Genomic DNA, 127,745 nt, shown 5'->3' with positions numbered 1-127,745 from the left:
TGGTCACCGATGGCCCAGGGTGCAGTGGCCATTCAGCACATATTCTGAGCCATAAAGGCCACATATCCCAGCAGTCCCCAGAACCTGAACTGCTGATCTCCAGAGACCCGGGAAGCACTTGAAGTAAACATCTCAACAGCAGCCTGTGGCAGGGACTCTGACTGTCCAGATCTGGGTGTTGTTCCCACCCTGGGGTCTGAATTGTCAAGCTCACTGTTTTCCTCACTGTCCCTGGGGCTCTCCAGAGTGGCTCATCCCAGGGAAAAGGAGCCACTGGCAGCCTGTGGGCTCCTGAATGTGAGCTGGGTAGTTGGGGGGGGGGGACTTTCACTTTGGCCAGGGTGGAGAATTGTGAGAATGAGGTCCAGGCCCCCAAAGGCAAGCCAGGACTGAGAAAGGCTCACAGGTGACTCTGAGGGCAAAGAAAATAAAGTCTCATTTATTCACGTAGTGGATGATCAGGAAGGTGCTCTTAGGGGAAAATGGATGGACACATTGGCCCATATTAAAATCAAGACATCATGTTCAACAGAAGGCATATGTAAGAATTTGAAGAGGTGACTCCAAGATGATGTCTTCTTTACATGTATCTGCCAAGACTCATATCTACAATCTACAAAGAACTGCATATCAGACAAAGGTTTGGGAGGGAAATGGAGGGAGGGAAGGAGGCAGGCAAGCAGACAGCCTAATGCCTCAGATGGATAGGAGCATGAAGGAGGACATCCAAAGGCTAATGAGGCTATGACAAGACCCTCAGGCTCACCGGGAACACTCACACTCAAAGTACACAGGCAGCATCTGGGTGGTGGTGGCGCACACCTTTAATCCCAGCACTTGGGAAACAGAGGCAGGAGGATCTCTGTGAGTTTGAAGCCTGCCTTTTCTGTAAAAGCAAGTTCCAGAACAGCTGGGATTGTTACACAGAGAAATCCTGTGTCTAAAAACACACAAACTACAACAACAACAAAAACATAGGCAGCATACTAAGCATAGTCAACATGAATGAGACAGGAAGCTGGCGTTGGGGACAGTGTTGGGTAGATTCGGGGAGCTCAGGTTGCCCTCACCTTTTTTCCCAAGGCCATGGAGCAGTGTTTACAGGGCCCTTGCTGCATTTATGGGTAGAATTATTTTGGTTCTCCTGACACTTGGAGTTTCTCCTACATGCCTTGCTGAAAGGACTGCAAATTTTAGCATAGATTTTTACACTTTCTGCAAACACCCCAGCTAACCTTTTACTCCCCTCCACCACTTCCCCACCAAAATAAGCTACATATCTTTTATGTAGCTCAGGCTAGTGGAAATCACTAGCTCTAACATTTTGTATGGTTTTATGCACAGAAACAGATAGTTTGTCAATCTGTTTGCATTCAATTTCATTTTCTTGCCTAATTTCTCTGGCTAGTAATGACAGTAGAATGTGTGTCTTGCTCCTAATCTTAGTGAGAAAGTTTTTAGTATTTTACCATTAAGTATGTTGAAGTAATTTTTTCCCACAGTGTCTATTTCTGAGATAAAGGAAATTCTATTCTGTTCCTAATTTTTTATCATAACATATATTAATCTTTGTAAAATGTTTTGTGCTTTTACTAATGGGATCATGTAGTTTTTATCCTTTATTAATATGATATGGTGCATTGATTGACTTTCACATGTTAAACCAATCTAACGTTCATTGTGCATAGTATTTTTGATATTACATGGTTCAGTTGAGGTCACTTTGATGAACACTTTTGTATCTATAGCCATAAGAGATATTGACCTGGTGTTTTCCTTCCTCATGAGGACTTTGTTCAGTTTTGGTATGATGATAGCACTGATGTGAAGGAATATGCTACAAATTGTTCCTTTGCTTATTTCTAGAAGACTTGAAAAGTTAATTCTTCAAATGTCTGATTAAGTCCCCATAAAGCCTTTTGACTCATGGCTTTTCTTCATGGAAATTTTGTTTTATTGTTAGTCTTATCTCTTTATTTCTAATTAAACCTATTCAGATTTTCTGTTTCTTCTAGCCAATTTTGACAGTCATGTCTTTCTTGGAATGTATGCATTCACTCAGCTTGTCTACTTAGGTGGCACCTAGCAATTCGTAGGCATTCCTCATAAATATTTACTTCTGGGAAGCCATTGATAATGTCTCCTATTTCATTCCTGACTTTACTAGTTTGAGTCTTCTCGATTTCTCCCCCATCCCTTGTTCTAGCTCTTCAATTTTCTTGATTTTTTTAAAAAAAGATTGATCATTGTTTGTTGATTTTTCTCAATTACATTTCTATTTTCTCAGTTGCATTTCTACTCTGATACTTCCTATACATTTCTATTTTCTCAGTTGCATTTCCCCTCTGATACTTCCTATCTCCCTTGCTTGCTTTGCATTTCCTTTCCCTTTCTAGCTTCTTTAGGTGGGAGCTTAGCCAGAATGTTCCGCCTGCACTTGGAAATAAGGGCGGTATTCTGTGTTGGTCCTCTCTATATACTGAGTTCAATTAGTGCTGCCCATATGAACATGGGCAGGGGGTTATCCTCCACCTACCAGTAGCCACACTCCTACAGAGAAGTGACTACCAATAGCTCCTCAGCTAGGGGTGGGGCCTCTCAGAGAGGCCCTCCCTGCACTGCTGTAGATTTTAACTGGCTTGATCATACGCAGGTCACCGAGCAGCTGTACACTGACGAGTGTAACAGTCATGCTATATCTGGTCATTTCCCAGCACTCCTCACTACCTTCTGGCTCTGACATTCTCTCTGCTGGTTCTTCTGCCTGAAGCTTGCATGGGGCCTGGGGAAAGAGGGTGACAGAGATGTCCCACCTACAGCTGAGCACTCGCAGTCACTTTTTCTGAGCACTGTGAACCCCAAAGCAAAACATAATGAACAGAAGCAAGTTAAATCGAGTTAAAAGAGCTTGTGGGACAAGCATTCATAATTAATACTAAGTCTCAGTGTCTTTATCTGGGAGCTTGTTGGTGGCCCAAAGAAAATTCCAGCTGCACTTAAATTTTTTCTTTTTATTTATTCTATGTACCTTTTACATCATGATTCTTGATCCCATTCATTTCCCCATCCCTTTACATCTGTCCTCTGCCCCTACGTGCTCCCCAAATAAAACAAAATTTAAGAGTAAAATTTTTTTAAGAGGGGGAAAGAGGGAAAATGTCATCATGGAAGCTGCAGTGTGACACGATGAGTCACACGATAAACCCCTGTGCCCATGTGTCTTTACCTGAAAGTGTTCACTGAAAAGAGTCATTGGTCTGGTTTGAGGCCTCTGGTTTCTGCTGCACTGTCGATGCTGGGCCCTCACTAGGAGCTCCTGGATATCCCGTTGCTGCCCTGTGTTGTGGAGATCCTGCAGCTTTGGGTCTGCGATCAGGTCCCTTCATAAGCTCCAGCAGGGCATAGATGGGGTGGATGTTGGAGTGGGCCCAGTTATAACCCTGGTTCTGGGCCTGGGTGGCTGCAGGATTGGCCCTCCCACCAGCTCTCCCTGTCCTCACTACCAGGGTGAGCGCTCCAGCATTGCCCCAGCTAATTCACCTCCTGGCAGTAAGAGAGGGGTGGGGCCAGTTCTCCTATTTCACACCCTCAGGGTGGGCTCCTACACCTACACCGTCAGGGTCAGCTCTCCTGTGGTGCCCAGGCCAGGTAAGAGGCCACTCTTCCGAGTGCTGCAACTGGTGGGGGACAGGGACAGCCATCCTACTCTTATGACCCGGAGACCAATCCCTCCACCTGTCTCTTCTACCCATGCCATCACATGTCAGATGAGTAATGGGCACAGCTCTCCCTTGCTCACAACATCGGGGCTGGGTCACTCTCACCTCTGGCCCCTGGGCCAGCTCTGCTGTATTGTCTAGGCAAGGAGCAGGGCCAGCTTTCCTTAGTGCTGCAGCTGGTAAGGGGGAGTTCAGCTCTCTCGTCTGCTGCAGGCAGTAAGGGGTGGTAAGGGGTGAGGGATGGGGGGCATTTCTCCCCACCCACTCCACCACACGACAGTCAGTAGTGGAGACACTCTCCCATGCTTACAACTTAGGGTCTGGCTCACCCATATCCCTGCCAGCAGAGTTGGCTCTATACACATAAATATTTATAAGACAGTTTAACAACATGACTATTTAGAAAATCAGTTATCAATAAACTTTCCCCTAGAACTTATGACTTCCCTCGCTGTGGATTTTGAATGTCTTTATAGCACCAGGCACAAATTCCTTTCTGTGGAGCAGGCCTCAAACCCAATCAAAACAGCATCTGGGAGCCCCCATAAACAATGGGTACATCTTACCTGGTAGGTGGATCTCATAGCATGTAGGGTCCAGTGTAAGGTAGGACCATTGACTCCTTTTCTTCCTCAGCAATCTTTATAGCACTTTCTAGCAATATGAAAATTAGCCACTGGAAAGAGTTTCCTGGTCAGTTAAAGCACCACTAGGTTGGTGCTATCACTAAACCAGAAGACCCAGCCTGCAATGGACATGGAGCTGCTGACCCTGCTTGGAGGAGAGCGCAGGGCCGAGGTGCTGCTTGCTAGCTGTAAGCACAATGGTCATGCCCGGGGAGCCTGTGGGGTGGCCAGTGCACTGCCCAGCCCCACAATCACCCTAACTCTGGGCAACAACAGGATATCCAAGATGAGTCTCAGCAATACTCCAGTACTTATGGTGCTTCAGAAGCCTTGAACCAGATCAATGGCTCATTGCAATAATTATTTGCATATAAAGTAGTTTGGGCGAAAGAATAACTGTGTGACACACAGCAGATTGCAACCCCACTTTACTAAGTGAATGTGAATAGGAAGATGGAAAGATGGCAGGTTGGAGTAGTGTGCATGGTGGAGAGAAGCAGAGACGAGCGACTGGTATGTGAGTGTGCCCATGCCGTTGCTGGGTAGGGCCATTCTTCAGGCTTTGGGGAGCCGGGGGCCATTACCGCTCGTCCCAGTTGCCGCCAGCTAGGCTGGTGCTGCCACTCAGCCCACAGGTCCAGCCTGCCCTGCGGAGCTGCCACTGGTGTTGCTTCTCGAGCTGCTTGCCCTGTTGTGGGGAGGAGAGCATGAGGTGGCATTGCAGCCCACAGGTTGCAAACATGATGGTCATGCCTGGGTACCGGCAGGGTGGCCAGTGCCAAGGGCAGGGTGGTGTACAGCAGCCTGGAGCTCTCGAAGGTACTGCCTCCTGAACGTGCTACCCAACTACATGACCACCCTCACTCTGAGCAACAAGATATCTGAGATGAAGATGGTTCATTTTCCAGATTAAGCCTCCTGGAAGACTTCTATGGCTTGTGCTGCTGACCTGATGCCATGTTGGTATCTGTGGTCCCTGCTGTCAGTGCCGGCTTTATTAATGTCCATGGTCTGGGTTGTCGCCAGAGGCCAGGTTGATGTCTGTGATCTGTGCCTCTGCTGGTGCTCATGTTGATGTCCGTAGTCCAGAGGTTGTGTGGTCCATGCTGCCCCTGGCTGCTGTGGGCAAGGAAGCAGTTGTATTGATGACTGCAGACTTGTAACTGAGAATGAAAGACACTGAAGGCTTCTGCGACAACTCCCTTCCTCCCAAAAAAAGAAAGCCTAGACAGGAAGCTATTGAAGATAGTCCTTAAAAAGTGTGATAAAGAGGCCGAAGTGTAACTCTTCACAGTTGATGGATTTCGGTGGGGGGTAGGGGTGGGGAAGGACTCACTTATCTTTAAGGGGCTGGCCACTGGGAGTTTGACCGTGCTCCAATGAGTATATGTGCAGAACAGATTGAACTTGGTGTATTTTTCTTTTCTTTTCTTTTCTTTTTTGAGGCAGGAAGGGTGGAAGGGTGGGAGGGTGGCCCTGGGAGGAATGGGAAGTGAGTGTGATAGGTTCATCATATGAAACTCCTAAATAATTAATAAAATATTATATTGAGGGAAAAGATTCGTTTATCTGTGTCTTGAAACCAAAGTATGTGGTGTCTTCAGCAATAGGGTTTTACCATTTAGTTACAGTGGGTAACCCAGAGAAATGTTAATGGCTAATATTGTTTTGGGTGCCTCCAGGGCTTATCTGACCAATAACTTGGAGGTAATCCATGCTTGGCACTAAGATTTCATTTAATAACCTGTGTCTTCTGGAAACAGTATTTTCACTAATGTGTGTTACTTATGTTCAAACTTTATAAAAAGTTTTAATTAGCTTACAAACTAGTTGGGTTTCAAAAAGTTTCTTCATGTACCTTTAGTTCTTTCTAACCCTTCCTCTCCCCCTCCTTTTCCTCATTGTACTTCTGCATCCCTGACTTGCTCTTGTTTGTGTCTTTGCGACAAGGTGTCCTGTAGGCAAGGCTGACTTTGAATTTTCTATGTAGCTGAGGCTTGTCTTGAACTCCTTATCCTCCTGCCTTCATCTCCCAAATGCTGGGATTACAGGCATGTAGTGACACCCCCCCCTTATTCACTGTCTTTTAACTAATTAGTATAGCACTGTTGCCAAGACCAGTCTTGAATTCTAATTCTAACGATCTTCTGTGCAAGTGTTAGAGTTCTGAAGAGAAAGGTATCTTGGCAGTCAGGAGCCAAGGAATACAGAGAGTCACACTGCACAACAAGCCTCACACAAGAGATTTATTGGAAAATACACAAGAGGGTGGATGACTTTGAGCAGAAGAGAAGCAGCAAAGAACTAACTGAGCAGAAGGCAGGCTTTATACAGGGTTTTCGGGGTGTATGTGTGTAGCTTTCTAGGGTGAGCAATCCACGCCTGAGATTCTGAGATTGAGAGATTTTGTGGCCTGATCTTGGGACAAGCTCAGGGGTTGGTGGGATTCTGTGGCCTCGTTTGGTTGTTGTTTTTTCCCCCTCTGGAGGGTGGAGCTTGGCCACCTGCATCTGGAAGGGCTGGAAGACCTTAAGACCATTAGGGTAGTCAGGGGTGTGGCCTGGCCATTTGGACCTCAAGGGTCTTAGACACAGTCCTCAGCATCCGGAGTAGCTGGGACTACAGGGATGCTTGATCATAACTTGTTTATTATTCTGTGTCTTTACATGGTTGTGTTTAACTGATACTTAATTCTTTACCAATAAGGTAAAATTTGGTGTGTCATTTGCTGTTTATTTTCCGTGTTTCTTTTGTTCTTTTGACCTTTCATATTAGAAAAATGCCTACTGACTATTTTTTTTTTAGTTAAAACACTTTATTCAGAGACTTGGGGAAAGGCTGGAGAGGTCCACACTGTCTGCTGTCCTCCACTGGGCAGATCTTGAGCCTACCCATCGCTAAGAGCCCTACTGACTAATTTTAAAGCAGCTGGTTTTTCTTACTGTATTTTTATTTTCTTAGTGGTGTTCCTATGGGATACAGCTAATACCAATTGTAGGGGAAAGGGGCCAGTTAAAGAAACACACCCTGATCAGAGCCAAAGAAACACACTTTGGCCCTGCAACTAGAACCAAAGAAATGTACCCTGACCCTGAAACCAGTGCCAAAGAAACACACTTTGTCCCTGGAATCTGAGTCAGTGAAAGAAATGCACCCTGGCCCTAAGATTGGAGCCAAAAGGCTAAAAAGGACCAGAGAAAGAAACACACTTTGGCTCTGCAACCAGAGCCAAATCTGACCTTAATCCTGTGCAGAAAATTAACCAATCCTTGAGCAGAGCTCTAGCCAATCTGAGCTCAGCACTAAAATCGGACCAATCCCTACCCTGAAAAAACTTCCCCGGCCCCAAGAATCCCTATATAAACCCTGTGTATGTTCAGCTTGGCTGGTCCAGCTGCTTCCTTCCAATTAACCCCTTAGGATGAGCTTTGGGTGAAGATCTTTTGCGGTGGCGACGGAGAATAGGCGACCCTGGGCAGAGCAGAGCAGAGCGAGCAGGACTGTAACACTTGCCTGGGAAACCTTCCCTGGGCAGAGCCGAGTTGTTTCACTCTGCTCTCAGCTCTCAGCTCTCAGCTCTCTGCTCTCAGCTCTCTGCTCTCTGCTCTCTGCTCTCTGCTCTCAGCTCCCTGCTCCCTGCTCCCTGCTCCCTGCTCCCTGCTCCCTGCTCCCTGCTCTCTGCTCTCTGCTCTCTGCTCTCAGCTCTCAGCTCTCTGCTCCCTGCTCTCTGCTCTCTGCTCTCTGGGAGCAGAGCTGAACTGTAGCAATTTCGCCTGAGAAACCTTCTGCAGAGCAAAACTGCTACACTGGGCGAGCATCCCCAGCTAGAAGACCCTGTCCTGCTGGAGCAGAGCCGATATACAGGGGAAGCCTTTCCCTGAGGCAAGGCTGTAAGCAGTTAAGCTTACTGCAACCTGTGGTGGTCCTTGTCTCCTAAGCTCGAGGATACCTTTCCACCTGAGCTGTGTAACACTCAGTATTCCGTGACTCCCGAGTGCCAGAGTACCTGACCCACTCCTGTTCCATCCCGATCTGCCCGAAACGCTTACACCGCTTACATTTCTTAAATTTTATTTTATGCATATGGGTGTTTTGCCTGCATGTATGACTGTACATCACTGGTGTGTTTGGAGCTCAAGGGCATTCGACCTCTGATTGAAAGTCGGCACTCGACCTCTGATTGAAAGTCAGCTTCTGGGTTCTGGAAATCAAGCCTGGGTCCTCTGGAAGGGCATCCAGTACTCTTAACCTCTGAGCCATCTCTCTATCTTCCACAATTAATATTTTAATATCTTAATTTATACCAACTTTTAGGAGTATATAAACACTTCACTTATATACAGCTCTACTATAATCCCTCAGGGTATCACTGTTGTAAAAATGAGATTTTTATGTATCATCCATTGGTACATAATCCTAACTATTACTCTATGCATGACTTTTAAATCAGATAGAATAAAAGACTTACAAGTATAGAACAAATTTACAAGGTCTTTATTACTATATGATATTACAATTTCCCCATTTTATTTAAAGTATACATAATATAATATTTATCTTCTTAGACTTTTTAGCTATACAGAGCTTCCAACAGGTTGGAGTTTTCCTTTTCCAGCAATTGTTACTGCTTATTTAACCTTAGGGAGGGGGCCTTGTGAATCTTGTTTTGGGAACTTGTGAGCTTTGTTTACTTTTGAAGTTTCACAAGCTTTTCTTCTACATAAACAAGGGAAATGTTTCAACTGAGAGAAAATTGCTACATTTCGCTCCGCCCCTTCTTCCCGCTCTTTCTGTTTGCCGGCTCTTCCATGATGTTCCCTGAGCACGGCTGGTATAGATGTCCATTTATGGCTCAGCACTGTACAGTGACAGTCACCAGTTCTCTTTACCTGTGGTTATGCATCTCTGTGGTATATCACCCATTACTAAAAGAAAGCTTCCTTTCTTGAGTAATTGCAGATGACAACATCAATGATCTTTGGGATAAGCACAGATGTTTACAAGGCAGTTTGCCAGGCACGTCACATCTAGTCAACAAAACAATAACAACTACTTCCTCCTGAGGCCTGTGGACCTCCCAGCTACCAGCTTTTGCCCTGGCTTACAGTATAAATCATGAGTTTCCGCATGTGGCACTAACCTTAATCCAACATGAAAGAGCAGTTGGTTACAGTCATAACACTAGTGCCACTATTACCCCAGTGGGCACACATAGCCTGGCATGTGGGTATTGTATTTCACAAGGTTCTTAGCTGGTCAGGACGGCTGGTGAGGGTTCTCCTCCAGCAGCCTTCCTAGCACTGTCTGGCTCTGTGAGAGTTCGGTAGAAAGGAAGAAGCTTCCTGTTTAGTCTCAAATCCATCTCTCTGTGTCCTGCAGTGAAACTATGTGATGTCTTCAGTAACAGTGTCTTATCACCCAGTTCTGGTGGACAACCAGTGGCAATGGCAAGAACTCTTAGAGGAGTGTTCTTTTCTGTTTATGCAAGAGGCTTTTATTTAAACTCCTTCATTACTGTTTACTGTTTTTCCATATGTTCTTACAAATCTGTAAGATGGTCAAGGGTTAGCATGATGTAATGAACCATCTTGTAGATGGAGGCAGGATTTCTAAAGGGCTATCCATTCCAAATAAGTGCCATTTGGTCTTGAGCAGCTAAGGGGCTACTTAAAAGGGGGTGCTAATAACACCCAATGCAACATGAAAAGATGTCATCACTTCTATCAGTTCTTTTGTCGAAAGAGCAACACTGGGTACGTGGCATGGGTGGGGACACCATCTATCCCTCCATAACCCACAGACATTTCACATGAGCCATTCTACCTCCTCATCCCTGGGTGCTGCAGCTGGTGAGGGTTTATTGTGCATTTTCCTACCCCGATGATCTTGGAAAGGCTGGCTCGAGTTTCCCTGATTGGCTCAGACCCACTGACCCTATTTTAGCCTGCTGTGCCTGCCGCTGCAGCTGGAAACCCAGTTCTGATAGGCTCTGGAACAGCACTATGAATCCCACCTTCCTGTTGGCCACCTATGTCTTCTGCAAGGACCGTAGGCTGGGTAATGATTATGCACCCCCTGAGTATTTTGTATCATATACTCTGGGGGATAATTGACCCACCCCTAGGCTAAGCTTAACCTTTTTCATCTGTATTGTGTTCTTTCATATATTTAGTGAGCTGCTGCTTAAGGCTGCATTTCCATTTTATTTTTCCGTCATGCAACTGGCTCTCTCTATATCTCACTTTAGTTCTCTGAACATCTCACGACAGTTGTAGAGCTTTTGTATAGCCAGTTTATCTTCAGGTCTTTTTTACTGACAGTTTCTATTCACTTTCGCCCTGAAATGTACAATGTTTTCCGGTTTCTTTGTAGGCACTGCGATATTTTTGTTAAACATTTGAATCTAATAATGCCATGACTTAGTGATGATCAGCTTCTCCCCAAGGTTTGCTGTTTGCACTATTGATTTGCTCTAGCTCATTTGCTGTAGGCTGTTTCTGGGCCAAGGACCAGCTTGACATGCAAACTTTCTTCTCAAGCCTTTTCAGAGCCTGCACCTTTCCCAGTGTGCATGGTATCACTTTTTAACTTTCCCCACATATACAATTCCCCATCAGTAATTTAATTTTTGTTGTTGGAGATTCCAAAAGAGGAAAAAGAGAATGTTGAAGCGGGGTGGGGAGAGGAAGGCCTTGATGGGGGATGTCCTTCTGTATATATGTCTCTCTTATTGGTTGATAAATAAAACACGGTTTGGTCAACAGATTCAGGAAGATGGGCGGTACTAGGAGATGAGGAGAATTCTGGGAAAGGTAGGCAGAGAGAACCTTCAAAGAGACGCCACGTAGTCACAAAAGGAGTAACAGGTCCAGGCATTCTCTAGTAAGCCAAGACCATGTGGAAATATATAGACTTATTGAAATGGGTTAATAATTAAGACAGAGCTAGCCAATAAGAAGCCCTAGTCATCAGCCGGTAGTTAAATAATTAGTATAACATCTCTATGTGTTCATTTGGGCCTGAAGCAGAGGGACCTAACTCCAGCAACGAGGCCTCAATTGCTTAATTGGAAGTTACCAGCTGGAATGGTGGGGTACATTAGCTACTATATGCTTTTGTAACTAAAATACCTGATACAGACAAGGATGCACAGAGCATAACAGTTCATCATGGAGGGGAAGGCTTGGCAGAGATGCCCTGTGATGGGAAGACATGGGGAGATGCCTGTGATGGGGAAGACATGACAGAGATGCCCTGTGATGGGGAAGACATGACAGAGATGCCCTGTGATGGAAAGACATGACAGAGATGCCCTGTGATGGGAAGACATGACAGAGATGCCCTGTGATGGGAAGGCATGGGGGAGATGCCCTGTGATGGGAAGACATGACAGAGATGCCCTGTGATGGGAAGACATGGGGGAAATGCCCTGTGATGGGAAGACATGACAGAGATGCCCTGTGATGGGAAGACATGACAGAGATGCCCTGTGATGGGAAGGCATGGCAGAGATGCCCTGTGTTGGAAAGACATGGGGGAGATGCCCTTGATGGGGAAGACATGGGGGAGATGCCCTGTGATGGTAGAAGCATGTGGTGGAGGCATCTCATACAACCAACTGAAGGAGAATCCCAGACCATAACCTTCTAGACCTTCCCACAGCAACCCACCTCTGCAATATGGCCTCATACCCTAAATGTTCCACAAGCTCCCTAAACAGCTCCACCCAAGTGTCCAAACACAAGAGCCCATGGAAAGAATTTTACATTCAGATCTTCACAGGGATTTGCAACAATGACAGACACAACAATTACCATCCATCTCTATGAACTTCTGTGATCACAGCCTTGGTTAGACATTTGAGTACAGATTATAGCTATCTGGAAGACAGACTCCTTTGTGGCCACTTATCAGGAATACACTCATACCTTCCTGGTGGTGGGGTGTGGGCAGGCAGCTCTGTTAATATGGAAAGCAACTGCATTTCATTTTTGAGCCTCCCCTGGAAGTTACATACCTTCAGTAGATTTCACAGTTTCAAAGTAGTTATACCACCCAGATTCTCCAGTGTAACTGTTATCCCTGTTGGAGACAGCTTCCTGCCCACTATTGGAACCTCTTGCCCCCAGGGCCTCCTGTATCGACACTGTTTAGGGGACTATTTCTTTGTTCACATGGCTTTGAGTTACTGTCCTTTCATTTCAATCTAAAGAATTCCCTTTAGTATTTCTTCTGACTTGGGTTATTGTGGAGCGAAAGTCTTTCCCGATATAGAGCTCTTGGCTTTCCGTTGTTGTTCATTTGTTTCATCGTTCCATTACCTACTGGTTTCCATGGTTTCTGGAGGGGGTGAGGTATTAAATCTAACTCTTGAATGGATAGTTTGCTTTTCTCTTGCTGATTCAGGACTCTTTGGCTTTTGAATGTTTAACTGTGTCTCTGTGAGGGTCTTTGTTCCATACCTAGAATCAGTTGAGCTTCTTAGATATATAGATTACCTTTTTTCCATCAGTTTTGGAAATTTTCAGCTATTATGCTTTCCAATAATTTTTCTCTCATGAACAAAAATTCCTGAAAAGAAACTGTGTCTGGCTGTGAACAAAAGAGCCCCTGGAAGGAGCCTGTGTCTGTAGAGAACGATGGGCCAGTTGGAAATTCAGTACTGTGGAGAGGTTGAGATTTTGTAGGGTAATTATTTATCTTGGTCTAGTGGTAGCCTTTTGGAACAGCCATTCTTTGGCCCACTCTGCATCTGAACTAACACCCGGTGACAAAAATAAAAACCTCTTAGAAGCTATTAACTTAGAATTAACATCTTGTAATAATAAATGAAAATCTCTTGAGGTTTTAGCTTAGCACACTAGCTTCCACCAATCTGAAAGCTAAGAATAGCATCAGATCCATCTTGGGCCTGTAAAATAGCTCCCCTGTCTCACTGTACTTACCTCTCTGGTGTAACCACCAATGGCTTTTAAAGTTGCCTTGATTTATGACTTTCTTTGTTCTGTAAAACTCTAAGAACTCTGCAAAACTATTTCCACATTGGAACATGGAGTTTGGGGTAACTTAAATCTGTGTCCCTGGGCCATGGTCACTCCAAACGGCTCCAGAATAAAATATTTATTCTTCCCTTTAAGATGAGAACTGTGACTTTTACATCAACACTTTCCCAGTCCTCTTCTCCCTTTGGGACTTCAGTTATGCAATTGTTTGTGTTTGATGGTACCCTGAATGTCTCTAGTGTTTGTTTAGTTTTCGTTATCCTGTTTTCTTTCCCAGACTGGATAATCTCAATTGATCTGTTCCTTTCATGGATTTTTTATTCCATCTTCTCAGATCTCCTGTAGAGAACTTTTTGATTCTGTTTTCATACTTTGCAGCTTCAGGATTTATGTTGTTCTCTGATTTCTACCATTTGCTGGTATCATTCCTTGGTGAAGTATCACGTTCATATTTTAGCATACATGGTTTCTTCTGTGGGATAGAGGCCGTTTAGGGTAGGATCTCACTACACAGTCCAGGTGGTCCTGAAGCTTGCTATGTGGAAAAAGAGCCTGGCTTGGAATTCGTGGCAATCCTGCTTCTGCCTCCCAAGTGCTAGGCTTGGAGGTGTGAGCCGCCGTGCCTGGCTCTTGGATCTCTGAGCATACTTAGGACTGGTAAAGTCTTTATCTGGTGTACCCGAGGCCTGGGCTTCCTCAGGAAGTTGTTGTGGCTGCTTTCTTACTCCCAGTGTATGGGCGGTGCTTCCCTCTGGTTTTGCATGTTTTGTTGGAACCTGAACAGTTTAGAGAGTATAATGTGACAACTCTGGAGATTATATTCTTCCTCTCTTCAGGGTTTCTGTTTGCTGAGGTTTCCTTAGTGACTCTCTGACTTAAGCTTGAAATATTTCTATTCTTTGCCATGCGTGGCCGTAAAGTCTTTCCTTGGTTAACTCGGTGGTCAGTGTATTACTGGACTGAAGATGTCTGGAATTAGTGGTGGGACTCTCTGCATTGGGATGTGCTTGGAACACTTAGTAAGGGTGCTTGCTAGTCCTTGATTCCCGCTTGCAAAGAGCCTCAAGGTCAGTGAGAGGTGAGTGCCCAGGACTTGTCAGGCCTTTCCTGAGCACTGGACTTTATGGAGATGAGGTTTTGAGAAGGCTCCAGTCCCATGTCTCATGTTATCCAATGCAGAGGCTTCGAGATTATAGTTTCACTATTAATGGAGAGCAAGTTTGGGTATGAGGTAATTAAATGTTTACCACCTTCCCTGTTTTGTTGACACAATAGCTTCCCATTTACTGTTGCAAGCGTTTGGTCAATTTCCAGAGGACCAAAAACCCTGCCCAGACATTTCTTACTTTTTTTTTTAATTTTGTGAAACAGAATCTCACTATGTAGTCCTGGCCAGCTTGGAGCTTGCTATGTAGACCAGGCTGACCTTCAACTCACAGAGATCCACCTGCTTTGGCCTCCTAAGTGACAGGTCCAAAAGAAACACATTTCCCCAAGTTCCAAAAGGTAGTCCAAACATCCATAAATGAGTTCAACATGGATTATAGGAGGATTTCTGGCAGCTAGATAAAAGGCAGCATTCCTCGGAGTTTGTAAAACTGGTTCCCATCTGCCAAAAGGATCCATTTCCCCTACCCTTGGCATAGGGGACACATGGCCACCTGAGGTACCTATCAGCATATCAAAGCCCATGCTGGCCTCCTGGCTCCCTCAGTACCACAAGTACCTGTTACACATTTCAAAGCCCATGCTAGCATCCTGTCCTTTTCATCTCCTGCTCTCCCTTAACTTTCTCCAGCTCACAGACTTCCATATCCCCAGCTACTCAGCCTTCTTATAACCCGGATGCTCTCACGATGCTCCTTCCTCTCCCTCTCTCATTCTCACACTATATTTTCTCTATTCTCTCTTTTCTTACGGATAACCATGGCCATGTTCAGTCCGCTTCTTTCTCCCTCTGCTCTCAACTCTTCCAGATGCCTCTGGCTGTTCTCTCCAATCTATACCATGGGTCCATCGTGTGGTCAGTTTATATGTCATGTGCTGGCCCTGTCCAGACATTTTTGACAGCTTTCTTGCTTTGGTGGCGAGAGTTCTCAAGCGCTCTTATTCTCCTCCCCCACCCCCCTGAGGTCCTGGCATCTCACACCAGATGTGAAGAGACACTGGCCAATGCTACTAGAGACGGCCAGGCCCACACTTTCTTTATTTTATTTTCTACCACGGGGATCTCATGAGGAGAATCTTGAGGAATGGGTCTCTCCTTTCACCTTTGCACAGGTGTAGGAGTTGAACTTAGGTCACCAGGTTTTAGCAGTTACTTCACTGCCCCAGGCTGGCATTTAAAGGAGGCACAGTGGAAGAAGAGAGTCTGCATTAAAGTCACACAGCATCAGCAGGCCCTCCCCAGGTCTGTCACGTGCCAAGCGTGGCCTGGAATCCTACGAGGGGGGCGGGGGAGTTGCTGACTCGGGAGGGCATGTGTTCAGTGTTCCTTCTGGGGACGCGCAGCTACAGAGCTCACCTCAAACGCTTGCATTAGCGCCGAGACTAAGGCAAGCAGACAGGGTGGGTGCTGTGAGTGCTGTGGGCTCTTGCTCTCTCACTTTCTTCTTAGGTGTTTTCCAAGAAAGCAAAGGCCACAGGCTGAGCCCAGGACTTGGTTACTGGATATGGCTCAGGCACTGAGTCAGAGGTGCGACTTGAAATCTGCCCTGGCATAGTGACATGGGAGACAGGAAAGGAGAGAGGCGAGCATGGAGGGAGGGAAGTAGCTGGGCAGCATTGCACTGGGGGACAAGTTCCTGAGCTGGTTGGGCCAGCAGTCAACTTCGCAGCCCAGCTGCCTGTATAACTCTAACAGTTGTGCCCAGAAGCCTAGTCCTGAGTCTGCAGTCAGCCTGCTGCTGCCTCTGTGAGCACCTAACATCCTGCAGCAAAACTCAGGCTGCTTTCAAGCTGGCATGGCTGTCCCTCTCTGCAGGAGATGAAAGGAAAACCATAAAGGGGGCTAAAAGGCTAGCATGCGCGTGAAGATCGTCCTCTGGGCTGGGATGGCTGCAGGGCTCTCCCTGGAGAAACCAGGTTGGGGAGCTCTCTTTAGACAGACTGCAAGCAAAGACCCAGTGCTGGGGATGCTCAGAGCATAGCAGAGAGGGGAGGGCAGCTCGCCATAGAGCCCGTCTGGTGGCCCCATTCTGGGGATGCTGCCCAAGGGTAGAGGCAACCTCAAGAAAGCATATGTGTACAGAGCACAGATCATGGCCCTGGCTGGAGCCAGCGAGCAGACTCGTCACTGTGGGCCTGGCATGTGTGGTATCTGAGGGTGAGTTTTTAAATTCACAGCAGGGGCACCTGGCAGTCAGACTTGCCTGAAGCCTGTGTGCGCTGCAGAAGGCAGCCACCCTGTGGGCGGGGATCCCAAGCTTGAGTCAGCAGATGCGGCTTGGGAGCATGTCTCTGCCCAGGTCAGGCCTGGGGGCCTGTGCCACACCTAGGGAGGGGTGTAGGTGAAAGAACCGTTGTTCAGCCGTAACAGAATCCTTCCCATGTTCCATCATGTCCGTGAAACTTCTAAGGCATATTTTTCTCCCCAGGGGGACACTGCCACCACTAAAGGGAGTTCTTGCCTGGCTATCCTCCTAGGGCAGCCTTGGCTGGGCAGCTGCAACACTGCTTGGAGGCAACAGGCTTTGGCCCGTTCTCATTGCACAAACCAGTGGATCCCCAAGTCACATAGACATCATGGACTGGAGACTGGGAAAGGAGCCTCCTGCTGCCCTGGGCTGGGGTTGTTAACTACTGTCTTGCCCTATGGAACGGAGTGAGCCTTAGGGCCTCCAACTGGACACGGGGCAGGAGCTGGACTGAAGTTGCCCACAATGACTCCTGACTGGGCAGGATTCATTTCCTATTAGTGGAGACGGGCCTGACTAGTTCTAGGTAAAGCCCTGTTGCTGCTCCTAAGGACTCCACACACACAGGGGAATGCAATATGTTTGTCTTCGTGTGCACAATCCATCCATCTGCTTAAAAAGCACAAGCCGTTCTGCCCCCCCACCCCTCTCCAGCAACACTGGAGTGACCTGGCCCCTGCAGCCCCTCTCCAGCAACACTGGAGTGTCCTGGCCCCTGCAGCCTCTCTCCAGCAACACTGGAGTGTCCTGGCCCCTGCAGCCTCTCTCCAGCAACACTGGAGCGTCCTGGCCCTCTCATTCCAAGTAACTCTCATCAGAAATAAGAAACCTAGATCTTGTGACAAACATGGTCCATAGCTAGTTCCAGAACACAAGGCAGGTTAGGGGGAAGAGGCCTCTGAGTCAAAGGTCATTGCTTGTGTGTGTTGATAAAGATCTTTCCAACCACAAGGTCAAGTTCATCTTATAAGAGCATCTGCCTGTCTCTGCCTGTTCTCTGCCAAGGGACAGTGGGATTTTCCAAGCTGCCTTAGGGCACCTTTATATAAAAAGCAGAATAAATCCCTTGTCCTAATGTCCATTCAGGCTGGATTGTCTTCATGGCTTCACTCTGCATCCTTATTGAATGACTGTAGTAGACAGTGGCCCAGCCATCTTCTCTCAGGAATTTGTACTGCTGACAAGTCATGCCACATTTCTATTCAATTTGTGAACTACATCTGCTCAGCTTAAGACATTGTGCAATGTCTGTTAACACAGAATAACTTTGCTATTTTAAGTGAGTTATGTTTTCTTTGCACTTGCTGTGACTTGATAAGCATGGAGAGCAGAACCCACAGACAAAAGCCTCAGGTGACTTGGTGACCTTAGAGCCTGGAAGCCAGTGCCAGCACGCCAATGACAACTTCAGAAGTGCTAGAGCAGTTTGTCTTTGGCCTCTAGGCCTGGAGCCTAGATGCTGTGTTCACAGTTACCGACTCTGTGGCTGCGCTATTTATTTGAATTGAGGGTGAAGTCATTTGCTTTGTTTGCATTCTAGCCTCGTCGATTCTATTTATTCTCTCTCACTGTCTGTCTGACAGTGAAACATTAGCTTGTTCCAAAACCCAGAATGTGTTTTGGATCAGCTTTCTGGATATTTTGGTGTGTGGGGGGACCCGGCAGAGGCTGAGTAAGATGTCTCCTTCTCCTTAGTTCCTAGGCTCCGCAGTAATTTTGAAAGTATTTTCCTGACCCCGAGCTTCAGTAAAGTCCAGAATCTACTACTCAATCCAAAGGAGGGCCGGTGGCCTGGAAGCGAGGAGGGAGCACACCAAAGAGGGTCTTGACAACCTGAGCTGTGCAGATTTCCTTTGGCTGGCAGTATGGGCCGTTACTGTTGGGTAGCCCAGACCCTGATGAGAAAGAGGTGACTGGCTGGCTGAGACCCAGTGCCCCAAAGCCTACTACAGCTGGTGACCTGGGGCACCCCAGCACCTCCTGCAACACATACACACTTGTCAAATGGAAAATGTGGACCACATTCTGGTTACATCTGTGGCAAAGTTCAGACAGGCACCAGTGTGGTCGCTGGCCCCAGACAGACTCCCATCCTTGAACACAGAGCTCCTTGCAACAACCAGCCAGAGGAGGAGGGAGGAGGGCGGGGAGAGAGGGAAGAAAGAGGGAAAGACAAAGAAAGGGGTGCGGCAGGCAGCAGCTAGCCCGAGGGGGCGGAGATTGAGCTCAGCCTGGAGCAGGTCACTGCCTTCAGAACTCTGGGACTGTTGAGAAGAACAGCTCCTGCTCAAGCAGAAAATCCTCTTGCTTCCTTGTCTCAAGTCCCCTCTGCCACTTTCTGGGACCCCGCACTGAGGCAGAAGATAGGGAGAGCTGGGACCTCTCTGTTGGCCAGAGGCACGAACCTCGGGCATAAATAGGATCGCGGGGCTCTGGGACCAGTCAGTCCTACAGCCGACAGCCCGGCAGCCTGCCCCTGCGGCTCCAGCCAGGTGAGTGAGGTGTATACATCCAAAGAGGGCCGGGGGCTCCTGGACCAGGAGTCTGTAACACTCCAGAGACTACCCCGGGGGCTGGGCAGGACCTGAGCTTTGCTGACCTAGTCACGTGCATAGCTAGTATGTGAAGTGTGCGCGTCCGGCACAGTTCAGAGTGAGGGAGACACAGCGTGGAGCAGCAGGAGGCGTGCGGCTCCCGCGTGCTGCACTCGGTAGAGATAGCTGTAAGATGTTGAGGCTCTTTCTGTGCCTGCAAGTTACACGGAGGTTCTTGTGGACAGGCAGTGAAACTAACTACGTACCCCATAACCTGGAGCCCTTCTCTTGCCTGGATGGAATCTGGAAGACTCTCACAGGAACATTTTGGGGACCCAGGAATTTGTTTGCAGGAACCTAACCAATCTGGGAGTTCATACTGCTCTCTACCGGGGCCAGGGGGACAGGGACCTTCTTGGGACTAAAGGTGACCACACTTCTTTCCCTCTACTGTAGGTGATGGAAAACGTGAGTTTTTCCCTGGGCAGAGCTCTTTGGGCCTTCCTCCTGGCCATGCTGGGCTCCGCCACAGGCCAGCCGCTGGGGGGAGAATCTGTGTGTGCAGCCCGGCCCCTGGCTAGATACAGCATCACTTTCACCGGCAAGTGGAGCCAGACGGCGTTCCCCAAGCAATATCCTCTGTTCCGGCCCCCTGCACAGTGGTCCTCCCTGCTGGGTAAGGGCACCTTTCCTCCTACAGGGCAGGAAACAGCACCTGCTGGCTTCACAGCACACAGCACAGAGTGGTCAGAGGAAGGCTGGTGGGACACCAATCACCAGGCCAGGCGTCTCCCAACAACCTAGTCTCTCGGTGTTAGGAGTGGGTGTGACTCCTTGCCATTCAGCCAGGAAGCTGAAATTTGTGGGGGGAGGGCATGGTGTCCACTGGGGGCAGCCACATGGGACCGAAGTCTATAGCCCTTCCCCCCCCCCCCACATCTCCAGCTGGCTACTCATGCAGTCAGGCTTTTGCACAGGGGCGGCTCACAGCTCTGACTATAGCATGTGGAGGAAGAACGAGTACGTCAGCAATGGATTGAGGGACTTCGCTGAGCGCGGGGAGGCCTGGGCACTGATGAAAGAGATTGAAGCTGCCGGAGAGAAACTCCAGAGTGTGCATGCCGTATTCTCAGCCCCTGCTGTCCCCAGCGGGACCGGGCAGACTTCTGCAGAGCTAGAGGTGCACCCTCGGCACTCGCTGGTAAGCCGCTGCTGGCCCAGGAGAGGGTGTGTCCCGAGGCCGCAGCTGCTGAGCCTTCTGGTCCCACCTAGGTGTCCTTCGTGGTACGCATCGTCCCTAGCCCTGACTGGTTTGTGGGCATTGACAGCCTGGACCTGTGTGAGGGAGGCCGCTGGAAGGAGCAGGTGGTCCTCGATCTTTACCCTCATGACGCAGGGACAGACAGCGGCTTCACCTTCTCTTCCCCCAACTTTGCAACCATCCCACAGGACACGGTGACCGAGGTAAGTAGTCCACAGCCCTCGCCCCACCGCATAGGCTGCATAGTCATCCCCACCGCATAGGGACTCTGGGCTCTCAGTTGGGTGGGACAGAGAAGGTGGCTGGCATTGTTTGTCAGGATTTGTGAGGACAAGGGAAAGGCGTTGGCCTTCCCCAGGCGGACCTCTAGGTACCACAGGCTTCAGCTCCTCCTGAGAAAATAATCCTGTTTCTGGTGGCTTCTGGTTAAGAGTAGAATGCTGCTCTGCCTGGGATCTGGCAGTTCTATAGAGAGAAGGGCAAGATACGGGGCTTTGCATGGTGCTTCCTTTCCAGTGAGGAGGCATATGCAGTCCTGCCTGGTGCGTAACCAGGAGCTCTGAGTGTGGACAATTGCTCAGCTGAGCTGCAGTGTTGCCTCTGGGAGACAGAAGGAATGCCAGCCTTCCTCAACCTCCAACTATGCTGGGCTTGAGAGCCCCTCAGATGAGCGCCAAGTTGGGAGTATTTACTGGCAATGTCCTGCTTGATGCGGAGTGCTGACTCAGGAGGCCAAACACACACTTGAAAGTGGGAGTCCACTCTGCCAGCTCTCCTTTCCTGTCATCCAGATAACATCCTCATCACCCAGTCACCCAGCAAACTCATTCTACTACCCACGCCTGAAGTCCTTGCCTCCCATTGCCAAAGTGACCTTCGTGCGTCTACGGCAGAGTCCCAGGGCCTTTGCCCCACCTTCCCTGGACCTGGCCAGCAGGGGCAATGAAATTGTTGACAGCCTCTCAGGTAATCTGCATGTTTTCCATCTTCTGCTGACCCCAGGTAGACAGGCTGGAAAAGTGTGCTGGGTCACAACTCCATGTCACCACCGGCTGAATTGGGGTTAGAAGACACAACTGAGTAACTGTGGGGTATATGTCGTCCAAGGTCATACACTAGGTGCTAACGCCCAGTATAAGGCACAACATGTGAGTTCCTTCTGTCCCAGGTTAGCCCTTGTCTATAGCATGTCTCTGAGTCTACAGAATCTCCCAGGCTTCCAAGGCCATAGGAAACTTGAGCCCAAGCAATTTCAAAGGTGAATTCTTGTCACTCTTTAGGAGACGTTATTAATTTTTATAGGTTTAGGATCTGGTGGATTCCAAGACTGTAGATAAAACTCTAAGAATATCTACTGTTGAAACACCCTGAACAATGGAAAAAGACCCCAGCTATAGTTAGAAGGCAGAATGCATCAGAAGTGCACCCGGTGAACTGCAGGTCACAGCCCATGGCTTTACAAGTGAAAACGCACCGAGTCAGGTTCCAGATGTGCCTCTACTGGCCAAGACAGCAAAGGACATTGGTGGACATTCGTGACACTCCCATGGGGGCTTGGGCCTTGCCTGGCTGTGGCCAGTGCAGAGTTCCCAATTCATCAGGGCCAGTCAAGGATTCTCATCTTTCCATAAACAATCTGAGAGTCTGCTAATAGGAACCTTGGGCTTGCATCCCTCAGGGGCATCTGCTGGGGCTGTGAGAGCCGTGCATTGAGGGTGAGAATCATAGTTCTTGCACGCACAGCAGCCTCCACTCAGTCAGATGCCCAGTAGGCCTTGCCTGAGGGCACGGAGAATGGCTGGGGCCTTTGAGGCTGTGTTTCCCCAGCCCTTAACACTGGAAGAGTAGAGTGTGCCTCTCATCTGTTGGCAGACCCAGGGTGGGCAAGAACACCTTTAGACCACCATAACTTATGTTCTTAAGGAGCTGGGATCAGCCAAGACCTGCCAAGCTTCAGGCCATTTCTACCGTTGGCGAGAACTGAAGGGGGCTCAGCTGCCAACTCACTTTCCTGGCCACGTGGGATGGTCTTGCCCTGATGCATTGGTCAGGCAGCAGGGTGGGCTTGTTGATGGGCTACGCAGCGCAGACAATTGAGGTGTGTATCTCCCACCCCATTCTTGATGGACAGTCCTGTGACCACTGGACGGTGGCAGCACCCAGTCAGACACGGTACAGTCTCATGGGAAGAGCCACTTGCAGGCAGGCCACAGGAGAGGTCCTGTGGGGCAGTTAGCCACCTAATCAGGTCTGGAAAGGTAGCATGCTGGGAGTGCAGGGGACACTGCAAAGGAAGGGCAGCAAGGACAGCTGACATGGAGAGGAGAGGGCGGATGTGGATGTAGCCCTCTGCTCTGGCTGGGGGCCATTATCTCTGGTGACAGGGAGCTTCAGTGAATTCTACCTATAGTTCTGCCTGATGACATAGGAGCCACTCAAGCACTTCCCTGCCCAGTATAGCTGAGGAACACAGCATGGCACATTGTCCCAAGGTGTCCCCTGTCCTGAAAAGCCATCGCCTATAGCTAGGATTTCTCACATCTGCCCACCTGATGTGCTCTTCCTAATTCCCTCATGTCCTCATGACTGCCAGCCTGCCGGTAGGGGCAGAATACCACATGAGTTTCTCTTGCTACTTTTGCTCCCAACAGCAGACACCAGACCTTGCCTGGGGTGAGAGTATCCAGGAAGCTCTCACAGACCCTGCCTGCACCCCTCTCACTTTTGATCACACGCGGTTTATCCTAGGTCTGCTCCTCACAGGGATCCACAGGGTTCAAGAGCCCCATTGGGAAGCTTTCCCTGCAGACCAGGGCTGTTGCATGCATTCCCAGTCAAGCTGAGCCTTGACTGCTACTTCACTATCAGGAAGCTGGGAAGGACTCAGCCTTGTAGCCCTACCTGGAAGATGGGGGCTCAGGTGTCTCATCTCAGGCAAGGTTCTAGGCAAAAATTGGGTCTGTTCATCTTTCCAACGGGTCTTCGTAGCCCCTGCCCCGCCCTTTTCTTCTGTGGAGTGGGTTATATCAGGAGTGGCCTACTGCATCTACTAGAATATTCCAGGTACTGTATCTGACATCTGCAACCTCTTTATGCTCCTTTCTGACTTGTTTCTTGGAGTCTCACGCATTGATTGTAGCAGCACGAGGACTCATAAAAACGGGGTCCTGCGCTAGGAGCTGTTAGCCTGGCTGCTGCTGCCAGCGCTACACTGTCCTCTCATGACTCCAGTGGTGGTGGCTGGGCTCCTGGCCTCCTGCCGGTGACTGTCCTCGCTGGCTGACTGGCTGGTTTAACATGTTGGATATGGGGACATTTGCATTTTGCTCTGGAAAATGGAAATTACCAGGCTCTTTAGCTATAATTCCAAATTGATTGCTTTTAAGTTTGTGAATATGATAGAAGCAGAGGAGACATAATAAAAAGAGCCATCTCCCCTCAGAAAGGTCCTCACAGTTGTGATGCCTCTTCCATAGCTGGTAAGATCCCAGGACTCATGCTGTCACAAGTCACCCAAGGTTTTGCAAAGGATCAGCCCCAGCCAGGCATTTGGTTGTTGTTTGCATCTATATCAGTGATACCCATCATGCATCTTGTTCTACACTCCTGAGAAAAGCGTTTCTTTCAGACTTTGGAATAGAGTAGTCCCCTGGGATGGGTGTACATGTAGGGATAATTACATTTGCTTTTTCTAAGTGTTGCTTTCCAAAGTACCCATTGGGTCTCCCCTGTGGTTTGTTCAGTTCCAGAGACACCGCTGGACTGTGAGGTTTCCCTGTGGTCATCCTGGGGGCTGTGTGGAGGACCATGTGGAAAGTTGGGAGCCAAGAGCAGAACTCGCTATGTCCGTGTTCAGCCTGCTAACAATGGGACCCCCTGCCCCGAGCTTGAAGAAGAGGCTGAGTGTGCCCCCGATAACTGTGTCTAAACCCAGAGTCTAGTAGCCAGCCCTTGGAGTCCCCTCAAGCCTTGGACTCAGATCTGGGGCACAAAGGGGTCCGGGAGGCGTGTGCAGTCAGGCATAGGAGCTTGCACCATTTCCTACCATGGCTGGACTGATGAATGCTCTGGACACAGAGGTCCTCAGTGGCAGGTAAGGGACAGGCTGCTTCTCCCACCGTGTGATGCCTGAGGCTCATGGTCTGCTCTATCTGTGTGACTTATTACTGTGGTGGGAGGCTGCCTTTGATGCAGACAACAGGCAGGCCAGGAACAGGTAGAGGAAGCTGCCAGCCTGTGAGCCCCACCAACACACTGTGTCAGATACCTCAGGCCTGCCGCCGCCACCGCACCTGCTCCTGGAGGCCAAAGACACAACTTCACACGGCTTCAAACAGGGATGACCACAGGAGAAAAAGATGAAGAGGGGCAGTTTCAGGAACTTGGCTGTCTTGTGTCACTGATCCCTTTGCATTTGAATAAAGGCTGTGTTCCCCATGAATGCCAGAGGGGGGTTCTCCCACCTCTTCCTGGACACCTTGCAGCAGAGGTGCTCATGGGCTTGTGCAAATAGAGATCACTCATTCACAGAACCTGCAGCCATGTAATGGCTGCCAAGTGGGTGGGGGGCCGGAAATGAGGAGGCAGCCTCATGGAACCCATGCTGAGGATTCAACCGTCAGACAAAGCAGCGTGAAAGCAGCACTCACTCATTCCAGACTCTACCACACGGAGACAGTGTGACCTGGGGACCCCAGCACCCAGAGATCTGTCACACTCCGGGGGCCCACTCAGAGATCTCTCACACTCTGGGGGCCTTGCTTTGTTCCTTCCCACGGAGAAACAACTCTGCTGGCTATGAACAGGTGCCTCTTGGGAACCTGGGCGCAGGTAACCTACCCTCATATGAGCCCCTAGTGTCAGCTTTCTGTCATTGTGACAAAATAGCTGAGACAACCAGCTCAGAGAGAGGAGAGGACTGCTTAGTCTCAGATTTGAGCATTTCAGGGCGCGGTCCCGCAGGTCTACTGTTCAGGGGCCCAGGTGGGGAAGTGCATCGTGGCAAGGAGGAGCAAAGCCACTTGACTTGCTACTGGCATAAAAGGGGAAAGGAGTAATGATAAGGTCTTATTACCTCCTTCTAAGATGCTTCCCAGTGACTTAGGGACTCCCAATAGGCCCTGCTTCTCAAAGGTCCCACCACCTCATAGTGAATCAGCCTAAACACATGGGCTTGGTAGACATCCCAGATGCAAACTGAATCAGCCATGGGGCTCACTTTGGTCTGCCAGGGCCTTTCTTATGGGTCAGGACTGCCCACTCCTACCACTGAATTCTGAAGTCACTCTAGCATCTGACTAGGGGCACCCCAGGGACATCCTCCTAGCCCTGTTCCATCAAGTTGGACATGAAGAGCATGCCCTTCTTGCTTCAAGGAGATCCTGGTGGACTGCTCTTCTGACTGGCAGAGACCTTTACCCCTGATGCTCCCAGAGTCCCACTTCCTACCATTAAATATCTTATTCTCATGGAAAATTCTTGAATATAAACCAAGATCAAAGGGTCACAAGTCTGGAGATTGTCATGGAGATCTGAGAAACTACCATTAAAATCTTGTCTTAAGCATTTAAGAGGCAGAGACAGGAGGACTGTCATGAGTTTGATGATAGCCTGGGCTACACAGGGGGTTAGAGTGAGATCTTATCTCAAATAACAAAAAGGAAGGAAGAGACGAAGGAAAGAAGGAAGGAAGGAAAGAAGGAAGGAAGGCAGAAAAAGGTTTTCTTTAAAGTTCCCTGAAGGTAACACCAGAGGAACTTTAGGGCAAGGAACAGAAGACTAGAGGCGGTGCTGGATGCATCCCCAGGAACATTTGGTCACCAGCCCAAGATACACACTGAACACCAACCCTCATGCCTTCAGCCATGGCATTGGCAAACCATAAGGACAGACCCAGGAGACACTAGGGTTGGAATGGAAAGTCCCAGGATATCAGTAGGGTGTGTCACAGCAGGAGCTCAGAACAAAAAATGATGACAATCATGAGACCAGATTCACAAAGTCATATGCTGCTATGGAGTCTCCAAAGTCCATGAGAACACTGATGGAGTCTGGTGGAGACCCTTCTGGATGCCACATCTGCCTTCCTTCCCTAATGGGACACGTTGCTGGATGGGACCCCACAGAGTTCTGAACAGAGAGCAGAGAGAGGTGGGAAGGCAGGAGTGGGAAGAGAGATGACCTCAGATTCACCCAGAGAGGTCACTGAGATCTCTATAGAAGTGGTTCAAGGGACACATACGGACTTGTCTACTGACAAGGCAACACAAATGCAGATGGATATTCGGCCTGCCTTCCGATGAATAACTGACCCCATCCCAGTCAGCCCATGGAAGGGAAGTTCTGAACAAGGAAGGAAACCACACCGTAGGTCCTGTAGACGGTCTGTGACCTGGTCATGCCCTGAGCAGTGCAGTGTAGTTGAAGGTACATGGGCCAAATAAAGTGACCTGGTACCTGTGCTGACGTCTGCAGACGGCTCAGTCCACTGGCCGTATCATGTAATATCGGGTGTTGAGTGATGGCAGAAGGTTGCACACAGACAAAGGGAACCATGGGTGATGGCCCTGCTCTACTCCGCAGCAGCAGGTGATGGACAGGCTGGAGGCAGGTGGCTGTGTCACTGCAGGGAGGAATGTGGGGTGGTGGGAGGGGTGGATACTGGAGCCATGGAAAAGAGCGTGAGATGGCATCACCGAAATGCCGCCCCAGGCTCCCAGAGAGGAGCACCCTCCACCTACGCAGGACAGCCAGGTTCCTCTATGTGCACGGACAGACCCTCAGACACACTACTCTTTCCAGAGTTTTCTCTATACTTCCAAAATTAAGGAAGCCAGGGAACTGAACCAGGATGGTGTCTTAGTTCAGGTTTCTCATGCTGTGACAAAACACCATGACCAAAAGCAGCTTGGGGAGGAAAGGCTTATTTAATTTACACCTCTCAGTCACAGTCCATTGCTGAATAAAGTCAAGGAAGGAACCCAAGCAGGGCAGGAGCCTGGAGGCAGGAGCTGAGACAGAAGCCAGGGAGGGTGCTGTTTACTGGCTTGCTTCTTATAGCTTGCTCAGCCTGCTTCCTTCTGTAACTCAGGACCACCCACCTAGAGGTGTCACCGCCCACAGTGAGCCGGGCTCTCCTGCATCAATTATCAATCAAGAAAACGCTCCACAGTCTTGCCTACTGACACCCTGATGGAGGCATTTTTCTTAATTGAGGTTCCTCTTCTCAAATAACTCCAGATTGTATCAAGTTGAAAAAAACAAACAAACAAAAGAACAAACAAAAAGGCCAGGTCATTGTGATAGTGTGTGTGTGTGTGTGTGTGTGTGTGTGTGTGTGTGTGTGTGTGTGCCATGACACAGATGTGGAAGTTGGTTCTTTCCTTCCACCTTCAAGTGGGTTCCAGGGATTTAACTTAGGCATCAAACATTCATGGCGAGTGGCTTTACCCTCAGAGCTGACTCACCATCCCAAATCTTTTCTAACTTTTCTTTGTTTTGTTTTTTGTTTTTTTGAGACAGGGTTTCTCTGTATTGTTTTGGAGACTGTCCTAGAACTCACTCTGTAGACCAGGCTGGTCTCGAACCCACAGAGATCCGTCTGCCTCTGCTTCCCGAGTGCTGGGATTAAAGGCATGCGCCACCAACGCCCGGCCTAACTTTTCTTGTATATACAAATTTCCATTTTTGGGTCATGCTAACATCTCATATAATTAAGACATCAAAAGTAAGCTGCACAGAGCAAACCCTAAATAATGAGAACAACTGAAATAACAGCCCTGCTTAAATGACTACAGATTTAGTTCAGTGGTGGAATATTTTCTCAACACCTGCAAGGGCCTGGGTTCCATTCCCAGCACCATCAAGATCCCCACAATATATGAGGCATACTTGGGATGAAAAACAATTGCTTGATAACTTTACTACACACACACACCTTCTAAGGGAATTAGTAAAGATTTAAAGAGAGTGATGAAGAAATACTAGCATTTAGCTATCTGGCATGACTCTCTAGAAACTATTACAGATCTATTGAAGAATAAAATAAATAATTATGTGGATACCCATGATGGCTGATCTTGATTGTCAACTCATCTACATGTAGAATTATGATAGTGATGACGATGATGATGATGGAGTGTGGGTGTGTGTGTGTGTCATGATCACATACAGAGGTCAGATGACAACTCATTTCTCTCCTTCCACCTTTATGTGGAAGGATCACACATGAAGTAAACCACCGAGGAAAGAAGCCCAGACAGCCAGGTCCAGGCTTGGACATCATGCTCTAACTGTTTCAGAGGAGGAGTGTTAGTGTAAGGGAGGAATACTGAATGGAGGGTACAGGCCAGGGGAAAAGAAAGCCCGGCCTCTGGGACAGCAAGTCTGGCTCCAACATGAGGCAGATTCAGAGCACGCTATAGTGAAGAAAAGCTGCGTTATTACAGCCCCTGCAACGTCCCAGGAGTGTGTCTAAACACAGATCCACCCAATACCAACCCCCAAACAATAACAAAAGTCAACAGCTGCCTTCTTTATTACACTGCTGAGACCAGGCAAACAGAGAATTTCATATGACTCCCAACATTAGTCTGTGCAGAGTGCTATGAGACACCTGTGCTAGTGGTGGCAACCCTGAAGTATGCCAACCTCCGGATACTCAAGTCAGGGGCAGTGAGGTCAACCCTGAAGTATGCCAACCTCCGAATACTCAAGCTCAGGGGCAGTGAGGTCAGAATGGAATCTCAATGCAAACTGAGTGTATTTCCTCCTTTCCCTACTTGTTTCAAAGTGACTTGTAATCTAGTATTGAAGCATTCTAACACAGTATACTCACACACTAAAAATGTATGCTCGGGACTGGGGTGTAACTTTGTGATAAAGCACAAACATGTATGAGGTCTTGGGTTCAGCCCCCATTACTGCAAAACAAAACAGAATGAAACAAGAGTGTGAGCAGAAACTGGAGAAATCCACATAACGTTCATCCACAGTTCAGTTAACTGGACTCTCCCCAGGTCACACTCTCACACTCAAGGAGCTGTAGCAAGCCAACTGGATGGGGTCCTGTAGTTCCACCTAAATGTAAATTGTGTATAGGTGAAGAGAAATGCTTTAGTGGTGGCAGTCTCGGGTTCTCAGTGCCTAGGACCTAGCATCTGGCTTGGTACATCCTGAGGCTTACACTTCCTCATCCTGAGAGCTAGGGGACTTTTGCTCTAGAGTCTACATGCTCAAGATAGAGACTTATTGCTCAGGGCTTTAACCACAAGTAACACTAGATCTTACTTCAACTTGGCAGGTACTGTAACCAGCAGTAGATGGTAGTGGACAGTGGGTCTGGGTTCTGGGGCCCTTAGACCTACATCCTCAAGTGTTAAAACTCCTGAGTAACTAATGTTGCATTTCTTAGGCTTCTTCAATGCCCATCATCCTCTTGAAGTAATTGGTGATGCCAGGAGCAGATGTGTCTCATTGTTGAAAAAGTCTAAGTTCTTAAAGTATTTTAAATGCCATATTCTGTAGGTTTTTGAAGTGTTTAAAGATGACCTTTCCATCTGAAATATATCTCTGTATATCTAGAAAACCTAACTAATATGGCTATTATAGATGACTATTAATTTATATTTCTAAACTATACATTACATTGTTAAATGTGCTATATAAACATAATACCTTAAACAAGAGGAGAAACATATATATATATATTATAGCAAAGTTGATCTTAGATTTGTGTCAATAAACCAAAATCCACACCAAAGTAAAGTATTTTGAGATTAACAGTTGAGTTTTTTGGATTAAAATAGATTCAATAATTAATTTTTAAAAAGTAAGCAAGGGCCGGGCGGCGGTGACGCATACCTTTAATCCCAGCACTCGGGAGGCAGAGGCAGGCAGATCTCTGTGAGTTCGAGGCTGGGATGGACCGACAGCCTCCAAAACAATACAGAGAAACCCTGTCTCGTTAAAAAAAAAAGTAGGCAAGGAAAGGTCATTCAGGAGAAACCCAATGTTTCAATACCAAGGGGCAGCACAGGAGGTTCCCTGGCTATAGTGGTCTTCTATAGCTTCTGGGATTCTCAGGGTGACTTCAAGTTATCCAAAGCAGCTCGGCTACTTTGAGGGCAGTCTAGCTGCTGCCTGTCTGACAGCTCCTGCTCACAGCTGCCAGGCATAGGAAAGAGCTGCTCACCACTCCGGACAGTTTTCATCCTCTGTAGAAGGCATTCAAGGGTATTCACAGTAAAGGCTTCTTGGAAGTTCAACACAGAACAACCCTAATGGCATTTAGTAGTATGCAATAGTATTTAATAATATTTAACAATGCTTAACTCCTGGCCCAGAAGATGTGAGTCCCTCTGCTCTATATCAGAATGATCGCTGTCAACTTCTGAATGTCTACAACTGCTCTAAAATAAAAGGCTTTAAAAAGCCAGCCATGTGGTGCAATCCATAGCCCCAGTATTTACGAAGCTGGGGTGGGAGGATCATGAGTTTGAAGCCAATTTAGACTACATAGGAAGTTGAAGGCTAGCCTGGCCCCCATAGCAAGACCTGTTAGCAGAAGATGATGATATGATTGGCGATGCAGTGATGATACGCTATGATGATTATTGTTAGTGATGATATGCTGCGATGATTTATGTTATGATGATGACATGATGATGATGACGTTATGATGAGCATTATCGCTGTTATTGATTTCATTGTTGTTACGATGATTGCTACGATGTATGATTACTGCTATGATGATGCATGATGCCGCATGATGATGGATGATGACATTAGCGAGTGATGATCGATGATGATATAGTGATGATGATGATCATGATGATTATGATGATTTATTGCATGATGATTTATTATGATGAGTTATGATGCTATTGCCGCACTTACTGCTGCTGCTTATTTATCAATGATGATTGTCGATGCATGATGATGACATTATGATGTTATGATGATATGATGCATGCTATTTATTATCAGTTACGCATGATGATGCATGCCGATGATGACGCATGATGATGGATGATGATAGCACGATGATTATTTGCCGCAGCAGGATGATCAGCATGGATGATCATGAATATCATGATGAGCATGACATGATGATGCGCATGATGACATGCATGATGTATGTATTGATGATTGAGCATGTATGAGTTATTAGCGTTGCCATGATGAGCAGCATGCATGATGAGCAGCATGATGATTAGCTGCGCATGATGATGCTATGATGATGCACGATGGATTGACGATGATGAGCATGATGGATGACATGATGATGAGTGACATGAGAAGCATGAGTGATGGAGATGATGAGCATGATGATGATGAGCAGGATGAGTAGGATGATTGATGCAGCAGCATGATGAGCAGTAGTAGGATGACATGTCAGCATGATGAGCAGCAGCAGGAGGAGCAGCAGGAGGAGGAGCAGCAGCAGGAGGAGCAGCAGGAGGAGGAGCAGCAGCAGGAGGAGCAGCAGGAGGAGGAGCAGCAGCAGGAGGAGGCACAGGAGAAGCAGGAGGAGGGAGAGGAGGAGCAGGAGGAGGAGGAGGGAGAGGAGGAGCAGGAGGAGGGGGAGGAGGAGCAGGAGGAGGAGGAAGACTTGAAAACACCAGATTCCTCTGGCTGGTAGAGTGCTTGCCTAGCATGGAAGAGGTCCTGGATTTATTTTTTTAGTACCACAAAAAGGAGAAGCGATACTGTATAGTGACCTAACAGGTCACTAAGAGACTGTCACTGAATGTCTTATGAGGCTTCTCCAGGCAGGGCCTCAGTTAAAATCCATGCTCTTTCTGGGCCTGGTGGCACAGGAAGCAGAGGCAGGCATATATCTATGAATTTGAATCCAACCTGGTCTACAGAATAAGTTCCAGGACAGGTAGGCAGGGCTAACATGGAGAGAACCCAGTCTCAACAAAACAAAACAGAAACCAAACCAAACAAACAAACAAAAGAAGCCCAAAACAAAAACAGAAAATAGAATAAAAATCCAGGTTCTTCCCTCTTCTCAGTGCAGAGAAGTGGAATCTATGTGCCCCGGTGACTAGAACGGCCCCAGGAATGCCAAGCTGCCAAGTTTCTCAAACACTGTAGTCCCAGAAGCAATTGCTCCTTCCTCTACCCACATCTCCATGCCCTCTTCCACACCCCACCCCAGTCCTTGCCCTCCTCTCATCCCTCCTCCGCCTCCCACCATGCCGTGGGGACAACCAGAAAACTCCAGGCTGTGCACTAAGGCCTGCTCTGGGCTCCCTCGTAGGATCCATGTAAAGCAGGGCACTCAGGCATCCTGCAGCCCCTGACCTGACAGTAACTGTCACTCTATCGGCACACCTCAGCATCTTCAAAAGCCAGCAGGCTGCGAGGAACTGTGACACCATCATCCCTGGAAAGGCCCCGAGGTGCAAACACCTTTTATCTGGTTCACTTGGGGCTTACAGCAGTTATCTGCCGGAATGTAGGCACCACATGTCACTTCTTTCAAAAATCAATTTGACACAATACTCAGTGAAGTACAAATGCCTAATAAGCAGTCCCTTGTGTCTGGTCCATTTCAAGGGAAGGACTGCCAGGAATGGCTAAGGCTATAGAGATGGGGATGCAGACACTTGAATGTTTTAGCTTTTCATTTTCAGCTGCCTTCTATTTCCATGCTGGAGAGTGAGAGGCGACATTCCAAGAGACACGCTGATAGGTGGGTAAGATGGATTCTTCTACTGAAGGCTGAGACACAACGTCGTTTTATGGCATCACGCTAATCTCCCAAAGTCTGTATTATTCAACAATACATATAGCATTAAATGTTTTTTCCTGTGATAGTTTATCGAGTTATGAAAAACTGACATGAAAATTGCCTTGAGGGTGAATTATATAATTCATAATACAGAAAGCTTACTTCTGACATTTCGGAATCCAGGCTTGATTTGTTTTCTGGGCTGTCAGGTTTCCTCAAGCAAAAAATCTCTGATGTCACTTAGCATGCTAACTGTGGTTGAATGCTCAGAACGTATGTGGGGAATTCTGGCCTGTCCTGTAAAGCAAGACACACAGCTTAAGTCTTTATGCACCCAGCCTCCCGGAGCCCTCTGTGTCTGTGGGGAGGGAGTACCACGAGGGAGGCATGCCACACAGAACCTGACTTTGCCAAATCTTGGCCACATTGATTTCTGCTTGCTCTCAGATGCAAGCACATCTCTACACAGGTGAGCCTCCCCCCGCTTCTGAGAAAGACACAGCACCCAGCAGTTTCAACATCATATAGAAAGCCCTACAAGTCTTCCAACATGTAAGTCAGAGTCAACACCAAATTTCTGATTTGAATGCTAGTAGAAAATATATTTATTTATTTATTTTTGTTTTTTTGAGACAGGGTTTCTCTGTATTGTTTTTTAAGCTCTCCTAGAATTTGTTCGAGGTTGGCCTCAAACTCACAGAGATCTGCCTGCCTCTGCCCCCCGAGTGCTGGGATTAAAGCATGAGCCACCAACACCCTCGAAAATAGAATTTAAATGTAGCTTGATTCTTCACAAATACTGATTATGTATTTCCATACTGTCTTTTATTGATTAATATTGAATTCGTTCAGTTCATCTTGACCGTTACTCAGTGTTCTATTTCTAAGAATATTAATCTGGTTTGGAAAATATTAAGTAAATACAACATGCACGGGGCAGAGAACAGAGATAATGTAAGGCAAATGGGAAGGGACACACTAGAGTCACTGTCAGTCACAGCTTAAACAATCCCCTGGTTCCAGATCTCAGCTCTGCCACCTAATGGCAAGCACGTCCTTCTTCGTCTTCTCTGGGCTTGTGAAGACAATGGCGACCATGTGGCAGCACATACTCCTCTGGATTACGTGGATTACGAGGCTGGGTCTAGCACAGGACACACCTTTGATGGCTCAGTGTGCTCTGAGCAGGTGACCATCTGGATACCTAGAGAAACCCTGGCACGCTGACCGTTTTCCTGGTAACTCATGAGATTTCCAACTTGGACGTCAAGGAGCCATGGAAGAATAAGAGGGACGAGTGATCTGTCCATCCCTCCCGCTGCCCACATTCGTGACAACAAGCTGAAGAGTCACTGGCCCTGGAGCGGTTGGAGAGGCGAGGCCAGTGTGACTCTGGAAGCCTGATTGTCCCACAGCCCCTCTTCACCATGCTGGCTGCTCTCACACGTTAGCTCACCCGCTCACCTTCCAGCCTCTCTCTCTCCACTCTGGCCCCGCAGGCACCGCTCCATGCAGCTCTGCACGCTGCGTTCGGCTTCTGAAACTCAATGTTGACGATAGGAAACTTGGAAATGTGTCAAACCATGATGAGAGGCATAGCAAATTATAAGACCCCAAAGACAATCAATGAAGACCCACAGACAATTCAGAAAGGGACTTAAAGAATTTTATCCATTGAAAAAAGTAGGGAAACAGATGAAAATGAGGAGAATTTTAACTACAGGAATGTTTAAAATAAACATGCATACACCCACAAGAACTGGGAACTACAGTGTCTGGAACTGGGAACCCACGGAATGGATTCAGTAGAAGCTGGCCAGAAGAGACTTGTGAAGGAGACTGGATCGACAAGCTAGAGAAGGGAGTGAAAAACAAGAAGAGTTTAAGAGACACGGGGAGCCAGGCAGATGAGCACACTCGTGCCTGAGGCCCACATGCAGAGACGAGGTGGAGAAGGCAGTAAGCAGGAGGTGTGGAAACAGTGAGACTCAAAGAGCCCCGTGTACCCAGAGAGGGCGAATGTGGGGGGCCACACCCAGGCGCACTACAGTCCAACTGCTGAAGGCCCACCAGAGCCTCTCACCTTGAATAACCATTGCCTTTCTGGATATACCAGACAATTTACTAATATCCTATAAAGTGTAATTCCTGACATTTAGTTTTAAAAATCCCTTTAATGAAAACATTTTGTGGAATGCCTATTTTGTTGTTGTTGTTGTTTATGACATGCTATGAACCCCTGTGTTTAAAGCTAGGATCTAGGTTAGTTCTGTTTGCTGTGTGAACACACTACAGACGGCTTCTCCAGATTCACTGGAGTCAGGCGGGCGTGACCGTGTTGCCTGCTGTCAACAAAGGCTCTGCTTCTCACTTCCCTGCTCCGCTGAATTGAAACACCCACAGAGCCGGTGGTAGGCCTCGGCACATGACCACAAACATGCTTCTAGCCTAATTTTGAAGTTACTAGTAAGGTGCAAATACTTGTTTAAGATGGTCTTGAATTGCCAGGAGGTGGTGGACACACCTTTAATCCCAGCACTTGAGAGGCAGAGGCAGGCAGATCTCTGTGAGTTCAAAGCCAGCCTGGTCTACAAAGCAAGTTCCCGGAGAGCCAAAACTGTTACACAAAGAAAATTTGTTTTGGAGAAAAAGCAAGCAAACAAAAACAACAAAACAAAAACAAAAAGACCTGGAATCTGTGAACTCTGAGACTGTGTCCCAAGGTCCCAAAAGTCCAGCAAGGGCACATACAGGCTGTGTGAAGAGTGTCGCGAAATGCACCTTTCTAGAAAGTTCAGGAAATGACCTCAGAGCCAGTCATCAAATACGTTTTCCTCATGGACTTCAAGGGGCCTGAGAAGACCACCACTTTAGAAGCAGAAAATACTTAGGTCCGTTTGATTGTCTGATAGCTTGTGACTCTGAGCCGAGAAAGTGGCCCTGGGCAGGGAGCCCTGGCGTGTGTCTAGCCTGCTGCTGCAGCTGCTTTGTCAAGGCTGGCTCCCACCTCTTGGTCTTTGTCTTCGCCTTGCTACCTTCAGAGTCCTGATGGAGAAGCAGGTGTGTCGCCAGCGCTAGCCCTCCCTGTGTGAAGAGATGTCTGAGAGGCAAGAGCCTGTGCCATCTGCTGGAAGCTGAGGGGACAGTATGGGACCTGCAACTTTGAGCACTACAGCCAAGCCCAGCAGCATGAGAAACCCTTGCCTGGAAACCCCCTGAGAGATGCATTCTATATATTCCGTATCTTGTTTCTGTTCATTTGACTTATAGCATCCTTAATAGTAAGCCACAGAGTTTGTGTGAAAAGAGGGTGAAGACATTGTCCATGGTGAGTCTGAGGGGAGACAGGAGAAACAGGGCAGGAAACTGCACCTACCACAACACTAGCCTGGGAGACCTCCTCTCCACCCCTCCTCTCCCCTCCTCCCCTCCCATCCCCTCCCTCTGCTCCTCCCAGTCTCCCCCCCCGCCCCCATGCAGCTTCGCCTGCATCCACTCCTCCTTTCTCTTCAGAAAAGGGCCGGCTTTGGAAGTCAACCATGGCCATCAGCCAGCCATGGTACATCAACTTGCAGTGAAACTAGGCGCCTCCTCTTTGATTAAGGTTGCATGGGGCAACCCGGTAGGAAGAAAAGGGTGAAGGACCAGAAAAAAGAGTGAGAGTATGGGGGAGAATGTCTTTTACTCCATGTGTTTTGAAGCCCTTGCCATGTTGTGAGCACAGGTGATGGTGTGTGGAAGTTTCTGTCCCAAGGAGGTGTGCACTCAGTGCAGACCTCTCTCCCTGGCTCCCTCAGCCTATACGCAATGCTTCTCTTCTGACATCTGCTGGCCACAAGTGGTATGGCATTGCCTCCTGTTACTCTTGCCTGCCTGATGCGTGCGTGCGTGCGTGCGTGTGTGTGTGTGTGTGTGTGTCTGTGTGTGTGTGTGTGTCTGTGTGTGTGTGTGTCTGTGTGTGTGTCTATGTGTCTGTGTAGTGGCATGTGCTTAGGGTCAGAAGAATCTGGGCAAAATCAAGCAGAAATTACCCTACACTCATTCCAATAATGCAATATTCCAGAAACATGGGCATGTTAACAGGATTGTCAAACTGCTGTTCACCAGTTCAGAATCCCTCAGTGAAAGTATGCTTTAGGACACACTTTCACTCAACTCTCAAGTGTTTACTGAACCTCTACCACATAGCCAAACTTCTCTATCTACTCCATAGGCAAGCCTTGCTCTGTCATCTACCACATAGGCAAGCCCTGCTCCATCATCTACCACATAGGCAAGCCCTGCTCCATCATCTACAACATAGGCAAGCCCTGCTCCATCATCTACCACATAGGCAAGCCCTGCTCCATCATCTACAACATAGACAAGCCCTGCTCCATCATCTACAACATAGACAAGCCCTGCTCCATCATCTACAACATAGCCAAGCCTTGCTCTATCATCTACCACATAGACAAGCCCTGCTCCATCATCTACAACATAGACAAGCCCTGCTCCATCATCTACAACATAGACAAGCCCTGCTCCATCATCTACAACATAGCCAAGCCTTGCTCCATCATCTACAACATAGACAAGCCCTGCTCCATCATCTACAACATAGCCAAGCCCTGCTCCATCATCTACAACATAGACAAGCCCTGCTCCATCATCTACAACATAGACAAGCCCTGCTCCATCATCTACAACATAGACAAGCCCTGCTCCATCATCTACAACATAGCCAAGCCTTGCTCTATCATCTACCACATAGACAAGCCCTGCTCCATCATCTACAACATAGCCAAGCCCTGCTCCATCATCTACAACATAGACAAGCCCTGCTCCATCATCTACAACATAGACAAGCCCTGCTCCATCATCTACAACATAGACAAGCCCTGCTCCATCATCTACAACATAGCCAAGCCCTGCTCCATCATCTACAACATAGACAAGCCCTGCTCCATCATCTACAACATAGACAAGCCCTGCTCCATCATCTACAACATAGCCAAGCCCTGCTCTATCATCTACAACATAGCCAAGCCCTGCTCCATCATCTACAACATAGACAAGCCCTGCTCCATCATCTACAACATAGACAAGCCCTGCTCCATCATCTACAACATAGGCAAGCCCTGCTCCATCATCTACAACATAGCCAAGCCCTGTTCCATCATCTACAACATAGATAAGCCCTGCTCCATCATCTACAACATAGCCAAGCCTTGCTCTATCATCTACCACATAGGCAAGCCCTGCTCCATCATCTACAACATAGCCAAGTCCTGCTCTGTCTACCACATAGACAAGCACTATTCCAGGCTTGTTACAAACAATAAAGGGGAATAAAATGTCTCCTGCCCTCTAGCAATTCAAAGAACATAGCTGAATGCATACTTTGTTCTCAAAAGGCATGCACGGAGACAACCATGCTGGCAGGAACAGCTCCATGTGTGCAGCTGTGGGAACGGATGAGCAAATCCTACAAAGACTCCAGCCATCCCAACAAGTGGCAGGCAGAAGGGTGAGCTGCAGGGGACTTTGGTGATAGAGAGATGGAGACCCCAGATTCCATAAATAGCACGGCCCTGGAAGAGGTTCAGTAGGAAAGAAGTTTCTGAGAATAGCCACATGCACCAGAACTCTAGGTGGTGTTTGGAAAGCCATTTTCCACATTCACTGTGAGCTCCTCTCCAGGAGCATCAGCTGCCTCAGCAGAATGGTTTGTCACCTTTGGGGCCCTGCTGCCTAAGAGGCCCAATGTTCCACACGTGCCTGAGAGAAACGCATGCTCTGCTGTTGCAGCACACAGTGATCTCTACGTGACAAGAGGGTCTGCTGCTGCTGCAGGTGCCTGTCATTGTAGCTTTCCGTCTGGTTATATGAAGTGCTAAGAGGACTGCAGAAGCATTAGTTTGCATAGCTCTTTTTTGGGTTCTGTCAGGGTACCCCATGTGTTTGGAAGCGTTGTCATTTGGTGAACTTATATCTCTTCTACCTCTGTGTGGGGTAGAGTGTTCCCGGTAACTTTTTGCCCTGATGTTCACTTTATCTGAGTCATTCAATCCTTTTTTATATATAATTTTTTATTTACATTAGAAAAAAGCTTGCTTCACATGTGAATCCCAGCTCCCTCTCCCTCTCCTCCTCCCTTGCCCTTCTACCAGCTCCCAGCCCCCCATCCAATCCCCACACATTCCCCAGGGAGGGTGAGGCCCTCCATGGTGGATCTCCAAAGTCTGTCATTTCATCCAGAGCAGGGCCTAGGCTCTCTCCCATGTGTCCAGGCTGAGAGAGCATCCCTCCATGTGGAATGGCTCCCAAAGTTCATTCGTACATCATGGTAAATATTGATCTACTACACAAGGCCCCAGAGATTTCTGAGTCCCCTCACTAACATCCTCATTCACGGGGTCTGGATCAGTCCCATGCTGGGTTCTCAGCTATCACTCTGGGGTCCATGAGCTCCCCCTTGTGCAGGTCAGCTGTCCCTGTGGGTTTCACCAGCACAGTCTTCACCCTTTTGCTCATCATTCCTCCATCTCTGTCACTAGGTCCCAGGAGTTTAGTTCAGTGTTTAGCTGTGGGAGCCTGCCTCTGCCATGGGATTGTAGGCTGGCACTCCCCAGATCTATATCTAAAATCTATATATGAGAGAGCACATGCCATGTTTCTCTTTTTGTGACTGGGTTACCTCACTCAGGATGGTTTCTTCTAGTGCCATTCATTTGCCTGCAAATTTCAAGATTCCATTTTCTCTATCCACTCTTCAGTTGAGGGGCATCTAGGTTGCTTCCAGGTTCTGGTTATTACAAATAATGCTCTTATGAACATAGTGGAACAAATGTCCTTGTTGTATGAATGTGCATCTTTTGGGTGTATGCCTAAGAGTGGAATTGGTGGGTCTTGTGGTAGACTGAGTTCCATCTTCCTGAGGAATCTCTGTATTGATTTCCAAAGTGGCTGTACGAGTTGGCACTCCCACCAGCAGTGGAGGAGTGTTCCCCTTTCTCCACATCCTCTCCAGCATAAACCATCATCGGTGTTTTTGATTTTAGTCATTCTGACAGGAGTGAGATGGTATCTCAGAGTTGTTTTGATTTGCATTTCCCCAATGGCTAAGGATGTTGAGCACCTTAAGTGTCTCTCAGCCATTTTAGACTCCTCTATTGAGAATTCTCTATTTAGTTCTGTACCCCATTCTTTAATTGGATCCTTTGGTGTTTTGGAAACTTGCTTCTTGAGTTCTTTGTAAATTTTGGAGATCAGCCCTCTGTCAGATGTGGGGTTAATGAATATCTTTTCCCACTCTGTGGGGTACCTTTTTGTCTTGTTGACTGTGTCCTTTGCATAACAGAAGTTTCTCAGTTTCAGGAGGTCCCATTTATTAATTGTCAATCTCAGTGTCTGAGCTACTGGCGTTATGTTCAGGAAGCAGCCTCCTGTACCAATTCGTTCAAGAGTACCTCCACTTTCTCTTCTAACAGATTCAGTGTGGCTGGATTTATGTTGAGGTCTTTGATCCATTTGGACTTAAGTTTTGTGCATGGCGATAGACATGGATCTATCTGCAGTCTTCCACATATCAGCACCATTTGTTGAAGATGCTTTCTTTTTTCCATTGTATAGTTTTAGCTTCTTTGTCAAAGATCAGGTGTTCATACGTGTATGGGTTAATATCGGGGTGTTCAATTCAATTTCATTGGTCTTCCTGTCTATTTTTGTGCCAATACCAAGCTGTTTTCAGGACTACAGCTATATAATAGAGCTTGAATTCAGGGATGGTGATGCCTCCAGACGTTGCTTTGTTGAACAGGGTTGTTTTGGCTGTCCTAGATCTTTTGTTTTTCCATATAAAGTGTGAAGAATTGTGCTGGGGTTTTGATGGGGATTGCATTAAATCTGTATATTGCTTTTGGTAAGATTGCCATTTCTTTTTTTTTTTTAAGATTGCCATTTCTACTACATTGATCCTACTTATCCAAGAGCATAGGAGATCCTTCCATTTCCTGGTGTCTTCTTTAATTTCTTTCTTTAAAGACTCAAAGTTCTTGTGATACAGGTCTTTCACTTGTTTGGTTAGCGTTACTCCAAGGTATTTTATGTTGTTTGTGGAAATTGTAAAAGGTGATGTTTCTCTGATTTCTTTCTCAGTCCTTTTATTGTCTGTATATAGTAGGGCTACTGATTTTCTTGAATTGATCTTGTATCCTGCCACTTTGCTGTAGGTACTTATCAGCTGTAAGAGTTCCCTGGTAGAGTTTTTCGGGTCACTTATGTAAACTATCATATCATCTGCAAATAGTGAAAGTTTGACCTCTTCCTTTCCATTTTGTATCCACTTGATCTCCTTTTGTTGTCGTATGGCTCTGGCTAGAACTTCAAGTACAATGTTGAAGAGGTATGGAGAGAGTGGACAGCCTTACCTTGTTCCTGATTTTAGAGGAATTGCCTTGAGTTTCTCTCCATTTAGTTTGATGTTGGCTATTGGTTTGCTGTATATAGATTTTATTATGTTTATGTATGTTCCTGTTATCCTGGATCTCTCCAAGACCTTTATCATAAAGGGATGTTGGATTTTGTCAAAGGCCATTCAAGCCTTTTTTAAAAGTCATGCCAGAATGGGCTGTCTTCTACTTCTTAACCTCCTGACAGCATTATGTTCAAAGTGTTTTCCCACAAACCGCATTATCACTATGTCAGTGAGTCCATTCTGACAGTCTCTGTCTGGTCCCTGTTGAGACTATATTACGTACCTGGTAGTTATTAATAGCAGAAGTTATACCTGGCATTTTATTATTTTCTTTTCAGTCTTCTTGTCTCCTGTTTTCCATTTCCTATCCACCTGTCGGTTGCTCAAACATTATATATTTTACTTTGCTTTCTCTATAATGTTTTCCACTATATATTTCTGTAGTTTAATTACTTATTAATATTTCCTAGTATGAATAAACATTAACTATATCATTTTTATTGTTGAAGTATTATCTCAGACACAGAAAGGCACAGCAATGTTAGAATTTTTACTTTCAACTGTCAGTCATTTTAAAAAGTGGGGAATGTTAGGTGTGGTGTTGTGGGCCCAGCACTGGGGAGGCAGAGGCAACAGGGTCTCTATGAGACTGACCTAATCTGCATAGTGAGTTCCAGTAGCTACACAGTGAGATCCTGGGATGAAAGGCATGTAGGACTGTGCCTGGCTAAGAATTCTCTTAACTTGGTCAAAGAAATGGCTCAGCCATTAAAGGCTAGGCTCACAACCAAAAATATAAGAGTTCTTCTAACCCAAGTGTCCTTGAGTTTTTTGGTCCTAGGTTTCCATTGATCTAAGAATATCCTCAAGGATGTTTTGTTGTGCATAGGATTCTGGTTGCATTCTTTCAGTGTTGACAATGGTGCCACCACTTGCTGGTGTCTGTGCTCCTGGTGTCACTCATCACCTGTTTGTCATGCACTCCTTCTCTCCCACTATTTCCCAGACAGTTTCTGGTCTTTAACTTTGGACTTTGGTTGTGATGCTCATGGAGACAGATGCTTTAGAGGTTCATCCTGCTCAGGGTCCTCAAGCTTCTTGAATCTGTTAAGTTTATGTCTTTTACAAATTTTGAGGAGATTTTAGTAATTATTTCCTCCATTTCTCCCTGGATTGACACTCTTTTTCTTTTTCCCTGAGACTCCACACATTTTAAGGCGTTGACCACCTTTGAGTCTTCTGGTGGTTGCTTTATGCCACTGCCCGGCTGAGGTGGACTCTTCTGAAGAGTGTTGCACACATATTACATGCGTGGTTAATAAGCTTAAGGATGGAGGGAGACCACTACTGTGCAAAAGCTTCCTAAGCCTGCCGAGCATGCACTGACAGGTGGGGACCACGTGTGGGCTGCAGACTTCTCACCTTGGGAGACTCTCCCTCTGGTGTCCCCAAAGGGGACTTCACTTTCCAGAGTGGGGAGGTCTAGGTTAAGTTTCTTTCCCAAGTCCTTGTCCCTCTTACCACATTTTTCCCTGCCAGGGAGACCCTGTAGTCCAGGGGTCAGGCTGCCTCCACTCTAATTTCACTTCTTCAGCATAGTAACTATGTGACCGTGGACTGTACCTTCACCTGAGGTCCAGTTTCCAACTGTGAAGTAGGACAGGCAAGACAGAGCCTAGTGCTTGTGCAATCACTGGGAGGAGTCTAAGACAGCTTTGTGACTCCCACCCTTCCTTCTCTGTTATTTTATCCACACAACAGCCATCATCATCATGATCATAACAACAACAATAATAATGATAATGAGCTTTAAGGGAAAGTCACATCAAGTCACTTTTCAACTCAGCTGCATCCTTTACAATGGACTTGCCACCCCTCTGTGGCTGACCCAACCCCTACTGCCTCAGTTTCCTCTCCTGCCATTTTCCTTGATGACTACTTATCTCTTCAGTACTCCAAGCATCACCTGCCCCAGGACCTTTGAGTATACTCTTGAATATAATGATCTTTCCCCAGATAGAGATAGCACAACGTGTGGTTGAAAAGACCCTACATTTGCCAAATATAGCTTATGTAGAACTATTCATAATTTCTACACTCCTGCAATATATTGAAAATTTAAGCACATTAGAATTTTTAAATATGAAATTCAGTCCTTTTTTTGCCAACACAGTCTGAGGAAACCTTTCATACATATATGAATCCTCATGATATCAGCCCTATATATGTAGGGACAACTTCTGTGACTTTGTATATGATGAGACTAAAACACAGAAAAAGAAATGTGGCCAAGGTCACATGGTATACTGAGTCAGTATTCAAACCCAGGCAGTGCATGCCTGTTTCTCTTGACCTTATGAAATGCTTATAATACTTGTATCTTATTATAAGCATGTTATGTATAAGTATCTGTATTATTTTCAGCCCTTCAAGTCCTTCAAATCTCTACGTCAGAGAAGCATCCCGAGTTCCGCAGATGCCTCTTGTCTCCTCTTGTGGCGTCCTTACCACCGCCCACATCACACACTTGCTTGTCTTCTTGTTGATCTGGTGATAACAGAACGCTTGCCTCAGGCACACTTTGAACACTGAATGAGCCGATGCGGGTACTTGAGAACTCAAATGTTAGCCAGTCCTTCGTTCTCATTATTCATTTCAAGGACACGAGGAGAAGCAGAGCCCAGCCGGACTCTCTGTGCACTGGCGGAAGAAAGCTGGTGGCTCTGTCAGTGACACACTCAGCACACGCTTCTGGACACAGCAGAATGAAGGGTTCAACACAGCCACACTTCAGCTTTAGAAAAGAGTTCCCCAGGGAGGTGTGGGGCTTAGTTACAAATGGCAAGGCACCAGAGATACTGCACATTCAGGAGTTACCATGCCTTTAATATTGGTCCGCACGGAGCTTACATCCCACATAGAAACGTGCAGTAAACTTTTTGCTTGTATGTGTTTCTGTGTGTTCTAGTATGTAAAGGTCAGAAAGCAGTCTGGAATGTTGTTCCTTAGGCGTTGTCCACCCATTGGCTTGTTTGAGACAGGGTCGCTTATCAGCCTGTATTACGCCAATTAGACAAGGCTGTCAGCCTAGGGAGCCTCCTGGCTCTGCCCCTCTAGCACTGGGATGTACTTATCTGTCACACCTGGCTTTTTACATGGGCTCTAGTGATCAAATGCAGGTCCTCATCATTTCACAGCAAATCATTTACTGATCGATCCACCTCCCCAGCCCTGGGTTTTGTTTGTTTTGTTTTGATAAAAAGGTCTCACTTTGTGGCCCAGGTTGGCCTGAGCCTTACTAATGTAGCTCAGATAGCTTCAAACTCATGGCAATCCTCCTGCCTCACCTTTCCAAGTGCTGTGATTACAGACATGAGCCATTACACCTGGCTCATAGGCTTTGAAAGTCCCATAACTCCAGAGTATAAATAGGTATTATCCTTGTTTCTCCAAATAGGAAACCGAGGTTGAATGGTGAAACAGTCAGTCAATGAGAGTGAAACCTGCTGGATGCAGACTGGAAATCTTCCACATTCAAATTCTGCTACTCTGCTAGGCCACATAAGTACCAACGTGTAAGCTGTTAAGACTAACAGTATTTGACAATGCACACAAATTGAAAGATATAAATTAATTTAGCTTGGCAGTAATCACCTATTTTCTCTCTTCTAATTGTAGTTTCGTTCCAGGGACTTTAAAGATATAGCAGTAGGACATACAACAATTAGAAGAGTAGATGATAGATAGATAGATAGACAGACAGATAGACAAATGCAACAAACATTCAGAAAGGGCCTACCTTCAAAGAGCCTACAGTCTAGGTTACTTGAGAAATCAAATAGTAAGCACACACAGGTCATCTTGATGTCTGAGCTTTGCAAGAGCTTCTGCATCACTAAAGCAGGATAGTCACATAATACACCCCCGTCTCCTTCCTCTCGTTCAGGAGACTTCTTCCTGAGCAAGGCATCAGCCTCTGGATGTCTGGTCATACAGCTCTTCCTCAGTGGGGGCCAGGAGAGGAACATAAAAGTCATCATGGTTGACAGATGTAGATCTTAAGTCAGAACCAAGCTGACAAGCTGACTGTCACCTACAATTACAGTCATTGGAATGTCTTGTACATTTGGGGGATATAACAGAGAGTGCTACTTCACAACTGTGCCAGCCCAAGGTCTCTGCATTGCTCCATCCACAACTCAAGCTCAGTTGTGCAGCAGCTGTGTTCAGAGGTAGCAGGTGCAGCTGGGCCTTTGCGGAGACGGACAGGTGTCTCTCTTGAGAGCAAGGTGTCTCTTGTAGGAATGGCAACGTCTTATTCTCGCAAAAGCTACTGGATTATTAATTGGCCCAAGCTCAAGTTACACATTTGATCATATAATTATCCATTACATAAAAATTATGCCACTGAAGACCAGTCTCAAGTCCACACTGAAGATGGTCTAGGACTGTCCTTGCCTATTTCCTAACAGTCTAAGCACACTTGACACCTCATGGACAACAGTTCTACTGGGGCCATTTTTCCTAACTCAAGTCATGACAATAGTCTTCTTCTCACAATTCCAGTGTCATTTATGCTACTTGCTCTATCAAAGCCTCATTCTCTCCTCTTCTTCCCCAGGAATAAACTAAAGCATCTCCAACACTTATTTAACCAGATTAACATTTTACTTGGGCTAAAAAAAATCAAAACCAGTTTATTGTTTTCAAAAGACAGAAGAGAATAATTCTTTAAAATACACAATTCCTGAGTTGGGCATGGTGGTGTGCACATTTATTCCCAGATACTCAGGGGCTGAGGTAGGTGAACAATTTGATTCCATAAACTCAAGGTCAGCCTGGGCAACACAGGAAGCCTCTAACTCATTGAAAAAAATCACAATTGATCAAAACAACATCACCTCCTAGAAGAGAAGAATTTTTTCAGTCTGCTAATAGTTCAACAAATATGTATTATAGGCCTAATATAATCCCAACTCTATTCTTGGACTAGGAGAATGACAAAATTCTTGTTCCAGAGGCTTGCTTTTCTTTTTTTTTTTTAGGAAGGTTCTCTTCATTTAGAGATAAAGTGACAAGTAATGGCTGTAGTTTCAATGTTTCTTTACAGTTTCACAACCCTTGAGAATCAAGTTGGGCGTGGTGAAACAGAGAGGAGGGAATCCCTGCAAGCTTAAGACTAGCCTGGTCTACATAGTAAGTTCCAGGTGAGTCTGGCCTACATAGTGAGACCCTATCTCAGAAAAAGAAAAGCCTGCCTTACCCTGCAAGTACCCTGTTTCTGCTTGGGACATCATGGTCAGAGTAGTTTACTCTGTCGCCAGCCATGAACATTTGCTTATTCTTCTGGCATGTGACTGACAACCTGGCTAAGTAGGATGAGGAATGCCAACAATAGCAATATTAATTAACCATATAAACCCCTACATTCTTCATTCCATTTTCAATAATCCTGTCCCCCTGTAAAGAGGGAACTGTGATCTACAGTAAAATCACTTATGTGATGTCATTCTGTCAACAGTGACAACACTGAGATTTTAAACCAAGTAAGCTCTTTATTTACACACCAGAGCAATGAGCACTCAAAAATACTTACTGAATTGCGAATTCACTAAAACAGGACTATATAGAGCCTCAAATATAAAACAAAATCTCAAAAATTCAATTGAATATAGAACTTTCAAAAGATACATAATTTTATGTGCATGAATGTTTTGTCTGCATTTGTGTATGTCCACAACGCTTGTTCCTGCTGCTCAGAATAGAACTTTGGATCCTTTGGAACTGGAGTCTTGAAGGGCTGTGAGCACCATGTGGCTGCTGGGAATCTAACCAAAGCCCTCTGTGAGAGCAATGAATACGGTTAGCACTAGGCAACCTCTCCAGTCTTGCTTTCATTTATTTTGACAGTTTGTCTTCTGTTTGCTGTTTTTTGAGACAGGGTTTCTTTTTGTAGCCTTGGCTGTCTGGAACTCACTCTGTAGACCAGGCTGGCCTCGAATTCACAGAGATCTGCCTGCCTCTGCCTCCCAAGTGCTGGGATTAAAGGCGTGCATCACCAATGCCTGGATAACGTGATTATTGGCACAGTTTGAGACTAATATCAATTAGGTTTGTTAATTTTTCTATTGATTGTCCATGTTCTTCATTCTAATTTTTATCTTCCTCTCCCCACCCCTGCTTTATGCAGTTTTAACAGCATTTTATAGAATCTTATTTTCTCTTCTTTTAATATTTTTATTAAGTCCTTGAGAATCTCACAAGTAAACACTGTATTTTAACCAAATTTATCACCATTCCTCTCCTAACTCCTCCCAAACATATCCCTCCCAACTTTGTGTCCTCTTTTATTTCTTTCTTTTTATAACCCACTGAGTGTAATTTGTGTCACCCACATACTCATAGGTAGAAGGCCATTCAAAGAGCATGGCCACATTCATAAAGAAAACGGCCTCTCTTTCCCCCCAAACCATTAAACAGCCTCACTCTGTGTTGGAATGTCAACTGGCTTCATATTATACATATCTTGTGCAGGCAACCCACTGCTGTGAGTTCAGGAACAGAGCAGTGCTGCTACACCAAGATTCCGTTTTCTTCTGATCATCTCTGACCTCTGGCTGATAGGGTCTTTCTGCTCCTTCTTCCATGATGGGTGTTGTAGGGAAGGGAAGTGATGTAAGGTTCCAGGTGCGGCTGATCAGTCCACTCACACGTATTCTCTGCACTTCAATCAATTGCCAGTCTCTCTCACCAGATCCCCAGAACTGGAGTTATGGATGGCTGTGAACTGCTATGTGGATGCTGGAAATCAAACCTGGGTCCTCTGAAACAGCACTCGGGGCTCTTAATGACCAAGCCATCTACCCAGCCCTTCCTCTCCTCTTTGAAGCATATCAATTACACAGCTTTTAAAATTCCCCCCAAGGTGACCCAGAACTGGCAGTACACATTTAAAGCAAATCCAAGTCCATGTCAAACAGCAATTTGTTACTTTATCACATGTAAGCACATGTATAAACCAAGAATTCCCAATCGCCCTGGTTTTTATATCATCTCGCTTATACATAAATTGTCATTTTGTAAATTGTTGCTAGTATCTGAACAAATTATTATCTGTTAGGTAAATTAACAAGACAATTTTTAACTTTAACTCCACTTATTTCTTCTCTAATGCTCACATTTTCTTTTCACAGATTTTTGTCCCCCTCACCCCCCCATCATCATTCTCTCTGGAGAATTTCCCTTTAAGTTTTCAAACATGGCATTTCTACCAGTGACAAATTCCCTCTGCTTTTGTTTTTCTGGTGCAGTATTTCTGGCAAACTCTTGGAGAATGCTTTTGCAGAAGCTTAAGTTGGTGGGTTCTTCCCCCTTGACACTTCTCTCGGGCCTTGGATGATCCGAGAAAACAGGCAGATTTATCTTTACTCCTCGATAACGATGGGTAAAATCCCCCTCTGGCTTCTTTCCAGACTTTCTGACTTCTGTCACTTTAGTATGAGGTACACCACTGCAGTTTTGTTGTTACTGCTGTTAGTTTTGCATCGGACATTAACCCTGCATGGTGTTTCCTGAACCCCTTACATTCACGCCTGGCTGTTTCCCTTTTTGCTCTGTTTGTCAGTGTTGCTTTACAGATTTCTTCTTTTCTTTCTTTTTCTCCTCCTGACACCACCTCTCTACACAACAAAGGATGTTTCACTATAGTTTGAATTTTTATTACTTGTAAGAATGAGTATTTTTCATGTTTCCTAGCCGTTTTATTTCTTCTTTAGAACTGCATAGTTTAAGTGTACCTATTAAAATTAAGACTGGAAAATAGAGAACAATAAACTATTAAAATTCTTGGCCCTTGGTATTATTATCCAAGTTATGTGACCCACAAGAGACACTCTATGTTACTTCACATTCACCTGGTGAACATGTCATTTGCTTAGACTATTCTACAAGTTTGTGTCATTGGGAGGGAGTAGCTGGTGAGTGTATGCTGCACACCCTGTTGTTGAGCACAGCATTGCTATTCACGCATAAGATTAGTATGCAGAACCGTTACACTCAGACTGACTGCAAACTTACTCAAGTTCTGTGTCCAGATCTCAGTGCAGCTACCAAAAAGGGAGCGGGAGAGCTTGGAAGGCATTCAAAGGAGCCATGAAGTTGATTAAAGCGTTTGAAAAGTAAGCGCTGAAAGGGAAGGTTAAAAGAAATGTGATTACTCAGGCTTGAAAACAAGTGAAGGCTGAAGAATGAATTAATAATGGAATTCTAATAAAGAAAACTCTTACATGGTAGATGGTGACTGGCTGTTTTCTAAATGTGTTAAGAACAGACGAAAACATCTGTACTTCAGCATACACAGTTCAGCTATATATAAAGAGAGACTTCCCCAGAGCATTAATAAGATTTTCTTAGCACCAGAGGCATTTACATGACAGTAAATTTGATGTCCATGAAGGTGTGAATAAACCTTCAGGTCACTGGATTACCATACGATTCATTAATGTTATAAGAATGACTATTGAACCTCCAGGGATCCACAAGGATGACCTCAACTAAGAATCTAAGCAATAGTGGAGACACTACCGTAAATGCCCTACCCCTATAATGAGATTGATGACTACCTTAACACCATCATAGAGCCTTCATCCAGTAGCTGATGGAAGCTGAAGCAGAGATTCACAGCTAAGCACTGAGATGAACTCCTGGAATCCAGTTGTAGAGAGGGAGGAAGGATGAGCAAAGGAGTCAAGCAAAGGGAAACCCACAGAAACAGCTGACCTGAGCAAGTGGGAGCTTATGAAAAGGGACTGTCTCTAACTCTTTCACTGGCTTTTGGGACCCAACCCCTCCTACTGGGTCTCCTTGCCCAGTGTTAATACAAAGGGAGGCACTCAGTCTTACTGCAACTTGATATGCCATGTTTTATTGATACTCGTAGGAGAACTGCCCTTTCCTGGATGGAGATTGGGGGATGGGAGGGGAGGGGGAAGAGGGACTGGGAGAGGAGGATGTGGGGAGGCTGGGGCTGGGATGTAAAATAAATAGATGAATAATTAAAAAAGAGTTGCTGTAGTCATGATGTCTCTTCACAACAATAGAACGGTGACTAAGAGTAGATTTGGTTTGTTCTTGTTTTTCTGATTCTTTAAAATTCATCATTAGCCAGGTGGTGGCGCACGCCTTTAATCCCAGCACTTGGGAAGCAGAGGCAGGTGGATCTCAGTGAGTTTGAGGCCAGCCTGGTCTACAAAGTGAATTCCAGGACAGCCAGGACTATTACAGAGAAACCCTGTCTTAAAAAAGAAATCATCGTTAAGTCATTTATAGGAGATTTCTCTGATATATTTTTAGTGTAGGCATTTAGAGCTATAAATTGCCCTCATAGGACTGCTATCATTGCATCACACAGGATTTGGTATATTTTCACTTTCAGTTAGTTCTAGGGTTTTTAAATTTACTTCTAGATATTTGCAGTGACCTATTAATCATTAAATAGTATGCTATTTACTTTCCATGAGCTTATGTGTTTTCTGTAAGTTTTTCCTGTTATTTCTTGCTTTATTCAATTGTAGTCAGATAAAATACAAGGAGTTATTTTAATTTTCATATATTTGTTGAAACTTATTGTGTACCAATTCAAGGCCTATTGCCATGGACTTTAGAGAAGAATGTGTATTCTGTGGTGTTTGATTGGAATGTTGTGTAAATATCTATAAGGTTCATTTACTCTATGATGTTATTTAATTCCAAGGTTTATCCATTTAATCTTTGTCTGGATGATTTGTCTATTAGTGAGAATAAGGGCATCATATGTTGTTACTATGTTGGGATTAATTTTTGATCTATTGTCTAGTATCACTTGTTTTATGACATTGGGTTCATCTATAATCAGGTCATTTATGTTTAGAATTGTAATATACTCTTAATGGATTGTTCCCTTAGAATGGAATGACCCTCTGTCCCAATTAGTATTGCTATTACTGTGATGAAACACCATGACCAAATGCAAATTGGGAGGAAAGTGTTTATTTGGCTGACACTTCCACATCGATGATTGTCATTGGAGGAAGTCATGACAGGAACTCTGGGAACTGGAGACTGGAGATGATGGAGAGGCCATGGAGGAGTTCAGCTTGTTCTCCACAGTAGGTTCAGTCTTGGTTCTATCCACAAAGGACTGGGACCTCCCCCATCATTCACTAACTAAGAAAATGCCCTACAGGCCTGAGTACAGCCTGATCTTATGGAGGCATTTTCTCTCAGTTGACATAACTGACGCACCTCTTTTTTTCTTGTAACCAGATTTGATTTGAAGTCTGTTTTGATAGGATTTACAACAGTAATGCCAGCTTGTTTCCAGTTCCACTTGCTTAGAGAACCTTTCTCCATACTTTCATCCTGTGATACTGTCTGTCTGTGATGGTGAAGTGTTCCTGGGGCAGCAATGGAAAGATCCTGTTCTCTCATCCGATTTGCCAGTCTGTGACGCTTGATAAGGGGCACGAGAAAGTATTTAGGATTATTATGAGAGGTGTACATCAGCTTCTGTTGATTTGTTAATTCTTTAGCCTTTGTATTTTTTAGTCTTCTCTCTTCCTTTCTTTCTCTCTTCCTTTCTCTTTCTTTCTTTCTTCCTTCCTTCCTTTTTTTCTTCCTTCCTTCCTTTCTCTCTTCCTTCCTTCCTTCCTTCCTTTCTTTCTCTTTTTTTTTGAGACAGAGTCTCTCTACATAACTCTAGCTGTCCTGGAACTCACTGCATAGACCATGCTGGCCTCAAACTCACAGAGATCCACCTGCCTCTGGCTCCCAAGTACTTAATAATTGGGTTGACATTGTTCATTTTTCTCCTGTAGCCTTGGATGTATTTTTCTTTCCCTTTATACTGAAGTATTCATAATTGTATCCTCTGTACAGTTGTCTTGGTAATTATAAATTTCTTTGACCTGGTTTTTAATCATAGAAAGCTTTTCTCTCTCCTTCAATTATGATAGACAGTTTTGCTGGGTATGTTAGCCAGGTCTGGCAGTAGTGATCTTTCAGAACTTGAATACATCTTTCCAAGCCCTTCTGACTTTTATGGTTTGCATTGAATTGTCAGCCATTATTCTGATGAACCTGTCTTTATATGTGGGTTGGTTTTTCTGTCTTGCAGCTTTTAATATATCTTCCTTGCTCTATATATTTCATTATTCTAACTATAAGATGATATGTAGTTTCTTCTCTGATCCTGTTTGATGTTCTGTGTGCTTCTTTTATCTGGCATTTCTTTCCCTAGATTTGAGCAAGTTTTCCTATTATTTTATTAAAAATTTTTCTATGCATTTGGCAAGAAGTATTTCTCCTTTTACATCTCAATCTCACAGGCCATGCGTGTCCCCATGGTCTCCCATGTTCTGTTCATTGTTTTAAATTTATCACTCACCTTAACTATGTAATCCAATTCCTCTACCTTGTCTTCAAGCCTGGTAGTCTGTTCTCCACATGAATAATCTATTAATGATTTTTATTTGACTTATTGAACTTTTCATTTTAGTCATTTCAGTTTACTTACTTATTAGAAGATGTATATGAGAACATCTTCATTTTTGCTCTAAGTTACACGAAGTAGCAAAATAAATCCACAAAAAAGTAATGGAATGATTATCAAAATGGGAGGCAAGAAATGGCAGTAAATGTTTGTGGGAAAAAGAGAAAGGCAAATCGTATCTTTTAAAACATTTTTGCTATTTTTGAGAATTTTACACATATATACAACTAAATATGACAACATGTCACCCTTACTTTCTGTCTAAGTCCTTACACATACCCCCCAACAACATGTCCACCTTCCAACTTCATATCCTTTCTTATAAGCCAATGAGTCTGATTAGTGAGGCCCATATGTGTACAGACATTAAGGCATCCACTGGACCATGAGAAACCTACTAGTGACCACACCCTCAAAAACAAAAAAAAGAGAGAGAGAGAGAGAGAGAGAGAGAAAGAAAAAAATCCCTTTTTGAACAGCTCTGGGGCCTGGACTTCTATTCCATCCGTGTGAAACTTTGACAGGCTTGATCTTGTACAGGTCTTGTGCAGGTACCCACAGCTGCTGTGAGTTCCAGAGTGCAATAGTCTCATCTTGTCTAAAAAACTGCATCTAGTAGCCTTTCTCCCCGTGCTCTGGGCCTTACCGTCTTTCCAAGGCCTATTCTAGGGTGTTCCCTGAGCCTTGAGAAGTGGGGTGGGTAGAAAAGATGGCCAACGTAGGGTTTAACACTCAGTCTTTGAGTCACAGCATTTTAACCAGTTGAGTCTCTGTATTATCCATTGAAAAAGGAAGCTTCTCCACCAAGGCTGTGAGCAGCTCAGGTCTATTGCTATAAACATAATTTAATTCTATTGTTTCCACATCCTGAATTTACGTTCTTATCTCACTCAGCTCTTTGTGTTCTCTTGGAATTCATTCAGGAGTCTATTCATGTCTCCTTTCCAGTCTTTGAACATATTTATAGTCATTCTCTTTGTTTTCTTTTCTAGTTTCATTGAGGGTTATTCTAGGGTTATTTTTGTACTGGGGTCCACTCACTTACAGTTCAGTCCTGGTTAAGTGCTGTTGCTATTCCTGCTGTCCATCTAGTTCACCTTCCTGCAGTGGAAGTGTTTGCGGTGTACATAGAGACTGGGTTATACTCCTGTTGGGACATTTTCTTATTTTAGATGGATGTTTAGAGCGTGAGCCCCTATTCTCAGACCTCTCCTGAGAGTTGGTTACTATCTGCAACAATAGGCACCATCCAGCAATAAACTGTGAAATAGAGTAGCAGGTAACTACAACGCAGCCACTCCTTAAGTTCCAGTTGTTTTAGGAAATAAACGAACAGCATTAGTAAAACACAGTACTAATGCATTAGCTATTGTGGATATGAAATCAAATGAGAAATCTCACATAGGAAGCAGAGGAGAAGGGGGTGGCTGAGCAGGGAGAGAAAATTTGGAAATGGGGGAAGATGTGGGAGTTTGGATGAAGGTAGACTGAAAAGTGATGGGTAAAAATATACACTCAGATAACACAACTGTCTCAGCTCCTAGGAAGTTGAGTCATGGAGATGCTAGTTAGCTTTAACTGAGGCACAGACATGCTGGTTAGCTTTAACTGGCAACTTGGCCCAACCTAGCATCACCCAGGAAGAGCCTCAATTAAATAATTGTCTAGATCAGGTTAGCTCCTGGGCTATCTGTAGGAATTTTCTTCTTCTTTTTTCTCAATATATGTTTTTATTTAAATTAGAAACGTGAATGTTTCACATGTCAGTCCCAGCTCCCTCTCCCACTCCTCCTCCCTTGTCCCTCCGCCAGTCCCCCCAACCCCCCACCCAATCCCCACATCATTCCCTAGGGAGGGTGAGGCCCTCCTTTGGGGGATCTCTAAAGTCTGTCATTTCATCCTGGACAGGACTTAGACCCTTCCCCATGTGTCCAGGCTGAGAGAATATCCCTTTATTTGGAATGGGCTCCCAAAGCTCATTCATAAACCATGGTAAACACTGATCTACTACCCAAGGCCCCACTGACTTCTGTGGCCTCCTCCCTGGCACTACATTCATGGAGTCTGGATCAGTCCCCTGTTGGCCTCTCAGCCATCAGTCTGGGATTCAAGAGCTCCCCCTTATCCAGTCAGCTGTCTTTGTGGGTTTCATCATCATGGTCTTGACCCCTTTGCTCATCACTCCTCCATCTCTGTCACTAGGTTCAAGGAGTTCAGTTCAGTGTTTAGCTATGGGTATCTGTCTCTGCTTCCATCAGTCACTGGATGGAGGTTCTAGGATGGCATATAGGGTAGTCATCAACCCTATCATCAAGTAGGGGCTATTAGTGTACTCTCTCCACTATTGCTTAGTTTGCCAGTTGGTGTTATCCTTGTAGATCTCTGGAGTTCTCACTAGTGTAATCTCTCTCCTCAAGCCTATAATGACTCAATCTATTATGGTATCTCTCATCCTGCTCTCCTCTATTCTTACCTCTACTCAACCTTCCTGCTCCCCCATGCCTTCTTCTCACATCCTCTTATCCCCCTCTCTTTTTCCTGGATCCCTCTCCCCACCCCCCATGTTCCCAATCTGCTCAGGAGATCTTGCCTCATTGCACTTCTCTGGGGTATCATGCATCTCTCTTGGGAACCTCCTTGTTTCCCAGTCACTGGCACTGGGATTGTAGGCTGACACTCCCCTGATCCATATCTAAAATCCATATATGAGTGAGTACATACCATGTTTGTCTTTTTGTGTCTGGGTTACCTCACTCAGGATGGTTTCCTCTAGTGCCATCCATTTGCCTGCAAATTTCAAGATTCCATTGTTTTTCTCTGCTGAGTAGTACTCCATTGTGTAAATGTACCACATTTTCTCTATCCACTCTTCAGTTGAGGGGAATCTAGGTTGCTTCCAGGATCTAGCTGTTACATACAATGCTGCTATGAACATAGTGGAACAGACATCCTTGTTGAGTTAATGGGAGTCTTTTGGGTATATGCCTAAGAGTGGAATTGCTGGGTCTTGTTGTATACTCAGACCCATTTTCCTGAGGAATCTCCATACTGATTTCCATAGTGGCTGTACTAGTTGGCACTCCCATCAGCAGTGGAGGAGTATTCCCATTTCTCCACATCCTCTCCAGCACAAACTGTCATTGGTGTTTTTTATTTTTGCCAAGGAATTTTCTCCTTACCCTGAGTGTGGATGTCTGCATGTCATGGGCTGAGCCCTGTCCTTTATACAGGTGAGGAAAGATAGCTGAAAGCAGGAAGGCAGCATGGGTACACTTGTTCCTCACTGCTCTTGACTGTGGATGCGATGTGACTAGCTTGAGTTTCTGCCTTGACTTCCATGAAATAATTACCATGACCTGGAACTATAAGCTGGACAACCCTCTCCTCCCCCATGTGGCTCTAAGTCCGGGTGGTTGTCATGGCAGCAGAAGTGAAACTAGAACATCCTGCAAACCAGGCAGGCCTCTGTTCTTGCAGAGATGGAGAGAAGGGGATGGGTACAAAGAAATGGGAGGAAAGGCATGGATGGCGGGGGACTGAGGAGACCTACAGTGACCTTGGGTTTGACATCAGTCAGGAATAGCTCTAGACAGAAATGAGAGCTGTGTGACAGGTTGGGACCAGAGGCTCTGCTCACTCCCTGGCCTCTGAGGGCAACCATCAGTGCGGGTTGAACTCTTACTGCATTCCCTGGCCTCTGAGGGTGCTCTCACTGGGGGGTCAAGTCTCCACGTATTCTTCAACCTCAGAGGGGGATCATTGGAGGAATAAAGTCTCAGAGGGTAACCATGAGTAAGGACTGAAGTTTTGGCACACTTCGCTAGTCTTAGAGGTAACCAAACTCTATCTCAAACTCTGGGGTTCAAGTGTTCCTTCTATTTGGACCTTTTTAGTACCTTAGAGTACATGCTCACACTTCTGTGCCTGTCTTTGGCTATAATTTTTAATTGTTCGTGTGTGTGTGTGTGTGTGTGTGTGTGTGTGCCATATATGAATGCTAACCACAATTAGGCTCACTATTTACCTGTAATTTTTCAAAGTTGTTAGTTTTAGTTAGTGTTCTTATTCTTGTCAGCACAAATACCCTTTAACCAATGGGACTATGCTACAATGGGACTACACTACAATGGGACTATGCTACAACTCAATATGGCATCCGCATGGCACTCTCATGCATGTGTCTCCCTTTCAAAGTGTCTTCTCCACCCCACAGGAGATCCTACAAGCGCCAAGATTTTCCATCATTCACAGAGAAAAACACACAGTTCAGACAAAATAATTTATTACAATATATACAGTAAATCACTGACAATGCCAAGAACCGAAACTAAAACAATCTAGATCGTTTACACTGCCCTTTCTGCCCACAAGCTTCAATCCCTTCCCTTTCTCCTCTCAACACTCACAACCTACTGCAAAGCCCTCCGAGACAGCACACTGCGCTGAGCTGGCCATGAGCAATTCCCCACTTTCCATCTTCTCAGCCTAGCTGACAGAGAATGTGACAACACCTCAACAACTCTCTCCAGGTTTTCTTGCTTCTATAACAACAAGCCATCCATTTACAATTGGAGCCACCTCTGTGCCCAAGGCTTTATTCAGCTCTTTTGTAAGGTAGCCTAAAATCATTCAACAATAACATGCTGATTTCCTAGCTTCAATAGGATAATATTACAATATAGCTGAGATTTTGCAAGTTACCTTTAATTAATTCATCAATTTTTAGTTAAATAAAAATTATTTTCTCATGGAAAACTAGCTCAAGATAAACTTTCTTCTTCCAACTAAAACGTCCAAGCACTCTTATCTTGAACCAAGGCCTTCTGCCTTAGCCTTGTCAGTGAATGATCACCAATCAGGATGCCTCAAAAGGCAACCATTGTGGCCACGTGAACACATGGGAAAGAGGACATCGGACTAATTATTTCAATGATTCCATCTCTTGAAAGCCCAGAAGATTCCCAGTGCTCAAGGTTGTCTGTACCCCCAACCGGTGTGAGCCTCCCCACTTCAGATAAATACGGTTCCCTTGATACGACCACTTTCAGGAATAAATTCCTAGGACCAGGTCCCTGTTCTCAGCTTCTGGGCATTTATCCACTTGTAAAACTGATTTTCTTTTTATTGAAAAAATCTAGAGGTATGTGTTGACAGGGTTAAGAGATTTCTTTTTTTAAAAAAAAAGGGGGGGAAGGTGGAAGATGAGAGAGGGTCAGGTAGGAAAATGACAGGAACCAGACTGCAATTAAAAAAAATAGTAATGAAGGGTTATAAACAACAATCACAAGCTAGATGAACTGAGACAGAGTACATCAGCCCACACAGGCTTCTGTGTCTGTCGGACTTTCCTGGATCTGAGTCAATTTCTCTTCTAACGCTCTAGTAGAGACTGGTAAGTGTGCCACACTGGCGTCAGATGCAAAATTTCACAGCAACGAAATTATTTTCCTCCAGCAAACCTACAATCACATGTATACGTATTTTATCTGAATGGGTAAAATTTACAACTGGCCAATTTCCCCCTTATACCACAGAATGGGTCTAGAGGGAAATAACAAATCCAGACCTGCCAAGTCTACAACAGAAGGCAGGATTCAAGCAAAATAGGCGTGGCAAAAGACAGCCACAGCCAACAGGATGATGCCATTGATGTTTACCACCGTCCTCCACAAAGGCTGCTCAGATGTGTCTGTCATCTTCAGCTTCATGGCTTCCTCCTCTTCCTTAGTCATCTTTGGTCCTTTGTCCTGGTCGAGGCCACAGAACATGTCATATGCCCTCCTGAAACATCCTTTCTCCTTTTGGGGAGCCTCTGTGTCTACAGAAAGAAATAAAAGGAGCATTCGCTACAGGTCTGAAACAGTGGTTCTTAGCCTTCGTAATGCTGCAACCCTTTGGTACAGTTCATCATGTTGTGGTGACCCCCAGACCATAAAATTATTTTCAATGTTACTTCATAACTGTAATTTTGCTACTGTTATGAACTGTAATGTAAATATCTGATATGCAGATGGTCTTAGGTATCCCCTGTGAAAGGGTCATTGACTCATAAAGGTTGAGAACTACTGGACTCTGGACTAGAAAGAGTTTTCAGGGAAGATGGAATACCACAGAACATTTACCATTCTATAGTAGTATCCCAGTTCTCGTTTTCAGGAATGGAAATTGAATACAATGTTCAAAATATGAGACAGTGTTGAACTGGATTCTGTAGTTTTATCTCTTCCAGGACCAATAAAAATGTGCTTTGATTTGGAATAGCCAGATAAAATAATAGATTATGAGAGGAATACGCTAACAATAAGATGGGCAACTGACTTAGGGAGAATATAGTAAACCCACTTATGAAATACAGAACCCGTATCTGTTTGCTACATCACTGAATGTCAGTGAGGCTGTCCTGACTCAGAGGGGAATTGGATGCACTCGCCTATTCTGAGGTTTCACAACAGACCCATCCAAAGGGTAAGGGTCACTGTGACAGGTCCTGCCGCAGAGCAACAGCTGTCAATACTTGTTGGGCTTAAAGCATGCTGGTGCACGATAACACTGATAGATCAAACCATCCAGCTGGTGCTGACAGCCAAGTGGATGCCCGGCAAGGGAACAGATTCCCCTCAGAAGTCATTTGTGGTACTGGAGACAGACAGACATAGCTTCAAACGCCAGCTCTGCCAGTCACCAGCTATGAGATCAACCCCACTCTGTCTTATTTTTTTAATGTGGTATTTTTGTAAAATTTATTTACTCTATGTGTCTTTTACATCTTGTATCTTGGTTCCATTCACTTCCTCACCCCTTCACATCCACCCTCCACCCCTGCATGCCCCCCAATAAAACAAAATTGAAGAGAAAAAATGAAAAAAATTATATTAAGTTTAAAAAGGAAAAAATTAAAATCTTGTCGTGGAAGCTGCAGCCTGGTACAGTGAATCCCTGTGTCCATGCATCTCACTTGCAAGTGTTCACTGCAAAGAGTCATTGGTCCGATTTGAGGCCTCTGGTTTCTGTTACACTGTCGATGCTGGGCCCTCACTAGGAGCTCCTGGATATCCTGTTGTTGCCCCGTGTTGTGGAGATCCTGCAGCTTTGGTGTCTGCGGGTCAGGTCTCTTTATGTGCTCCCACTCTATGTTTTAATACAATGTCCAGAGACTAGTGATCGGCACATCCTGGTTTTTATAAACAGACTGTTTTGTTTTGTTGGGGGTGGGGAATATGGATTGTGCTATCATTTTTAGCTTACTTACTTATTTAAAAAGAGCTTTAGTGACCAAGTTCATATGTGTATCAGAACTCTACAGTGAAGTGATGAGGTCAAGTAGTCTCTAGGCACATAGTTAGACATCTAGTGGGTCTGCACCTAGGAGTCTATAAGGTTGCTGATGCCGGATTCATAACTTGTTCTGCTTCATCTGGTGCTGTCTGGCAGGACTAATTGGTCTTCCATTTCAATACCAGATAAAGAATGAACTTGAGGGCTTCTGCACATCATACACACTAATTCCCATGTGGGCATCTCTTCCACATCAGGAGAAAAAGTTACAACACTGAAGTTGAAGACAGACTTAATTTAAAGGGTAAGCCTGGGACTAGAGTGTGGTAGCTCAGAGATAGAGCACTATCTTAGCAATGTGTTAAATCTAAGTAAAGCTTTATCCCAAGAACTGAAAACAGTCACAAAGGATAAGTTTATGACCACTAATCGTCATATTAAGCATCCAGAGAAATTGGATTTTCTAACCTAAAGTAGAAAGACATAAGATGCCAAGAGCCTATGACCCATACTCCCAGTGTCATCAGAGGTGAGCACAGCTTTGCATAACTCTTTGTCTCACTCCACAGGATCTATCAGGAAAGTCCTAGTTCTTCCACCCCCGACTATGCTCCAAATCAAGCACAAATTTCTCTTCATTTGCTGACTCCCTGAGTTCTGAAAACTCTGAGGAGTGAGGCAGCTGAAGGGTTTTCCCCTCACCTTCACCCATTTGGTGAGCACCTGTCTTTCACCTTGCCCCTCCACAGTCAAGAGGAGACATCAGCATTGATGAAGGCATTTGCTAAAGACTTCAATAAATGGCTTAGGAACAAACCTATCTCAATTGTGTCCTTAGAGTCTTCCCAGGTTTCCTCATCTCCGGCATCCAGGTCGATCCGTTCTTCTTTGCTGTTGCGTAGACTCCAACACAGACGGTACAGCTGTGGAGAAAGCAGAGTCAATCACCAGAAAGACCGAAATAGTGTCTTAGGCCAAGAATTTGAGGAAATAGCGTAGTATTCATCAAGAAAGGATAAGAATATGGCCTTACCCAGCTTACAATTCCACTGCCAGAGAGTCTGGAAAACAGAACCTTCAACCAATGACTGATGGAAGCAGAGGCAGACACCCACGGCTAAACACTGAGCTAAACTCAAGGAACCCCATGACAGAATGACAGAGAGGGAGGACGGATGAGCATAGGGGTCAAGACTGGGCTTGTTTAACCCACAAAAACAGCTGACCTGAACAAGGGGGAGCTCTTGAACCCCAGACTGGTGGCTGGGAATCCAGCGTGGGACTGATCCAGGCCCCCTGAATATGGATGTCAGTGAGGAGGCCTAGGCAATCTATAGGGCCTTGGGTAGTAGATCAGTATTTATCCCTGGCATACAAATGGACTTTGGGTGCCATTCCCACAATGAGAGATGCTCTCTGAGCCTGGACTCTTGGAGTAGGGCCTAGACCCTGCCCTGGATGAAATGACAGACTATGGACATACCCCCATAGAGGGCCTCACCCTCCCAGGGGAAAGGAATGGGGATTGGGGGAGGGGGAAGGAGGGTGATGGGAGGAGGAGAGGGAGAGGGAGAGGGAGCTGGGATTGACATGAGAAGCAACTTTGTTTCTAATTTAAATTTAAAAATAAAAAAAGACAAAATAGAGCCGGGCGTTGGTGGCGCACACCTTTAATCCCAGCACTCGGGAGGCAGAGGCAGGCCGATCTCTGTGAGTTCGAGGCCATCCTGGTCTACAAAGTGAGTTCCAGGAAAGCCTCCAAAACAATACAGAGAAACCCTGCCTTAAAAAACCAAAAGAAAAAAAAAGACAAAATAAAAAGATATGGCCTTACCATACCAAGAAAACATGGAGAGGCTAAGAGACTGCCTCAACTCATCCCTAAATAAGGCATCTGTATCATCACCTCCAAGCTCAGGGAGAATCACAGAAGAGAAGGCAGAAAGCATGTAAGGGACCAGATGGGGAGGAGCGCTGTGAACATACGAGTCTGCTGCTCATGACACACCATTGCACTCATGAATCCGCTACAGCTGTGAACTGCACAAAATGGGGCCTGTTCCCCTTTCCTGGTGCATGGGGAAGGCACTCATGAGACCGCACGCCATGCTGAGGGACTGTCCTCCTTTCCTCGTGCATGGGGAAGGCACTCATGAGACCGCATGCCATGCTGAGGGACTGTGGACAGTTAAAGAATGCTGGAGAGGAAGCGTCATTTCCTCCAGTGGTGCAGCCAGTGATAAGTCCCCATGCTCTGGTGACTCCCCACTCATTCTCACGCAAGCAGCCATAGCTGAACTCAGTGAGGCGAAAGATAAGATTCAAAGGAAGAGGGGGATTGTTGGAAAGAAAAGTTTCAGGAGAGACACGACATGACAATGGCAATGAATGGTGTAAATGACCAAAATGCAGTGTAATCATATGTGAAAATAGCAAAGAAGTAAAATAATATTAATAGTAACAAAACAACAATGAAAACAAAAATAAAAGGCAAAGTAAAATAACAATACAACACACTTAAAAACACTGGGCCAGTGAGACAGCTCAGTGAATAAAGGTACATGCAGCCAAGCACACAGACACGAGTTCAATCCTGGGGACCCACAGAATGGAAATAGACAACCACCTCACACAGGTTACCCTCTGTCCTTCCTAAACCACGTCTGCATGCAGATACCCACATACACACTCTCACACAGGCATGAAATTCATAAATAAAATGAAAAGACTACCCGAAATATAAATGTTTGTTGTGTGAGTGAATTCGCTTTTCTCCTGCTGAATAAATTTGTTCCTTTCAGCGCCACTGCTAAGAAACAGGACTAGAAGTCATTTACCCAAAGCAGCACTATAAGATCTCATTACTGAACACTGTCACGTTATGGGAATTAAAACTGTAATCATGAGCCATGTCAACACAGGGTCGAGCAGCGGCAGTTGTACTGATGCAGTTCAGAATGTGAGGTGGGATGTGCCAAGTCCTGTGGGAACCAATGCGACCCGCCCATCCCAATCGTGCCTTTTGGAGAGTGCCTAGCTCTCTCTACTTCACAAGGAGTATGTTTGAGGCTTCAGTCTTGTGGAAGACTGAGGTACAGCTAAGTGTTTGATACATTGTATGGATCCCCACCACAGAGCCCGCGCAAGAAGGCAAGCTGTCGAGGCTGCAGCTGTCAACGCAGATTCTGTGTTACGTTAAAGGTATCTCAGATCTTGACAGTCTGACAGGTTATAGGTGGCTTAGAGATTCCACACCTGCTTGTATTTGTCTGTGTTGGAGTAAAGTGTTCATACATCCCTTTTTCTACAGATAAATGCTATCTTGGGTTCCTTTTTTAGCTCTGTTCCCTTGCAAACCTGGGAACAATAGAATGCTGTATGTTTTAGATCCTCTGACTATTTTGATAGTAATTAAATGGGTCCATTATTGATTATCCTTCTTTGAAAGTAAAACTATGAAATGACTTTAATCCAATGGCAACATATACAGCTAAAGAAGTGTTTTATGATTTCTGAAGGCTTGAAATGGGTGGTTTAAATGTCTCCTACAAAACGAATATCAGAATGTAATTCCCAGTGTGACAATATCAAGAGTGGGTTTTTTCTTTAGGTAATCTTTGGAGGTTAGTAATCCAATTACCTCTTAATACTGCTATCCTGGGAGAATCTTTCTAATAAAAAAGATGAAATTTGATCTCTATGCCTTCTCCCTCTCTCTCACACACAGCTTCTTTCATGACACCAACTACCACCTTATTATGCTGCATCAAACCCCTCACCATGTGAAGCCCTCAACCTTGGACTGAAAGAAATAAACTTCTATTATCTATAATAGTACATATTCTACTTATAATATTAACATGTTATTTATAATATTATAATTAATTATAAATGTTTATAATATTATTTATATTCTACCTACTCTGTGGTATTCAATGATAGCAGCAGAAAACACAATAAAACATACTGTTAAAAATGTCTCATTTAGAAAAAAGTCAAAAAGCAAACCATAGTTTAAGTTTCCGATTGGGTGATTTTTGTAACTAGGCATGTCCTTTGCTGGAACTTCTGGACGATATGGCCGTGGAACTTTCACAAGAAATACAACTTCTTATTTTGGACATGGACTTCTAATCTAGAGTATTATGTTGCTTGTCAAGTGACCTCGTTCACTTTGTAGCCGTCACTCGAGAAGAAGAGTCTGTAGGATAGCCCCTGGCCTGAAGTCTGGGCTGTAAGGACTGAGCCCCAGACGCTGTGGCTACAGCGAGCATTCCGTGTTTCCCATCTGAACCCTTCTCCATGAAACGAATGAGGAGCTGGGACGGCTCCCGTCATGTAAGTGTGAGCGGGGCAGCGGGACGCTGCAGCAAGGAGTGTTAAACAAAGGCAGGAGCGATGGCGGCGGGCGGATACTCACGTGCACATCTGGAATGGGCTTGGTGAGGAAGGAGACGGTCAAGATGGTGATTACACAGATAACAAAGAGGATGATGGCAAAGTACAAATAGTGGACCCCACAGATGATCGTGGGGCAGTTGCTGGGCTCCATGCAGCTCCCAGTTCCATAGGCAAACTCGGTGATCATACGGGCGACCCCAATAAAGAAGCCTAGGATCAGTCCCCAGAAGGCTCCCTGCAAAAGAAAACCCTGGGTTAATTGTGCTGAAGCCAGAAAACAACTGGTGTTCCTACTGTCCTAATAATGGAAGACAGAGATGAGGAAACTAAAGAGGAAAGGCTCCTGTGGGCCATCCGAGGCCAGGACACCGAAACTCAGATGGGGCCAGCACTGTTAAGTAGCACTTTTCATGATATATATGTATGTAGATATGCACATATATATGTAACAACAGTTAATGAAAAGAGAGACCATACGTTTGAAAGAGCAAGTAGGAGTATACTGGAGGGCTTAGGGAGCGGAAAGGAAGAGATTAATATTATAATTATAATCTCAAAATAAAGCAAATAATAAGAATATTTGTTTTACCTTTACCTCCTTTTATTTTTTGTTTTTAGAGACAGGGTTTTGCTGTGTAACAGCCCTGGTTGTCCTGGAACTCACCCTGTAGACCAGGCTGGTCTTGCACTCACAGAGACCCGCCTGCCTCTGCCTCCTGAGCGCTGGGATTAAAGGTGTGCACCACCACCGCCTGTCTTACCTCCCTTCGTGTGTGCAATGCCACTACATGTAATCTGAGAATGAAATTTTACTATGTGACTGGCATTAAACTCAGTGGGGTTTGTGTATGAGAAATGTAAAAGACTTTTAAAAACCCTGCAAATTGCTTTTTTGAGACCCGTTTTCCCTCTCCTTTCCTTTTTCTCCCCTCCCTCCCCCCCTCCCATCCTCTTTCTTTATCTATCTGTTTGCTCTCTTTCTGGCCAGTCCTCACCTGGAGAATCATAACTATGTTTGAAAGGGTCAGTGACAAATTATAATGTTATCAGTGTTGAGGCCAAAAAGAGACTTCACGATGTTTACAAGTGTTAAGCAGTCTCTTTGTTCTTTGTTTCGGGTGACTACCTGAAATCACATCCTTTGTATTTCAAGATAGCCTCTTAGTTACTTTTCTATTGCTGTGACGAGACACCGAGACACCATGACTAAGGCAACTGATAAAAGAACGCCTTGTAATTTGGTACCCACAGATCCAGAGCGTCAGAGACCATGACGATCATGGCAGGGGAGATGGTAGCAGGCAGGCATGGCACTGGGGCAATAGGGGGGAAACTTATATCTGATCCGTAAGCACAGGGCAGAGATATATAGCCATTAGGCAATGTCATGGGCTTTTGAAACTTCAAATCCCATCCTCAATGACACACCTCCTCCAACAAGGCCACACCTCCTAATCCTTCCCAAACAGTTCAGCAAACTAAGGACCATGCATTCAGATATATGTGACTAAATTGCTGGCTATTTAATAATGCCATCTATTCTTATCTCCCAGGATCTTTGTCTGTGTCATTTTCTCTGAACAGATGATGTGGAGTCTTTTTTTCTGTTCGAGACTAAAGAGAACAAGTGATTCAGAACTAGGTGAGTGTGCCTCCCTTCTGTGGAGACACCTCCCTATGAGCACTGATACAATTGCTACTTCATTTATTCACTTCTCTAGCTCACCATGTGAGCTTAGAGCTTGCCTGCAGAAGGAACCAAATACTGTTCACCTTCAGTTGGTAATACCTAGCCCACGTCTGAAATCTGGAGTTCCTTCTAAATGAATAAATGAAAAATGGGAAAAGGAAAAAAATAGGCTTCCACTATTCTGAAAACACTTTTCATTTGAAATTTTTCTTGTGCTTTGAAAGATTTGTTTTATGTTTAATTATATGTATGGGTGTGTATGTGCACATGGGTGCAGGTGCCTGTGGAGCCCCAAAACATCAGACCCTACAAATGGAGTCACAAGGCGTTGTGAGTCACTGGATGTGGGAGCCTGGAACCAAACTCCAGACCTCCACAAAAGCAGTGCACGCTCTTAGCTGCTGAGCCATTCCTCCAGCCCCATAAAACAATCTTAGCTTTTGAAATTCTGTGTGGGTGTGCGCGTGCGTGCTGCTGCAGTACACAGGCTTCTCTGGATCTGCAGAATGATACCTACTTGTTCATTGACTCTCTTGCAGAAAATAGCCAGCAGGAAGACAGCCCCAATGGGTGGCCCCAAGTAGCTGGTGATAGACTGGATGTAATCAAAGAGCTGTCCACTTTGAGCCGACTGCACGATGGGCACCCAGGCGATGCTGATGGCAATCAGCAGGAGCATGAACAACCTGAAATCCAAGCCCACAGCAGCACATCAGCATTCTGCATGGATAGACATATGCCAACAGTACACGGACACATGTGCACATGCAAGTATATATGCACACGTGTGTTACACAAATATACATATCTCATAGCACCACAGGGAAGCAAAGGGAGCAAATCCATTCTGGAGGTTTTCTTCCTCATTCTGTCTACCCAAAAGTCATCTATGAATAACTGAAACACATTTGGCTTTCAACTGACAGCTAGATCCAGTGAACTGATGCACGAAAATCCCACTTTGAGAGATTAAACTGCAGCTACAGGTTACAGACTCAGGAGCATGGTAATCATGGGTTCAAGTTCTCATTGTTTCTGCATAATATAAAACATGCTACTTAATCTCTCTCCAGCTTAAAACTGAGAACAAAGTCTCCCAAATAGGAGATTTAAATTTACATTTAAAAAATTTAAAAATTAAATTTAAAAAATAAAATTGTTCTTTCTTCTTTCCTTCCCTTTCTCTCTTTCTCTCTCTCTCTCTCTCTCTCTCTCTCTCTCTCTCTCTCTCTCTCTTTCTTTCTTTCTTTCTTTCTTCTTTTTCTCACTTTCTTTCTTTTGGTTTTTTTGAGACAGGGTTTCTCTGTGTAGGCCTGGCTGCCCTGTAACTTACTCTGTAGACCAGGCTGCCCTCAAACTCACAGAGATCCACCTGCCTCTGCCTCCCAAGTGCTGGGATCAATGGTGGGCGCCGCCAAACTTGGCTCTAAAATTAAATTTTTTAATCAAATAAAAAATTTAAAACATCATCTTTTTTTTCTTTCTTTCTTATAAAGTCTTAACAAAGTTAAAAATGTTAGCCAAAAAGAGAGTCTAAAGGAGCAGTCTAGTCAGGAAGTGATCCCGTCTTTCTAGCTCTCTTGTTGAATTTTACTTCATGTTGTAAAACTGTGGGAGATTCTCCTACAGGCTCTTATTTTTTGTGCACTTGGTTTAATTATAAAGAAGACTAGAGTTTCCTTACCCCATGTGTACTTCAAGCAAATGAGTAGTGTTTTCACATAGGTCTCCCTGTGGTGTGGGATGGCCTTCCCATACCACCCACAATTCACCCAAACCCTACCTGTCATTGTTGACTCTACAGTCTCCTGCCACAAAACCTTCCCCTACTACACTAAGCCATGCTCATCTCTCCCTTTCTGGGCCTGGGTTGCTCTTACAAACCTTGAGATTGCTTCATGCTACTGTGAGTTGTTCACTGATGACCAAACCCAAAACCAGTAGTTACAGGATACACAAAAATTGTGAGATTCAATACAATCATAGGACCAGGAGACCTGGAGCTGTACGAGTCAACAAACTAGTTTTCTTTCCAGTAGGTAACTTCTAAGAAAAAACCAACTGAGGTCTCAGTGCTGCTCAGCAGAATGCAAAGTAGTAGATTCTCTGCTGATCAGACACGCTTGTGTGGGGGTGGGTATCCTTATTTTCTCAAAAAACAAGGGGTAGGGATGCAACTCAGTGGTAGAGCATTTGCCTAGTCCATGCAAGGAACCCAGCTCAATCCCAGCACCATTTAATAAAATATATGTGTGCATAGCTAGTGCTTATACTTCACAGAGTAAACTGGGAGCCTTGTGCAGGAACTTAGTCGGCTACAGCCCCCAGTCCTGGCTCTGCCCAGTCCAGGCCTAGTTAAGACATGTAACCTAATTCTGACAATGCTCATTGGTAGCCTGAGATCAAAAAGTTGAGTTCTTATGTCCAACTCCAGTGGGACACTGCTCAATTATTTTCAATGTAAAATGAAAAGCTGGGCCTGGAGTCTAGCTTTGTGGTATAGTACACACCCAGAATGTACAAAGCCCTGACTTCAATCCCCCAGTACCACAGAAAATAAAAAGAAAGTGCCAGCGAACAGTAAATATAACTGGACACAGAGATGACTCCAGTCATACCAAGTACCTGCCAGTCTTGCCTAGCTGAACTGTGGTGGGTAGAACTTTTTGTGATCTTTTAGCTCCCCTGATACATGGTGGAGAGGAAGAAGCACATTTACCTTCCTGCAATCATGAGCTCCCTCTCAGATGCTCTCTTCCGGATCTTGGTGTAGATGTCCATGGTAAAGAGGGTGCTGGCGCTGTTGAAGATGGAGGTCAAAGAGCTCATGAGTGAGGCCATCATGACTGACAACATCAGGCCTCGAAGTCCTGGAAGAGAACGAGGTTCTGAGTGACACATTGGTCACTCTGACTCTCTGTTTCTTTGCAGCAGTACCCAAGGTTTATTTGCCTTTAGAAGCCATGCCTGTGTCCTCAAATTTATCTCTCCAGAAAGAGAGATAAATAGAGGTTTTAAGAAATGGACCATAGCTTTACATTCTAAGACCACAGCAGACAACGAATTAGAGACAAGACAAACCTTAGAGACTTTCCAACTAAATGGTGGTGGTGGTGGTGAGTGTAATGGTTATGAGTGTGGCATGTGTTTCTAACCAAGGGGACTTTCATAAGGACTCTCACCAAAAATGGTCATGACACAGCAGAAGGATGTCTAAACTAGACTGAAAAGAGAATGAAAAAGACCTCCATGAATGGTAGCCTAGAGAAATGTGAAAATCACATCTGGCAAAACTATAGCATACAGAGTGTGATGGCTATTGTTGGTCATCAATTTGACTATGCCTGAAATTAACTGAAATCCCGAGCTGCTAGGCACACCTGTGAGGGACTTTTCTTAATTAAATTATATGAAGTGGGAAGATCCACCTTTCTTTTGGGCCACACCCTCTGCTGGCAGCCTATGTAAAGGACTTGGAAGATGGAATCTCTTGCTATTTGTCTGCTTGCCATCACCCTCCCTGGCAAGTCCGTTCCTTCACTGGCATTGGAGCCTACCTCTTAGGGATTCCAGCATATACTGAAGACCGGTTGAGACACCCAACCTCATGGACTGAACAACTATTAGATTCTGGGACTTTCTGTTGGAAGTCAGTGATTGTCGGACTAGTTGGACAACAAAATGTAAGCTACATTAATCACCTGGTTAAGTGGGTCTGTGACACAGACTGCCTGACCTGTTTTTTTTGTTGTTGTTGTTGTTGTTGTTCATTTGGTTGGTTTTGGTTTTTGAGACAGGGTTTCTCTGTAGCTTTGGAGCCTGTCATGGAACTCACTCTGTAGACCAGACTGGCCTCAATCTCACAGGAATATACCTGTCTCTGCCTCCTGAGTGCTGGGATTAAAGATGTGGACCACCACTGCCCAACTAAGACCTGTTTAAACTCTACCAACATGGACTTTGCTGACATCAACATTGACAGCGTCAGCAGCATAGGGACAAGCAACTTAATCTCCTTTCATTGTTCTATTCTAATTAAACCTTCATTTGCTTATCTACTCAACAAATACTTGCTATATATAATTGTATGGCAGCCTAGTGCCCCCCCCCAATCATGGTATAGCAGAGTAAGTAAGGCAAGGAAGGTGAAAGCAGACAGGAAGAAACACATATGATAATCAGGAGACAAAATGGGAAGAACTGGTGTGGCTTAATGGGGGGCACTTGATGGCTGAGAAGCTGAATCCACAAGTGAAACCAAACAAATAAGCAGACGGAGAAAGAGACAAACAGGAGAGGATAACATCATGAACCCAAAGAGAAAGATTCGAGAAAGACACCGACCATGGCATTAAATGCGATTGAGGGACAGGAAATGTCTGTGTGGTCTAACACCGGATTCGGTATTCGCAGGAGCCAGGTGACAGCCGGGAGGTCAGAAGCACCCAGTGCAAACACAGATTTTTGCACACGTCTTTTTGTTCACTGTTCCACGTTAGCACTATGTGCTAGGGGTTCATAAGAGCAGAGGGGAAGAGGGCCAATTTAGAGAAGTAACACCTTTGTTCCTGCAAAGACCAGTGTGACTGTTGCTCATCGGAACCTTAATTAATAAGCAGTCAAGTTCAGGGTAGTAGTTAAATATTACTCCCACTCTTACATGATTTGAATACAAATGCTCTGCCCGAGGTTGTGCTTGTAGAAATTTAAACCTTGCCATGTTGGTGAGTACCAGTAATCTGGGCAGTAGGGAAGCTGGGCTACATAACAAGACTCTGCCTCAAAAGAAAACATGAATACATACATACATACATACATACATACATACATACATACATACATACATGAAAGGAAGGAAGGAAGGTTAAGAAGGTGGCTCAGTGGGTAAGGTATTTACTGTATGAGCACGAGAACCTGAGTTCAGATCCCCAGAATCTCCATAAAGCCAGGAACTGTAGCACATATCTTTAACTCCAGTGCTGATGCAGATACTAGTGCTCCCTAGTCAGCCAGTCTCATCAAAACTGAGAACTCCAAGTTCAGTGAAAGATTGAGCCTTAAAACAAACACAAAACAAACAAACAAACAAAAAAACAAATAACATTGCTTAAGGCTCCTGGGACATCTCAGAAGACAGGGTAGGAAGACCCAGAGGACCAGGAAATCTGCTGTAAGACTGTGTCTCCTAGAAATGACAGGGAAGTTTCATGCGTACCTTGACAATACAGCTGCTTAACAAGGACAACACCAATGGACCAATAGACATGCTAACACAGAAGGGGCCCCAACCATAGGCAAAGGACAATAGGCAACTAAGGGACATTAAAGGTTGGAGAAGTAGTCTTGACCTTGGGATGAGCTCCTAGTTAGTTTTCTAATACCAAGCAGTCAGTTCTGAAATCATATACGCACAAACAACACTAAACACTAAATAGACTCAGCTGTGTGTGTGCATGTGCTCACATGTGTGTGTGTGTGTGTGTGTGTGTGTGTGTTAAATTTTAAAGGAAGAATTTGAGAGAGTGAAAGGGGAGCACGTGGGAAGAGTTGGGGGAAGGGAAAGAATGGGGGAAGTGATGTAATTATATTTTAATGACAATAAAATAAATGTAACAGGAAAATAACTATTATTATTACAAATGAGTGAAAATGCAGGCTACTGCAATTGTCAGTTAAAATGTTCTCTACAAATATGTCTGTCTCCCCTTTACATATGTAACATTCCTATCACAGCGTGGATGTGATAGAAATGAATTGATGCTACTCTTCTTGCCAGAACTTCCTGAGAATAAGGTGCATAGGCCAGCAAAGTGGCTGGGTGCAAGAAATTTCTACATATTGAAATGAGACCATTTACCATTTGAGTTTCTGTGACTGGCCTTTCTCACTTAACACCTGGCGGCGTCATCCATATTACCACACATGAACAGATTGCCTTCTTGTGTGTCTGAATGTCATCCTAATGTTTATGCAGGCACATATTTATCCACTTACGTTTAAACACTAAGGTTGGTTCCCTGTCTTGGCAATACTGCACAAGACTATAATTCACACTAGAATACAGTTGTCTCTTTAATATAGTGGTTTCATTCCCGTTGGATAGGAACCTTGTGCGCATAACACTCAATCGTATGGTAGGTCTACTTTTAATTTTTTTTCAGGAGCCTCTGTACTGTTTTCCAAAATGACTGTTGTAAATTATAACCTCTTTGTTTAAGTGTTTTAAATGATTATCTAGATAGGCATGGAAAGGGAATTTCTCCTCCCGACCCCAACAAGTTTTCATATAATTTTTTTCTTAGCCCAACTAATGGACAAGGCTCAGGACAACAGACTCCAACTGAACCATATGTTATGAATACATAAATAAAACTCAAAAACACAGAAATAGGGTTTTCACCTTAGAGTACACCCTGACTTGGAAATGGCTTTGTCCCAGAATGCATCCAGAAGTCTAGGTGGAGTCTAAACCAAATTGACCTCCCAAGAAAGTCTCACCATCAGGCATGAGCTCCACCACCAAGGTTGGATAGGCAATGTTGGTGCAGCCAACTGAGGTACCACAGTATTTCTTACATTCCGAGGGGACGACACAGGCGATTTTGTCTAGAGAGAGATGAAGAGCTGCATCAGCTTTCATTGGTTTGCTGTGGGTTCAGATGGTTGCAATGTTTACTTTTTTTGTTTTTGTGTTTTTGTTTTGTTTTGTTTTTGTTTTTCCAGACAGGGTTTCTCTGTAGCTATGGAGTTTGACCCGGAACTCACTCTGTAGACCAGGCTGGCCTCTAACTCACAGAAATTCACCTGCCTCTACCTCTGAGTGCTGGGATTACAGGCGTACATCACCACGCCAGGCTTAATGTTTACCTTCTTAAAGCAACACTTCAAACAAGAAAATCAGTGCCAGGAAGAGAACATCTCCCACCTAAGCTCTTCTGTGTCGTATCCCGACCCTGTTATCCCTGACACATCTTAAAGCTCCCACAGCAGAGAAAAATGGTTCTTAGGCAGAGGAAAGAAAGGAAACAAAGAAATGATCTTGTGGGAAAGGAGGAGATGCTGTCATTTAAACAGTTTGGTGGTGAAGATTGTCTCTTTTTTCCCCTCCTGAAAATCATGGTTATTTGTCACTCCTAGTTTTGAGGTTTATTGTGAACAGCTCTTAGACATACAGTCAAATCCCTAGAAAACTAGGGTGACTCCCAAGATGTGAGCACTCTGGACCAGAGATAAGAAAGAAATAGACTGGGAGGAGAAGGGAACAAGATCTAGAATCTTGGAGAAAATTCTAGAAACTCATATGGAATTCAGGCCAACAAACTTTTGTTAAGTACTCACCACAGGTAAGTACTTTTGTTAAGTACTCACACAGCACCAATTCAATGCAGTAATATTTTGTAAACAAATACATGCAGTAACCATTAAGGTATGGCCCATTCTGTTTGCTCAACAAGTGTCTCTCAGTATCCACATGTGATTGGCTCCTGGATGCTTTACCCAGTGGATTCCAAAGTCTGCAGGTGCCCAACCCCTTAAATAAAATAGCATAGTACCTTCTGTAACACACGCACATCTCCCCTGGCATCACCCATAGACTACTCACAGCACATAATAAGCTATAAGTGCTATGGAAATAGCTGTTAGACAATGTTGTTTGGGAACAGTTATATGCAAAAATGTACATATTTCCATCATAGGTGCAAATATTTTAATTTTTTCCAATATCTGTGAAGATCCACAGATGTGAGTTCTGAATATAGAGCACAACTATGTTTTCTGCCAGCACAGGAATATGAGATCCTAGAGGGGCATGCAACCAAGGACAACACAGCAAATGCCCACTTGTGAGGGATTTTTCTTTATTCTGACTTAATTTTGGAGGATGCTTGCCAAACTGTCACTTTATGGCACTCTATTTATTTATTCAAAACAGTTTTGATGATAACAGCTAACCAAAATTATTTTTATTCATAACAACAGCATGTAAATAGCAATGCTGAGATGCCACAAAAAGACCAAGGATGAATCTATCGGTCTAGATGGCAAGTCACAAGGCTTGGGGTACCTGCAAGGACACAATCCAGGAAACAGGGCAGAGAACCCAGGGCAACCTGCAGTAGGCTGGGCCTTTGACATTAAAATCACAATCCAGGAAATAGGGCAGAGAACCCAGGGCAATCTGCAGTAGGCTGGGCCTTTGACATTAAAATCACAAAGTGCTTATTATTATACACCACCACAAGGCTGGGGGATCAGAGTGCAGAACTGCAAATGAGCAAATGCTATTTCCAGGAAGAGGGAACCTGGATGGTGTCATGACTGTGGGAGATTAGAAAAAGAAATGAGAAGGCAACTGTTGGTGTAAGAAATGGGAATTGGTTCTCTCCTCCCACCTCGTGGGCTCCAGAGATCAAGTTCAGGTTGTCAGGCATGGCGACAAGCTTGCTATCAAACAACTTTAAAGTTTTAAAACAAAAATAAGTAACAATTTGGTTTAAGAAGAAATTGGGAAAGACAACTCCAAGATTTCTGAGCCCCTGATATGCACACTGCCTGACATAGGCAACCCGGATGCTTGGCAACCACGGCACGAAAGAAAGGGTCTAGCAAAGCAATGGGCTGATTCAGATGGAGGAATTACCTGTGTACAGAATCCGGCTGACCATTCCCGTCATCACCATGAGGAACATGGGCAGCAGCTTCAGATAGCCGCACAGGGTACAGCCGGCCTTCACGTGAGACATGTTCTTAGCTGAGAGGCAGCGCTGCACGATGACCTGTGGGAACATCCCATCGAGGAGCTGTGCAGCCCGGTGACTCTGTGACCCTCTGACATCCCAGCTTCCCTGGTTTGGGTCTCTAGCCTTGGTCCACAGCAACCCACAGACCATGTGAGCCTTCCTCTACATACTCAACCCCAACAGCCTGCCAGGTGGGAGTCTCGGTCACATACCCTGTCCTCCTGCACACCCAGATTGCATACCTGGTCTGTGCACCAGTACCACAGGGCGAGGATGGACAGGCCAAAGATGAGCCCAGGCCATGGAATGTCTCCCTTAATAGGATCTCGGAATATATGGAACGAGTCCTCCTTGGGAGTGTAACATTCTTCCTTGATGGTCAGATTTCCATCAGAAATCATACTTGGAATGGCTTTCATGTACTTCTCAACAAATGCCTCATACCCTCCTACTTCATTGAAAGCTGAAAAACATTGGTACAAAAAAGAACGCTGTAAAAAGTTAACTCCTGTGACTTCACATATGAGTATCTTAGACCCCAAGAGGATGCCAGCATAGGACAACACCATTGACGTGTGATTTGGAGCGAATTACCTTCCCTCTAGGTGTCAGGTTTCTATTATAAAACAAGAGTGTTAACTCTGCCCAGCCTCTTGGGAGACAGTGACATTTCAAAGCAAAGACTTGTAGAAGTGCCCTGACTACAAACAGTATAAAAGGGGGAGGTGTTTTATTAAAGGAAAACCTCAGCTTCGGAACACATGCAGACTGTTTTTCTTTAAATCCCAGCTGCCAGCCATGGTCTTTGGAACTCAGAACACAGAGTTAAAGACATTGGACGTGGGCTGGACAGCTGGTCCCAGGGATGCCCCAGGAACGGAGGACCAGAATCTCTGCCACTTCTCAGCTCAGTGCGGTCATTCTAGCCTATTCTTGCTGACCCCCGAACTCCAGCATACAGCACCCCAGCCTACAGGGGTGGAGATCCTTACAAAACTAAACGCTAGCTACAGTGTAGACAGGCATCTTTGAATGACACCCAGAGGGCCCAATAAACATAAAAAGCAAAATGTGTTTTCTATCTCCTTGTAACAGCTAGGCTTTCCAATTGCTGTCTTTTATAGACAAGGATGATTCCCAGAAAAGATAGGACATGACAAAATTTTTAAGTTTTGTCAAATGAAGCATTAAAATGAAAAATCTCCTATCACCAACAATGCATAAACTTTGGACTTTTAACATCCTAATGTATACAGGATATAGTTTCAGCCTGAAAATACAGTGTGTAAATCTGTGTCACTTGATAAGTAGTTAGCCTTATTCATTTTTACCCAGGTTCTCTGCAAATATAGTGCCATATTCCCACAGGCCTACACTGGAGACCACTGAACCAAGCAATTCAAGTATTCCTTGGGTCTGCTCCAACAAGGGTCCAACAGGGGCAAGGTGGCTTCCGTAAGGATGGCCGGTCAGGGTTAGGCCACTGCCCTGAGCTAGACAGAGAGTTACAGGATATTTGTACACTGTGTGAGGATATATTGCTGTGACAGGTTTAATGAAGAACTGGATGGCTAATATCTAAGCAAGAGAAATAGGTGGGATTTCTGGGGAGAGAGAGGAAGAGGTGGAGGAATCTAGGCACACGGATTACGCCAGAGATGCCAGGAGATGCACAACAAGTCAGACATAAAAACAAGGAGTATAGGTAAAAAAGCTATGTGGCAGAATGTAGATTAATAAAAGCAGATTAATTTATGAGTCAGTTGGGGGCAAACCCAAGCTAGGGCCAAGCTTTTAATAAGTCTCCGTGTGGTTGTTTGGGAGCTGGCTGGCAGAGAGACTGGTTACAGCAGAGCATGCAGGCAGGCTGGCCAGACCAGCTCTTGTCTTCCCAGCACTCTACCCCTCCCCCCACCTGCTCAGCTGGCCCTAGCCCCACTTACCAAATGCGGTCAGGATAATAGACCCCACCAGCATGATTGCGGTCTGCAAGGCATCTGTGTAGATCACCGCTGCCAGGCCCCCTAAGCAGGCAGAAAGACAACAGATCTCATGGCATGGGCAATGCCCACCCGCTTCCTTTTTCTACCCACTGCCCTCTCTTCAGCCCCAGGGCACCTTCTAAGAGGCTCTTCACTGCCCCGGCACCACCAGCCGCCCGACTTTCCCTCCTTCTTCCCCCAATCCTGTTGCAATATTCTGCTGCCTAGGATGTTCCGTCCTCTCATGAAAATACCTACAAGGCCGGGAAAGGGAAGATGCTTGTCTAAAGCACTTGTTGTGAGCTTTTTTAAGCTAGGATATGGCTCAAAAGAATGCTTGCTGTAGGGAGGGTCAAGATCATGATGGGGAAAACCACAGAGACAGCTGACCTGAGCCAGTGTGAGCTCAGGGACTCTGGAAGGACTCGGGACCTTCAGCTGGGGAACCTGCCTGGGACAGAACCAGGCCCTCTCTCTCAATGTGGGTGACAGTTAAGTGGCTTGATCTGTTTGGGGGGGGTCCCCTAGCAGTGGGACCAGGACTTATCCTTTTTGGAGCCCATTCCCTATGGTGGGATACCTTGCTTAGTCTTGATGAAGGGGAGGGGCTTGGTCCTCCCTCAACTTGGTATCCCAGACTTTGTTGACTCCCTAAGGGAGACCCTCTAAGAAGTGGATGGGGGGAGGGGAGTAGGGTGGGGGAAGTAAGGGGTGGGAGGAGGAACTGGGGTAGGTATGTAAAATGAAAAAATAAATAAATAACAGAAAAGAACCCAAAACAAACAAACAAACAAATGCTTGCTCTGTAATGCTAGAGATAAACCCAGGGCGCTCTATCTTTGTATCTAGAGTTCTTCATCTCTCCTGCTCTCTTTTCCCCATGCTCTCACTCTCTCTTGCTCTCGTTCTGTGTGTGCGCGTGCGCGCATGGGTATAGGACGGACAGATGTGCTAACTTCTCATCCTCGGGTATACGGGATCCTTTCCCTTCACGCCTGCAAAGAACACGTGTCTCTGCCATCCTCAAATCTTACTCTGAAACCTCTTTGTATGCCTGTCTCCCACTTCAAAATGGTTCCCAATCTAGTCACACTAAATCCAAGGATCCCAAGGACCCGTACCTGTTTATACCAACATGCTTTGCGTCCCCTGCTTCCAGCACCTGCTGGCCCGCCTTGCTCCTGAGGCACACCACGTCCATTCCTGCCTCTATTCCTCACTTATTTTTTTTAAGCCTGGCATGCCTCTAATTACCCTAGCCCCACAATCTTCAGGGCTAAACTCTCCCGGAGCGCCTGTGAAAGGTTGTCCTGCTTGTTCCAATCAGCCCAGGAGCTGTCGCAGAACATTCACAGGACTTTCGGGGAGACCAAGAAAACAGCCATTCTCAAACCCTACTTCCTTCATCTTTCGAGAGTGCCTAACCCTAGGCCAGGCTTGAGCTGCCAATTCGCTTGAATGGACTTACCTGTGATTGTATAAAGGGCAGTGATTGCTAGTAGGATAAAGATGGCCAAGTATATATCCAGACCCAAGGCTAGATTGATAAATATAGCTCCAGAGAAGATGTCTGCCTGGAAGGAGAGAAGCAAGGCTTAGGCAGAAGTGAGAGAATCATCTGGTCACAGGGGCCATTCCTGGGTTTCCAGGCAACCTTTACTCATGATAGTAGCTAGTATTTCACAAGATTAAGGACTCTGTGATCAATTCTCTCTCTCTCTCTCTCTCTCTGTCTCTGTCTCTCTCTCTCTCTCTCTCTCTCTCTGTCTCTGTCTCTCTCTCTCTCTCTCTCACACACACACACACTGCTAGATTAAACAAATTGAATGTGGCTTCTGTACCACACAACATCCCTTCATGAATACCCAGCTGAGGCTCATGGGACAAGATGCTTCACAAACATTTAACACACACACATACAAACACAAAGCATCTACAATCAACTGCTACTCTTAGCCAGTGTTCCAGGCTCTTACACATCAGTGTGCATGGGTTTACAATCTCTATCCCCAAAAACAAGTCAGTGTTTCAGATCTGTGAGTGGGGAACCCAAGCCCCACTCCCCACTTCTTCAGCCCAAAAGGAGTTCATCCAGAACACCAAGTGTCTCTTGCATGTTACTGGCACTTCTGTCTACGTTGGCTGGTGTGAGTTTCAGGGGACTTGCCCCTCCTCACTGCTGAATTCAGTATGTTCTTTACATGGTCCTTCCAGGCTTTCTTCCATGCCTCTAATAAAGCTACCTGGCAGGAGGGCATGCAGTAGCTAATATACACCAACAGAGGGCACCATAACACTGTGCTGCCAGGAAGAACACCATCACCATCAGTCTGGGTAAATCTTTCTATTTGCAGGTACCACAGAGCAAGTAAGGTTTGTTTGTTTGTTTGTTTGTTTGTTTGTTGTTCTTGTTGTTTTCTTTTGTTTGTATTGCACAAAAATCGAACACATTTAGGAATCTGCGAAAGGAATCCTGTCACACTCCTTGGGAGGGGCCAGTAGAATTGTACTCAGCTCTCTTTTATGCTGAACTAAAACAAAACAACAAAAAAAATTATACAAATTCTGCCTCACATGAACTCTACCCTTGGGACCACAAAAACCGAGGATTCCTGCTAAGAATACCATAGCTCAGTGAATGCAGTGGAGTAAACTCTCCTTAGCCTGAGGCTCTGGGTATTAGTTTTCAGTTCTTTCTACCTGCCTCATTTTTCCGTTTACCTGGGGATGTTTTTCCCTCTTCCTTTCCTGGGAATTTCACAGGGCTGCTCCAGGCATGTGCTACTTTGACACTCAAAAAGTATTGGCGTTTTTTTCTCATTCTGCCTATGCTTCTGGGATTGCAGTGAGACAGTGAGAGCCTCAAGTGAATTGTTGAACACCACAAAGTTCTCTTAGTGGAAGAAGATCGTGAGTTAATGTGTAAAGTGCAAGCTGCCAAGGACGGTTTGAAATCTTATGGTATTGCAAAATGAAAAGTAAAACTTAACAACAAATGGTGAACACTAAAAATGCAATGAAAGAAGATGAAAGTTCTGAACTGAAACAGCCAGCCAACCATTTGCAGAGCCACGTGACCTCACGGCTGGATTCCAGCTAAATGCTGAAGCAGATGGTGGGGACAGCAAAACAAGAATGGCACCATTTAAAAAGCCAAGCTGGAGATGTGCAGCTGGAAGGTGAAGAGTTGAGTTTGCTCTTTGGTGACAGTGGAGGAAAAACAGATACAACGGCTGGAAGAAAAGCATGAACTTTGAGCATGAACAAAGCTACACAGAGAAACCCTGTCTCAAAAAATCAAGAAAGAAAGAAAGGAAGGAAGGAAGAAAGGAAGGCAGCCATTCCTGTAAAAAGGTTCACCAGTGAGAGTTACTTAAATGAACCCTGGGATACAGAATCTAAAAGAACAATCATAACTTCATCAAATAATCCAAGGAGTTTAAAGAAGACACAAACAAACGCTTCAGTGAAATGAAGAATAAACTCCTGATTGATGCCCAAGAAAACATGAACATAAAGCTGGTGGAAATGGTGAAGACAACCCAGGATGTGAGACCTGGATTCAATAAGGAGGTAGAAACCATGAAGAGTGAAGATGGAATGTGGAGACGGAATTGGAAATCCAGTACCTCAACAAGAAACCTCAAAGAAAAGGCTTACAAGTAGAGTGAATATCAGGTCTTGAAGATAAAATAGAGGACCTAGACCAGATAATCAAGATACCATGGAAAAAAAAACCACAAACCTTGAAATTGTAGGTAAACATGGGGAAGAATCCAAGCCAATGGCATAGACCAGATAGGTCTTCAATAAGATCCTAGAAGAAAATTCCCCCCAAACTAAGGAAAAACACACCTATATGGATACAGGAAGCCCAGAGAACACCAAATAAACAAGATCAAAAAAGAAGATCCCCACAGAATACATAGTTAAAACACTAAGTCACAGAACAAAGATTGTGTATACAAAGGGGCAAAGAAAAAATTTAAGTCACATGTAAAGGAAGTCCATGAAAACAACAGCTGAATTCCCATTGGAAACTTTAAAGTCAGAAGAGCCTGGAGACTCCTAAAAGGGTATCATGCCACCCTAAAATATTATACCCAGCAAAACTATCTGCCATGATTGAAGGAGAAAGAAAAGCTTTCCAAGACATAAACAGCCTAAAAAATTATAGCCAGCAAACCAGCCCTAAGGAGAATGCAGGAAGAAAAGGTTCAGGCTGAGGAGGGGAATCAGCACAGCAGTGAGACTGCAGGAAGAACTATGAAGCCCTGATTGTTAAAACACACGTGAAACCTCGCTGCAATCCCAGCCTTGCTTCCCTTACCGCATCTCTTTGTGTCAGCGCTGTAGGAGCGCTCTCTACCCAGGACCCCCAGCAGCCACTCTTGCCAGGGACTTAGGACTTAGGTAGGCGAATCGTACTGCCCTGCCTGTCCTCCATACTGTCTCTCTATTCCCCCCTCCACCCAGTAACAACCTGCTTACAGGCACCCCTCCTCCTCCTCATCACCACTCCCCTCCTCCTCCTCATCTCCACTCCCCTTCTCCTCCTCATCACCACTCCCCTCCTCCTCATCTCCACTCCCCTCCTCCTCCTCATCTCCACTCCCCTCCTCCTCATCTCCACTCCCCTCCTCCTCCTCATCTCCACTCCCCTCCTCCTCCTCATCTCCACTCCCCTCCTCCTCCTCATCTCCACTCCCCTCCTCCTCCTCATCTCCACTCCCCTCCTCCTCCTCATCTCCACTCCCCTCCTCCTCCTCATCTCCACTCCCCTCCTCCTCCTCATCTCCACTCCCCTCCTCCTCCTCATCTCCACTCCCCTCCTCCTCCTCATCTCCACTCCCCTCCTCCTCCTCATCTCCACTCCCCTCCTCCTCCTCATCTCCACTCCCCTCCTCCTCCTCATCTCCACTCCCCTCCTCCTCATCTCCACTCCCCTCCTCCTCCTCATCTCCACTCCCCTCCTCCTCCTCATCTCCACTCCCCTCCTCCTCCTCATCTCCACTCCCCTCCTCCTCCTCCTCATCTCCACTCACCTCCTCCACCTCAACTCCATTCACCTTTTCTCACCTCAACTCCATTCTCTTCCATTCTCTGGAGACTCCGAATCTTGGATCAGACCCGGAGAAAGAGAGGTGGTGCCTACATAGAGCCTTCACCCCTATCGGCTAGTGTTCTTGACACTAGAAGGTACTCGACATGCTACCAAAGGAGAATCATAAACCCCAGTCCTCTGCAAAGGTGTCCTTCCTGTGCAATGACGGCACAAAGCTTGTAGGAGTATCCAAGCAGTATCTGATTTGACTTGCGGCCCACTTCACAAAACGGAACCCAGACCCGATGCTTCGGGGACCACGATGCCTGCTTGTTTCACAATGAGAGGCAGAAAGGGTGTGGAGCCCCAAGGAGGGCATGTGAAGAAGAGCTGAACCAGGAGGACTAGAGGGAGGGAAACTGTAATCAGCTTATATTACAGGGGAAGGGGGATAAAGATAATGAGGTAATTACACAAAAAAAATGATTTGCAGCTGTTAAATTCAAAGGGCAATTGTGAAATTCACAGGTAAATAGATGGAGAAAAAACATTCTGTGGCTAAAATCAAAAACACCAACGACAGTTTATTCTGGAGAGGATGTGAAGAAAGGAGAACACTCCTCCACTGCTGGTGTGAGTGTCAACTCGTACAGCCACTTTGGAAATCAGTGTGGAGATTCCTCAGGAAGATGGGGATCAGTCTACCACAAGGCCCAGCAATTCCACTCTTAGGCACATATCCAAAGGATGCACATCCATACAACAAGGATATCTGTTCCACTATGTTCATAGCAGCATTATTTGTAATAGCCAGAACCTGGAAGCAATCTAGATTCCCCTTGACTGAAGAATGGAAAAAGAAAATATGGTACATTTTACAATGGAGTATTACTCAGTGGAAAAAACAATGGAATCTTGAAATTTGCAGGCAAATGGATGGAACTAGAAGAAACCATCCTGAGTGAGGTAATCCAGTCACAAAAAGAGAAACAGGGTATGTACTCACTCATTTATGGATTTTAAACATACAGCAAAGGATTACCAACCTACAATCCACACCACCAGAGAAGCTAGGAAACAAGCAGGACCCTAAGAGAGACATACATGATCCCCTACAGAAGGGGAAAGGGACAAGATCTCATGAGCTAATTGGGAACATGGGGGAAGGGGAGAGAAAGAGAAGGGGAGAAGAGGGGTACATGAGGGAACAGGAAGATTGAGTCAGGGGAAGAATAGAAAAGAGCAAGAAAAGAGATACCATAATAGAGGGACTCATTGTATGTTTAAAGAGAGATTTGGACTAGGGAAATGTCCAGATTTCTACAAGGATGGCCCCTACTAAGAATCTAAGCAATAGTGGAGAGGCTATCTTAAATGCCCATCTCCAATAATGAGATTGATGACTACCTTATATGCCATCCTAGAGCCTTCATCCAGTAACTGATGGAAGCAGAAGCAGACACCCTCAGCTAAACACTAAGTTGAACTCTTGGTACCCAGTTGCAGAGAGGGAGGAGTGAGGAGCAAAGGGGTTAAGACCAGGCTGGAGAAACCCACAGAAACAGCTGATCTGAAAAAGGGGGAGCTCATGGATCTCAGACTTATAGCTGGCAAATCAGCATAGGACTTATCCAGACCCCCTGAACAGTGGGTGTGAGTTAGGAGGCCTGGGGAATCTATGGGGCCTCTGGTAGTGAATCAGTATTTATCCCTAGTATACAAATGGACTCTGAGAACCCATTCCACATAGAGGGATGCTCTGTCAGCCTAGACACATGAGGGAGGGCCTAGACCCTGCTCCAAATGATATGACAGACTTTGAAGATCCCCCATGGAAGGCCTCACCCTCCCTGGGGAGCAGAAAGGGGATGGGATAGGGGATCAGTGGGGGAGGGCAGGGGGGAGGGGAGGGAGAGGAAACTGGGATTGACATGTAAAACAAGCTTGTTTCTAATTTAAATACAAATAAATAAAATCATTCTGAATGAGGTGACCCTGGCCCCAAAAGACAGTATGGTATGTATACCCTTATATGTGGATATTAGCTTTTAAACCTCCCATAAGCGTGGTTCTATCTGTATAACCACAAAGGTTGGATATAGCTTAAGGAAGTGGTGTTAGGGGAGGATCTCTCAGGGAATAGGAACTAGAACATACAGTTAGAGAGATGCACCACCAGAACAAGGTTCAGTGAAGGGGGAGGGGGAAGGGAGATACAGGAAGGGACAGCTATCACTAAGGGCCATTTGCAGGACCATATGGAAACCTACTGCATAGAAGCTTCTTAAAATATATACATACATGAAAGAAATAAAAATGGAGTCCTCAAGCAACAGGGGAGACAATGCCCCAACTGGCCATCTTTCACTACCAAGTGAAACCTCCAGTGCCAGGACTGGCTTACATCTGAAGAGTTTGTAGCTGGGCTGGTGTTTGCCTTTCTCCTCTAGCAGAGTACAGAGTGCCTTCAAGTACCATAAACACTAGTCAGTAGGGGAAGGTCCACTTCACGTTCAACGAGATAGATGTGTTGTCTTCAGCGACAGGACCTTACCGTCAGTCGTAGGAGAGAAACCAATAGCCTTGGCGATAGCCTGATTTTTTGGGAATTTCCATGGGCTCCTCTCCGTTTGGTCAACACTCAATAAGATGTAAGCCAGTACTGGCACTGGAGGTTTCACTTGGCAGTGAAAGATGGTACAGAAGTTGTGGGAGTAACCAACCATTCTGAGGTAAACAAATGTTGTAAGACACATAAATAAACTTAAGACAAATATCTCACAATTATCTCAATAGATGAAGGAAAAACCTTTGACAAAACACTACACATCTTCATGATCAAAGTTCCAGAGAATGCAGGACTAGAGAGGACATATTTTCAACAATAAAATCTACATACAAAAACCCCACTGTCAACATCATCCTAAATAGAGAGAAACTTGAAGCAACCCCAGTGAAGTCAGGAGTGGGACAGGGATATCCACTATCCCCACTCCTTTTCAACATTTGCTCAACTTATTAGCCAGAGTGAAGAGAGGAGAGCCCGTGAGGCCTCAGCCCTACACAAAGAACTACAGGCAACTAAGGAATGCAGCAAGTAGGAGACGGTCTTCCCCAGGGAAGAGAACATCAGTTGGTTATCTAAAACCAAATGGTGAGTCCTGCAAACATACTCAGCAGCAACATTGTACAGACGGAGAAGGTGATATTTAGGAATAGATATATGCATGGGTATGCATGTAACAACAATTAATGAAAGAAGAAGCCATGAATTTGAAAGAGAGCAAGTGTGGGAGTTTAGAGGGAGAAAAGGGAAGGGGGAATTAATGTAGTGATTTTATAAGCTCGGGGATAAACAAAAAGACCTTAACAAAAATGTCTATAAAATTAAAAATAAAATAAATATAAAAGTATTGAAAGCTAACTGGTCACTTTTCTGGAATATTTCTACAGAGAGAAAAGTCTTTTTGAAGAAAAAAAGGAAAATAATAAAATACTTTTGTATGTAGATTTTTAAAAAAGCACAGAAAGTTACACATTAGAACATAACACCCTGGTGTTGGGAGGTCACGCACACATAGCAAGCTAACAGCTTGTCACTAGGTGCCCTGGAGCTCGGCAGACATCCCCTCATGGAGTGGAAGCAGGGAACACACAAGGGCAGGCCACATGTATGTGACCACTTCCGAAACTGGAACTGTTTGAATTAAACCTAGGAGCTGTAAAGCTTTTGAAAATATTTCTAATTAAAAATTTTAAATGTTACAAAGAAATTATACATTTCAAAGTCATCACTGCCAAAACTGACCACTGATGAGGGTTTTTTGTCTGCCTTTGTGATTTTTAAATACTTTGCTGAAAGATGGGTATCAACAATAAAACTCTCTACCCTCTGACAGTGTGATTGTGGAGATACAAACTGGAAAATATAATTTAATAGTTAAAGAGGGAGATGACAACACGTGTATATTTCTATGTCTGTGTGCATCTGAGCCTGTATGTGTGCCTGTGTCTATATGCTTGTGCCTGTGTCTATATGCGTGTGCCTGTGTCTATATGCGTGTGCCTGTGTCTATATGCGTGTGCCTGTGTCTCCTGCCCATTATGATCCTAACTAAGATATCACTGAGCACCCAGTAAGTCCTCCCTGGCAATGAGGTTTCAGATGGAGAAGCCCCATTACTCAAATTTCTCCTTCCATTTGTCAAAGTGAACATTTCAGGTCATAAGCATCACACATTAAACAAGAGCAAAAGCTCTTATCTCCACCCAAAGACCCAAAATGTGCAGCAGAGTTGCTGTAAAAAGTTTATTGCAGTCATGATCTGTGATAACAGCTCCGGGAAATAGAAACCAAGACATCCAGTTGTCAGGTGATTCATAAAATCTGAAGCTTTATCTCAACTGATTGTATGTATTTGAATGAGATATTCCATGTCAGGAAATATCACAGAACAAAATGCCTCTAACATATTGTGCGGCAGGTGTTCAAGTGAGCCAATAAAATTCATGGAGTGACAAAGAGGCATGATCACAAGATGGCAGCCACGACTGAGGCTCTTTGCCACTGCTAACATGTACCTGCAATCACACACACACACACATGCTCACACACACACACACACACACACACACATGCTCACACACACACACACACACACTGTTAATCTTTGTTTAATATAAATATTTACCACTGTGGTTTGGGAACTAACTCAGTATCTATGAGCCCAACAGGTGTAGCTGAAATCACTATAATTTTTCTAGAAATGTTATCATATGATACAAAGTGAACCTAAAGCCAACCAAATTTATAAGGACAAGCCTTGCTTTTCTGCGCACATGCCCTTCCTTCCCCGCCCTCTGAAGCAGATGTTTCCTCCACACAGTCCTTCCAGAGCCTTCGTCTAGCCATCGGTTACAGGGTGCATTATAAAACCACTTCTCCCTCCCTGCGGATTGGGTTTTGACCCGCTCTCTACAGAGGAATGTAAGAATTATACGGCAGAGAGAACATATTCCAGTTCCGTTCCTGTTGAACCTCACAAAGCCCTTCTCTCGGTACAGTCTGTCCGTCTGTAAAATCCATCCTGTGCTTAGGATACAGAATGAGACACTCTATCCCTTTCCATCATTCTCTGGCTTCATCTCACCTCAACAGAGGCATAATTGTGAGACTGCAAGCTTTGAGCCTAAACAGTTTTAAATCATAGTGCTGGAGTCCTGTGTGTCTGTATACCAGCTGTGTGTGCACATGTGTGTGCACATGTGTGCATGTCGATGTGCATGCATTCATAAATGGAAATCAGAGGGAAACATTCCAAGTTGGTTCTCACCATCTGATTTGCAAGGGCAGGATCTCGTTTGTTTGTTTCTCTGAACAGCTACTTCAGGCTCGCAGGCTCACAAGCTTGCAGCCAGTTGTCCTGTCCACTTCACTGTGCCTGGGCTGGGATTGCAATGCATTCTGCTGCATCTGGCTTTTTATGTGGGTCCTGGGGATGGAAAGCAAGCCATTAGGCTTACGTGGATAGCGCTGTTGCTCATTGAGCCGTCTCCCCAGCCCTAGCTTGTGGCTTTTGAGAAAGCTACCTGACAACTCTTGAGCTCAGTTTCCTCTTTCATGGTTTGGAAAGTAAAACGCACATCCCAGCCCTGAAGTCTGCTGATGAGAACCAGAGGCAGTGGGTAAAGGCCATAGTGGGAACTAGAGCAGAGCTTAGGCATCTTCATGTACAGTATTCAAGACTTCTTTGGGATCGTGAAACAAGTATTACGTTGGCCAGGACCTCCAGAAAGGAGCCTCAGAACTCACACACAGAAGCAACTGTGTACAATTCACTTGCCAACTTAGGGAACAGTGGCTGCTGGAGAGCTTGCTCCTTCGTTCATGCTGGGCTGCAAGGGGCTGGTCCTTGACTACCTGGGGGCCCTCAAGTCCAAGGAGGTTTAATCAGTAACCTGAAAAGAAGGTGAGGTGATAAGGAAGGAAAAAAGGGCCTGGCACTATTTATGTGACCGTCCCTGTACCAGCCTAAGGGCAAAGAGGACCCTTTCCATGGCAACTGCGACCAACAGACTTTCACCAGCTTGAACTGTGACGGGAATGCTGACCTCCAGAAAGGAAAGCTGTGTTCCTGTCCTATACGCTCACCCGCTCACAGCTAAACTAAGACACAGTTCCTCTTAGTGTCCTGTCTCTTCTAAGGTGCCCCCAACCCTACTGTTTACATAGTCTATGCCTTCCTTCCCTTTGGAAGCTGGTCCTGATCTCTTCAGCACTCCTAGAATTCCCAGGCAAGGCTCTGAACACTGGTCTCTAGTGAAACCAGGGCTGAAAAGTCCAGGTTTTTCATCTTGTAACTAAAAACTAACCCTGGAAGAGGGAAGGAGAACACAGAGGCAACAATCAAGCTTCTACCAGGTGAGGACACCAACAACATGCATCAGGAAGTGGTGTAAAGCGGGATAGCATTCCTGTTCGTATCCTCCTAAGACAAAGTCCTCTCACCCTCATCTGCGACAGCAGGCTCAAAACCACTCATGGGAAACTATGCTGTCTTCAACCAACACTGCTGGGAGGATTCAGTGTCCACAACACAAAAGAACGCATGCCTTACATATGCAACTTAACACAACACAGATCAAATCCGGGAAAATAAAAGGTACCACTCTAAGGAGAAAGACTAGGAGTGGCTCAGTAAATTAAATGCTCGCTATGCATACACAAGAACCTTAATTCAAATCCCTAGGCCCCACATATAAGGTAGACATGGCATGTGTTTACAACCCCAAACGCAGGGGTTGGAGACAGGCAGATCACAGGGAACCGGTAGCCAACCAGTTTAGTTGAATGGCAAACTCCACATTCAGTGATAGACCTTGTCTCGAACAAATGAGGTGGAGAGCAATAGAAAAAGACATTTAACAATGATTTCTGACCTTCATTATGTGTATACAGGGTGTACACACACACACACACACACACACACACACACACACAAATGCATGCAGTGTGAGGGCACACACACAATTTTATTTAACTCTTAATAGGATAGGAACATAGAAACCATGAAGATAAATCTTCATTCTCTTGAATTTTACAGCAAACTCTAAGAAATATCACCAAAAGCATCAATAATTCTGCCAAAATGTAAAACCTTTGTGAATCAAAGGTCACTGTCCAGAAAGAGCTATGCACCTGGTAAGGGTCTAGCATCCATAATATTATAAAGAATTTTTATTATTGAACAAGGAGACAATCTAATTTTTTCAGTCCTTGCATGTAGGTCAGACCAGAGGATAATGTAAGAGGGAAAAACTTTTAAAAATATTTTTCTTTGAGAAACAATTAGTTCAATGTGTCCTAACCCTATGAAAACATTTTTGGATAATCAAGAAATTTTGGATAAGCCAAATATTAAGTTATCTGAATTTTTAAATCACTTTGTTTTTTAAGTTTTTATTAAATGTTGTAAAAGGCCGGGCGGTGGTGGCACACGCCTTTAATCCCATCACTCGGGAGGCAGAGGCAGGCAGATCTCTGTGAGTTCGAGGCCAGACTGGACCGATAGCCTCCAAAACAATACAGAGAAACCCTGTCTCGTAAAAAAAAAAAAAATGCTGTAAAAGCATAATGGTTATTGGTTACAAAAATTAAAGGTGTATGCTGAAGAGTTGAGAATAAAACACTAAGAACTCTAGGAATTTATTTATATACTGTTGCAAACATTAGAAGGAAAGAGATGAACCGAGAATGCCAAAGTGTTGCTGTTGGTAAGGTGAAGCAGTACAGGGAACACTTTGCTTCTTGGTGGAGCAGCATATGCGCATAGTGAGAAAAGGACCCAGTGGCCTGACTCCCCTCCCCCCTCCCACCCCACCCCACACCTGGTAATGCACTCACTGAGATCTTGGTAAAAATGTAAAGCAACAAGGACAGAATGGAAAGGTAGATCTGGATTCGCTTGCCTCCAAACCGCTTCCGTAGATACTCCGGCATCGTCACCACCTGGATGGGATGAAACGGAGCCAAAGTGAACAGACAGCCCAGGGGAAGCAGATTCACAGGGTCTATCCTGGCGTCAGAGCCAGGGAGCGTGGTCAGGGAATCATAGTCCTTGTTAGCCCAGGAAGTCTACAAAGCAGCCAGACACCATTAGCTTATCTCAGTTCCACACACCCTACACAGTACAAGTCAGGAAGGCCCTAGCATCCAGTTGCAATATATCAAAAGTATCCAATAGACAACATGTTTTCTAATAAACATGTGACTGGACATAACTAAGGAGGCAGACGCATGCCCTGGAAAAGGTGAATGCAAAGGCACATATGTGTTTGTGTGTGTCTATCTCTGCAGGCATCTGTCTGTGTGTGTGTGTATGTATGTGTGTTTTATATAGGGCATCTACTGCAAATAAGACAATGGTAACCTCTTATCAATGCACCAAAGAAGTTTTCCAGTTAAATGTGACTGTCACCTTGTTCTACACAGGCAACACAAAGGATTTAGCTGCAGGCCTTTCCCAAACATTCTGCTAGTTCCCTTCTGCAAATCCCAACCACACTTCCAGTTTTTCTCCCTGTACCCTTAGCCTGTTGTCTTCTGGGACCAATATGTCACTAGCAATCCGTGAGCCTTTGTGATAGATATTATTTAAAGGTGTGTTGTTTATGGCTGGAGCATTTGTTTAATGATATAAAGATGGGCTGCTTTTGTTTATGCAGCATTTGGTAACTCTGTGAAGCTGTAATTCTTTGCCTCTTTAAACACCTAATGGTCTAGTAAAGAGCTGAATGGCCAATAGTGAGGCAGGAGGAAGGATGGGTGGGGCTGGCAGGCAGAGAGGATGAACAGGAGGAGAAATCTGGGAAGAAAAGGGGGAGCAAGACAGAGTGAGAGTATGTCAGGGGCCAGCCACCCAGCCAGCCACGGAGTAAGAGGATAAGGTAAAATATACAGAAGGAAAAAAAGAAAACAGAGGCAAAGGGGAGACAGAGATAATTTAAGTTAAAAAAAATCGGCCTAGAAACAAGCCAAGCTAAGGCCTGGCATTTATAAGAAACATTAAGACCCCATGTCTGTGGGTTTCTTTGGGAGCTGGGTAGCGGGTCTTCCAAAGAGCCAAAGAGTAACAAAAAAGGAATAAAAACCAAACAACGACAAGCCTTCAGAAGGTACAGCCTGCACAGTTTGCCCTATATCATCTTTAGCTCCCATACACACAGAAGGTGCTTTATGTGTCCCTAGGAGGTGATGACAAAGCTATGTTTGATCAGCCACATGTTCCAAACGGGAGGTGATGTCCATAAATGAAGGGTGACATAGTTCTTTTTCCCAATCTGTTTCCCTTCTAGGGGAGGGATAAACAGGACCATAGAGGGAGCTCAAGAGCACACCCTGAGAAATGCCATAGGATGGGGTGGGGGGCTCTGAGTAAAGCAGGGTCACTTAGGGACCTTCCTAGATGGAGGAGTGATGAACTTGGACTGCATGGAGCCCCTGCAGACAATCAGGAGGTGCCTTAAAACCTAGAAATGAAAACAGACCGGGACTGTCCTCTGTCGTTTATTGCCATACAGTGCCCTGTGGACTCGAAGAGGATCGAGTTCACACGTGCATTCGCTGGTGCGGAGAGATAACGGAGTGGGCACTTACCCCAGCCCTGATGTAAATAGGGACGAATATCCAGCCCAGCACCACCACGAAAATCAAGGCCTGCAACCAAAACAAGAGGTGAGTTCAGATCAGAGGAAAACTTACCCATCTCTGCCTCTCTCCAGAGACCCTCAACTGCTACAGAAACGCCCCACCACGCCCCCCTCCTTCCTTCCTAAGTGGCTAGGATAGACTGCTGCTTGCTTGGCCTAAGGCAAAAGCACCTGGGCCAACAGTGGGAGAGAACCCAGGGTGCCGCCCAGACTCCCGCTGTCAATCAACACAGAGCAGACTCCCGCTGTCAGTCAACACAGAGCAGACTCCTCCCCGCTGTCAGTCAACACAGAGCAGACTCCCGCTGTCAATCAACACAGAGCAGACTCCTCCCCGCTGTCAGTCAACACAGAGCAGACTCCTCCCCGCTGTCAATCAACACAGAGCAGACTCCTCCCCGCTGTCAGTCAACACAGAGCAGACTCCCGCTGTCAATCAACACAGAGCAGACTCCCGCTGTCAATCAACACAGAGCAGACTGCCAGCTAGAGCTCTGAGTTCTCTTTTTCCTTCTTCACTGGTTTATAAGTAATAAAATACCATCCAGAGAAGATGGGGAAGGAAGGAAGGAAGGAAGGAAGGAAGGAAGGAAGGAAGGAAGGAAGGAAGGAAGGAAGGAAGGAAGGAAGGAAGGAAGGAAGGGAGTGAGAGAGGGGGAAGGAGGAAGCAAGAGTGGGAAGGAAGATAAAAGGAGGGAGGGAGGGAGGTCCAGTAGCATTTCCCAACCTCTAACATGGCTGGGGGAAGAAGCTCCCCCTTTTAGGACCAAGGGAAAAGAGGGGGATCCTGGGGAGATCTAGAAGGGCACCTCTCCTATGAAAGCTCCTGGAGACAAAAATGCCCCATGGAGGCCTTACCTTCTCCTAGGAGCAGGTTGGGGGGGGTGGGGGGGGGAGGAGGGAGGGGGAGCTAGGATTGGAATGTAAAAAATAAATTAATTTAAAAATTTAAAAAAATCCCATCTGCACCCAAGGTGGTTCTGAGGATCCCATAACACCTCAGTGTCCTCCGAACAGACTGCTGTAATCACACAGGGAAGCTGAGTCCTCAGTGTTCTCAGTGCAGAAAGGTGGCGCAGCCCTATGAGGTAGCGGAGCACACTGGGAAAGCCTTGTGTCTCCGAGGGTAATTCTAAAGGGACCTCCTGCTGTGGGTGAGGTCCTCCATCATTTGCCACCCTCACTGAGGCTACACAGTCCAGGGGGAGCCTCACAAGAGCCTGAACAATGTTGTTTAATCTTTAGCCTTCAACACTATTGACTAAATAAGTATCTTTTCTTTATAAAGTTAATCTGCCTCCAATGTTTCATTACAGCAATGAAAAAGGGACTGATACCAGCTCCTTCTACCCCTAGAATACAGTGGCTCAGGTGTTACTCACATTCCATTCAAAGCCACCCATGGCAATGCCTGAGGCTGCTCCCGTCCCTGCCAGTCCCACAAAGTGACCGCTTCCAATGTTACTGGCAAAGAGAGAGGCTCCAATCTAGAAACAAAAATAAACAAACAAACAAACATGAGCAATCAGAGGCCAACTGGGGTCTTGACTGTTGAAATCTGTGGGTCCAAGCCCACAGCCAGCATGGGAACTTGGGAAATAACAAAAACACAAAGAGAGGCTTAAAGGAGCAACAGGACACATCTACACGTCAGACCATCGGTGGGTCATGTTTAGAACTTGATTTGAACTGTGAGGAAGACAGGAGAAGTCCCACAGCCCACCAAGGTGCCCTGAGTCTCCCGTGAGTCCAGCTGCTCAGGAGCAAGGCTGAGCCTTTCACCTCCACATCCTGTGCAGGGAGTGGAATATCGGGAGGCCACCTCTGCAGCTGGGTGAGTGAGGGTGAGGATGGTGGCTTGGCCTAGGTGAGGCAAAGGCAAGCTTGGGGGCTGGTTGTTGATGCTTTAAAAACAGCCCACAGCCTTTGTTGGTGGGTTTGATGAGGGAAAACATAACCAAGGCTGACGAGGTGAATGCCACGCACTAAGCAGAGGAAACTTGTAAGTAGCATTACATGGACTGAGCAGGGAACATACACGGTGGCCATCAGGGCATCTCAGAGAAAGGGATGGAATAAAGTCAGGGGAGTACTGCTGGTCCCTGAGTGTCCTGGGACCGGCTTGGGTTCTTTCACACAAGGAGGACTGCTTTGGACTCACTCCAGACTTGATCCCACCCCCACCCCGACCCCATGACTTGTGCTCAATCAGCTACAAAACCCCCATCTGTCTCCACAATGTTATTGACATCTAGCACTTCCTGTTTCTAGGATTTGGCAGATAATTTATTCCCATTTTAAAAATAGACAGATTTGCTTATGAAACAGCAGATTTTAAAAACACAAAATTTAAGTACAAACAATGGGGTTAAAGCCAGCAGAGTGATGGCAGACAGCACAGTGGACAGCCAGGCTGGAGCCCTCAAGGAGAGCAGGAAAAACACAGTGAGGACCGCACAGTGGGGGACGTGGGTAACCGTGGTGATGTCTTGCTTTTTACCAATAAAGCTTCTCTGAGGATCAGAGGGTGGAGCTAGCCACTAGCTAACCATAGAGGTCTGGAGGTCTATACAGACAGACAGGAAGTGAGATGGCTGGGCAGAGAGAGGATATAAGTGGGCAGAAACAGGAACTCACTCTCTTTTCTGCTGGGAAGCTAACGAGGTAGAGGTGGCCTTGGCTTGCTCCTTCTTCTCTCTGATCTTCCAGCATTTTCCTCTATATCTGACTCCAGGTTTTTTATTTTTTTAGACCAATTAAAAACTCCATTTACAGATAACCTTAGCTTCTACCTGCTTCTTAACAATCCACACAGTGAGAGGTCCTTAAAAATAACCTGTACCCACTTAATTAACCATGTAGCATTTTATGCTATATAATAGGATTATAAGACCACAATATTCCTTTGGGACAAACCCTTTAGTGATTTTAATATCACTAACTCATTCCTTTGAAGTGTAAATTGTCTTAATTGGATTACAATTAATTACAGATAATTTTAAGTACACCATTGCTGCTATATTAAAATTATACCATTGATAGCAATATTCAAAGAAAATTTACTAATAAATGCTAAAACAGTCATCAGTCTGATACACTTGGATTAACACAGCCAAGGATCATGCTCTTCAGCTGGCTGTCACAGCCCAGATGAATCCTCACTGTGTGAACAAAAGTCAGACGTAATTCTTCATGACAGATACTGGTGGGAGGCGGCAGGCCCCTTCAAATGTAGATCCCCAATCTAGGCCAGCAGATGAGACAGCAGCAGGATGAGAGGAAAACCTTCAGAAAGTCTGATTTCTGAACGCCCGCGTTTTCATACTCCTGTGTTTCTCGCTGAGAGTGGGCTCTTCGGGTGTTTAAGAAGGAACTCCTTGCCGGTGGCAGAAGGCAGATATTTTCTGGCCAACTTGGCCAACCCCACATCCAATCCGAGTTTTTCTTCAAGATTCTTTCAACCTCTCTTCTTCTCTCAGTGTAGTTTTCCTCAGGAAGAGTGCTGTTTTCTCTCCGGTGCTGCGGTGTCTGCCTCGGCTCTGTGCATGTCTTGTGGTGTCTGGAGGGAGGTGAAGACCCTCAGAGCTACTTCATCCAGACTCGTGCTGGGCACCCAGCGGTGCTTTTCCCATGTCACCGCTATAAACGGAGAGGGAGGCTGGAGCACCACTTCCGTTCCCCTTGCTGAAGTCCAGTTCTGCCCAGGAGCCCTGCAGGCCGCAGCTTCTCCTCCCCATGGGCGCAGGGTTCCATCTGGCACTTTCTACATCACTGTTGAGTGCTCGCCATGGACTGTCTTCTCCCAACAAGACTGTGGGGGCGTGTGGGGAGACAGGGAGAGGGGGTGGGGGAGAAAGAGAGGGGGCAGAGGAGTACACACGGGCATGGATGTGCATTGTGGGTGGGATGCTATGGAGGGCACATGAGGCCAAAGCACAGCTTGCAAGAATCAGTTTGCTTCTTCCCCCAGGTGGGCCCACGGGATTAAACTCAGGTCTTCAGATGGCTTTACCCACTGAGCCATCCCACCAGCATTTATCTGTGTGATTTCAAGTCTCTCCCTCCCATTCGTCACCCCCACCCACCCACCACATGTTCAGTTACCTCTGCAAAGCATAGCTCTACTAGAGAAGTTCTCCTGGGTCCTCTCCACCACCAGCTCCCATGGCCCACTAAGCAGGGTCCTGAAAGCTCCAAGCCCAGTTCCTCTAGGAACTCAGAAGATTTCAAAGCAATCACATTTCCGTTGAAATTCTTCCTCGTCCTCTTACCATGTAGGCACCCACACCACTTGAGAGCCTCCCCACTTCTCATGTTGCAGTTATTCAGAAGATGGCTTACTATGACCGTCATGAATCTATCTCTAGACAGTACCCATTTTCTCCCATCTCACCCCCAGAGGACAACTGCTTGACCCTTAAAGACAATTTCTATTTTAAAGCCTAGAGTCCAGTATGACTTTCTATCTAGAGACAGGATTATTTTGAAGTTTATCAGGTTAAATGAAGTCATACATGCAGAGCCTCGTGATAAGATTGGTGTCTTTATAAAAGAGAAGATACCAGAGATCTCTATTGTTGCCTCCACTTCACCACACACACACACACACACACACACACACACACACACACACACACAATGAGGCCACATGAAGACCCAGAAGGCAGCAGCTATCTGCAAGCCAGGAAGAGAGATCTCACCAGAACCAAGTTTGGTAGCACCAAATCCTTCAACCGCCCTCTCAACACCAGCTCCTTGGCAGGAGTCACAGTCCCTCCAATGCCCATCACTATGAGAGGAACTGCCCCTCAATTATTTGAACCATTTACCTGGGACAGCTTGCCTCTCACTGCAATTTAGATCTCCGATAAGACCAATTCAGTCTTCCATAGTACAGTGACTCTACCATTAAAATTTTCACTTCGTTTCCTTCAGGGTTTGACACAAGCTGAATGATTTCCTCTGAGCCTTTTCTTAAGGGAAAACTGCTTACACCCAAAGGAAAGCATCCAACTGTCATTTCTCCCTTAATGTTAGAGCTAGAAAGCAATGGGATTACACCTTTCTCCAGGACCGAAGACAGACATTGCTTAATGACTATACCTTCAATGAGTAACTCAGCCCATCAAATGGGCTCCAGGAACCAGAGCTACTCACAGAGTCCTCCGCAGGCTCATCAGCTCCCTCTGGGACTTTTGAGACTTCAACTTCCTCAGTAATCACCCAGACTTAGTGGGGAGCAGAAGCAGTCTCTGGCTACACAGTGTGCTAAGATCAGGTGGACATGAAGTTGGTGTGAAAGAAATGCCACTCTCTAAATGCCTGTCCTTCACCTGCAGACTTATAACCATGAGCCAGAGTTAAGGTCTGTAACCATGGTACTTATCCTGTCCAATGGGAGACATTATCATTTCAGTCACATGTCAAAACTCAGCACATGGTCTGAATGAGGTTTTAACCATCTCACCTCAGAACTGCTAAACTCAAGGTTTCCAAGTTGGTCTCAGGTCACAGCCAAGTTGTTAAACTGTTCCAGTGGAAACCTCCTGAAGTGACTCAGCAGACTGTGGAAAAGCCTTCTTCAAACAGCATAGCTCCTCAAGGATGGGAGTACAAGGATTCCCGGATTTGGGTGCCACAGTGAATGAAATTCCAGCATTTAAAGAAGGGATGCTCCCAGACAACCTCAGGCGGCATAGCAAGGTCCAAGCCAGCCTGGCTATATAGTGACATAGTGTCCCAGATGAAAAAGAAGAGTTCCCAGAAGGAGATCACATGACCTCTAGGGATCTGCCTATCTCTACCTTACACCACATCCCTAGTGTTGTTGGATCTACAGAAGTGAGCAGTTGTTCCAGATTTTACACGGGGACTGGGGATCTGAATTCAGGTCCTTATGCTTGTTATCCTAGTTATGGTTACTACTGCTGTGATGAAACACCATGACAGGGAGGAAAGGATTATTTGGCTTACACTCCTACATCATAGTCCATCATTGAGGGAGTCAGGACAGGAACTCAAACAGGGCAAGAACCTGGAGGCAGGAGCTGATGAGAGGCCAGGGAGGGGTGCTGCTGAGTGGCTTACTCAACATGACTTGCTCAGCCTGCTTTCTCATAGAACCCTGGACCACCAGCCCAGGGATGGCCCCACCTACCATGGGCTGGGCCCTCCCACTATCAACTATTAAGAAAGTGTCTTACAGCTGGATCTTATGGAGGCATTTTCTCAGCTGAGATTTCCTCCTTTCAGATAACTTTAGCTTATGTCAAGTTGACATAAAATTAGCCAGCACACTCACACAGCAAGCTTGTTATCCAATAAGCCATCTGCCTAGTGTTGTAGGTTATAATTAAACAGGCAAAACCTTCTCAATGATTTGCTGTTGACAAGTAAGTAGTCTTGTAGGAAGTTAAGGCCTACCAGGCACGGAGGAGCCAACCTGGAGTCTGCCTGGCGATGTCAAAGGTCCTGATTGTGACTAGCCAATGAGGGGTGGCCATGTAATGCTGCTAATTAAAGAAGACTTTTGTTTCCTTTTCCACCTGACTCTCGGTGTCTGTGTCCTTAGCACGGAGCCTTCTCACCCCCTCTCCAGAGGGAGCTGTTAGGACACAGCGACATCATCTCTCTTATATTTGTGGTATTTCTAGTTTAAAATAAAAATGCAACTCCTTCCCCTATACCATGCTGATTAGCATGGATATAGATGCTCTGGTTCTTTTAACTCGACCTTAAGAAAATTATGAGAGACACTCAATGAGAGTCCATTGGGACATTTACTACTGTGCTACTTATGACAGATGAAAACAACAGGAAAGCATGTTTCCATCTAAAACGTAATATGAAAACAACTTGATAAATTAATACTCATACTAATGAATACTATGCAGCCATTAAATTAAATGATAGCTTTGAAAACTTTGCTGTAACATGGGAGATGGTCATAATAAAATGTAAACTAAAGTAACACACAAGCAGGCATGGTAGCAATGCCAACAATACCAGACCTCAGGAGGCTGGGACAGGAGGGTTACCACAAGTGCCAGATTGCCCTGGTCCACATAGTGAGTGCCAGATCAGTTAAGCTATGTTAGAAACCTTGTCTCAATAAATCAAAATGGAGACAGGTCTGGTGGAGCACCCTGTAATCCCAGCACTTCAGAGTGGAGAAAGGAATGTCAGGAGTACACATTGTTCGAAGCCACAATGGCTACAAGAGACCTTGTTTCAAAATAACACAAAAGATAGCTTCATATAATATAGCCTATGCACCATATGATCCTCAAAATACTTAAGTTCATGTGTGTGTGCATGTATATACATAAATTGATGGATATACATGTATTTATATGGGTATCCATATATATATGCAGATTCTGGCATGGTTATGGTTGGAAGAGAAAACACAGAGCACATATTTGTTTTACTTCTTAGACTTTTCTAATTTTTCACAATGGTTTTATGAAGTGTAATTATCAGAACACAAGTCTTTAGACCCTCCAGCACTCTTTCAAACTCACTGGCAGAGCCTGAAGACTGAGAACAAAGCAGGCATGCAAGTTCAGCATTGGTGTTGTGTGAAAATGTCACCAAGGGCTGGTGAGACAGCTCATCAGGTAAGGGACCTCACTGCCACATTTGACAGCCTGAGCTCAACACCCCGAACCGAGAGAGAGAGAGAGAGAGAGAGAGAGAGAGAGAGAGAGAGAGAGAGAGAGAGAGAGAGAGAGAGAGAGAGAGAGAGAAGACAATTCCTACCAGTTGTCCTCTGACTTCCGCACACAAACATGGCTTGTGCACCAGAACAAATGTGTACACGGGCACACACTGTTTAGTTATTTAACTAAAGAAAGAAATGAATTGATGTGGTAAAGGTCCGTGACTGCTAACTACAATTGCATTTTATATGAGGAGAAGTAGAATGACGATGTCTGAATCCAGCCGACATCAGAGCCTGGAGGCGAGTACACTCAACCTTGCTGTTTTCAAAGGAAAACTAAACTATGTCACCACGGAAAAAAGTGACTCAAATTGCACACTGACTTTTCCTTTACTCCCATGACCTAAGGAAAGCAGCGGCCCGTGAACACCCAGGACCCTGTGTCAGCAGCCATGCTTGGCAGCACAGGAGGTGGCATGAGCTCCTTCTCCTGGACACAGGGGGCGCTCTCCCGCCTGCTTCTAATCTTGCCTTTGACATAGCGAATTACAGGACCTGAAGTCAGTTGCTTTAACGCTTTGAACTTCAGTTTCCTCTGCTCTAAACCAAGAATGAATCCCTCTTTGCCAGCCGGGTGCGGAAGAGTAACTCAACACGGTGAAGTGGATCTGGGAGAACAGACGTTCCGACAAGCCACGGTCATGCGGCGAGTCTGAGGCCAGCCTGGGCTGTGGCGAGTCTGAGGCCAGCCTGGGCTGCGGCAAGTCTGAGGCCAGCCTGGGCTGCATGAGAGCCTGTCTCAAGAGAAAAGGGAGAGAAAGAGAAACTCTCAGTCCCTCTCACAAGGCGTTGCCACGTGTGAGGTGGCAGGCGTGAGAAGTCTCTGAGACAGTTCTCCTTACAAAGACACACTGTGACTAAGTACTGATAACGCCGTTACCAACACACGTGTTTACAGACTACACTGAATTCCCTGAGAGACACCAAGGTTTTTCCTTTCAGGAACTGGATCATCATAGCTCAAAAGGAAATGTTCTCAGCTAGCTTCAGGCAACGGCTTTCTTGTTAAAGGTCAGGCCATGCCCAAAATGTCCAGTATCTGGAGCTGGCTCGCTGCTTGCTTGTCTGTTCTCCCCTTAAAGGACATCGAGATTCCCGGGGCCTCCTCTCTATTCACTGGTCATGCTAGACACAGCCATCCAGTGGTGGGCAAACATGAGCTACCCCAGGACACAAAATGTGCTTTCGCCTCTACGTTTCAGGGAACTGTGGAATGCTGTTGTATAAGTAGGCTCTACCCAATATTTGGCATACACTCATACCACAATGTATTGATTGTTTGAAATTCAGATTAACTAACCATTGCATATCTTCTAAATATAGAATCATCTGAAGGTTAGTAATACGAATTTCTGGGACACGTTCCCAGTTTCTGACTCAGGTTCCTAACCAGGGCCCAGGTCGTGCTGCTGCTGCAGCCCTGGGTTCCACTCTTTCAGAGAAAACCACTAACTTCTGTGATGTCTCTGGTAGGCCCTCATCTTACCGCGTGCCCCTACAACTCTGTAAGGTTGGAATTATCCCCTTCCTATCTTCACACTATGGAGGAGAGGCCCGAGGGTTAGGTTTACAGAATGTTACCGAGCGGGGCTGAAGTCTATGGACCCAGAGAGAGGACCAGCATCGCACTGACTTGGCTTCCTCCCCCTCCTTCCAGGCTACACTCCCCTGGATGTGCCCAGAGGGACCCTGAAGTAACACTCTCCTGTCCATCTCTGTGAACTCTGGCATCATATGTACTTGTCTGTATTGGCTTTGCTTTCCTATTCTCCCTCTCAGGAATCCTGGCTAATCCTGGTTGGCATATTTTTTGTTTGTTTGTGTTTGGCGGGGTTGTTTGTTTGGTTGATTTGGTTTAGTTTGTTTTTGTAGCCTTGGTTCTCCTGGCACTCATTATACAGTCCAGATGGCCTCAAACTCACAGAGGTTTTCCTGCCTCTGCGTCATGAGTGCTGAGATTAAGGCCTCTTTTCAACATGGAAAGTTTGGAGAGATTTGACCTTTGACTTTTTCCATCTCTCAGGGACGTACTTCCTGGCTTTGGGCAGAAAATAAGGTAAGGCTCATATATTCAGAATATTTTATTTCTAAATCTCTGGCAAACATTTAGACACAAGCTTTGCTTCAGAGTCGTCATAATTTGTTTACTTTGGATGAGCTCATGTCCCCAGAAACAATGACTCCTTCCAGTCATTACCTCCGTACACATCTCTCCCTACTCAAGGACCCAAAGAGGCAGAAAATCAGGAAACCATTGCCAACCCTGGTGTTTTCCCAATGGATTTTGGTTCAAAAGGCAAGAGAAGTTGTTCACCAACATTGGAGATCAAAGAGGTCACACCAACAAGCCAGCCACCACTCCAGATCAGCCTCTCTTTGGAATCCTTACCAGCTCAGGGTCTGTCACTCAGAGGGCATGGGCTACTGTCACTGTCTCTCCCACACTGGTCCTCACTTAGATCTTCAAATATCGCATGCACCTTCCAGCCCCAGGGCCTTTGGCCATTCTGGAGGTTTTTGGGTTAGTTGTAGAGTTGTAGATTTTCAGGTTTTTCCTTAGGAACTTTTAGGAGGGTTTTTTTGTTTGGTTGGGTTTTTTTGTTTTGTTTTGTTTTTTTCCTAAATTGCTCACCTCTGATTTTCAAATAGATGGCTTCTCTATTCTTTTTCATTTTAATTGATATATAATAATTATCAATAGCTACGGAACACAATGTGACATCTCAAGGATCAGCTCAGCGTGACTGGTTTATCTAAATCATCAACATTTTTTCATTTCTGGCTGGCCACTTATGCTTCTTCTGGTCCTGGCCTAAAAGCCCTGTCCTCTGAAAGGTCTCCACAGCCTAACTTTGCAGCTTAAGGAACACCCCTCTCCGCCCTACCCAGTATTTGAATGTATTGATTCAAATACATTTCCTTCTGAAAGCTTACTGTCACTTATAATTTTACAAATATTTTCTCAAATTGTGAGTGATGTGTATAGTGATCTACTATCATAGGATCTAGCTCACGGTAGGCAATACCAGGCAGTTGTAGAATGAATGATAGAGTAACATATAAATGGGTGAATGAATAAATGAATGAATGATTGATTATATAGTTAATGGAGGAAGGCCTAAACATAAGATACAATAATGATGATAAAAAAAGGTGTGGGTGTGAATGCCTATAATTTCAAAACTCAGGAGACTAAGTGATTTTGAGGCCAGCCTCGGCTACATAGTAAGAGCCTCTATTTAAAAAAAAAAGAAAGAAACTATTATAATGGTGATGATGATGATGGTAGGAGATTCAGGAGTTCAAGGCCAATTTTAACAACATAGAAGAATTCAAAGCCAGCCTGGGTTATGTGAGATCCTGTCTCAAAACAACAAGAACAAATAAAATATCTCTATAAGGTAGGTGTGATGAGCTCTATTATTTCCACTGAAGAAACTGAGACACAGAGAGACAGAGGCCATGCAGGTAGGGATGCATTGAGCTAAGGTTTTGAACAGGCAGGTTGGCTCCAGAATCTTTACTCTTAATTGTAAACCGTCTTTATAATATAGGGTTTATTCCAAATGTTACATAAAACTGCAGCCACACGCCACTGGTAGACAAGGAAAACTCGGATGGCGTGAACCACCTACAGTTCCAGCACTCTCCTGGCTTCAACCAACTTGAAACATTGAGTATAATTCTACTTGTCTTTTCTGACTACAGAAGGGCTAATCTGTTAGAAAACACTAGGAAGACAGCCAGTGGGAAGTGAGAGGCCAAGGGATTAGGTAATGACTCAGTGGCAGTCATCTAAAGCCTGGAAACACAAAGAACACATAGGCAAGAGGTGACCATGTGTCAGTCAAAGAGGCTCCTTAGAGCCAATGGGTCTGCAGATGAGAATAGTTCTGAAATCCCAGAACTCAAGAGTTTCAGGAAGGACAGCTTGGGCTACATAGTGAGACCCTATTCAAGATGAAGAAGGGAGGGGGGAAGGGAGGAAGAAGGAAGGAAAGAGTGTGAGGAGGAGGCAGCTCTTGGCTACAAAGAGAGACTCTGTCTGAAGAATTAATAAACAAATAATAAATATATTAACATAATAGATATTTCCTAAGGCAGTTAAAAGTTTGAGGTGTTCCCCTCTTCCTTAAGGATAATTGTCACTGGGATTTTTTTCTAGCCCTAATTGAAAAACTTGGTTTTCAGATTAATCTTATACTATACCTATTATCCTCATCAATGCCTATCTCAAGACCTAAGCAACCAGAAGAACAGGGGCTCTGTGCAAACCTGGGCAAGCCATGCAGCGACTCATCTTCCTCACTGTCCTCACCAAACCAGATTCACTCAGGAATCAAACAGTAAGTCTTGCAAAGGTTCCACTGACAAAACATGAAAAAGAGACAAACCAGAAAATGGACAAGAAAGGCCTCTGTTCTGAGACTATACAATGTCCTTAAAACCACAAAGTGGGCCCTCTGCTGGTTTCTTTTTTAAATAAAGTTTTATTAGAACACAGCTACACCCATTCATTTGTGTATTTCCCATGCATGTTTCTGGGCAGAGTTGAAACCCTACAGAGATCTTACCTGCAAAGAAGAGATCTGGCTTCTTTGCATTTCCCAAAAACACTGTGGTGTACTCCTTTTTGATTATTTTCTAACAAGACAAACCCTGGCCTAAAGGACAGACAGTCCCTTTTTTAAGGAAAGGTCTCTGTGTAGCTTAGGCTAGTTTCTAACTCAGCATCCTCCTGCCTCATCCTCCTGAATACTGAAATTAAAAGTATGTGCCACCATATCCAACCCGTTTTCAGGTGATGGACTGACAAGTGTGCCTGCATTGCCGTCCTTACCAGGCCAAGTCACCTCACTTATTCACACCTCTGTGGTGTCCATGCATAATCAGCTCCCCTGGCTGCCTCACATGGCACAGGAAGCTCCGGCAGAGAGGTTGACAATTTGTTCAATGTTGCACAGCAGGGTGAGACAAATCATTCAGCTTCCAAGTCACAGGGGGCTGGTTAGTTCAGCACTATTGGACTTGATAGTTCCACAGAGCCAGCTCTGCCAATAGACAGGTGCGTCCATACTTCCTGTTAAAATAAAGGTCCTTCTCCAGAGTATTAATTAGGGCCTCACATCTCAGAACTTCTGTTACCTCCAGCCGAGAAGTGGGGATTTCCCCCTTCAAAGCTCAGCTCATAAGCTTCCTGGAACTCTCTCATTTCCAACAATCAATACAGCAAAGCACTCAGAAAAACGTTAGGTAAAGGTGCCAGGCCACAGTACAGAAGGAAGGGGGTTCCTGAATGTCCAGTGAAGTGCACTTAAGCACATTTGTGGGTTCATGTCATCCCGATGAGGAGGCTTTGGTTTGCCTCAAGTATGACTTCATCTTCTGGGAGCCTCCATGCCCATGTCCTGCATAAACTCACTCCTCTAATTCACCTGTGGAGTCCTGGTCCCATCCCTCTGACTGTCCTTCTCTTCTGTCCTCAGGCCAAGGTACCAACTACTTCCCTCTCCTGACTTACTCAAGTATGAGACATTTCACCAGAGGCTGCTGGTGTTTTTCCTTCACCAGTTATAACCATCCACCCCAGGGTCCTACTATCCCCCAGGAGTGTCTAGAACTAGGCTTTCCACAGACTAGTCGTCTTTGATTTTGTTAAACCCTCCCGGTCTCAGAATCAACACCAATGGCTCTTCCTGCAGTTCCTCTGGCTACCTGCAGTTCCTGCCTGGAGCAACTGTGCCAAAGACAGGTGAAAGGTATGTGCCAGAGCCAGCCGTGGAGACGACTGTCAGGGCCGTGTGAGATCATTGACTTCTCTGAGGGTCCTTGGGTCAACATATTTGAGGATTGATACTCTAATTATGGATTTAGGGACCAATGACAGGCTAAATTGACTTTTTAATTTACCTTAAGAGGAAATTGGGAATATAATTTTGGTGCTGTCTAAAATACTTGTCATTTTTAAAAGGAATCCTTAATGTGTACTTTCTTACATGCCACATTTTTATTTTATTTATTTATCTGTTTGTTTGTTTATTTGGTTTTTCAAGAAAAGTTTCTCTGTGTAGCCCTGGCTGTCCTGGAACTCACTCTGTAGACCAGGCTGGCCTCAAACTCTGAGATCCTCCTGCCTCTGCCTCCAGAGTGCTGGGATTAAAGGTGTGCACCACCACCACACCACCACATTTTCTTTTGATTCCTTCTTTTAGCTGTGTGATGTGACAGTGTTTATAAACCATTTTAAAGTTTAGAAAAGAAACCACCAGGATTATTCTTCCTCTAAACTAGCAGTTTTTAGACTCCATTAAGTCAACAGAATCTTGTCATTAAAGAAAATGTTAACAGACACCCCTTTTTAAAAAATTGAGTTTGGGGGGAGTAAGTAACCCCAAAATATTTCTACAGTGCCTACGTGTGGTAGCGAACACTAATACTTACAATAAAACTACATTTTGTCACATCTAAGACACCAGCTATCATCAAGACATACCATGGGGACTGGAGAGTTGGCTCAGAAGTTGAGACACATAGTGCTTTTCTAGAGGTCTGGGCTCAGTTCCCAGAACCCGCATCAGGTAGCTTCAGGGGTCCTGATGCCTCTGACCTCCTTGGGCACTCAAGTACATGTGCACGTACCCACACACATACTTACACATATACATGTAATTAAAAGTAGAAATTTAAACGGTATACTGAATAACATGAAGGAAAGAAAACATTCTGTGCTAAACCTATAGCATGCCACTGTTACAAGACTCAACTAAAGTGAATTCATTAATCATTGTATGTGTATTTATTTTTACTACATAACTCATCATCAATCCATTTTAGAATATGACCCCTATATAACTGGAATTGGTGATTTGTAATAACATAAATAAATGTGAGTATAAATCAGGTTTGATTCATATGATCTACATGAAAGTTAACTTAAGGGCTCATTAGCAACAGTTTCTGGTATTCACTGCACACTACTGAGTATAATGGCAATTGAGAGATTTACCTGGACACTCTTCTATGTCTTAACAGTCCCATTCATGAACTGCTAGCCAGGCACAGTGTGGGGTGCTGTACAGTGCTGTCACAGGTGATTCAGATACACAGAAAACGTGAGAAACCATTTTTTAATTTCTTTATTCATGTAAGTGTACCCGTGCATACCTGGTCATCAGATCCCCTGGAACTGAAGTCACAGGCGGTTGTGAGCCACCTTGTGGGTGCTGCGAACGGAACTCAAGTCCTCTACGAGAGAGGAAAGTGCTCTTAACTGCTGAGCCATTTCTCATTTTCATAAGGTCCAGTCACCTGGAACCGTTTTAGAGTCTTAGGAAACCTTAGATGGAAACCGCGGTTGGAGAAAGAGTCAAATGTCAGCGTCACCAAGGAAGGAAACGAGTCTGCACAAAGAACAATGCCATACTTCTCTGTCAGAACAATCCAGTCCTGTGGGTGCTTAAGGAGACCTCACAAAAGCACGGGCCCCTCCCTGCTGGGGGCGTGGCTAATCGCTTCCATCGGCCAACCCTGGGCCCAAAGCCAGGCTGCTCCAGACCTGCCCTAACTCACAATCTCCTAAAAGAGTGTGTCCCCTGGCTCTGCCCGGAGAATCAGAAACAAATCTGCCAGGTGGTGGTGCTGCTCTCAGCACTTGGGAGGCAGAGGCAGAGGCAGAGGCAGGTGGATCTCTCTGCAAATTTGAATCTAACCTGGTTTATGGGGAGAGTTCCAAGACAGCCAGGGCTACACAGAAACATTGTCTAAAAAAAAAAAAGGAAGAAACTGAGTGAGGTCTAGCCCCAAGTAAATCATCCCTAAGACATTTTATATAAAGAGATATAATTTCATCATGGTAAAAAAATTTTTTGAAAACCCAATCCATTATCCCCAACAGAACCAAACCACACACAGATCAAGGTGATTTTAAACGCACCATAGCTTCCATTTCTTTTCTTATAAACAAGACTTAATGATATTTCCCTTCAAGAAGTGTCAGAGCCAGGACTTTTATTTAAAATGTAGGACTTCATAAAATTAAACAGCTTCTGCCCAGCTAAGGAATAATCAACCAGGTCAAGAGGAAACCCACAGAGTGGCAGAGAACCTTTGTCAATCATACACCTGACAGAGGGTTATTACTCAGAATATACAAACAAAAATGCTCCTTCTGAGAGTCAAAGGCCACCTAACCGTAACCCCAGCAGCACCAGGCGTGAGAAGCCCTGTTTTGAGATGTTGGGCAAGGTTGTCTAAAAAGACTCCCAGAACGACATAGACTATTCCTATTGCTCTTGGTTGCCCCCAGAGGTGGAAGTGAAGGTCTTATTACTGAAGACACATGCACTTCAGACACAGTGCCCCAAGACCCCTGAACCAAAACTGACTGGAAGCCCCTCCCTGAAGCCTGTCTAATTGGACTGAGGAACTGCTCAACAAGAAGGAAAGCATGTCTAGTGCAGGAAGCCTAAGCCACCTTCCAGGGCTGGTGAAGTCATGGGTACTGACCCACAACTTCACTAAATTACCATAGCGCCTAACTACAATTCTCTGTATCTGTCCTCATAACCACAGGTAAGAATAGTCTTCACCCCTTATCAAGAAAATTCCTCTTATCCAGGCAGTGGTGACACACACCTTTTATCTCAGTACTGGGGAGGCAGAGGCAGAGGGATTTCTCAAGTGTTCAAGGCCAGCCTGGTCTACAAAGTTCCAGTACAGTCAGAGACCCTGTCTCAAAAAACCGAGAAGGGGGGGGGAGAGGAAAAAAAGAAAATTCCTCTTTACAATCAACGTTGACCATTACTGAAAACCACAACCAAACAAAATACAGAGTTGTGGAGCACTGGCTGTACCTAAGACTTGGGAAACATTGCAGAAGATGGGATGGAAAGATTTTGAGCCACGGGATCAGGGAGTTTGCCTTGCAATTGTGTCTCTTAGTAATGGCAGGACACACCCATAAAGTCTTACCAACATGACAGCCTAAACGTGAGCTGAACAAAGACAATGATAGTAGACATGCTAAAGTTTTCACGGAAAACCCCAGGGCCTCTACCCATACACAAAAAAACTACAGACAACTAAGGGACGCAGAGAGAAAGAGAAACAATTTTCCCCAGGGTAGGACATACCAGTTGTTTATTCAATGCCAGATACTCAGTCCTGAAAACATACAAGCAAGAACATTATACAGACTGAGCAGGTTATATTTAGGAACATATATATGTACATACATATGTGCTTATAACAGCAGTTAATGAAAAGAGAGGCCATAAATTTCAAAGAGAGCAAAGAGGGAGTGTTTAGAGGAAGAAGGGGAGAGGAGGAAATGATGTGATTACATTATAAACGCAAAAGTAAATAACAAAAAAAAGTTTTTTTCAGAGAAAACTTACTGGCCACCACACCATACTTCGGCCTGCGAGGAAGAAGCCTCCAACAGTCCCACGATTAGTGGAAAACATCGCCTGAGGGAGAGAGGATCAAAAATTTAACAGGAAACTAGAAGAGTGACTTTGTCAATAAATGACCATACCCCCCTAATGGGCCCTTTCTTGTATCCATTCCACTCTATGACGAACTTTTCATTCCTTATCTGCCCCTCCCACCCCAGCCTCAGCAGGCTCGCATGTAGGTGCTCGTAAATACTCATATTTGACAGACAGGGAAACTGCAGCCCTGGAACCAGCTCTGCAGTTAGCCTACCAAGCGGCTTTTGAGCAAGTCACCCACGCCCAGCCCTGTTCACTTGTTTTGTTTGCGTGCCAAACAGGGGGAATGGGATGTTTTTGTGTTTCTTACATGCACACCAAGATGTAATAAAATACCATATCTTTAAAAAGCACTAAAGGGTATGCAAATTATATCTCAATAAAGCTGTTAAGAAAAAAAATTAAGATGGAAGAATCCAAAGTGCTAACATGTAGTCTTATTTAAAAGACAAGATATCCCAGCTCAATCAACTCTTTTCTCTCTGAATATACATAGGAGCTCGCTAAGGTCATTAATTTGCAATATACTGTGACTGAGTTCAGAGGGCATGAGGAGAGGCCTTCTAATGGCAAGAAGTACTTTACATAGAGGCGAGTTTCCTGAGTCCTGAAGGAAAGGTGGGGTTCTGCTAATCTGGGGGGGGCATGGAGGAGAGGGGGGAGTTCTCAGACTTCAGGGACAGCAGATCAAGGTTGAGGTGGGGCGGCACCCAGGGTGTGGAGAAGGGGTGGCAAATGATGCCAGCTGTGGAACCTGGCTGAGGCACCACAGTGTGGGCAGGGTGAAAGGGAGACAGAATTAAGGCTCTTGAATGCCAGGCCAAAGAGCACAGGCTTTATTCACAGACCCGGAGAGCCACTGAAGGTTTGGGAGTTGGCAAATGACCTATATCCCCAATTCCAGAGCAGCCTCTCCCACAGTTCCTCTGGAATTGCCACCTCTGAACCCGCAGTCATTCCTGGCACAGCCTTTGGCTCAGGGCCGTAGGCTTGGCTTCTAGGTCTCTTCCTCCTCTCTTTCTCAACCACTGCCCCCTTTGTCCAGACACTTGTTAATGACTGATGGTGGCTCTGCTCTTATCAGTGGTGCAAAGGAATGAACCTCTGATGTCATTCCTGCACAAGCATGTCTGCAACAGGTACATACTTATAGGTGTGCAGACTGCATGGGGGGGGGATTGGAGTCTTTTTGGTACGGAAGGCGTTTATGCATCCAGTCAATCAGCAAAGATGTGTTGAGCACCTCTGTGTGTCGGGAAGTACCAGCTAGAGCACTCAAGTCTTTCTCGACTCCTGCCGGGGTCCCTTCTCCCACCAGTCATTCTCTGAAGACTTGGTGGTGGTCTTTCTGGGACTAGCAAGATGGCAAACAGACCCAAGGAGCAGAGAAGTTAGCTGACACTGAAATGGAAATAAATACTAAAGATTTAGGCTCTAGAAATTAACTGGGAAAGATCACTGTGAAGATAATTCTGAAGTTAGAAACCAAGGAACGGAGCTCAAACCCAACAACGATGAGACCGGACATCACCACCTTGAATTACAATAATGCCAAACCCAGATGCCAACACACCAGTGTAAAACACAGCAGCAACCAGGGTGACCTGTCTCCACTATAGCACAGCAACCCCACCACAGGAGGCCTGAGAAGTCTATATAGCAGAAGCACAAGACGAAGATCTCAAATGAGAGATCTGGGATATGTTAGAGATACTTGAAGAAAAAAATGAGTAAATACATTAATGAAAACACAAAAAGTGGAGTGAAATGAAGAAAATAGTTCAAGACTCACAAGTGGATAAAAACAATAAAGAAGATCCAAACTGAGGGAAAACTGGAAATGAAAAACACAGGAACTCAAATAGGAAATGCAGAGGCAACTCTGGCCAACAGACTGCAAAAGATGGAGAGAGAATCTCAGGCATTGAAGACAAGGTAGAAGAAATGGACACCTGGGTCAAAGGAAATGTTAAACCTTTAAAAATCCAGGCAAAAAGTATCCAGGAAATCTGGGACACTATGAAAAGATCAAACCTATAAACAATAGGAATAGAAGAAGGAGAAAAAACCCAGTCAAAGACACAGAAAATATTTTCAACAAAATCATAGAAGACAATTTCCCTAACCTAAAGAAGGTGATGCCTGTCAAGGTACAAGAATCATACAGAACACTAAATAGACCAAACCAGAAAAATAAATTCCCCTTGGCTCTTAATAATCAAAACACTAAACATACAGAACAAAGAAAGAATATTAAAAGCTGTAATGGAAAAGACAACATAACACATAAAGGCAGACCTATTAGAATGACACTTGACTTCTTGATGGAGACTCTAAAAGCCATAAAGGCCTGGGTGGTGTTAAGCAAACTTGAAGAGAGCATAGATGCCCGCTGGCTATTATAGATAGCAAAACACTAAATCACAATAGATGGAGAAAGAAAGATGTTCCATGGTAAAGCCATATTTAAGCAGTATCTATCTACAAATCCAGCACTACAGAAGGAGCCAGAAAGAAAACTTCAACCCGAAGAAGCTAACCACATCCAAGAAAACACAAGGAAAAACCCCAACCACAACAACAAAATAATGGGAACCAACAAACACTGCTCATGGATAACTCTCAACATCTATGGTCTCAATTCTCCACCTGAAGGACACAGACTAACAGAATGGATGCAAAAAACGGGATCTATCCTTCTGCTGAATCCAAGAAATATACCTTAACATCAAGGATAGACATCTCATAGTGAAAAGCTGGAAAAATATATTCCAAGCAAATGGACCTAGAAACAAGCTAATGCGGCCATTTTAATATCTGACAAAGCAGACTTCAAACCACAACTAATCAGAATAGATAGGGAAGAACACTACATACTCATCAAAGAAAAAATCAAAGAGGAACACTTCTACAGCTTAAATCACATAGTGACCTCATACACTGATAGTGGGAGACTTCAATACCCCATTCTCACCAACAGATAGATCATCCAGACAAAAACTACACAGAAAAATTTTAGATCTAACTGACATCATAAGCCAAAGGGACCTAGAAGATATTCCCACATTTCACCCAAACACAAAAGAACATACTTTCTTCTCAGCCGCTCCAGGGAACTTTCTCCAAAATTGACCACATACTTGGACACAGAGGAAGACACAAAAGATACAAGAAATTTGAAATAAGTCCCTACATCCTATCTGGTCATTACAAATTAAAGCTGGATATCAACAACAACAGAAATCTTACAAACTCATGGAAACTGAAGAACTCACTAATAAAAGAAAAATGGGTCAAGACAGAAGTTAAGAAACAAATTAAAGACTTTCTAGAATTGAATGAAAGAGAAAACACAACATATGGGAAACAATGAAACCGTTCTAAGAAAAAAGTTCATAGCACTAAGTGCCTACATAAAAAATTGAAGAGATCTTTGTGACTTAATAGCACACCTGAAAACTCCACAACACACAAAATAAATCACACCCAAGAGAAGTAGAAGGCAAAAATAATCATCATGATTGAAATCAATGAAACAGAAAAAATATAATCAAGAGTTAATTCTTTGAGAAAATCAATATAATTGACAAATTCTGAACCAAATTAACTAAAGGTGGAGAGAGAAAACCCAAATTAACAAAATTATAGGCAAAAAGGGCAACATAACAATAGACATCTGGGAAATCCAGAGAACCATAAAGACATACTTTAAAAACATGCACTCCACCAAATTGGAAAATATATATAATTTTCCTGATATATACCATTACCAAGATTAAATCAAGATCAGATAAAAATTTAAACATACTTATAAGCCCTAATGAAATGGAAGCAATAATGAAAAGTTTCCCAACCAGATAAATAAATAAATAAGAAAGAAAGAAAAGCCCAGGGATAGATGGTGTCAGTGCAGAAATTTACCAGACTTTCAAAGAAGAGTTGATGTCAGTACTCCTCAAATAATTCCATGAAATAGAAACAGAAGGAATATTACCCAATTAAGTTTATGAAGTCACAGTTACCCTGATACCCAAACCATATAAAAACCCAACAAAGAAGATAACTATAAACTAATGTCCTCATGAACATAGATGCAAAGATTCTCAATAAAATACTTGTAAACTAAATCCAAGAATACATCAAAAAAATCATCCACCATGATCAACTAAACTTCATATCAGAGATGCAGGGATAGTTCAACATATGAAAATCTACAAATGTAATCCACCATATAAAGAGACTGAAATACAAAAATCACATGATCATTGCATTAGATGCAGAAAAGGCCTTTGGCAAAATCCAACACCCCTTCATGATAAAAGTCCTAAAGAGATTAAGGATTCAAGGGACATACCTCTACATAATAAAGATAAGACCATAGCCAACATCATCAACTCAAATGGAGAGAAACTCAAATCAATTTCACTAAAATCAGGAATGAGACAAGGTTATGCACTCTCTCCGCATCTATTCAATATAGTACTTGAAGTCTTAGCTAGAGAAACTAAAAGAGATGAAGGGGATACAAATAATAAAGGTAGAAGTCAAAGTATCTGTAAGTGTAAAGATATGATAGTGTGTATAAGTGACCCTAAATATCCCACCAGGAAACTCCTACATCTGATAAACACTTTCAGAATAGTAGCAGAATACAAAATTAACACACAAAAATCAGTATCCTTCCTATATACAAATGATAAAAGGACTGAGAAAGAAATCAGTTAAATAACACATATCACAATAGCCTCAAATAATATAAAATATAAAAATTACCGGCCGGGCGCTGGTGGCGCATGCCTTTAATCCCAGCACTCGGGAGGCAGAGGCAGGCGGATCTCCGTGAGTTCGAGGCCAGCCTGGTCTACAGAGCAAGTTCCAGGACAGCCTCCAAAACAATACAGAGAAACCCTGTCTCAAAAAAAACAAAAACAAAAAAAGAAAAACAAGCAAGTGAAAGACTTGTATGGTAAAAAATTTAAGATATTGAAGAGGGAAATTGAAGATGGTATCGGAAGATGGAAAGATCTCCAAGGCTTGCAGATCAATAGGAATAAAATAGGGAAAGTGGCCATCCTACCAAAAGCAAACTACAGATTAAATACAATTCCCATTGAAATTCCAACACAATTCTTCACAGAGCTTGAAAGGACAATTTACAGCTTCATGGGGGAACACAAAATACCCAGGATAGCTAAAAACAATCCTGAACGATAAAACAATTACTGGAGAACTATCAGTATCCCTCATCTCAAATTGTACTATGGAGCAATAGTAATAATAATATAAAAAATCACCTTGGACACCTGCTCTTTTTATAAAGAAGTCAGAAATACACACTGGAAAAAAGGTAGCATCTTCAACAAACGGTGCTGCTCGAAGTGGAAAGCTGCATGTAGAAAAATGCAAATAGACCCATACTTATGGCACCGCACAAAACTTAATCCAAATAGTTCAAAGACCTCAACATATGGGCAGACACAATGAATCTGGTAGAAGAGAAGATGAAGAGTGGTCTTGAACTCATTGGCACAGGAGACAACTTTCTGAACAGAGCACAACACTGACAGCACAGGCACTAAGAGCAACAATTAATAAATGGGACCCATGAAACAGAAAGCATCTGTACGGCAAAGGATACCATCCTTGGACAAAGCAACAGGCTACAGAATAGGAAAAGATTTTTACCAAGTACACATCCTATTTAGGCTAATATCCAAAATATATAAAGAACTCAAAAAAACTGGACATCAAGAAAACAAAACAAAACAAATCAATTTAAAAATTAGGTGTAGATTTGAATGGAGAAATCTCAGAAGAGGAAACTCAAATGGCCAAGAAGTGCTTAAAGAAATAAATGTTCGACATCCTTAGTCATCAGGGAATTGCAAATCAAAACTACTTGGAGATTTCATATTACACAAATAAGAATGTCCAAGATTAATAAAACAAATGACAACTCATGCCACTGAGGATTTGGAGTAAGGAGAACAGTCATCAATTACCAGTGGGAGTGCAAACTATGGAAATCAGTGTGGCAGTTCAGTTCATTACAAAGATAAGAACTGATCTATCTCAAGATCCAACAATATCACTGTTGGGCATATACACAAAGGATACTTTATCCTACTACAGAGACACTTGCTCAACCATGTTCATTGCTGCTGCTGCTCTATTCATAATAACCAGAAATTGGTAACTACCCAGATGGCAGAGGCAGGTGGATCTCTGTGAGTTCGAGACCAGCCTTGTCTACAAGGTTATGGATGCCAATAAGAAATGAACTCAGCAGCAAGTTTGGAGGTTCTTTGTCTCAAAATGTTAAGTGGGGACATTTTTTTCTACCTCATAGGTCCTTTGCTTACATATTGTATCTTCCAGTTTGGTGTTTTTATGGGATTCTTGGGTGCTTTTATGTGTATATGTGTTTCTTGTGCTTTTTCTTTGACTCTTTCTCTTGTTTGGTTGTTCTGTCCTATTCCGAGTTTTTTGCTTTATCTTATTGCATTTTATTTTGTCACTATCTTACTAGTCTCTACTTATCTCTTTCAGAACAAGCCTTGGCTCCAACACTAAATTTCCTGGTGTTCTTTTTTTCTCTTTAAACTGTACATTTTGTACATCTTTTTGCCCTGCTTGCTCTTTTTCAATGTAGACCTGCATAACAGTGATCACTACTAAACATTTGACTAATCAGAGTCAATAGTAGGCTGTCTGGAAATCTTCTCTGCCAGAAAACTTAAGTTATTATTTTTTTCAATTTGGCCTCAGGCAGATTCTTAGGACAAGGGCAGAAAACAGCCACATTCTTTACCAAAATCTCACAATAGTCCCCAGCCACGTTGCTAATACAGTTCCTCTCTGAAATCTCTTGAGATGGACCTCCACCATCTGCACAGCTCCCAACACTGCTGTGTCATAACTTAGCTCAGAGAGATCTTCCTCATCCATCTTTTCTACAGGATATCATACTGGTCCCTGATACTAAAGACTCCATGCTGAATGGACCAAGTGAGCAGGGAGTGACAACCACTTTGGACTTGTTGAAAAGGCATACATGTACATCAGAGGATGGAGAATATCCAACCAAATTTCAAGAAGCCTGCACCTCAATGAGATTTCCAGGAGTCCAGTGGTATGGGGCATGTGGAGATAATCCTTTTCCAAGGTGAAAGATTAAGTTATTGTACCTGGCCCCACCCACCACCAAGAAAGAAGCACAATGGGTACTGAGCCTATTTAGATGCTGGAGACAGCACATTCATCGCTGGGGTGTGTCACTCCAGCCCAGATACCAAGTGACTCTAGCTTTGAAAACTGCTGGCTTTGAGTGGGACCGGGAAGAAGGAGAAGGATCTCCAACAGGTCCAGGCTGCTGTGCAGGCTGCTCTGCTACTTGGACCATATGATGCAGCAGACCCAATGGTATTTAAAGTGTCAGTGGCATATAGGGAGGCTGTTTGTAGCCTTTGGAAGGCCCCTATAGGTGAAATACAGAAGAGCCCCTTGGGATTTTGTAGAAAGGCTCTGTGGTAATCTGCAGACAACTCTTATCCCTTTGAAAGACTGCTCTTGGTCGGCTATCCGGCCTTAATGGAAACTGAATATTTGACAGTGGTTCACCAAATCACCACAACCTGAGCTGTCCATCATGAGTTGGGTGTTATCTGACCCATGAAGCCTTAAAGTAAGATGTTCATAGCAGCAGAGTCAGTGAATCTCTGAGATTTTGAGGCCAGCCTGATCTACAAAGTGAGTTCCAAGACAGCCAGGGCTATGTAGACAGACCTAACATCACAATAAAAAAAGAAGGAAGGGAGGGAAGGAGGAAGAGAGGGAGGGAGGGAGGGAGGGAGGGAGGGAGGGAGGGAGGGAGGGAGGGAGGGAGGGAGGGAGGAAACTAGGGTATGGGGCCCTCAGAGTGGAACACCCAGGTGTGGCATACTATTTCCTGATATGTAAAATGAGACCATCACATTCAGAGCAGCCTACACAGGTCACAACCAGATGAAATATAAGAAATTGAGGACATGAGGTTTGCATTCCATACCAGGAAAGGATTTCTTCTCTTCCAGGACTGTCCAGAGATTGAAACTAGACCTCAGGGGAGAAGTTTCTGCAGGAATATTCAAGGTATATCTATTGGTAATGTGTGAAAAATATTTTGTCAAATAATTCAATGAAGAGATGCATGGGTATGGAATGAAGAGGGTTGAAGTCAGTAAACTTTAGGCCATACCTTGTGCAAATATGTGAAGAAAGAAGGAATTGAGTGCATTTGGACACTGGCTCTTCAGTGATGGGGAAGGGACAAAGAAGAGGGTTTTCCCAGAAGGGCAGTATCTTGAGGAGCACAAAGGATTCTTCTGGCATTGATTTTGTGTCATTAAGATCTGAGTTCTAATTGTCCCTCGCTCTGGTATCAATCTGCCTGCATGACTTTTGGCTACCCATTCTTACCCTCATAAATAAAAGGGAAAGGTTGGGCTCCCTGAGGCCATTCCTATCAAGCATTTAATGATGTTATTAACTCAAGGGTCACTCCAACTTAGGTAGCAATGATCTTATTGGTTCAAAAAAACAAGGATTTTAATGACAAGCAATCATCTGATTAGGCCAAAATAAAACAGATTTGGGGCCTTGAGAAATAGCTCAGAGGTTAGGAGCACTGACTTCTTCCAGAGGACTCAGGTTCAATTCCCAGCACCCACCTGGCAGCTCACTATAACTTGGCCCCTTCTTCTGGATTTTTAAGACACTATACACATGTAGTACATAGATATACATGCAAGCAACACACCTATATACATAAAATAATAAATTAATAATAGTAACAATTTTTAAGAGAGAAGAAAATAGATCTTATACTTCAGATTTTATGGATTCTCTGCCACATAATACTTTTATTTTGCCTTATCCTAATATGTTTACCATCCTCTAAAAGTATAAAAACTACTAATTTACAAGCCATACAAAAGTGGACTATGAGTCAAGACTTGGCCATTGGGCCACAGTTTTCAACAACCCTGGTTTGTGTTGGTAGCAACCCAACAAGAATAAGGTCAGTGACTCAACTTAAATGGATATAAAACCCCCTAAAGAAGCAACAAGAAATAGTAAAGAAAAGGGAAATGAATACCAAACAAGTAAAAGAACAAAGCTCAAAGTTAACCAATGAAGAAGTAAAATTGAAAGAATATAGAACCCAATAAGTAATGTTGGCATGGATGAGGAACGAAGGGACATTAGCTGCCAGTGACTTCCTAGGCCGAGGAGCACAATGGGCTGGAGTGAGTCTCTGTACAGCCCAGAAATCATTCAGAAGCCAGAATGCCCATCCCTTAAGCAAGATACCTTCACGCTTTCACGGAAAAGTAGCGTGTTCAATGAAAAAGGTCCAGAGACACTGGCTGATGGAGAAGATTAAACAGATGAATACTAACAGGCTCATTAAGCAGCATTAACAGGACTGATTCACAGATACTTCAAAAGTGCAAACACCATAAAAACGTAAACACTCACAGGGCTGGGGTGGGGGCTAACATGAGTCTGATTAAGAGCACCAGGATGTTCAGTGTGTGCCTGGAAAGGGGCCATCTGGTGTGACTGGCACATGGTGGAGTCACACCTTTGCTCCAACATCCACCAATCTGAGCTGGAGGGGAAGGCACAGAGAAAGCACCATACTTGAGGGCCTGGTGTCGAGGCAAGGATTAAGACACTTGAGTTCCCGGAACAGTCCCAGGGATTGCAAAATCTTAGGCAATTCACAGCCACCTATGACTTCAAGTTTCTCCTTTGTAAAATTGTAATTGCTGTTCCTGTCCTCCCTGTCCTGTGGCCTTTTGTGTGAAGGTGCTTTATCCAGCTTACTATTTGTGCCCATTTTACTTGAAAATACAACAATTATCCAGGGCATGGACCACATACCATGTAAGGTTAATGACAGCATAAGAAAAGATTCCTAGACTCATAAAGACCTTTCAGATCCACAGTACAATATTTGGGGGAGGGGGTCATAAGAGCATGCCTATGTTATACGTTTAGCTCAACTGCAGGAGAGCAAGTACTAGAGGTGAGTGGTCCAGACACTTGCCACTGTTAAGAAGCTGGGTATATTGATGAAGAGAGTAGGCCACACTAACACCACACGAGTGACACTTGAGTCTGCTACATGTGGTTTCTACAAACCCTCCCTGGGGAGCAGAAAGGGGATGGGATAGTGGGTCAGTGGGGGGCAGGGGCAGAGGGGAGGGAGAGGGAACTGGGATTGACATGTAAAAGAAGCTTGTTTCTAATGCCCACCATCCTTTCCTAACTCAAGAGCCCAACAACACCCGCTGCCACATCGGCTTCCACCTCAATTCAGCCTTTATAGGTGGCTGAAATGCTCACACACTCTGTCTAGCTGTTAGGTGTGCCAGCATCTTAAATGAACTTTCCAAGTTCCAGGCTTTGAAGAACAAGTTTCTCTGGTTTGGTATGTCCCCAGAGTCCCAAGAGGAGACACATGTACTTCCTCTCCCCAGGACCAGGCCACTCTCTGCTCACCGGCTCCCTTCTTCATCGCTAACCCCAGATGCCCTCTAGAATCCCACCATTCAAGGCTAACCCTTCCTTCCCCAGGAGGGGGCGTTGATTAGCCATAGGCCGCCTGGTGCACCTGAGATCTGCAGAGGCTACAACTTTCTGCCTCTAAATTATTTTTTCCCCATAAGGAACCGGATAATTGGGAGGTAGGACCGTAGCCACCTGCATTGGGCCCCTCCCTGCAGCTCCAAGCTATCCCTTTCCTGTCCCCAACATTCCATCCTAGTCTCTGTGATCCTCCGACTTCCCCCTCAGCTCAGGATCTTGCCCTGGCCTTCCTGACAGGCTCGCCTTGGCACCCTTCGCCTTCCTACACACAGGCTTCCTGTGCTCTGACCTCCTCCCCAGCATTCCCAGGACATTCCCACTCCCCTCTATAGCTGTAAGCCCATCTTGCCCCTTTGTGGTTCAGCGAAACCATGGCATCTGTGTGCACCCGCTCATGCCACATAGTAGCCCTGGTCTTTTCAGTCCCAGAATCCGCACATACCCACAGCCCGACAGCCATCACCACCACGAAGTAGATGACAATGACTGAGATGTCAGCAGCATTGCGAATGCGTTCATAAGACGGGATGGGTGAATCTGTGGCCGTGACCGCGGGGCTCAAGGTGCTACTGTCCATGGCGGTGGCGACGAATCCCTCTGGCTCACCGGCTCACTGGGGCCACTCACTCCTTATAATGCTTTTGAGTTAATGATCAGCCCCAAGGGAGGGGACCTGTGACAGAGGGGCTGTGCGCTGCTGCTGCTGCAGCGCTGCACTGCACCGTCGGGAAGCAGCTCTTGATGTGCCCCGTTGAAAGAGGAGCCAGGAAAGCTGCAAGAGAGACTGAAATGCGAGCGGGCGCCTGCCCACAGGTAAAGGCTGTTGAGTGAGCAGGGAGGGGCCTGCTAAGGGGCGGTGCCCTTCTGGCACAAAAGTTCTCTGTGCTCCCGCAGTGGGCACCTCGCACAGTTGCCACACCTGGACTGCCTGGTTCTACGTGGGGCAAGAAAGGAGTAGCTGCACAGAGGAACCGAAGCACCTGGAGCCAGGAGTCTACAGGCTGTGACTCACCCGTGGCAGGTGCACCCCTGGCACTTCTGTGAGCGAGACTTTTCCGTGTGAAAAATGAGTGCAGGACTTTTCAGAGAACTAAGCCAAGTTTTGGTTTACTGGAGAACATTCCCAGGAAGATGAGATTGCTGGGGAAGACTCAATACAAATCTTGGCCACCAGTATCACACTCATTCCTGACTTCTCCACAGCCTGCAATCCCCAAATATTGCAATCCCCAATAGAAGGAAGGGAGGAAGGAGGAGGGGAGGAAGGAGGGAGGGAGGAAGGGAAGGAAGGAAGGAAGGAAGGAAGGAGGAGAAGAAGAAGAAGAAGAAGAAGAAGAAGAAGAAGAAGAAGAAGAAGAAGAAGAAGAAGAAGAAGAAGAGCAGAAGACTGAGGGAAGGGGTCCCACTAGAGTCATTTCCTTGTCCTGTGTCTTCACCTAAATGATTCAATCCACCATAGATGGAAATAGTTTTGTACTAAACTTGTACAGGCTAGTTTTCTTGTGGTTACCTAAACAATATTGTATAACAACTGTTCATAGTTTGCACAAGGTAGTCGGTGTTAACAAGTAATCCAGAGACAATTGAAAGCACATGAGAAGATATACGTGGGTTGTATGCATGTATATATAATTGTGCCATTGTATGTAACAGACTTGAATTTCAATGCTAAAGGCATTCTGGAATCAGGCCCTCTTGGATAGCAAAGGACAATTTGCAATGTACTTTTAAACCCTTTTAAAGTATGAGAGATGTCTGGGTGTGGTGGCACATCTCTGTGATCCCAGCACTCAGGAGACAGAGATGAAGGGATTGTGACTGTAGGCTAGGCTGCATACATGATAAGATCCTGAATCAAGAGTAAAGTGCATAGACTAGAAGGTGCCAGAGAATCTCTCCCAAGGAGTTCACCAAACCCTGGGCATTGGAATAGGTATCTGAGCCACAAGCCCAGAAAGAATGATTCACCCAAAGTCACACTGTGAGCCACAGCAGCACTGGACCTGCAGCCCAGGCCAGCCCAGAGCATCCTTCAGAGGGTGGACTTCTAGAAAGCAAGCCCCAGGCTAGCCTTGGAGAAGCATGGGGTAGCATACCTGCGACATCCTAGCTGACTGTCCTCAGAGCTTCTCAGAACACAACCTCGGCCTCTTGGCATGTGCCCCAGCCCTGAGTGTCAGTCAACGTGGACTCTAGAGGAGGGAGTGAGAATGGGGGAACAAGAGACTCGAGAAACAGAGACAAGACAGGATTCTGATCAAGTCTCATTTATTGAAAGTACCAACAGGGCTTAAGTAGGGCAGGTAGCAGAAAGGCAGGGAAGCAGAAGTTCTCCTTGGCAGGATACGTTCCAAGGACACAAGTCTGCAGCTGGGGGAGTCTGGACTGCAAGCCTTGAAAATGTGCTGTACAGGAAGATAAGCAGACACAGAGACACAGAAACTTAACTAAGTGTTAGTCTCTAGGAATACAGTAGGAATATTAAGATGGCTTTTATTATGCTATCCTTATTCAGGGCCCTCCACAGGTCCCCATTTTTTGTATAAAGTGAAAAGGTCATAAGCTGGGATATCCTTGAGGGGGCCATGCATGTCTTAGTAAGTCAGAAGATCTTGTGGATCAGGAGTGTGCAATAGCCCTACGCATAAATGGAGATGACATCTCATGATGAGCATTCCTGTCTTAGGAGGCTATCGGGATGGGACACCTTCTGTCCTTCCTCTGTTGCCCGTCGTTGGCTAACCAGCCCAGCTCACCATGGAGGAAATGAATCAAAAGTGATCTTATAGCTACATACTTTAAGTAGTATATGATTAAAGTTCATAACAATTGTTTCCCATTTCAGCCATGTCAAGACAGTGATAATGCGCCTGTATAGGCTGCATCTTGATAGCATCCATTTGACTCTTAACGAAAGCCATCAGTTTATTAAAGAGAAAAGGTCCTAGAGATAGGAGAATTAATAAGCCAAGCAGGGGACCTAACAAGGGAAGAAGATAGGGCAGAAGTCCACTCCAGGCACTCCAAACTGCTGGTCAAACAGTTCTCTACGGCGTTTCTCAAGTTCTTCTTCTGAAAGGGGGTCCAATAGGAGGGCAACCCCAAGTATGACATGGATCTTCATTTCTGGAAAACAGAAAGGAATAAAATTTTCAGGAGGGAGCCAGGCGGTGGTGGCGCACGCCTTTAATCCCAGCACTCGGGAGGCAGAGGCAGGTGGATCTCTGTGAGTTCGAGGCCGGGCTGGACCGATAGCCTCCAAAACAATACAGAGAAACCCTGTCTCATAAAAAAAAATTCTCAGGAGGGGCAATTTCTCCTGGAAGAACTTATGTTATCCGGAAGCCATCTGGCAGATTTCATTACTTTGGAGAATATGCATACTTATCCTCATCCCCATATTAGGGCTGAATCAGGTCCATGCCAAGTGCTATCTAAGGGGTCTTTCCACATGACAAATGTATTTTGTGTATCAGAGTGCCAAAAACGTGTGGCAGCAGATTTTACATCATTATCCAAATTTTAAAAATTAACAATGAAAAGAGCATGTGTCAGAATATTCCTTGGCATGCCTTTGGTGGGGTACCAAGTTCCCCCTTTTAATTTATTAATAGTTAGCTTAAGTATAAGGTTAGCTCTTTCCACTATACCTTGTCCTTGAGGATTATATGGAATTCCAGTGACATGGTTAATAGCTAATTGTTTGCAGAAGGTCTTAAAATTGGCACTGGTCTATCCAGGTCTGTTATCAGTCTTGATTTGTTGAAGAGTGCCCATGACAGAAAATGCAGCTAACAAATGACTGATTACATATTTAGTGGTTTCTCCGGTTTGAAGAGAGGCAAAGATAAAACCACTATATGTATCTATATTAACATGAATATATTTAAGATGTCCAAATTCTGTAAGATGGGTAACGTCCATTTGCCAGAGAGCATTGGGCACAAGTCCCCGAGGATTAACTTCCAAATATGATACAGGTAAATATTGGAGGCATTCTGAATAGTTTTTCACTTTATGTCTAGCTTATTTTCTGGTAACATGATAGATGAGGCATAAAGTATGGCATTAAGGTGATGTAATGAATGTCCTTTACGTGCTGCTTCAATGCCTGTGTCCTGGACAGAATCAACAGGCAGCCCCAGATGACAACGGGTTGCTTGGTCCGTCAAATGATTGCCTCTGGATAAGGATCCGGGGAGACCTGAATGAGCATGAAGGTGCCCCATAAAGAAAGGAAACTTTCTGACTCTTATGAGAGAAGTTAGTTGTCTAAATAAATTGCCAGTCTCCGAGATATTCTTAATTTGACCTATAGTCTCTAAAAGTGATACTGAATGAGCAGCATAGGCGCTGTCAGTATAAATGTTAAGTGATTGATTTGGAAAGGCAGTAAAGGCAGCCATAACAGCATGTAATTCTGTTAGTTGGGCAGATGAGGTCCCAGTTTGAAAATAGTAACCTCATCATTCCAGGCACAAGCCGCTATCCCCGTGGAGGAGCCATCAGTAAACACAGTTAATGTGACTGGCATAGGATCTAGGAGAATATTTTTTTAGAAAAATAAATTCTTAAAGATTGGCAAACTCAATTAGCTTATTAAGGGATAGTGGTTATCTATGTTTCCTATGTAATTGGCCAAGGCTATGGGCCAGCTTTCTGTTGTTTGCATAAGCCAATTAAACTGTTCCTTGGTATAAGGTTGAATATGAGGTTTGGCTCATGGCCAAAATAAGACTTGGCCTGCTTTCTGCCTACTAGAATAATATCTGAGACCAGTTGAAAATAGGGAGTTAGCACCCTTTTGGTGCTGACTGGTAAATGGACCCATAATATGGGGGCAGTTTGCCAAAAAAACCTGCAGTTGGAGACTGAGCTGTTTTGCAAATAATGAACCACAAGGGGCGACTGTAATCAAGAAAAGAAACGGAGACTGTATGGCTTGTTCCACCAGAGTTATTGTCTTGTGGCCTTCAGGTGAAGGTTGATGAGGTGAGGTGGAATCTGAATTACCAGAGAGAATGTCATAAAGGGGTTTTAATTCATCTTTGCGAATTTTTAAATAAGGTAGTAGCCAATTAATATCTCCCAATAATCTTTGAAAATCATTAAGGGTATGAAGCCTATCTATCCTCAAAGTAATTTTTGAGATAAAATTTTATCTTCAAACATTTGAAAACCTAAATAAGTATAGGGCTCTTTGAGTTGTACTTTTTCTGGCGCTATCTGTAATCCCCCTTTTGTTAGAGCATCGCATAACTCTTTATAACAGGATAACACCTCTTCCCCTTTTTATCCTGCTAAAAGGATATCATCCATATAGAGTACAATATACATCTGTGGCCATAAGTCCCTAACTGCTTGGATGGCGGATGCTACAAAAGATTGGCAAAGTGTGGGACTATTAGCCACACCGTGGGGGAGAACATGCCAGTGATACAGGTGCATGGGTGCTTGAAAATTTGGAGAAGGAAGACTAAAAGCAAAGTAAAAAAGCAATCTTTGAGTTTTGTGGGCAGTTTTTTGAAAAATGGTCGGATTCACCGCAGCTAAAACATTTGTTTCTGCCCTGATTAGACAAGAACTGTCTAACAGCAGTGCCTTGCATACCAGCTGCCATGGCGAGTCCTTGCTGATAAGCTGCACCCATCTCAGCACAAAGGCAAATGTAGCCAGAAAGGTCTGTTTTGTTTTTTGTTTTTTGGTTTTTATGATATGGTCATGGTCAAATAGCTGCTTGGCAGGCCGAATTAGCATTTTCAAAAGCCAATTGTTTAACAAAGTCGGTGCCTAAATCGGCATTTCCAAAAATCCTACCTGCTACTGTTAGCAAGTGGTGGACAAAGTCTGAAAAAGGCTCATCAGGCCCTTGTTTGATCTTGGTAAAGGAGGAGCTCATGCCCCTTTAGCAGGTAGTCTCTTCCAGGCTCTGGTGGCAGCTGTTTGAATTTGGGCAAATAGTCCAGGTTCACATTTCATTTGAACACCCTCTGCCTCGTAATTTCCTTCCCCCATTAACATAGCTGCATTCCAGTTATTGCCTGCGTGGGCATTTCTTTTGCAGTTTCTTTACAAGCTTCTGCAAACTCTGACTTCCATAAAAGATAATCTCCCCTGCCAAGGTTGCTGTAGTTGAAGCGTACCAGTTGGAGGGAGTAAGTCAATTGTTTGCCACAGATTCTATGATGGCAGTGGTATAAGAAGTCTAGTTCCGTATTGAGAGACTGCGGTTTTGATTTCTTTGATTACATTGAAATCGAAACCAGCGTGATGTTGCCAGGCAGTGCCTTGTGTCTCCATTACTGGAAAAGCAGTCCATTCTCTAGTTCTGCCTGATGCTGGTGGGTAAGAGGAATCTTAAGGGCAGCCCCCTGAGAGGTGGCTTGGCAACACCTTTCTGAGAGGTGTTGGTGGACTTGCCTGCTTTCAAACTCTCTAGCTAAGTAATCAGGTCTTGATGTTCTGTTTCTAATCGAATTTGCTCTTTAAGATATTGAATTTTGTCCTGTAGCTTTTTTTGAGGATTTAAAACTGGGCAAGCTAGAGAGGGGACTGTTGGAGGAGGCATGTAAGGCAGTCACTGAGACTATCTTCCATAGGCTGTTGATTTTTGGATAATTTTTTAAGTGAGGGATATATGTTTTTAACTTTGAGTCTGGCTCCCTCATCCTTTTTAGGTCATGATTTAGGTTGGGGTATCTTTTTAACGATCTTATCCTGGGTTTATGGGCTACTCTTTTGAATCTCTTCTGAGTCACTATCAAATGACATACAGTCCTACTCCTCACTAGGCTTTTCTGCTTTTCCTGTTTCAGTAGGTTTTAAACATTTCTCTCCTTTTATTATATTTGCTACAAAAGGGTCATGCTGTTTCTGGGAAATAATTTCATTAATTAGATTCCAAAATGAAAATGCTGTAATAGGAGTCTTTTCAGGCCAAAGGTTTTATAGTAATCCTTTAAAGCATCTCCTACTCTCTTCCACCGTTTTTCATCTATGGTTCCTTCAGTGGGGAACCAGGAACAAACTTCCTTAATAAAGACAAAAAACTTTAACAAATTCTGTGTTTTAAACCTAATCCCTTGTGCCTTAAGTGCCTTCTTGAGGCCTTCAACAAACAATTCATGTTGACTCATTTCTTGTCCCATATGGTCGCTCACTTACCGATGTCTTTGTTGCTGTGGCAGGCTCCATCTTGTAACTACCTCTATTTCTTTTCTTTTTGATATGGCCGGCTCTCCTGAGCAACGTTCTTCACTGAAGCCCTCGAACCTGGGTCTCCATGTTGGGCACCACTTGCCCCGACCAGCGGGGTCTTTCAACGGGGATCCTAGGAGAGGGAGTGAGAATGGGGGACAAGAGACGCGAGAGACAGAGACAAGACAGGATTCTGATCAAGTCTCGTTTATTGAAAGTACCAACAGGGCTTAAGTAAGGCAGGTAGCAGAAGGGCGGGGGAGCAGAAGGTCTCCTTGGCAGGGTATGTTCCAAGGACACAGTCTGCAGCTGGGGGAGTCTGGACTGCAGGCCAGGTGGCAGAAGGGTGGGAGAGCCTGGACTGCAGCCTTGAAAATATGCTGTACAGGAAGATAAGCAGGCACAGAGATGTAGAAGCTTAACTAAGTGTTAGTCTCTAAGTGTTAGTAGGAATATTAAGATGGCTTCTATTATGCCATTCTTATTTAGGGCCCTCCACAGGCACGGGGCAGTAGGAAAAAAATGCAAGAATTCACAGCTGGAAGCCAAGAGCCTGAGCTCAAGCTGGTTCCT

At 44.9% G+C, this 127,745-nt stretch overlaps 2 protein-coding genes across 2 annotated transcripts; one reads left to right on the top strand and one right to left on the bottom strand.

The window, feature by feature from the left end:
- The first annotated feature begins 18,971 nt into the window (after window positions 1–18,971).
- On the top strand, window positions 18,972–24,999 carry Spon2 (spondin 2). The gene is made up of 6 exons (XM_040746881.1): window positions 18,972–19,255; window positions 19,754–19,973; window positions 20,275–20,498; window positions 20,570–20,761; window positions 21,350–21,524; window positions 24,302–24,999. The coding sequence occupies exons 2-6, from the start codon at window positions 19,757–19,759 to the stop codon at window positions 24,484–24,486; spliced, it is 993 nt and encodes a 330-aa protein (XP_040602815.1). The 5' UTR covers window positions 18,972–19,255; window positions 19,754–19,756; the 3' UTR covers window positions 24,487–24,999.
- A 32,551-nt stretch (window positions 25,000–57,550) lies between these two features.
- Window positions 57,551–120,760, bottom strand: Slc5a1 (solute carrier family 5 member 1). Its single transcript, XM_040746880.1, has 15 exons — window positions 120,418–120,760; window positions 109,245–109,316; window positions 93,509–93,613; window positions 92,074–92,133; window positions 90,322–90,426; window positions 78,843–78,948; window positions 77,336–77,416; window positions 75,635–75,855; window positions 75,293–75,428; window positions 73,150–73,257; window positions 69,371–69,521; window positions 67,169–67,337; window positions 64,981–65,196; window positions 61,378–61,483; window positions 57,551–59,103 (listed from the first exon to the last, which is right to left on the bottom strand). Exons 1-15 carry the CDS (start codon window positions 120,550–120,552, stop codon window positions 58,880–58,882), a joined length of 1,995 nt encoding a protein of 664 aa, XP_040602814.1. The 5' UTR covers window positions 120,553–120,760; the 3' UTR covers window positions 57,551–58,879.
- Window positions 120,761–127,745: the final 6,985 nt, after the last annotated feature.

This window comes from Mesocricetus auratus, unplaced genomic scaffold (genome assembly GCF_017639785.1).
Source record: "Mesocricetus auratus isolate SY011 unplaced genomic scaffold, BCM_Maur_2.0 Super-Scaffold_100006, whole genome shotgun sequence".
Lineage (NCBI taxonomy): Eukaryota > Metazoa > Chordata > Mammalia > Rodentia > Cricetidae > Mesocricetus > Mesocricetus auratus.
This window is presented reverse-complemented; position numbering and strand designations above follow the sequence as displayed.

Excerpts from the sequence above, each read along its gene's own strand:
- Spon2 (XM_040746881.1), top strand. The coding sequence starts at position 19,757 with ATGGAAAACGTGAGTTTTTCCCTGGGCAGAGCTCTTTGGGCCTTCCTC. Across the intron at positions 20,499-20,569 it reads TGCACCCTCGGCACTCGCTG|GTGTCCTTCGTGGTACGCAT; the intron begins GTAAGCCGCTGC and ends GGTCCCACCTAG. Across the intron at positions 21,525-24,301 it reads AATTGTTGACAGCCTCTCAG|TTCCAGAGACACCGCTGGAC; the intron begins GTAATCTGCATG and ends TGGTTTGTTCAG.
- Slc5a1 (XM_040746880.1), bottom strand. The coding sequence starts at position 120,552 with ATGGACAGTAGCACCTTGAGCCCCGCGGTCACGGCCACAGATTCACCC. Across the intron at positions 78,949-90,321 it reads ACATTTTTACCAAGATCTCA|GCAGACATCTTCTCTGGAGC; the intron begins GTGAGTGCATTA and ends CTCTCCTTCCAG. Across the intron at positions 75,429-75,634 it reads GGTACTGGTGCACAGACCAG|GTCATCGTGCAGCGCTGCCT; the intron begins GTATGCAATCTG and ends ATGTTCCCACAG.